At 42.5% G+C, this 144,179-nt stretch overlaps 1 protein-coding gene across 1 annotated transcript; it reads right to left on the minus strand.

The window, feature by feature from the left end:
• Positions 1-22,735: 22,735 nt before the first annotated feature.
• LOC122662882 (phospholipase D delta-like) lies at positions 22,736-108,485 on the minus strand. The gene is made up of 8 exons (XM_043858589.1): positions 108,255-108,485; positions 77,466-77,747; positions 77,302-77,370; positions 54,083-54,230; positions 44,840-44,988; positions 25,056-25,220; positions 23,298-23,495; positions 22,736-23,062 (listed from the first exon to the last, which is right to left on the minus strand). The coding sequence occupies exons 1-8, from the start codon at positions 108,483-108,485 to the stop codon at positions 22,769-22,771; spliced, it is 1,536 nt and encodes a 511-aa protein (XP_043714524.1). The 3' UTR covers positions 22,736-22,768.
• Between the last annotated feature and the right edge of the window lie 35,694 nt (positions 108,486-144,179).

Here is a 144,179-nt window from a genome sequence, read left to right on the forward strand (position 1 = left end):
ATAGAAACCGGTAAAATCGGACCGTATGCAAAACAATTCTCATTTTGGTTGATTCCTATCATGTTCGATTTTGATTTCACTTTATCAAAATATTAACCGCACCGCAACCAAACCGAATAACTAGAATCACACTCATTGACACCCTTACCTGTTCGCATCCTACAAAATAAAAAATATCTCTGGTTGATGCCTTGCACATTCCCTCATAGGCCAGCTGCATGGTGTAGGGGCCACCCGATTGGATAACATTTTTTTCTCAATATTTTATAGGATAAAGAACTCTGTCGGGTAGTGTGGCCTGTGCCCCCCTTATTTTGAGGAGGAGAGAGATCGACACATGGGAGTGCTGGCATAGGCCACACTCCCGTACATAAAACTACTTCTTATATTTTAGGAAAAAAGATCTCTGTCTGGGACTGTGGCCTGCGTCAGCACTCCCATGAGTCTATCTCTTTCCTTCCCATGTGAAAAGACACTTCTGCCCCCTTGTTTTAAGGAGGAGAGAGATAGACACATGGGAGTGCTGGCGTAGGCCACACTCCCAGACAGAAAACTGCTTCCCTATATTTTATTAACCTAATGGAAAAAAGAACACTGCGTGGCCTGCACTGGTGCAGGGGCTACACCATCAAGCAACGAGTTGGGGGGGGAGGTGTTGAGGGATTAACTTTCTTTTTTGGGAGTGAGGGGGGGTGTGAGTGGGGATATGAACTCAAACGGCGAGACCGCAAACTTCCGAATTTACCTCTAATTTCTCGATTTGGACTCTCCTCTGTTAGAATCCAAAATAAGAGAGAGAAGGGGAGAGGGTGAGGAGATGCAGAGTCAGTGAATTGCAGGGACGAAGAGGGTGCAGGGGTAGTATATCACGATTGTAACAGGTAGCGGTGGTTCGTGATGCAGGGCAACTACGATGAACAGTTGAATTGCTTTTTATCTCATCCAATGGTCAACAAAAATGCTAGTACGTGAGATTCTATTTACACATTGCTATTTACACATTGCTAGTGTATAGATCCCCTCTAAAAGAAAAATTAAAAATAAAAAACCAATTCTTCTTTCATAGGTACGATGAATGGGATTAGAATGAGAATGGATGAAGAAACAAAATGCCTATATATAGGGAGAGGGTCCCACAAATGTTTTTTGATTTATTTTTATTTTTTCTATTTGTATAATGTGGGTTTCTATAAATTGATAATCTTTTTCAGACAGCTAAGTGGTGGTAGCGTGCAGATTCCTTCCCAAGCTACCAACGTGGAAACCTTCTCCCGTATAAATATAAACAAAGTTTTCTTCAACTATGAATGGATAAAATTCCTTGCTCACTAGTGATGTGATCATAAGTTGAGACTCTTGTCTCATCAATAAACTCCCACCTCTATTATTGAATTTGAAAATACCTTAGACAGTAATAAAGAACTCTGCTGCTGGAAACAAAAGCACTTTCAGAGAACTAAAATACTCTTAGTAGGCATTTGTAGAGAACAAAAGTACTCTTTGTAACAATTCCAAGAAACAAGGTCTCTCTCAATATATATGAACATCCCCTATACGAGGGATACTTTCCTTTTGAACCCACATCCTTTTAAAATCCCATAAATATATATATAAGCAAGTCATCAGACTAGTTTGTGAGCAATGTGGGGACTAGCGGTGTCAATAGGTCGGGTTGGGCTAGGCCTGCCCTAAACCCTAACCCCAATCCTAGGGGCCTTAACCTAAACCCTAACCCAACCCAACCCAACCCTAGCAGGGCCTAAGAAACCCTCAACCCAATCCGACCTTGTCGGGGTTTTCCCTAACCCGACCCGACCAGACCCTGATTGACCCTGATAGGGTCGGGCAGGGTAGGGTTGGGTTGGCCCTGATTGACCCTATCTTGACTCTAACCCTGATTGATAGGATTGAGAATACATCCATAAAAATGATAAATCCACATCAAAGATATATATACAAAAACCTGAAAAGTACCTTTGCTTTACTCCTAAGGTCCAACCTAGATCCACCGATCCTATTTTTTGACAATGAGAACAAGCATTAGAAAGCCAATAGCTTGGAAAAAGATGATATTTCCCTTGAAGAGATCACAAAGAAGTAACAGTAAAACCATAGAAAAAAAATATTCTTTAAAGAAGAATTAGATGGGTGTTGAGACATGTTAAGATACCTTGCACCATCATCCAATTTGAAAGGGACTTTGTTGTTCCAATCTCAGTTGCAGAATACATGAAACATAAGCTTGGTGATGACACAAAGGTTGAGATATTGAAGACAAAAGGCCACCTTCCTCAGCTCATAGCTTATCCTTTGCTGTTGGAAGTATTAAAGAGAGTGCTTTGAATTAATGATTAACATGATAGGGTATTTTAGAAATCTCTCTGTTCCCTGCCTTTGTTGTTCTTAAAGGGGCAGGGACTTCTACAAGTTATATATGCAAGAAATTGTCATCTTATATTCTATGGTACATTACTAAGGCTCGATCTGCAAAGTGATTCCCTCTAATAAAATACCCTTAAAAAATGATCTGAAGTGTTTATCTCACCGTTGAAGCCTTTGTAATTGCTGCTTGCAAAAGATTGTTATGGACTTCTAAAGTAAATAATTCACGATCTTCCCTTTCCATCTTCAGTGTTCCATATCTTATAATTCAGTACTAACTTACATGATATTGCTTTGGTGTTTGATGGGTCATGCTGGATTGGGGAAAATAAATAAGGATTTAGGCATGATCATTGGGGAATGACATGGATCATTTGTCAAGCTTACAGTCCGATTTTAAAGTCTTTTTCCATATTTTGCTAAATGGATTAGAAAGGAAGATGGAAAGGCACAGTAGAAGAGGAAGACGAACATACCTTTGTCAAGAGACTGAAACTTGATCGTCAAGAGAATCAAAGCAGAGAAGGAGGAAGAGGAAGGCATGAGCGGCGGCTTTTCTCGGTTTCTCCCTTAAGGGATGTGGATGAAGAGTGAAAAAATGAAAAGGGATTTAGGGTTTACTGGTTTAGCCATCTCTTTTGGGCTTTTCTGTCTTTTCCATTATAATATATACATTATTACATTATATATATACTTATAACTAATACAAGGTCGGGTCCGGGTCAGGTCGGGCTAAGCCCGAGGTCTTATCCCGAACCTGACCCGACCTTTCCAAGGTCAGACAAAACTCAACTCTAACCCGCCTTTCAGGCTGACAGATCAGGGTCAGGTCCGGGCCGGGCTCAGGGCGGGTTCGGGCCAGCCGGGCATTATTGGCACCCCTATTCTAGCGACGTAGTCGAAGCACCCGATAGAAAGTGATGGGCAGCACACACACGAAGGGAGAAGGACAAGACTGGAATCCTCTCTCTCTCCAGACCTGGAGACACGGAATATCTGGAGCGCCTGACCAAACTCATGCTGCACAAAGTCTTCTTCAAGAATTTGTGATGAGCGGAGCGGAGCAAAGCAGATTCTTCTTATTTCTTCTTGGCAAGGCACGCGACTCTCTCTGTAATCGGAAAAAATCTTCTGCATGCGACCATTTTTCTCTATTGCAAATACGCGAGCCAGCATATACTGATGTGTATTGAGCGTATTATCTCCCTCTCACACTTTTCACATGTGCTATCAAATATTGTCACATGTGATATGGATATCAACCTAGTATTGTAAGAAATATTTTTGATATGGCAACCCAATCTTTCTTTGTAAATCCAGTGATCTCATATCCTGGATATATGACAATCCAATATCACATGTAACCTTTCCTTATCTAGTGAGCTCTCTCACTCACTTTTTGTAATCCATATATGTACTCCAATTGGAGTAATATCAAATAGTGAAGAATTTTACTCATCTAATATAATATCAGAGCATAATCACTCCAACGAGTTTTTTTTTAGATGAGTAATATTCTTCACTATTTGATATTACTCCAGACCTAGAGACACAGAATATCTGGAGCGCCTGACCAAACTCATGTTGCACAAAGTCTTCTTCAAGAATTTTTAATGAGCGGAGCGGAGCAGAGCAGATTCTTCTTATTTCTTCTTGGCAAGGCACGCGACTCTCTCTGTAATCGAAAAAAATCTTCTGCATACGACCATTTTTCCCTGCTGCAGATATGAGAGCCAGCATATACTGATGCGTATTGAGCATATTATCTTCCTCTCACACTTTTCACATGTGCAATCAAATATTGTCACATGTGATATGGATATCCACCTAGTGCTGTAAGAAATATTTTTGATATGGCAACCCAATCTTTCCTTATAAATCAGTGATCTCATATCCTGAATAAATGACAACCCAATATCACATGTAATCATTTCCAGTGATCTCATATCTTGGATATATGGCAACCCAATATCACATGTAACCTTTCCTTATCTAGTGAGCTCTCTCACTCACTTTGTGTAATCCCTATATATACTCCAACTGGAGTAATATCAAATACTGAAGAATATTACTCATTTAATATGGTATCAGAGCATAATCACTCCAACGAGTTTTTTTTTTAGATGAGTAATATTTTTCACTATTTGATATTACTCCAGACTTGGAGACACGGAATATCTGGAGCGCCTGACCAAACTTATGCTGCACAAAGTCTTCTTCAAGAATTTGTAATGAGCGGAGCGGAGCAAAGCAGATTCTTCTTATTTCTTCTTGGCAAGGCACGCGACTCTCTTTGTAATTGGAAAAAATCTTCTGCATGCGACCATTTTTCTCTGTTGCAGATATGAGAGCCAGCATATACTGATTCGTATTGAGCGTATTATCTCCCTCTCACACTTTTCACATGTGCAATCAAATATTGTCACATGTGATATGGATATCCACCTAGTATTGCAAGAAATATTTTTGATATGGCAACCTAATCTTTCCTTGTAAATCCATTGATCTCATATCCTGGATATATGGCAACCCAATATCACATGTAACCTTTCCTTATTTAGTGAGCTCTCTCACTCACTTTGTGTAATCCCTATATATACTCCGATTGGAGTAATATCAAATAGTGAAGAATATTACTCATCTAATATGGTATCAGAGCATAATCACTTCAACGAGTTTTTTTTTTTAGATGAGTGATATTCTTCACAATTTGATATTACTCCAATTGGAGTATATATAAGGATTACATAAAGTGGCTGAGAGAGCTCACTAGATAAGAAAATATTACATGTGATATTGGGTTGCCATATATCCAAGATATGAGATCATTGGAAAATGTTACATGTGATATTGGGTTGCCATATATCCAGGATATGAGATCACTGGATTTACAAGGAAAGATTAGGTTGCCATATCAAAAATATTTCTTGCAATACTAGGTGGATATCCATATCACATGTGACAATATTTGATTGCACATGTGAAAAATGTGAGAGGGAGATAATACGTTCAATACGCATCAGTATATGCTGGCTCTCATATAGAGAAAAATGGTCGTATGCAGAAGATTTTTTTCGATTACAGAGAGTCGCGTGCCTTGCTAAGAAGAAATAAGAAGAATCTGCTTTGCTTTGCTCCGCTCATTACAAATTCTTAAAGAAGAATTTGTGCAGCATGAGTTTGGTCAGGCGCTCCAGATATTCCGTGTCTCCAGGTCTGGAGTAATATCAAATAGTGAAGAATATTACTCATCTAAAAAAAAAAACTCGTTGTAGTGATTATGCTCTGATACCATATTAAATGATTAATATTCTTCACTATTTGATATTACTCCAACTGGAGTATATATAGGGATTACACAAAGTGAGTGAGAGAGCTCACTAGACAAAGAAATGTTACATGTGATATTGGGTTGCCATATATCCAGGATATGAGATCACTGAAAAATGTTACATGTGATATTGGGTTGCCATTTATTCAGGATATGAGATCACTAGATTTACAAAGGGGCCCTCTATATATAGGTGAATTAAAGGCACTACAAAAAAACGCTTATTTACCACATTTGGGCAGAGGTATTTAGTCGTGGTTGCCAAGAACTATGGCGAGAGATACTATTTTAGCCACAGTTGCCGAGAACCACGGTAAAAGATACTATTTTAGTTGTCATATACCTTTCTTGTGTCACAGTTTATAAAAACCGTGGTAAAATACCATTATTTAGATGCGATTATTTGGAACTGATGTTAGTGACAATATTTTTAGACGCGTTTTCGTTAAACTGTGATCAATTACTAGTAATTTAGCTGCAGTTTCTACAGACCGTGGTCATATATAGAAACATATTATAACTATATATGTATTTTAATATACTTATATTTATATATACATTTTATATTTGAAAATATATCATATATATTATTTTTCTCTAAAACTTTGATTAACCTGATTTCAATGTCATCGGATCCCACTTTACATATATATATATATATCTATATACTAGCTACTACTACTAACCGACTATCAGTCTATGTTAGTTGAATGTCCAAATAATGGGCTTGCACCCTATCCAAAAAACATTTTGGAAGAAGAAAAAAAAAAAGATTTGAAGCTGAACACGCATCCACACCCATATATCCATGTCATGTTGTATATGAAATAGGTACTTTGAGTAAACTGAAGGGTCTGTGTATCATAAATCACCAATTTACAGAAGAGACAAAGAGGGAAAAAAAAAATAAGCGATTCTACTTAAACATTTCAAGGAATTCAAACAAATTATCATAACATAATCTAAGCACCCGAAGATTCAACAAGAGTTCTGTTTCTAATTTGAGAAATTTTAAGTATTTTTTGAAATTTTGTGTGCTTCCTTTGATTTGTATTTTTGTAATTTACACATACAGAGTCTGACATATGGTTTTGATTTTGTGCTAATTTCACAGTTCAGATTTGAGATGATCTCTGTGATGTGACCTTCTTGTGATTGTTCCACCTTCTTCTTTATCTGACAATTTGGATGGTTGCATAAATCCTGTGAAGGGAGGTTTAGATATAGAACCATCAACAACCACATCTTTGATTTTTTATTTTTTTTTTTGCAGGTTAGTTCTATAGTTGGTGCCATATTTGTGGGTAAATCCTCCTTGTAAATCAAAAGCATAATCTTCTGGCAGTCCATTAACCAATTGGCCAAAGAAATGGAAAAACAACCCGAGCCTAAAAGACGGACGATAGACTCGATATAATATCTGTTAAACATTATGTATTTGATATATTTATTTTATTTTCTTAAAAAATATTTATTTGTTTATTTGTGTTCCTAAAAAACTACAGTCAGCCTTTCGGACAAAATGCTTCCTGGGCATGGTGGTCAACATACTGTAAAAAATCAGTTCTGTGAATTCTAAGATGATCATGATCCAACAAATGAGATTCGGTTTGTTACTATCTTTGAAGTGTACGCAGCTGAGAAGGTGGTATGTTTTAGGATTGCTCCAGAAGTTTGATCCCGACAATTGTGTGATCGAGTTAGGTCTTATTAGTATTACTGCTGAGGATGTTGGGAGAGTTCTTGGGATCATTATAGTTAGACTTGATATGCCAACTAGTATCCTGCCGGAGGAGTTAGAAAATATTCATAAAGTTTTCTATAAAAAGTCTTTGAAATGATTACCTGAAAATGTTGTTAATGAGAAGAATGATGAAGATTTTAAGAAGACTTTTTTGCTTTTCTTGTTAGCTACGACAAAGAATGAGTGTAGTGCTCGCCTCCTACCAATCATTTTCGTCGCTTCCAATGTTAGCAACTATAATTGGGCTAAATTTGCCTTACAATGGTGGTAGACGAAGGGAAGAGATTTATAAAAGAGAAGAGTGGGATGAGCGGGTGCTTGGTATTTTTGATGGTACGTGCAACGGAAGACCTTATTCTATTTGGTTTAATATTTTGTAATTTTTTCAGTGCAATATAAGTCCTTACTTTATTTTTTCTCACAGATATTTTATTTAGATAGAGTCAAGCTCCAGGGATCGCCTCTTAGTGATGACGATTGCATTTTGGCATATTGGGAAGATAATAAAATAATTAAACATATACATGTGAAAAAGAATATGGTTCCAAATAGTAAGGTAATAAACTCATATTCTAACATTTTTTAGAAAGCATCTACTTGCTTGAATAAATATATTTCCTAATTGTGACAGTTAGTAGAGCATCTTAAAAGGCATAAAAAGTATATGCCTCGCATAAAGAGGTTTCTAAAGAAACCCAAGTTGATGTCACCCAATAGTAAGGTAATAGACTCATATTCCAACATTTTTTTGAAAACATCTAACTACAACATTTATTTGAAAATATCTACTTGTTTGAATAAATATATTTCCTAATTGTGACAGTTGGTAGACCATATTGAAGATCATGAAAATTATTTACCTGTCATAGATAGACTGGTAAGGGCAAACCAGCATGACAACGTTGGGGGGTTGTCACAACAAGAAGAAGAGAAAAAAAAGATGAAAAAAGTTGGCCGAAAGGTCAACAAGAAGAAGGATTTAGTGAAATCCTCCAACTCTAAAGAATTTGAAAATGATGAGCATGATTTAGTGAAATCTCTGATAAGCAGAATATAGTGGTTGTCTTGTAATGTACAGAACGAACACAAAGACAATGTCTCGTGGGTAAGCTTTATATGTTAAGCCTTCTATTTAGATGAGTTTTTTATTTTCAACAATTTCTTTTGAAATACATTATAATATTTTCTTTGTAAGAAAAAAACTATGATGAAATTAAGAAAACAATCAAGTAAGAATTTTTTTTTACTCAATTTGTATGCTACTGACCATGGAAGGGGTATTTTTACTAACATTGTACTGAATGTAGTTGGAAATATTGAAAGAATGAAACCATCCACGTTGATGATCTGAAATTTTAAAAAAAAAGCTAATATGCTAAGACATTCCTTCTCAACTTTTTTTAAAGAAATTGTTAGGAATTTTTTTATAATTTTTTACAAATACCTGATAATGTAAGACATTCCTTCTAAATTTAATAGTTGATAATTTTCATATTAATTTTTTTTAGGAGCATCAAGAAATGTATTCTTCAGTAAAATCATGTGATCTGAATTTTATTCTTCAAGTTCATGTTAAGTAAATGTTTTTTATTTTTTTTTTGTAAATAAAAGCCTCTTGTTGAGAAATAGTATCTACCAGAGCCTTAGAATTAGTCTCTATCCACTGAATGGTAATAGAGTGAGATTGTTTTCACAGCAATACCAATAGCACATATGGTATGAAAAAACTGTGCACTACACATTGGTTCTAGTCAAGCATATATTAGTGCGAGTCTAGTTTGCTATATGTGCTAGTACTTTTAATCATTTGTACTTTTAATTCAGTATGTGAAGTGACTATTGCTTGTGATGTTGTGTAGTGATTTGCACCCATTGATGCTAGACCCATCAATATTAAGTTTGAAAGCACAATGAAGAAGGATTGTCATTTAATTCAGCAGTCTCCTTTGACAGACATGGGACAAATAGGAAGTTTTGCACTAAGCATTAGAGTCTGATCACAGAGTTTGACTAACACTTTATTTTTGTAGGGATACAAAACTAGACAGTTACCCCATAACTTTCTCTCAAGATAAAATAATAAAATTTATGAGAAATCCGAATGGTTCGACAACTTTGTAAGTTCAGATCTTTTGCATTGCCTTCAAAATTAGAAATGTTTCTTTTGTAAGTTCAGCTTTTTATTAGAAATGTTTATTTTGTGTATAGGTTATAGACTTTTACTTTGCCATTCTTAACATTAACTATCGCAAGAGCAGTTTTATCTTCTTGTCGACTCAATACATGGTAAGCATCATTTCTTAGAAGCAAATTAGTTTTCATATCTTATAATTTATACAACTCACTTTTCCTCAATTTTCGTAGACATTCAGAATGAATGAGTTTCCTAAAACTCAGAGTATGATAGGGGAGTTTTCTAGTGTGACCAAGGTCTTTGTACCTATACATCATATCAATCATTGGTATGGTTTTGTGGTGCATGTGGATGAATGTTCTACATATATACTTGATTCTTTGAGTTTTCGCTCCAAGGTGACCTTCTACGGACCTATCCTTCATGTCATGGTATGTTCAAGTTATATATTGACTCTATGTTCTAATTGTGTACAGTTTGGGTAATATTTATGATATCAAGGTCTTATTCACTAACTTCATATTGCTTGAATTCAATCCAACATTTGGGTCCCTGACAAACTATCCATGCTCTCATATATAAGTGTTTTCCATTATTGAAATATCCCCATGAGAAGTCTCTTCATAATTTGCTTAGAAGTTCTCAGAAATTATCTTCTCATAAAGAGAGCTGAGTCAAGACTTGATAAGGATCATTGTCCGTGCATGTGACAGTATTCTAGCCTTCCATCCCTTAAGTTTTTAATATATTATTCTTTACAACAACAGTAAGAACTGCTTATGTTCAAGGGGTTTTTGCTGCAAATATGTATATTTAAAAATTTTCCAATTCAATGTCAAAGTATGGGAATGTTCCATACATGTGCTCTAACATATTTGTTATCAATTCTCCCTTATAAATTAATGAAGCATCAAATTTATGTTGGCTCCCACCCTTGGCTGTGCAACTCCTGTCGGTACCCCACAACCGATTGTCTGCTAAGACCTCTTCTGAATTTTTAAAATTTTTTATGTTCTATGAATTAACTTGGATCCTTAGAACTCTATGAGGTATGGTGCCATGCAAAGCAATTTTTTATCTTGGATCCTTAGAACTCTTTCTGATATCGTGAGAACTCTTATTGAAAAGATGAAACTTTTATTGGGTTATACAATCCAGTCTCTGTTTGCTGAATTTTTAAGGTTTTTTATGTTTTAAGAATTGACCTAAGTTATGGTGCTATGCAAAGCAATTTTTATCTTGGATCCTGAGAACTCTTTTGAAATCATGAAAACTCTTTTGAAGCGTGTCCTGAACAAACCAAATTAATGTTGGCTCCCACCCTTGGCTGTGCGGCTCCTGTCAATACCTCACACCCAATTGTTTGCTGACAGTTGATAGAGGTTCCTTCCTTTTTCTCCTTTGAAAGTTGTTCTCTAGTAGTTGTGATTTTTTCTTGTGCACTGTTTTTATGTTCTTACATTTGAATTAGAATTACCTACGGTTGCTTGTGCATGGTTCATAGATTCTCAATCTGGTCTCTTTTTGCTGATTTTGTAAGGTTTTGTTATGTTTTATGAATTGACCTGAAATTAAGAGTTTTTATTAAAATTCCCTTTCGGTTTCTGTATCTTTTCCTTCATTACAACAACATGTTGATTCGATAAAATGGCATCTAGCATGTTTGCAGCACTTTTATTTCTTTCCCCTGTTCTCCATTGAAAGGGGGAAAACCTTTATAGCTCTCTGCGAATTTTTAAATTTTTTTTAATTGAAGCTTGCAATTGTTGGAAACCCCCCATCTTTTGATGTACACAAAGATAACAACCAACTTACCTTTAGTCGACGGGAGCCACCCAGGAGCTTGACAGGAGCCACACACAAGAGGGAGAGATTGAAGAGGGCCTTCAAAGGACCAAGACTCTCCAAGCAAGCTTCCTTCATACGTCATCCCCGCACAAGAGCCCTAGAGGCACCAGCCTACTCAGAACAGGCCTAAGTGTTAGACAAAACCCATGAGTCCCCAAACCAGCCGCGGACCCCCCGCAGCACAAAAACCCCCCCCCCCCCCCCCCCCCACCCCCCCCCCCCCCCCCCCCCCAAAACCCCCCCCCCCCCCCCCCCCCCCCTTAAGGACCTCCCCCCCCCCCCCCCCCCCCCCCCCCCCCCCCCCCCCCCCCCCCCCCCCCCCCCCCCCCCCCCCCCCCCCCCCCCCCCCCCCCCCCCCAGCTGTTCTGTTTGTATACTGTATACTTACAGATGTCCAACTTTTTTTCTCTCTCATTTGTTGGCTAGGTCTTGGTTTTTATCTGTTTTGAAATATAAAAAACCAAACTTGGCATTGATTTTCTCTTGTATTCTAGGTCTTACATGCCCATTTTGAATTGGGGTTCGGAGTTCTTGAATCTTGACCTTCTCCTGCATTAAATACTTGGGATGCGGCCATGTGGGTGACTACTATATTTTCTTTCAATAAGTGAATTTGTATATTTTACAGTAGCAAGGAAAATTTAATGAGCTTTCTATGTTTATATGTTGTAAAAGGTTTAAGGTTTCAACTTTGAGTCTTTTGTCTTTTAGTTGTTTTGGTTAATTTAGTGACCCCCAATATTGCTAAAATTTTCTTTTGATTCAAACTGTAGTTCATTGCTGCTCCTCTGTTCTTAATTGGGGGAATATAGTTCGTTGCCTTTGGGCTATTCTTGTCTTGCATCGACCTCTGTTATTTCTATTGTTAGTAACCACGCTGCAGCTATTCCTGAATTAGTTTCATTGCTGCTCCTCTGTTCTTAATTGGCGGAATATAGTTTGTTGTCTTTGGGCTATTCTTGTCTTGCATCGACCTCTATTATTTCTATTGTCAGCAACCATATTGCAGCTATTCCCGAGTTACGTATGCTCTCTTCCTTATATTTCTTATTCTGTACACCATTGCTGCAAAGTATTATGTTCTTCTTTCATTTTGGGTTGTTTCCAATGGCTTACCTCCACGGGAAACAATGTCAAAAGAAGGATATTGACATTGCAAGTCTGCCATCAAATCACGCATTCATCTAGATAACTCACCACATGTTCACAAGGTAGACATGGCCACAAGGCAGATTCTTTGAAGAATTAATAGATATGATGAAGGAAATGACCCTCTACGTGATTTCAAGGACCACCAACCTCTATTAAGAAAGATCATCATTGGTATTTAATCTGTTTTCCCAATTTTACACAGGGCAAAAAACTACAATTTAACTAAATCAGAGATGGTCTCATCACTGGACTCACTAACCGTCCACAATTCCACATACAAATGTAACTCTTCTTTAACCTTTTAAAATAGGACATTGGGTAATCCAATCTCACAAGTCTTGCTTAATATGGACTCTGTAAGTTTCTAAATTGCGGCTCAACACCTTATATTGACTCGTATACCTTTTAAAAATGCTGCTAATTATCATAGGAGGCATTGGGATAGTCAAACTTCCAACCAAACATAACCAATTGATTTTTCTGTGCCGCCAAAACTGGGACTGCATTTATTTATAGTGTTGATTGTTCTACATTCTTAATAGATTATTTTATTACTTATGTGGAATGACATTATGAGTATCTCAAGATATTGATTAACTTGGGTGTTAAATACAGGGGTTTGAAAAGGTGTATTGATCTGTGCAACTCAGGAAGCACCATCTTTTAGAGCATTAGTTTTTCACTTTAGATCTTGCTTCTAAAGCCCAGCCACTATTAACCATGATTTACAAACTTGGAGGGAAGCTTGCCGTCAATTCTTCTGTTTTGGATATACAGCTCTTACAATATATTCCTGCCGTTGAAAAGCTTGGTACTTTGAGATTGCTACAACATGTGCACATTTGTGTTAGACATTATATCTAAAGGAAAATCATCCCAATTAGTGTGTATGTACCTTCCCATGGCTAGATGTTCATTAAACTCTACAAGATTCCTTGGCCTGGACTAATATGGAGATATTAGATGTGTATAATAACATTCCATATGGTACATGAGGAGACTGCATGAACAGACTACAGTGACAGCAAAAGTGATACCTTCTTCCCATACAGATGTTAACTAAGTTAAACCATTTACAGTAGTTACCTACTTCAAATTAGCATGCTCACAAACACTTATTAAGAGCTAAAACTTTACCTGAAAAGATGATCCCCAAAAGCACGGTTGAATGCTATTTTATGGTTCTACTGGTACTGGAGTATTGACCAAGTCACTGTTGTCATAGGTGATAAACAATTGCATCAAGGGTCATCTATTGGATTTGAGCATATAATGGATCCACCTTTAATGTTTGTACACATCCATTCACCTCCTCTTTGCAGGAGGAACTTCATTAACTCACAAACTCTACATTGAGAAATGTAAATAATTTCATGTAAATAAAAAATACAATAATATGACATAAATGTATCCAAGGGTTCTGAGTTTTTGCTACTTCCTTAATATTTTGATAGAATTTTTTTTTCAATTCATTAAATTAGTTAGAAGGCTTAGTTGTTGAAGGATAAAATTATAATAATATGAGCCTAGACAACATGTTCTCTCTCTCTCTCCCCACATATTGCTACACGTGCAAATGAGTTTACTAGTATATATATATATATATTATTTATTTATATTTATATTTGTAGATATATCTATACTTTACCAAATTAAAAATATACATATTTATAAATTATATATATGCAAATATAAATATAAAAATAAATAAATAAATAAATATATATATATATATATATATATATAATATAATATAATGTATATAATATATTGTATATCATATAATATAATTAATGTGTATATATGTATGTATGTATGTATATCTTTTTGTTTTGTACATATTTCCTACTTTACTGAAAAAATGATATATAATATAATTAATATATATATATATATTTATTTATTTCTTTATTGTTTTGTAGATATATCTCTATTTTATATAATGTAATTAATGTATATATATATATATATATATATATTTATTTATTTATTCATTGTTTTGTAGATATATCTCTATTTTACCAAATAAAAAAAGATATACATATTTATAAGTTATATGTATACAGATATAAATAAATATTAATGTCATGAAAATATACTCAATACACCAGGCCCAACCCACAATAAGTTAATGTCATAAACAGATTTGGGCCAATAAATCAAACATGGCCCAAGACAATAGCAAAGTTTACAAGTTAAAGGGTTGGGCTAGGTCGGATTGTAACCGGTTGGGCCTAGAATCGGTTGATCTGGTCGGATGCTTGACGGGCTAGGACCCTACACCGAGACCACCCAGTTAGTAACCCGACATGTTTAGTAAACGGACCGGGCCGGGCCGGGCCAGGCTTTAGTCAGGCAGGCTCGATCGATTCTATCGCGCTGGGCTTGGAATTGACACCCCTAGGTTGAAGATGCAATAAGGGTACAAATTTAATTTTCATTTTAGCTACTTTATAAAAGATGTACAAAGGCTATTTGTGTATTTTACATTGTTAAACTAACACCTAACTAACACCATGAGGTTTATGGGTTTGTAAGTAAGGTTTTAAAAATCATAGGGTCTACATGACAGGTCAACAAACCTCAGGGGGTATACAAGATGTTTACCCTTGATATTATTTGTATGATGTTATATTATTTTAATGAGTCTTAGTGTTAATAGATCAGTGAATGAAAGAGAAATTAAGAAGAAATATAGATGTTGAGTCAAAGGTGAGGGATCCATGACTATGTACTATAATACAGTGTATGTATGTTGTGTGAGGGAAGCATGAGTATGAATTGTATGATGTGATGTGTTATTGAATGATGGTTGATGTTTTGGAATTGGAGAGCTTTAATAGGGGGGAGGAATAGGGGATGGGGATAGCCCCGAGGTGGTTTGAACGAATGATGGTTGATTTGTATATTGTTATATGAATGAAGGTCATGAGAATGCTTAAAGTGTTTACTTGATAATATTTGAACGTTGGATGAAGTATGACATGAGATGTTTATACGAAATGATGATATGCATATGGTTTATGAATGTGATATAAAAATTTGATATATGGCATGCAATGAAATATGTATGAGAACGGTTTCACATGTTATGCCAGGAGAAAGTAATAAATGATTATGAAATGAAAAGGATAATGAAGAGATGAAAGTAAATGAATGAAAGAGAAGTATGTATTTATGGTAAATGGTGACTTTATAAAACATCCATGTGGCTACTGTCCCCTTTCTAGTAGGGGTTATGTATTGGATGATGGTTTTATGATGAGTAGAATCACGTCCGCCCCAAGGCTCCGGTCGTTTGGAACAAGGTGTAGATGTGGTCTACAATGAACTAGAGCTTGTCCTCCCCCAGGACTACGATGCCTGAACACATGGGAGTAGACATGTCTAGTATTATGTTTATAGATGAGGGTTCCTCCCCCAAGGCTCCGATGACTGGATACATGGGAGTAGAGTCCGTCTATGTTAGTATGATGTTTATTAGATGAGGGTTCCTCCCCTATGGCTTGTCATTTATGTCTTTGTATCTATTATTGTATCTTTGAATGCTTGTGTGTATGGAATCATGTGTACCTTACTGGGCGTAAGCTTACCCCATATATGTTGATATTTTTCAGATGAGGAGGCTTGTACAAATCTAGTGTATGTGAGTTGAGGACCTAAGGTTAGGGCCCAAAAGACATTTTTCGACCCAAAAAAAATAAAAATAAAAATAAAAATTATATATATATATATATATAGCTATTTGCCAAGAGTGTATAAATTAACACTTAAAAATGTAACTTAACTTTTAAGTTTCCCCTGTGTAGTATGCGATATTGAGTCTTTTGCTACTATACATGTTTATTTGTGACCTTTTGGTTAGGCGCTTGTGAGATCAGTGCATAAATTAACTCTTAAAATGTAACTTAACCTTTAAGTTTTCCCTGTGTAGTATGCGATACTGGGACTTTTGGTACTAATTTTACATGTTTAATTGTGACCTTCTGGTTCGACGCTTACGAGAGCAGTGCCTAGAACCCTATCTGGATTCAGGATGTTACAAGTTATGTAATGGTACAAATTACCACATCATTAAGCCACATCATTAAAATTGGTGGATCACCTGATAAGCTTATCCAGTAGCTCGTTTAAAACAACTTTTACCTAACTAGAATTCTAACAAAACCGGTTTACCAAAAAAAAACATAAAAATTCAGATTTCAAAAGATGACTTCGTTGTCTTTGGCTGGTGAAGTTTTTGTCCTTTTAACTTCCTCCTCCCCAATAAGACAGATATTAAAATGTATTACGGACACCTGGGCAAAATATCAACCTTCCCCCAAACATTAAGCACAATTAGCACTGAAAGTTAAAATGTCCATTTTATCTCCTTAATAAAATGTCCTTTTTACCCCTTTCACATGTCAAACTTCAGAAGATGACGAGAGTCGAAGCAGCGGTGGGGGTGGCGGCGCCACCATCAAAGCCATCGTGAACCACCACCCTTCTAAGTCACCACCGCCACCAAAGGCGACGGACCTACCATCGAAGTTGTGAGGCAACCCCGACTATTCAAGGCCAAACCCTAGAAAACCAGACCGTAGAACGAATCCCCAGCTCCTCTGATCCTCAGATTCGAGAATGGGAAACCAGAGCTCGAGCTTGGTCCTCTACGCTACCGAAGCGAAGGAAAGTCATGATGAGTAAGATGGAAGCTTGGGTTGATTCTAATCAGGTCAATCTACCTCAACAACTCATGCCATTGCAATGGTGACCGTTGCTGTTCTATCAGCGAATTCTATCCATTCACAATGGTGGCCGTTGCTGTTCATCTCTATTGACATTACTCTTTTTTTTTTTTTAAATCATTCTTCCGTTCTGAATTGGGTTAGGTTATTCGATCGATGCTCTTCCTTATCTTACACTTCAGTTTTTGTTGGAGAAATTCTGGCTTCTGAATTCAAGTTCCACCTTGATTACTAATGTCCAGTTGTGAGAAAAACCTAAGTTCTGAATGCTTGAACGGGGATTCACCATGAGAACGCCTTGTGTAATCATGGAGATTGTTATCTCGTACGTTGTTGCCTGTGTTTGAGAAATTTTGGCTTTTCTAACTTCCAACTCGAGTTCTCCATTCTGCTTCAATGTCCATATGTTGACAACAATCTAAGTTCTGAAAGCTTGATTTAATTCAGATTAAAAACGCTTTGTGTGTCATGGATATTGTTTACCTCCTTCTTATTGTTTTCACAAAGAGCTAAAGTACTTATTGTACTAATAATTGGTTAATTACCCTAACATGTGGAGAACCTTTGGCAAGCAACCACAATCGAACCGAAGTACTTCAGCGTAGGAACTAAGGGTTTGAATTTGTGTGTGAGTTGTGATCACCTCTCTGCTTGTAAGAAATGGTTCCCGGTTGAGCAAGTCAAGATATCACATTTGCATGGTGGAAAAATGAAATTGTGTTGGTCAGATAAGGATATATTCATCTTCAAGTTAGTTTTAACTTGACTTTGTTTATGAAAACATTTGATATTTGGCAATATTGGAATTCTCAACTGAGTTCTGAATGGTGGAAATCCTTCAACCTTCTATCTCTCTCTTTCTAGATTCTCAGGTTCAGTTTTTATTTTGGAGAAAAATGGAAAGAGTCTTCTTGGAATGGCCAAAATAAAACTCGCTAGTCCGTCTGGGCAGATCGTTGGAGGGTCCATTGCTGGGTCTCTGCTCGCCGCTGGAACTGTTTATATCGTCGCTGCGGGATTTAGTATTCCTTCTTATCACTGGTTGTCTACAGAAGATTAGTTGCAGAGTTCACTTTCGGGTAAAGCAGATCAATCTCCATCGGGTTCTGGTAGTGGTGGCGGCGAGGGAAGCCATGGCCATCTAGGTCTATCGTCTGCTCCGGCGGAGTCACGTGGGGTGTCAATCTACAGCTGCCATCTGCCTTCCGATGTGATTTGGGCCCCAACCGCGAGACAACCACCACCGCCACCGCCTGGAGAAACTCCCTGTTCTTGTGTCTTCCTCCTTCAGCCCAGCGAAAACCGTTGGAACAGAGAATGGCGTGCCTAGCAAAAAACCGTTGAGTTTGTTGTTGGGTAAATTTGGGGTTTTACCTTTAAGGGTATTATGGTAAGTTCATCTTTTTTATAAAGGTAATTTCGCCATTATCTATTAATTAACAGCCACTTAACTGCACATACCTAAAGGGGTGGACTAAGTTGGAAAAAAAAAAAATAGTGTCTGACATATTGTATACTTACAGGGGTTGTCGTTGAAAGTTTCCTAAATTTTAATTACAAAACATTGGTTTGACATTTTTTTTTCCCTTGCATCCTTTATCTTATGGTATATTTGGTTATCAAGATGCGATTTTATTTTTGGGCGGAGAACTTGGAGTCCTCAAGATGTCATTCTATCAAACGCCAAAACCTATGAAGAATATAGAAGATCGGTGCTTGATATTCATGGTGGAAGTGCTGTGACAGTAACCACACAACCTTTGGACCGGTCGGTGCAATGGGAACCCCCCCTACCAAATTGGGTGAAAGTGAACTGTGATGCAAGTCTAAAACATAGTTTTGATTCAGGTGGTTTGGAATTGATCTATAAAAACCATCATGGTGATATTTTATGTGCTGTGTCTATGTCTTATCACTTTCATACTACAATTGAAGGTGAAGCCATTGCAATAAGGTCCGCATTATTGGAAGGAATTTCTGAAGATTATAATCATTTGATTGTACAATCGGACCAGCAGGCAATTGTGAATTATCTTCAACACAGTGATGCTTCTCCTCCTTTAACTCTCAAGTCTATTTTGGATGATATTTGATGAACACATTTATGTGTGAAATCTTAGGGTATAAAACATGTATTTTACCACATTGAACAGTGTTACTCGGGTACTTTGTCATTTTTCAGGTTTAGGGACATTTTGGTCAAAATGATGAATACATGTCTAATTGGACCGTCAAATGCCAGGTTACAAGGTTGAAGAATTCAATCAGGTTAGCATTCCAATGCATAATGTCGAAAGTCACTTGATTAGAGCCGATTCGAGTTTAGAAGGAGAGGAAAGAGAAAAAAAATCAAGCATAGGGGCATAAGGGTAATTTTGGTAAATTAAGAATCTTTCAAAAAATATTAGATATTGGACTCTTATCGTCTGGAATTTAAAATGATGCAACTTTAATTCTTAGGTTAGTTCCATCTGGACCCAGGATAAAAAGATATAGCTCAAAAACGATTCTTAGTAAAATTAGAATTTACGATGAAAAAATATAATAAAAAAAAAAAAAAAATTCTCTTTTCTCTCCAATCTCTCTCCCCTAAACCCTCTCGGCTTCTATCACTTCTCTCTCCCACTTCCTCGCAATTCTCTCTCCCCTAAACCCCCCCCCCCCAATATAAAATCACATCTCTTGATAGCACTCACAACATCCCTCTTTTTTGGATTCCTTAGGTTTTTTCTCTTTTAGATTTATTTTTCTGTTACAGTATTTCTTATTCCTTTTTTAATACAACAATAGCAGAATTTCTTTCCTAGTTTTTGTTTAGTTCTCTTCTAGATTTTAGTTTCCCTTTTCAGTTGACAGCAGCCCTCTTCCTTATACTCGATTTCTCATCCCCTTTTTTTTTAGTTTTTTTTTTTTTTAGATCTTATGTATTTAAGTTATCATATGTAATTTTATTTTTTAGAATCATTGTTAGGATAATTTTTATTTCACCATCCCTTCGATGATATGTGTAATTTTCATTATACACTTTGATAACTTGTTCTTAAATATTGGATGCGGCTTCAAGTGATGGGATTCAAGTGACGGAATCATCTTCATTAGAGTTATTCGAATCAGTTAAGTTTTTTTTATAAATTTTAGTTTTAGTAATTTCTATGTATTTTTCTCCATCAATCATTCCATCCCTCTTCATTGCTTTCATGGCTAGCTAAACCTCTTCTCTTGGGAGTGGGTGAAAACATGAGAGAAGGAAGAATTGATGGCTAGCATTGTCTATGTGATTAATGGACATGATCAATATTGGACTTACAATGGATGATCGGCCACAGCTTGTATGTCATTTCAAGGGGAACTATATATATGTTCGTTAACCGTATCCATTGTGACACCATTATGTTCATGTATTTTTTAGTTTACATTGTATGTTGTATGAGCACTATTTTCATAGGATATGTTAGCCGTATATGAGTCGTGCCGCATATGTTATAGACCGAGGCCGTATGCATGCTTTGCCCTAATATGCTAGTCATTGATCTGCCCTAATTCTCATGGTGGAACCCATTCCCAAGTGACTTTCTTGCTTTTAATTCATCAATTCTCTTAGCGGTTGCCCTAGTTTCTATTTTTAATTTGTTATCTTTGGTAATTTAGTTGCTTCTATATTTGCTAGTTTTCATAATTGATAGTTTCCATATATAGGTTGTTTCCATATTTGGTAAGTTGTACACTTTACCTTAATTAAAAGTGGAAATTTATTCAAGGTTGACCTCCTCGTGTTTGACCCGTAGCTACGATTGACCCGTACGCTTGTGGTATTATTTTAAACTCAAACAATATTCATCATTTATCATCATTTTTTACTGATTGTATTTTCTCTTTTATTCCAAGGGAGCAAAACAACTTGGCTGACTCCTTGGGAAGGAAGACACTGTCGGTTTCATATGCGACAGCATGGCCTATTTTCGATCCGTGGATATTGGAGTTGGTTTCTTCTCCATCCATGTGTAATACACGATAGTTTTAATAAATATGCCTATTTCTACCAAAAAAACCTACCTGTTTTATAAAAAACAATTCTTGGTACCTCTCATATCACATGATTGGGTGCTGGGGGTTTTCCAATATTCAGACAATGGTTCATTATTCATTGGTGGGATAAGGTAATGGTTGTTGTTGTTGGTTCATTAGTCATTGGATATTATTGTATAATAATGATAATGACATACAAAAGCGATCCAAAACTTTTAATGTAATGGTAACCAAATAAAAGATCTAATGCCTTAGTATGAGAATTTTGCAAATGAACTGATGGTTTGCCGATTAGTACTTCAGTATATGGTGAATGTAGGCTGAATAACACCACTTGATGATGTCCTAAAGACCATAGACGCCCCCTTACGGCGAAATTAGGAAAAGTGAGAATTGGTATTCAAGAGAAAACAGTCCTTGGATTCCACGAATAGTAGTGTACTGTCTTACTGTGCCCCTCCGAGTTCTACAAATTTGTATCAAACTCACAACACACTTTGAAAAGGAATCAACAAAACAGAATGAAAAACAATAGAGTGTTTCTTGAATTCGCACACATGCACAAACAATATGAGAGTGGAAATAGAAAAAAACTTAGAATGATAGTCTAAACGCTAAAGTGATAAGGGTGTCGTCTATTTATAGAGAAGAGTTACCTTTTGGAAAAACCTGTCGAAAAAAGTCCAGAAGATGTCTCTTGAAAAGAAAACATACAGAAAACTAATCGTTACCAATGTCCAACATATTGTGAGTTACGTATAATGTACAAATTCTGATGCCCTAAGAAGAGAATTTTGGGTTATATTTCGAAGAGGTACAATAGAATTTTGTCTTCTTCCTCCTAGAACCAATCAATCAGAGATTAGCATTGCACGGTCTGCACACTCTGCACACAGACCACAAAGAACAGTCTAATGGTCCTCTGTGGCATGTTTACCACTTACCCACAAGTGTTTGAGCGCCAGTGCACCCGGCAATCAGATTGCAGTCCACCAGTAAATACTCTTAGAGAAAAAAAATGCCACACGAGGTCTTCAAGAAATTCCAGATCGTACCACAGGGCCAAGCAATCAGATCTTTCGGATCATCAACCAATTGGCCAGAACAATCCAATATGTAGTATAATCATAACAAAATTTCATGACCCAGAATTCTTAGAGCGGAGGATAGTGGAAATAGAAATGTGAAATTCTTTTTTGAATACAGTGGATATAGAACAGAACTGTTATTCTTTATCTGGTATGTACATCTAAAATTACATCGAATAAAATGCAACAAAGGGGTGGTGACCAATTAGTACCCCTGAAATTTATCAGCCGTGTACACACACAACCCCCCCTCCCCTTCAACACACACACACACACTCTCTACTGTTCTTTTGGGTTCAGTCAAACACATATGAACAAGAAAATGATTGCACACTATGTGGTCAGAGCATCTGGAAGGGAGGAGGGAGTCCCAAGTATCTTACCACCAACATCAGGAAAATTCTCATGTCCAGGCAAAGGACCCACCTTCCCATTGGCATCTACCGAGATTGGGTACTTGAGAAGGTGGCCACGCAGCGGTTTAACTTCCTCAGCTACGTATGTCTCCCAGTTCTCACGAGCCAATTTATTCACATAGTTTACACAATCCAAACTGTGAGGCTCCTCGAAGAGGTCATCTACCATCCCTAGGTGTTCAGCCCAGAGAGACATCCTATATCCATATATCTGCACAAACCAAACAGAAAATTGTACCTTTTACTTAGATTACTCTGAATCGATGGCAAGGTAAGAGAAAAGCGAAGAAAACTGCTTTTGGAGTGTCATCATTTCCATTCAACTCTGAGTGCAACCCATTCATGTGGTGATTCAGACTTCAATTTAGGCCACATTTTCGACTCCAGAAATAAGTATGCTAAACAGAATAAATAAAAGTCAAACCGGATGAAAAAATGTTACCAACCTGACCATGCGGGTGTCTCTTCTCAGCCCATGTGTGATGTGGCTGATATGCACCCATAGCTATCTCTGTGTCTCTTGAACCATCCAATGATCTGTCATTGATATTGGCAGATCCTACAATGACATATTCATCATCTACTACCATTCCTTTGGAATGAACATAAATCATAAACCGCCGGTACTTTTGGGCAGCAGACCCCTGAAAGAACAGTTTCGAATTTTCAGTATTACACTATATAAAATTTCTATCTACCCATATTGATGTGAGAAATATTTCTAATGAACATGTATCCGATCAAACTGCAGGCTACCTCCCGTTGCATCAAAATTCCACAAGAACCTAGGTGTTGCAGCATTTAATAGAATAGAATAAAAAGGGTAATGTGAAGAAATGTACCAAGTAATTCCTTAGTGCCATCCATTTCTCAGCATTACACTATAAAATTTTTTGTTAATGAATGTGTCTCAAGAGTCGAGGCATAGATAAAACGCCAATATACCTGTTGGTTCTTATGAAAACAATCTATATTTGATCTTTACAGATGCCAAGTTTCATGTGAAATATAAGCTCATCAAACCAGATGAAAACTGAGATATGGGAAACACATAGTTGAAATTTTTTTGTACATGAGATACTCATGAACTCTCTTCCAATGGATATTACTACACAATTAGTTGCTACACAACCAGAATGTAATGTAGGAACCATGTGGCATGGTTAGGGTCTATTTCATGGAATAAAAAAAAAGGATGTACCCAGTGCACGAGGCTCAATGGAGCACTTGGTCACAATGGAGCAACCTTTACCATTGCACCAAGGCCCACCTCGGTCTGTTTCATGGAATAAAAAAAAAGGGCATACCCAGTGCATGAGGCTCCCTCCACTGCAGGGTCATGGTCTGGGGAGGGTCATAATGTATGCAGCCTTACCCCTGCTTTCGCAGAGAGGCTGCTTCAGGGAATGTAATTATTTTAGAGATAATTCCTGGTTTTCTATTGCATGGATACAAGATGCATCATGTGAATTTAATTGGCACGCTGGTTGAATGATGTTAATCAAAGAACAAAGATGAAATACAGGCTGAATGATGGGTAATGGCATCATGAATCACCCCAAACGGATTTCTGAGAAAGCCTGAAATCTCTCTTTCAAGAATAGAAAATTAGCAACAGTTAGGAGTGCTTGACAGAAATTTGGTGTGCAGTAGCAACAAGTGCCTGGACAAATTACAAGAAAAGCCTGTGTGTTGAATAGTAGGGTGGGTTTCTCACGATTATAGACACTTAAAATTCTTAAAACATCTGTTAAAGAAGACCTAGATAAAACTGAAGTCAGCAAATGAAGCTCAGATGTCGCAAATTTATCTGCATTTAAATAAATTTAAACCAATACCAGACAGGGAGAGTCAGGAGTGCTATGTTGTTATTGAAACTTGTTGGCTGCGGGTTTGAAACGTGGAAACAGCCTCTCCTGCGAAGCAGGGGGTAAGGCTATGCACATTTGCCCCTCCCAAAACCTGCAGTGGCAGGGGCCTTGTGCACTGGGACGTTCTTTTTTTCAGGAGTGTTATGTTGCCCGGGAATTTATTGATAAGTGGACCCACAGTACATGCTAACTAATGGTTTATGAACCACTAGACAGGCTAGTTATAATAATTGAAGTTATTTCTTTAAGTTTTATTTTGGTTACAATGGAGGTTGTAATGACCAAAATCAACACAAATTACACCACAAAATCAATCTGTTTCTGTATGATTACCGCATCACCATTAGTAGATGGTTGGCTACTTGGCCGTGAAGTTCCATCAGGTTCCTGATTACCAAGACAATAGAAATTCAGGTAGTCTTGAGGGTGAGAGTTCTCAAGATGCATGTCTTGTAGCTGCTGTGCAATAATTTCATACATCATTTGCATTGTTTGGCTCTGCAAATGCAAAGAAAAGTTAAAACAACAGCCCCATTAGTCAAATGTCATGTAAATACTTACTACGTAATGATTCCTTGTACCTACCTTAAGTATATACCAAGTCATTATTGTTACACCAACCAAACCATATAAAGATTTTGAAATGAACCATGCTGATATTATGATTAATGAGAAGTTGCGGCAAATAAAATACTTTGCTGTGTCAATATACCATTTGAAAAATAGGAGCAGCAATTTTTAAGAAACTATAGTGTCTTGGAAGTATTTACTATGGCTATACATGGAGGCAACAATTATCACCAAGACAAAACCATAATCATTTGTAATGACAACAGTGACATGTTTCCTAATCGTGCCATATCGTTAGGACTTAGGACTGTAAATGGGTCAAATATACGGATCCGGACCTGTTTATCCTGAATACGGATGCAGTGATAGCAAATCCAATTTATGGCATCCGATAAATAATCAGTCATGTGACAAAATCAGAAAAGCACTAACCAATACATGTGCAGATAAAGAGAACAAGAAGAGAAGAAAATAGGGGAGAAAAAAGAAGCTGATCGATTAGGGTGCTATATTCAAGATTCTAAATCTCGGTTCCGAGGCTGGTTTCGACCCTGGCCGGAACAGAGATTACCCAGGTTTCGACCAAAACCTGGTATTTTTCTGGGCCAAGCTTGAAATGTCATGAGCTGGTTGAAACTGGTCCAAACTCAATATTTTTTTGGTCGAAACTACCGAAATATGGTTGAAACCTGATATGATCTTGTTGTATTTTATGTAAAATATAAAAGTTTCAAAACTTCCTCCTTTGTTTTGCTTTGCATTCTTGGTTTTGTTTGGTAGTGTATGAGCAAGCAAAACAAGTGTGAGATTTTAGTCCCACATTGGAAGTGGAAAAAAGTTCACACTTGGGGTCCGTTTGATAACCTTACGCGTGTTTCTGTTCCGTTTCTCACCAAAAATGCTTTTTGGTGTTTTTGGTTGCAGAAACATATTTCTGGGTTGCAAAATGGTGTTTGATAAACTTGGGTGATCTTTTCCCCATTCTGTTCTTCTTCTTCCTCCTTTTCTTTCCTAATTTCTTTTCTCTGCAGTTGTGACCGAACAACACTAGCAGCAACCCCATTCCCTTTCCCTATTCTCTATCCCCACCATTGTTCTGCCGATATCAGCACTGAAAAAAAAAAAAAGGGAAAACAATTTACACACCCTGAAACCTGACAGTGTTAGTTTGCTGTTCGTGGTTGAATGGAAAAGTCCATTTTACCCTTATCACATATTCAATAGAAAAACAGTAAATTGACAGATTTACCCCCTTACCCCTTACCTCTTACCCTCCTCCTTCCTTCTTTCACGACTGAAGTAGGAACTCAACAGTAAAGCAGGGAGAGAGAGGGGCGAAACCTTGGCGATTCTCTGCAATTATGAGGGGCGAATCCTCTACTAGTATCTGCAATTTTTTCTGTTTCGACTTGATAACAGAGAAGCGGAACAGGCCTAAGAACCCTAGTTGTTCAATAGAGAATTGGCCATGTACTTTCGATGACTATAGCATCTGAAACAAAAACTTAGATCTCCGTAGATCCTGAAGTGAACCCTAAAGCAATGGCTTGTTTAGCTCTCTCGCTTCAACCAACGAATGGATCTGATATCTTTCTCCAGATTCGCGAATGGTTCCTCCTGGCCAACTGTCCCTCTTACCGTTAGCAAACACAGTCCTTGCATTTTCCAATCGATCTGCTCCATTCAAGGCGGTAATATCACATCCACAAGCTATAGGATTCTCAAAGAGGATTGAAATTGTTCAAGTGACAGAGAGAGAGCTGGAGAAGTTTCTAATTTACTCTTGATTTTTTGAGTTTGCCTTGGGAAAGAGCCGTTGGTGTTGGGTCGGTGAGAATCTCTTGGTTTATGTAGAGAGTAGAAACTAGCCTATTCTGCTATTGGGCCTTCCAAGAGGATTGAAATTGTTCAAGCTCAAAGGCTTTGAGCTTACGAGCAGCTTTTGAACGAGAGGATGGAGCAATTGAAGTGCGGCGACAGAAAGATGGGGTTTGTTTAGGTGCAGTGAATAAATGAGGATATGGGGAGTATGAAGTAGGTTTTTGGAATGAATGTTTAGGGGTTCTGAAATTAGAGATGTCTCTGAGGAGCGTGGAAGGATTTGGGGATGGTTGCTCTTGCTCTCCATCCATTCTTTCTACTCCTTACCCTCCCTGACTCTCTCTCTCTCTCTCTGTAAGACTATTTCTCAATGCTTTTCGGCGGACTCGAATTGCTTTTGCAAGCGGAAAGCCCTACTCGGCCGAAGATGGTGATTCGTCTCTGGGTGAATCCACTAGCTGCATCGAATGGGCATGTGATTGTCGGTGTTGAGAGCAAGTATTGTGCATTGACTCGTTAATGGGATCTATATTTTGGGGATCACTACAGTTGACAGAGATTGTAAAGACTAAGTGTGCTCAGTTATTCTTCTCTCTTCCTGTTTTACTGTTGAGTTCCTGAAATCGAGCTGCAACGCCAGAATTTGTGCCTGAAATTGATCTGCGACACCTGCTCTCTTGGCCTAAAATCGAGTTGCTCCTGGTTCAGACGGTTTCCTCTGTTTCTGTTTGGGGTACTCCATAGTTCCCGGGGAGACGGCACCGAGTCCGAGCATCAGCAGCGATAGCATCTCCAATGAAGGAGAAGACGGCGAGGACGATCGCCGTAAGAGCCACGAACGAAGCTTTTCTCTGATTCTGATTTGACCTTTCGGGCTTAATCTTCAAAGATGCCCTAACGGTTTTTGAAACAGGTCTGGTCTCATTTTTGTTGCAGGGGAAGAAGAAGAAGAAAGGGGTAAATCTGTCACTTCAGTACTCTTTAAGGATAGTTTAAGCATTTACAAAATATTTAACCCATGGTAACGATGACTGACTAACAATCGTTTCTGCCCCCGCAACCTCTCTCTCCCATTTCCCGCTGAAACTCTACCCCTTTCCCTGTCCTTCGACTCCACAGAAATCCAAGCCCATCCTTCCGTCAAGTACAGTGTAAAAAAAATTTCCCGTCGATTCCCAGTGCACCCGCCAGCCCCTTTCTCCCACCCTCCATTCCCCCACCTTCTTCTCGATGTCATCCACTTCTCTGGTTCGATACCCACACACAAAAAAAAAAAAAAAAAACTTCAAACCACAGCAACCCCATTCCCTTCCCGCAGCAACCCTTTACCTCTCCCGTCTCTCGCTGAAACCCAACCCATCTCCTTTGATTCCACAGGCAGCACCGTCCCTTTTTTCCCCCTCTGAATACTCGATCGAACCCCTTTAGGATTCCGCCAGCAGCCGAAAAAAAAGAAGAAGAAGAGCAGAGAGAGTGAAATGCATCGAACCAGGAAAAAAAATCGAGAAGAAAGAAAGAGAAGCAGAGAATCGAAGCACAAAAAAAAAAACATACCTGGTTTCAGGGAACTCCACCGCTGCAGGTTGGAACCTCCATCGCAGGCGAACAGACTTCTTTGGTTCGAGTAGAGACCCCAAATCCCAAACGGGTGTTTTCCTTTTTTTTTTTTTTTAATCGGGCAACACTTCTGCAATTGGTAGAAAAAATGGTAGACACAAGTAATTTCTACAAATTTGTTACATTTCAAATAAATGACCATAAATTTTGATTTATGGTACCAAAAACACATGAAACAAAACATGTTTATCAAACTGTTTTTTGAGTGCTTTTGAGTGCTGGGAACACAATTAACATAGAAACACCAGAAATATAATGTTATCAAACGGTACCTTGGTTATTAGTAAGGATTGGAACAAAGGGAATGGGGTCTAGAGAGAAGTCTCTCTCTTCAAAGATGAGGGGTTGGGTCTGGGGTGCTTTTTCAAACGTACGCGCCGAGCCGAGTCGGGCTATGGCCATGGTCGGATACGGGTGTGGGTCAATCAAGCCAAAAACTCTCTTTTATTTTGACTACGAAAATTCAAATGAAATGAATTTGAATTTGAAAAGTTTAAATTCAAATTACATACCCATACGTAAAGACACCATGCATAGGCACCTATACATACTTGAGACCTGAGAGTACCTTTATGTACAGGTACATACCCACACGTGTACAACACTTGTATACATATAGGTAGCACCCATACTTATATAAGAAACACCCATACGTGTATAGGTAGCATCCATACGTACAGACATGTATACACCTATAGATATATATGTTGTGTATTCAACTAAAACACTTTATATTCCAGTGAAAGCTTCCCTCTGTCCGGATTTCTTCCCCTACTACAATTTCTATTATTTCTGCAACTGTATACCAGTACAAGTATACATATTGTTCGGTGCAATGCTCTTTCTACCATTTCGCGTTTTTTAATTGCATAAAAACCATTCTTCTAAACACTGTTTAGTGAGCCTATCCTTACCCTCCCTATCAATAAAAGTCTGTGTGCATCAAGACTGCGATTCTGTGGTTGTTTAATCAAGGAGGTAAAGCACGAGAAACCCCAGATGTACTATTAAAGGGGGCATTTCAGACCTTAAGGCAAGTGTCTACTCAGATGTGACTCAACTAATTCTGTTTGTGTATTTCATCTTCAAGCAACACTTTCCTGTGTGGACTTTCTTGGCTGCATCGTCTCACTTTGTTCGAGGAAAACTTCTCAAAGAGATAAGTCTTATAATTCTAGCCCATATTATTCCAACAATCTTATGGTCTGAAATCCAATTGGTGCCACAATAGCCTTCTAAGACAACTGGAAGAATACCCACAGATGAGTCTTTGATGGTTGTTGGTATTCCCCTAGCATCTAAGTATAACTGTTGCGGTAGCCCTAGGAGAGATACAACAGCCCATTGCCTAGTAACTGGAGGCACTGCGACTAAGGTCTGGAATTTCTTTTCACGTCTTTTCGATATTAATGTGATTTCATCTCAGGATGCCAAGAGTTGAATCTTGCTTTGGCATGAGGCGGCAAGTTGTAAAAGCCTCTTTGCCTATAATATTGGGCTGTTATCTTCCCTAGTAGTTTGGGAGCTTTGGAAGAAAAGGAACAACAGAAGGCACGGGGAACGAATGCGAACTGCAAGTTCAATTATTGAGACCATAAAAATTGGGGTGAAAGACATCCCGTACCCTCCCAAGTTTGGGCCCTCGGGTTCTTCTAGGGAAGTTTTAATTCTACAATGTTTTGGCTTATCGGTTCCGCCTACCAGACTGAAGCACCCGATCCCTGTTTATTGGTGTCCGCCTTTCACCTCAGTGAAGCTTAATGTGGATGGTGCCTGTAGAGGTAATCCTGGTGTAGGAGGGGGTGGAAGGATCATCAGAGATAAGGAAGTGGTCGTTTTGGCAGCCTTTTCTAGGTTTTATGGCGAGTGCACGAATTCAATTGCAGAATTAAGGGCTTTGAGAAATGGCTTGAAGCCGTGCCATAAGTTAGGCCTTACTGATTTTGTGGTGAATTCAGATTCCTCCACTACGGTCAGAATGATACACCATAAGAGGTGTAGATTATGGAGGGGATGGTACTGGTTCCAGGAGTCCATGGCCCTTTTTCGTTCTTCATGGCCTCTTTTATCTTTTGCTTATAGGGAAAGTAACAAGGTAGTGGATTGGCTTGCCAATTTAGCTTGTGATACAGGTGCTTCCATTGTTTTCCAGTATGGCAGTCAACCACCGGGGGATCTGCAACGTATTCTTCGGGAAGACAAGGCTGGTTTACCAGTCTTCAGAAAGTAATGTACAGTTCTTTATGTTCTTGTTTGGTTTGGGTTTGGGAATAGTTTTTGTTGAGAGTTATGCTCCGTGGGTTGGGGTAAGGTGGTACATCCCCCCCTTGTATTCTTTCTCCAAGTTTTGATATTAATAAAATTCTAGGGGCTGGCCCGGGTCCCAGGTAATATTCGGGTTAACAAAAAAAAACCCAAGTTTTTCTTTAAATGACATCCAACCTTCAAAGGTGTTTTAACTGTTGGAAAATCAAAGTATCTATATTTTTTAAGCATAGCTTCAACATAGTGAGCTTAAGATAAAATGATCTCATTTTCTTTCCTTGTGATCTTGATTCCAAGAATCACATCAGCTTACCCCATATCTTTTGTATCAAAGTTGGACATTCGAAGATTTTTGGTTTGTTTCACTATGTCTAAACTTGTTACCATAATAAGCATATCATCTACATAAAGTATGATAAATACACATTTACCATGGTTGAACATACTATATAAATACCTTTCTGCATCATTCACGAGAAATCCATTTGATAAAAGTACTATATCAAGTTTCTCATGCCATGGTTTAGGTGTTTGTTTCAGTCCATATAGAGATTTCACAAGCTTTCATACCTTGTGTTTTTGTTTCTATACAATGCAACCTTTTGGTTGTTTAATATATATTTCCTCGTCTAAGTCTCAGTTTAAGAACATTTTTTTTTATGTATTTACCAAATTATACATTGATGCTACAACAATCATAACTCCTAGAGCAGAAATTCTTGCTACCAGAGCGAAAGTGTCAAAATAGTCAATGTTTTGCTTTTATTGAAAGCCTTTAACAACAAATCTCGCTTTGAACTTGTCTAATGACCCATTAGGTTTTAACTTCTTTTGAAAAATCCACTTAGTATCTAATATTTTAGAACGTTGTGGACGGCATCCAGAGAGGTTATTGTCTCTTTACAAGTTAGAGGATCCTTGTCTACTAAATAGACAAGTCACTCATCTCCTGCATAGGTAGACTTTCTTTGTCTTTTACCTCTTCCAAGTTGACTTTCTTCAATTGGTAGTGGGTCATTGTTTATTGACACTTCCTTTCCTAAATTAGAATTAGTTCTATCATCGTTATTCATGGGTAGATTAGACTTGTAAGGAAATAAGTTCTCAAATAATTCGGCATTCCGAGATTCTATTATAGCGTTTTCTTCAAACACATCATCCAAGGTTTTAATGACTAAAAATTTATATGCCGATCCATGCTTTGCGTAACGAATAAATGCACAACCGCAAGGCTTAGGAACTAATTTTCTTTTCTTAGGCTCAGATATTGCTACCTTAACTAAAAAGCCTCATACTCTTAAATGTTCTAAACTTAGTTTGTTTCCAAACCATAATTCATAAAGTAATATTCCGGTCTTCTGGAGGGGTATTCTATTCAAGATATGACAAGCAGATAGCATAGCTTCCACCCACATATCAAGTGGTGATCCCGAACTTATTAACATTGAATTCTTCATTTCTTTCAAAGTTTGGTTTTTCCTTTCCGCCACTCCATTGGACTAGGGTTAGTAAGGGGTTGTGGTTTCATGTATAATATACCACTAGTTTCACAGTATTTAACCTAGACTAGTAGTACCATACTTAGTGCCTCTATCAGTTTTGAGATGTTTAATCTTCCTTCCTAGTTGATTCTTTGCTCTAAGGGACTTAAAAAGCATTTTCTGCCTCATCCTTAATCTTAAGGAGATAGATTATGGCATATCCTAGAAAAGTCATTAATAAATGTAATCACATACTTTTTTTTTTGGATGAATATGTAATCACATACTTATTTCCCCCCTAGACTCATATGACTTAAAATCACATAAGTCACTATGTATTTGTTGAGTGATGTAACCCGAAAGGGTATCTTGGGGTATTCCCCCCATAGCTAGTCGAGTCGGCTATGAGGGGGCTTATTTGTAATTTTGTCCATTCTTCCAATATTATAAATAAGAGGGCTTGATGATCACATTGATTATTCAAGCATTGCATTCTAAACTGTTCTGCTAACATGGCATCAAAACTAAATAATCTGATCTAAGTTTCAGAACACCCCCCATTGTTTCTCTTTCTCTTTCTCTCGGCCTCTTCTTCCTCTTCTTTTTTTTCTGGTTTTTCACCCTTATTAAAGGGCAGCACTAATGAGGTGATCGAATGATCTAGTTGCTTCCCTCCATCTTAACTCTTCAATCAGTGATATAAACGAGTTCTTTTTGCGATAGTTGCTGCCTCTCTTTCTTCTACAATTTTTGGAGATTCTCTCCCTCTTGAAGATCGAGTCTCTATCACCACTGGAGATTGATTGTTCATATTGGAGATCCATTCCAGTAGCCTTGGACAACATCTATCACAAGTCTTCATCAACAACTGAAGCCCCCTACCCTACATCGATCTCAACTTTCAGGGTTTTCTAAAACCCGGATACTTATCGATTTTAGGGTTAGGGTTGTCACCTCTTGCTGATTTTTTAAGGGGAGTTCTATCCATATCGGAGGAGCACTCGACCTTAATATCAACCACATCTACTGATATTTTTACAAAATTCAGGTCTTCTCTACCTAGGATCGATTTCTCCAAATATCGATCTATTTTTTTCTGGTTCCTCTTTGGCTGGCTGCATCGACCCCTTGCTGGATCTGTTGAGTTATTTATCTGTCCCTTGCTGGTTTTGTTGATTGGTTTATGCAAGTATGTCGGGTTCAGATCTTACTATTGCTACTTCTAGGATTGACGGACAAACAAGGACTGAGTATCTACCTTTCGCTGCTCCTATTAAACTCGATGGAACAAATTACTTAATGTGGTCCAGATCTACTTATTTGACCATTGTTGGTCGAGGTCTTACTAAATATATTATTGGCAGTGACACAATGCCAGCCGACACTGGTCCTCTTCAGGATCGATGGGTTTCCAATGATGCTATGGTGGTGTCCTATTTGTTGGACTCTATGCAACCTGATCTCTCTAGCAATTATTGATTATTGGATACAACCCATCAAATATGGAGTGCTGCCAAGGAGACTTATGGGTAGGTAGGGAATGATGCTCAGGTGTATGAGATTCAAAAGAAGGTTCATGACACCAAACAGAAGGAATTGTCAAGACTCAAAATACTATGCTGCCCTAAAGAGTTTATGGCAGCAATTGGATTACTACTCAGATTTTCAGCCTTCCACTGCAGCTTATATTGATGCCTATCGCAAACATGTGGACAAAATTCATGTCTATGACTTATTGGCAGGTCTGAATGTTGAATATGATCCTGTCCGTTGGCAAGTGCTTAGCCGATCTCCTTTCCCCACATAAGAGCAGTGCTTTGCTTTGGTCCATACTCAGGAGACTCGTCGGGCTGCTATGTTGCATACTTCCACTGTTGATAGATCTGCTTTACAAGCTGGTTCCAGCCCTACTCCCATTTCCATACTCGATGGCAATGTAGCCTCCAAGGAGCCTGTAAAATGTAAACACTGCAACAAACCCTATCACACTAAGGCTACTTGCTGAAAATTACATGGCAAACCTGCTGACTTTGAGGCGAAACGTGGTCATGGGAAGTTCAAGTCCAAGGCTAATCACACTGAAACTACTACTGTTGCCTGTTCTACAGACATTGGTCTCACTCTAGATGAACTTCTAGCTTTCTGTCGCATGTTAAAGGCCTCTCCAGCTTCACCTGCTCTGGCATCTGCACCTGCTGCCCCTTCTGGTTCTCACTTTGCTTCAGGTATTCCAGTCGGTAGTCATTGTGCATCGGCTGTCTCCAATCCCTGGATTATAGACTCCGGTGCTACTGACCACATGACTGGTTCCTCCCATATTTTTCATCAGTATTCTCCCTCTTCTGGGAAAGACATTGTTCGTGTGGCTAATGGTTCCCTTTCTCCTATATCTGGAAAGGGTTCCATTCGCTGCTCTCCTACCCTTACATTATCTTCTATTTTGCATGTTCCCTCTTTCTCTACTAATCTTCTTTCAATTAGTAGTCTTACCAAAGATTTATATTGCAAAATAACCTTTTTTCCTTCTCATTGTGTCATATAGGATTTGGTGAAAGGGACGACGAATGGGGGTGGTAAGGTACAAATTTAAATTGCAAAATAACCTTTTTTCCTTCTCACTGTGTCATACATTATCTTTTGTTTTGCATGTTCTCTCTTTCTCTACTAATCTTCTTTCAATTAGTAGTCTTACCAAAGATTTAAATTGCCAAATAACCTTTTTTCCTTCTCACTGTGTCATACAAGATCTAGTACTTCGATCCATACTGAGGAGACTTGTCGGGCTGCTATGTTGCATACTTCCACTGTTGATAGATCTACTTTACAAGCTGGTTCCAGCCCTACTCCCATTCGCATACCTGATGGCAATGCAGCCTCCAAGGAGCCTGTAAAGTGTAAACACTGCAACAAATCCTATCACACTAAGGCTACTTGTTGGAAATTACATGGGAAACCTGCTGACTTTGAGGCGAAACGTGGTCGTGGGAAGTCCAAGTCCAAGGCTAATCACACTGAAACTACTATTGCTGCCCCTTCTACAAACATTGGTCTCACTCCGGATGAACTTCTAACCTTCCGTCGCATGTTAAAGGCCTCTCCGGCTTCACCTGCTTCGGCATCTGCACCTATTGCCCCTTCTGGTTCTCACTTTGCTTTAGGTATTCCAGTCAGTAGACATTGTGCATCGGCTGTCTCCAGTTCCTGGATTATAGACTCCGGTGCTACTGACCACATGACTGGTTCCTCCCATATTTTTCATCAGTATTCTCCCTCTTCCGAGAAAGACATTGTTCGTGTGGCAAATGATTTCCTTTCTCCTACATCTGGAAAGGGTTCCATTCGCTGCTTTCCTACCCTAACATTATCTTCTGTTTTGCATGTTCCCTCTTTCTCTACTAATCTTCTTTTATTTAGTAGTCTTACTAAAGATTTAAATTGTAAAATAACCCTTTTTCCTTCTCACTGTGTCATACAGGATCTGGTGAAAGGGATGACCATTGGGGGTGGTAAGGTACAAGGTGGTCTCTACTTACTTGACACGGGTCAGACTTCTTTTCCTCCAGCTTCATCTACAGCTCATCAGTTACACTCAGCCTCGTCTCCTGATCTCCACCTATGGCATTGTCGGCTCAGCCATCCTCCTCTTCGAACTCTAGCTTTTTTTTTTTTTTTATTTCCTCTATTAGTCAAAGATTGTAAAACGGACGAGTTTTTATGTGAGGCTTGTGTTTTAGCCAAACAGACTCGTTCCAGTTTTTCCCCTTTGAATAAAAGAAGTGTTTCCCCTTTTGCTTTAGTTCATACTGATGTGTGGGATCCTGCCTGTCGTACATCTATTTCTGGTCATTGATGGTTTGTTACTTTTATTAACTGTCATACTCATACCACCTGGGTATACATGATGCAGCACAAGAGTGAAGTTTTTCGATGTTTTCAGCTCTTTCATCGTATGGTTCAGACCCAATTCAATGCAACTCTAAAAATTCTGCGTAGTGACAATGGCAGAGAATACATAGGGTCTGTTCCAAACATAATTGGCTGATAATGGGATACTTCATCAGACCAGCTGTGTCGATACTCCTACTCAGAATGGAGTGGCTGAAAGAAAAAATCGTCATCTCTTCATCAGTTCCATTCTTGGTCTCATTTGATGGTCTTGTTTGTTTCTGGCTTTCTTATTCTTCTAAACTACATCATCATATACTCAGGATATATATATATATATATATTTGGTGAATAAAAAATGTATTACCAAAGAAAGCCCGAGCTGGCAAGAAAGAAGAACAAGGGAGAGCTGGGGGGGGGGGGGGAGAAGCTACAAGCCCTCTAGGGAGGGGGCTACAAAATGGTACAATCAAGGTCCCAGGCTCTAACAATATGCCTATTCTTGGGAGAATCAATCAAGGATTTATGGGGGAGAAAGCTCAGCTTCGTAGAAACATCAAAAGAGATGGACTTCCAAATCAAGTCGAAAGATCTAGAGTTGGCAGACCATCTTCGAAGGTTTCTCTCCATCCAGATATGGTAAAGCGAAGCTCCAAAGACTAGCTTCCCAATGGCGTCGCAAATAGAGTCTCCTGGGAAAGACTTGAGCATCCAGAGCTACTCTCAATTAAAGGGTAAGGGACGCCTGCTGCGGGGCCAAATGAACAAAAGGGCCTTTTTCCAGATGGTTTGGGAGAAGGGGCAAGCAAAGAAAAGGTGTTCAATGTCTTCAAAACCAGACCAGCAAAGGGCGCAAGAGGGGTTGGCAGGGATCCGACGGTGGATGAGAAAGGTTTGGGTGGGAAGGAAATGGTTGAGGGTTCGCCAGACAAGGAAACTATGACGAGGGATGTGACCTTTGAACCAAACTAGGCTGTGCCAGGGAACAGGAGGCGGACAAAATTCCAAGCAGAGCTGAAGCTAAAGAGGCCAGTAGAGGAGGGGAGCCAAGTGATTTTGTCACCATTGGATGGGGAGGGGGGGGGGGAAGGGGGGGGAGGGAAGGCCAGATCATGGAGAGGATGGGGATGGGGGGGGGGAAGGAGGGGACCAAGAGCCAAGGGAGATGATGGAAGAAAGGAGCGCATCCGTAGGGATGCCGGAGGAGTAGATAGCTCTGGGGCCAAAATGGTTGAAGAGAACTCCAAGGGGGTGCCAAGGATCAAGCCAAATGGAGGTAGAGGAGCCATCAGCAATGGAGAAGGAGATGGCTCGCAGGGCAATGTGGCGCAGATGGAGAATCTTGCGCCAGATGTAGGAGGAATCGGGGTGGATGGGGACGGTCTAGATGGAGTTATTTTTTAAGAGGTGGGAGTAGACCCATTGGACCCAAATAGAATCATGCTTGGAAGATATTTTCCAGATTAGCTTAAGGATACCTGCAGTGTTGGAGTCTTGGATGCGCCTAATCCCCAGACCTCCCTCTGCTTTGGGGAGGCAGATAGATTTCCAACTGATAGGGTGAAGGAATTTGGAAGTTTCCTTTCCCTTCCAGAGGAACGCGCAAAAGAGTCTTTCCATAGCTAAGGAGGTAGCTTTTGGAATGGCAAAAACTCTGCACCAATAGATGTAAGAGGATTGGAGGACCGATTTGATGCATCCAAGTCTGCCCGCAAAGGAGAGGAGCTTGGCTTTCCAAAGTTGGAGACCCTTGCGGATTTAGTCAAGCATGGGGGTGCAGTGATGGCTGGAGAGCCTGGCAGGGATGAGAGGGAGGCCAAGGTATTTGACTGGAAGAGTGCCAAGGGAGAAGCTAGTTAAATGGAGCAGATTGGCTTTAGCATCATCAGGGATCCCCGAAAGGAAGAGTTTGGATTTGAGGAGGTTGATACGAAGCCCAAAAAGGCGTTCGAAGAGGTGAAGGGAGGGCATGATGTTGGAGATAGAGGAAGGGGAGGCTTTGGAGAAGATCATGAGGTCATCAGCAAAGGCTAGATGGGTGAGGTTGATGTGCTTACACTTGGGAAGAGGGGAGATAAGATGAAGGTCTGTGCTAGCTTGGAGGCTCCTAGAGAGGACTTCAAGGGCCAGGGAGAAGAGGAAAGGGGAAAGGGGGCAGCCTTGACGGATACCATCTTTCGCGTGGAAGAACCCTGCGGGGGAACCGTTGATGATAACCGAGAAGGCAGGGGAGGAGATGCAAGCAAGAATCCACCTAATGAAAGGCGGAGGGAAGCCCATCAAAGACATCACGTCAGCAATAAAGTCCCACCGAAGGGAGTTGAAAGCTTTGTGAAGGTCTATCTTCATCAGGCTGGCAGGACAATGGGATTTCCTGTCTAAACCTCTAATGATTTTAGAGCAGAGGATGATGTTGTCAGCAATGCTACTACCAGAGATGAAGGCAGACTGGTTTGGGCTCACTAAGGAGGGGATGACTAGCTGGATCCTATTGGCCAGGATCTTTGCAATGAACTTGTAAAGGAGGTTGCAAAGGGAGATAGGCCTGAAGTCAGAGAGGGAGGATGCACCATCTTTTTTAGGGATGAGGTAGAGGAAAGTCTGATTGATCTGAGCCAGTTGGTTGGGGTTGAAGAAGAAACTGCAAATAGCAGTGATGAGCTCAGCTTTAATGTGATCCCAGCAGCTCAGGAAGAATGACATTGGAGATCTCCTCGTTCGAGGGAATGGTGAGAAGGGAGCTAGCGAGAGAGGGAGGGACAAATTTGTTTATGAGATCAGGGGGGATGGGGGAAGAAGGGGGGAGGGAGGGATTGAAGAGGGAGGAGAAGGAGGAAACTGCCTCAGACTTGATGTTGGAGATAGAGGAGAGGTAGGAGCCATCGGAAGCAATGAGCAAGGTGATGGAGTTGGAGCTGAGCCTGGCTTTGAGAGAGCGGTGAAAAAACGCCGAGTTGGTGTCGCCCAGCTCCAGCCAGCAGATGCGGGATTTTTGGCAGAGGAAGTTTTCCTCTTGAGAGGAAAGGGAGGCAAGGGAGTCACAGAGCTTTTTCTCTTCCTCGGCCAAGAGAGGATTGAGGGGGTCAGCTTGGAGGCGAGATTGGATGCAGGAGAGCTCAGTTCGGCAATCAGAAACACGGGAATTTATGTTGCCAAAGGTGGAGGAGTTCCAAGCTTTGAGGGCCGCTTTGGTGAGGCAGAATTTTTTGGCAAAGGAAATGAGAGGGAGGGAGGGAGAGAAGGCAGGAGAGCTCCAAGCTTTGAGGATGGTAGGGAGGTAGATGGGGTGGGAGGTCCACATATCAAAGAATTTGAAAGGTTTTGGACCAAAGGAGGAGTATTGAAGGATGTGGAGGATGCATGGGCAGTGGTCAAAAAGGCCTTACAGGGGAAAAGAAGCATTGGAGTGGGGGAAAGAAGAAAGCCAGGCTCCATTGATAAGGAGCCGGTCAAGCTTACAGGCAATCCGGTCAGGGCCTACACGGCGATTGTGCCAAGTAAGAGGGGATCCGGACCAATGCAGGTCATCAATACCCACTTCCTCAATGCAATCATTCAAAGCTGAGACGACAAGAGGGTTAAGGGGACGGCCTCAATTTTTTTCATGTTGGAATCTGACAACATTAAAGTCCCCCCCCAACCCCCCAAGGGCAGGATCCTACCCTAGAGTTGAGGAGGAGAAGATCATCCCAAAGAGGGGAGCGATCAACCGCCTTGTTGAAAGCATAGACAATAGAAAGGAAGGAGGGGGGGGGGGAGTTCGGGAGGGAGATGGAAAGGTGGAGGAGTTGGGGGGAGGAGTGGGAGATGGAGAAATGGATCTTGGGAGGGTCCCACAGGAGCCAGATGCGACCGTTGGGAGAATGGTCATAGTTAGAGAGGAAGGACCAAGAAGGGCCGATTGCAGCCGCAATGCAGGGGGCATTCTCGAAGAGAACCCGGGTTTCAAGGAGAGCACAGAAAGAGGAGTTGGAAGATTTAATGAGGTTCTTAATTTCATGGTGCTTAGCCAAGGAATTAAGGCCCCGGACATTCCAAATGAAACCAGAAGACATGGGGAACTAAAGAGGGGGGGGCAGCGAGATCGGGCACTACGGTATCTCTTGCTGAAATACGTGAGGGTGGGGCGGTGGCGGGCAATACGCGTAGCAGCAAGAGGGCAAGGGGCCCTAGAGGAGGGAACAAGAGGGGAGGGGATGTGGATCTGGCCAGATCAGAGAGGGGGGGGGGGGGGGGGAGGGGGAGGGGTGGTTGCCAAGGACCGAGGAGGGAGTGGAGAGGGCAGTCAAGTGTGGGGATGCACTGCTGGGCTGATTGGTTGGGGAACGGGTTAGAGAGATGGTTCAAAGGTCGGGTATCAAGCAGGGTATTGGGTCGGGTTGAAGGAATAGCCTGGTTAATGGGTTGGAGAGGGGTGATGGGACAAGGGGGATTAGCGTTAAGTGGCAAAACGCGGATATGGGCATTTAGGAGGTAGGAAGGGGGGGTAAAATGGGTAGATTGTAGGTGAAGTAAGATGGAAGGATTTTAGAGGGTGGTGGGGCCAGGGATTGAGGTGTGGAAGAGGGAAAAGGGGAAAAGGTGGGGGCACGTGGTGAGAGGGGGAGGCTGGAAGAGGGGAGGGGGTTGTTGGGAAGCGACAAAATGTCGCAAGGGACAAAAGGAGGGGGATTTAAAAAATGGGGGGGGGGGAGGGTTTCGTTCACGTTGTCCAAAAGCAGGGACAAACCTCTGTCGAGAGAGAGGCTCCTGGAGGTAGAGTTCGAGTCGCGGGAGGCGAAAGCTGCAACCTCGCCAGGGGAGGCCAGAGGGGGCAGAGCCCAAAACCTTGATAGCGTAGAGCTCAGAGTGGTTCTGGCAGGCACTTCAGGGTCTTCAACAGTCGAAGGAGCCAAAAGGGTGCAAGCAGTGCTGTGAGACATCGAATCAGATGCCAGGTCCATCGTCTGGAGGGGACCAAAGTGATTAAACGAGGAAGAGGGCTCCATCCGAGATGGGCCGAGAATCGAAGCAGAAGTTTGACTAGCTGACTTGGGCAGACTGGCAGGGCCGATGCAGGAAGATGAAGTCGTCGCAGGTGCAGGAAACGAGGAGGCTTCCTTGCGCGCAGGCGAAGAAGAGCTCAACTGTGGACGGCGACGATTCCGGTGGCGGCGAGATTTCAGTCGACCCCTGCTGAGAGATCTAGAGGAACCAGAGGCCAGCGGGGGGAGCAGGTGAGAATTTGAAGGGGGTGCTAGTGTGCTTGACGCAACCGGAGTTGCTGAGATGCCCATCGAAGCCTGAGGAGGCGAAGAGGGACAGGTTGCAAATGGAGCCAAAGTCAGGGGCAGTTCAGCAGGGGAAACTGATTGATCAGCAAGATCTTCAAGGCAAGCCTTAGGCAGAGGATTCTTTCCAGAGCAGCTCTTGGAGTGGTGACCAAAGACATGGCAGTGGATACAATGAGGAGGAAGCCAGTCATATTTGATGGGCTGTTCGAAGCTAAAACCGTCATCTTCAACAATGGAGATGGAGGATGGTGGAGGGTGATCTGCCGAGACGTCGATACAGAGCTGAGCGTAGGATAACCTGTCCATCTTGAGAGTACGCACGCCATTGTAGAGAGGATGGCCCACAACTGAGCCAATTCGACTGAGGCATTCCTGGCTCCAGTAGTGGAAAGGAAGACCGGGGAGGGAGATCCACAAGGGAATGGTGTTGTGGTCGACCTTGTGAAGGAGGATGTAGGGGTTCCATTGCTTGAGAAAGATGGGTTTGTTGCCAACAAGCCAAGGAGCGCCATTGAGAGCACGAGCCAAGGAGTCATCAGAGAAGAACTTGAAAATGAAGACTCCACTGTCCAGAAGGAAAATGTCCAGGGAGCCCTCCGCTCTCCACTGCTTGGAGAGGGAAGACCTTACGGTGTTAAAGGAGAGCCTGCTGCCGAGAAAGTAACCGATGAGGCAAGATTGCCACTTAGAAATCTCCGGGGATAGAAATTCATTGGGGCAGAGAGCATAGGTGTTACCATTATCAGAAGAGGGTTTGACAAAGTGAAGGGCAAGACCAGAGCAAGGGGGGTGGAAGGAGGGCTGGAAAGCAGTGAGGCCCAAGATTTTCAGCCGGCAGGGGTGGTGGAGGCAGCGACAACTGTAGGGGGTGAGAAGGAGGGGGAAGGTGGAGTAGTGTGGGGGGGAGGGAGGGGTGATGGAGGAGGGTAGGTTGGTGGAGGGGATTGTGGCCGGAGAAGGTGGAGAGGAGTAGGAGGTGGAGGGAAGGGACGGGGGTGGCGGCAGGATCATGGCAGCATTGCAGATTGCATATTCGAGACCTGCTAATTCAAAATGATCTTTACTACTATGGTATTAATTCAGTGCTAATCCCAAACTAGTGAGACCAAGTGGAAAATCAGCTTGTGATGGGAACACAGGAAAAAAAGTACAAAACATTAGGCTAAATTTAAATAATTCAAAGAGGACTAGTTTAACTTAGGACATATTTTTATTTTGAGAAAAACTCTCCTTCAAATCATCCCAAACTCCTTTGGCTGTCGTAGAACATAACGTTAGCAGAAATATATGAATTCATACTATTCCATAACCAGACTAATGATGTATCACTCTCACACATCCTTCATCATAGTCTTTTCAATCAGTAGATGGATATGTTGAAGTTAAATACTTCAATTTGCCTTTGGCATTAATATAAACTTTCACAACATGTGGCTACAATAAATAATTAGATGTAGATTTAGCTAGATAGCAGTAATTTGGACATCAACAGAGTCCACAGAGAGTTTTGAATCATCCATTATAGCAAAACAGAGGCAGATTTGGCACCAAGATAGATCACAATAAGATCAATTCAAAGTAGATCAAAAGAAAAATGGAAGAGAACCACAACCGCAATACACAAACTAAAGAACTGAACTAGAACCAACTACAAGGCAGAAACCAGACCATAATCAAGAAATAACCTGATGTATCGGCAACCATAACCAGCCACAGAGAGAGGATAATTAGAATCCAGAACCAGATCATAATCAGATGCTGATCAAATAATAATATCACAAAACACAAGTATAAATCAGAATATAGGAGAAATACAATATCACTTGATCACGAACTCTGATCTCCTCATAACTCTGGTTGAGCATAGGCCTTGGACAACAGAACAAATCACCAAAATATCATGGAATTCCAATGGCAAGATTGAGTATCGTGGCCTGTTTAAAAAATAGAAGTTTAGGATCCTATAAGGTAGAAGCCAAGGAATCTCCCATCCAAAGGTCAGATGAAGACCAAATTCTGGTCAAGTGTTCCCCTTAGGGCAGTGAACAACTTCCAAAATATGAGGCACATCTGATGGCTAGATCTGCTACAACAGTTTCTCCTATAATAACCAGGAAAATACCCAAAACAGAGTATCGCAAAGCCTGACCTTGCAGGGAAAATTAGTGACAACCAGAACCTGATAATTCCTTTGATTCAAAAGTAAAACACATCAACCAGAGCGGCAGATCAACAGTAGAGAAGAGATCTTCTAGGGAAGACACCTACTGATAAAAAGATCTCTTCTTTTAGTACTTCACCGAGAACAAGTGGCAACAATTGCTGCACACCATATGTTTCGCATTAGGGACTCCCAAACCAGGGGGGGAAAAAACCGTTGGCAACTGGTTAATATTGCTCTGATACCATGTGACAAAATCAGAAAAGCACTAACCAGTACGGTAGTACCTTTGCAGGTCAAGAGAAGAAGAAGAAAAGAAAATAGGGGAAAAGAGAAGCTGATCGATTCAGGACGTTAAGATACCCGAACCAGAAGCAAAGGGATATATTTATAACATAAATATGATGGTTAATTACAATAAACCCCTCAGAGTATATGTAATTACTCATACACCCTTGAAAGAAGATAAATACTACTAGAAACACCAAATACCCACTGCAGAATAACTTTAACTGATCAGATATCAGTAGGATCATATCTGGTCCAGTAAAGATCCATCATGATTATACTGACTATATAGTACACATATTATATACATGTGATTTCTATATTATGTTATATGCAATATAATGTGATATATATGGAATTAATATAACAAGTGGGGTATTGTAGACAAAGATTTGTAATGAAGGATAAATAAGTAAGAAAACAGTAAAAATAGGGGATAAAAACAGGGTATTTTGAAACACAGACAATTTGATTGGATATTAGATTACCAGATCCTAATCCAAACATATAAACAGATATGGATACAGCATTAATTCTCATAACCATCGAATATTTAATCAGATTTTGGATATCCCGTTAAAAAAACGGCCTGAATACGGGTAAGGGTATATCCGCCTCTATCCGGCCTGTTTACAGCCCTATGATTTGGTAGATATAGTAATAATGATTCTACAAGAAGAGAGGCCTACTAGTGAATTTTTGTAGCGTTTTAGGTTTTGTGAATAAAATAAATTAAGAAATAAGTAAATACCTCACCTGCCAAAACAGAATCTCTTGCACAGAAGCAGAACTAGGAACACCCTCAGGCCACATTGGTATGAGAATATACACTGCAAATCTCTCTTTAACTTTAATTTTGCTAGCAATCTTTAGTGCCAACTCCATTGGGATTAAATTATTAGCACCTGATCATAAGAAGAAAGCATAACTTCAAACAATCTAAGAGGATTGGGGGGGGGGGGGGGGGAAGTGAAGTAAATAAAAATTACACAACTAAAATGATCGAAAGTTGATGTAGGGTGCAAACAAATCCACAAGAATCCACAAACAACAATAAAAACAAGAAGATAGAAAAGGAGAAACCCAGACCAAGAAGAAACAAGAATATGCTCCTGCATAAAAAAAATTCAAATATCACCAAGAAAGAATGAAGGCACAGCTTAATATTGATTTTTAGAATTCCAAAAGGGCATGATGATGTTTATGATTTTTAAAACCTAAATGGAGTACTTTATATTTGCATAAAACCATATAAACGTACAAATGCACTCTTGTTACAGCTTCATTGAAAGAGTAAAGAAGAAATGATCACAGAAGACAAGTCAGCAGGTATATAGCAAATGAAGTTTTGAACTGAATCAGCGAGTGTATTAACCATTTAATTGGGACTTCTAAGTCTGAGAAATTGATTCAGCAGCTGTGATAAACAGAGTGATATTAGATACACTGAGATACCTGACATCTGAAAGCAACCAGTGACACATTAAATGTTATCATTATAAAGATTCCGCGTTCCCACTAGTGCAAAATTATAATGAGGTCAGGTCAGCTATTGAAGTTGCATGGGAGTCTCACCATTGGATTATAGCAGCGTTCAGGTTTAAACACAAGCCACTTGCTTGAGTACTTGGGGCCACAATTAGCAGTTTTAACATTAATGTTGTACCTAATCTCCTTCATTTGATAAGTTTGAAAAAAAAGTTTGGGATTGTGGCTGCTGAAGAACCCTAATTAAAGAATTAAATCTAAAATTGGGGAAACAAAGAAGAGTTAGCGCATGATAGATTTAGCAGTCTTCTGATATTTAAACCAGAGGTCAGATACAGCTAATTTTCTGGTTGAGCAGGCCTATGACTGAGGTTAACCAGTCCCCAAAATATATCTGTTTCCTTCCACTGTTTTAGGGGTGGGATTGGAGTCTGCCAATCTAGGACAGAACAGGGGAGGCTACTGGGTGGGTATGGAATTGGGACTGTAACTAAGGGCTTGTTTGTTTGCCAGAAAAAAAGGGGTGGGACCCATCTGTAATGGGGTGAGGGAACAGGAAAGGATGGGAAAGTGATTTTTGTGGACCCCACATTAATAAGATAACCAATTCCCTCTCTTCCCCACAAAATCCTACCTAAAAGGGTGGGAAAATTTGATTGCCATGTCAGTAGACAATCCCCTTAATTTATGGAAAGTTGTCCCCTCATTTCTCCCATCCAGCAACCAAACAAACATGGGTTTTGGTGTTTTATGGAAAACTCACCTTTTTTTCCCACCATACTTCTTCTGCCAAACAAACGGGCCCTAAGGTTTTATGGTAGGGTTTGGAAGGAAATATCACTATAAAAGACCAATCAAAATTGCTATCCTGCAACTATTCTGCCATGTGGACAGATGATGTGTCCATGACTCAATTCTGACCGTTGGATAGAGAAGAAATGGTCTAGATTAGTAATTCAATCAAATATGCCCGTGTATTGGCATGCATCTCGTGTAAGTCCTATCCATAACTGTGCACTCTCCTAACTCTCTGAGCACGAACAGATGGTTTAGATAGGAAAAACCATGAAAATGGACGTCTCAGATCTGTCTTGTAACTTCCGAAACTGTTACAAACAGTTGCGACATCAAGAACTAGCCATAAACTGACTTGTGACTTCCGAAAACGTAACAAAAAGCTGTGACACCAATAACTACCTAATAAAAGATTGCCTTATTTTTATAAACTGAACAACTCCCTAACTTTCTATTTTTGAGCAAGACTCAGTTATAGACTTTCCTAAACTCTCAGACTTTTTTTTTTTGGATGAATGAAAATTTAAATTACGAAGAAAAAAGGGGGGGGGGGGGAATATACAAGCCCGAGGGCCAACAAGCCGATGCTAAAGATTAGCTAGGGCGAAGAACGGTGGTAGGGAGACCCCAGGAGACAACAATCAGCCTGTTCCTTGGAGTATCCAAGACACTACGCAGGGTGAGGGAATAAGCTTTAGATGAAACATCAAAGAAGATGGCCTTCCAAATCTTGTCAAAAGAGCGGGAGTTGGACGTCCATCTTCTAAGGTTACGTTCCATCCAAATGTGGGAAATAGTAGCACAAAAGGCAAGCTTGCCAATCCTGTCACAGATCGAATTACCCCCAAAAGTCATATCAATCCAGACCCATTCACGGGGAAGAGTGAGGGGCGTTCTCCTAGCGGGCCAGCAGTGACGAAGGACCCGATTCCAAATGGAGGCAGCAAAGGGGCAAGAGAAGAACAGATGGTCTGTATCTTTGTGCCCATTCCAACAAAGGCAGCAGCTGGTGGAGACTTGCATGTGGCGATGGATGAGAAAAGCTTGGGTGGGGAGGCAGTTAGCTAAGGCACGCCAAGCGGTGAAGCTCTGCCGAGGAATGTGCCCTTTAAACCAAACCACTTTGTGCCAAGGACATGGGGTCCCTCTTTGTCTAACCAAGTCCCAAGCCGAGCGGGAGCTGAAAGTACCTGAGGTGGAGGGGAGCCACAAGATGGTATCACCTCTTCCTCGGTGACCAGGGGGGAGGGAGCTCCACAGATCAGCGAGGGGCGGGGGGGAAGGGGGCGGGGACCACGAACCACTGGTGATAATGGAAGCCACTAGAGTAAACCTGTCCAGGCCGGAAGCAAATATGGTGCGGGGGTTGACAATGGAGGCAAGGACACCTGAAGGATGCCAGTTGTCGAGCCAAAGGTAAGTCTGGGACCCATCATCTATCCTGCAAGAAATAGCTCCCCTGACTATATGCCTCACTTGCAGCACTCTACGCCAAATCCAGGAAGAGTCGGGGGCAGATCTGACAGTCCAAATAGAGTCTCTACGAAGGGGTCTAGCATACACCCAAGAGGTCCAAATACTGGATTTGTTGGTGAGGAGCTTCCATAACAACTTGATAGAGCCTGCCAAATTGACATCTTTCATCCTTCTGAGCCCAAGGCCTCCTTCAAATTTGGGCAAGCAAATAGTAGACCAGCTATTGGGATGGAGGAATCTGGCTGAGTCCACACCTTTCCAGAGGAAAACACACATAATAGATTCGGCAGCCTTGATGGTGGCCTTGGGAAGACCAAAAACACAGCTCCAGTAGATGTAGCAAGACTGGAGAACCGATCTGATGAGCTCAAGGTGACCTGCATAGGATAGAAGTTTGGCTTTCCAGAGCTGAAGTTTCTTGCGGAGGAGGTCAAGTATAGGGTTACAATGATGGGCTGAAAGTCTGGCAGGAATAAGGGGCAGGCCAAGGTGGCGGACAGGTAAGGTGCCAAGGGTAAAGCCAGTGATGGCGGAGAGGGTCGCAATGGTGGTGTCGGGAACTCCGGCAAGGAAGATTTGGGATTTATGGTGGTTAATGCGGAGACCGGAAAGCCCCTGAAAAAGGTGAAGGGAGGACATTATGGACTCTAGGGAAAGGGGATTGGCCTTGGAGAATATCATGAGGTCATCAGCGAAGGCAAGATGGGTTAGGTTGGTGGGCTTGCATTTAGGGATGGGGGAGATGAGGAGGAGGATAGTTTTGGATTGGATACTGCGAGAAAGAACCTCAAGGGAGAGACAAAAAAGGAAGGGGGAGAGGGGGCAGCCCTGGCGGATGCCAACGGAGAAGGAGAAGTATCCAGCTGGGCTGCCATTGAGGAGAACGGAGAACCGGGGGGTAGAAATGCAGAAGAGGATCCAATTGACAAAGGTGGGGGGAAGGACATCTTGAGGAGGACTTGGGATGTAAAGTCCCAACGAATGGAGTCAAAGGCCTTAGGGATGTCGATCTTTAGGAGGGCTGAAGGCGAAATGGATTTCCGGTGGAAGCCTAGAACAATTTCCTGACAGAGGATGATGTTGTCCGAGATACTTCTTCCAGAGATAAAGGCGGACTGGTTGGGGCTAACAAGGGAGTCGATGACAAGTTGAAGGCGGTTGGCTAGGATTTTGGCAATGAACTTGTAGAGGAGGTTGCAGAGGGAGATGGGTCTGAAGTCCGTCATGGAGGAGGCTCCAAAGGATTTAGGAATGAGACAGAGAAAGGTATGGTTGATGTTGTGGATCTGGTGGGGGTTAAAGAAGAAACTCTTGATGGCGCAGGTAAGGTCCGAGCTGATGATGTCCCAACAAGTGGAGAAGAACCCTATACTGAACCCGTTAGGGCCTGGAGCTTTACTAGCCTTATGGGAGCGAATAGCTGAGACAATCTCGGAGTCAGAAGGGATGAAGCAGAGATAGCTGAAGAGGTTGGGAGGGACGAATTTATTGATGAGGCCATCCGGGATGGGGGAATGGGTGGACGGGGGAGGGCAAAAGATTCCCGTGAAGTAGGTCACAGCTTCAGATTTGATGGCATCGATAGAGGAGAGAACCGAGCCATTGGCGGAGGTAAGGGAGAGAATGGAGTTGGAGTTGACCCTAGCTTTGAGGGAACGGTGAAAGAAAGCAGAATTTGAGTCGCCGAGCTAGAGCCATTTAATCCGGGACTTTTGCTTAAGGAAGCTCTCTTCAAGAGAGAGAGAGGAGGCTAACTTAGAGGCAGCAAGGGATTCTTCCTCTGCAAGGGAGGAATTGAGAGGGTCAGACTGGAGAAGGTACTGAATGGAGGAGAGAGTGTCCCGACAGGAGGAGACACGGGAGGAGATATTTCCAAAGGTGGTAGAGTTCCAAGTTTTGAGAGCTGTTTTGACATTTTTAAGCTTCTTAGAGAAGGCAAGAAGAGGGGAGGAGAAGGACTGAACTGGGATTTCCCAAGCGGACTGAACAAGAGGAAGGAACCCGTCATGGGAGGACCACATGTCGAAGAATTTGAAGAGCTTGGGACCAAAGGAGAGATAGGGGAGAACAAAGAGGGAGATGGGGGAGTGGTCCGAGAGGCCTGGAAGGTCAAAGACAGCATGGGAAGAAGGAAGGGAAGAGAGCCATGTGTCATTGACGAGGACACGGTCAAGCTTACAAGCTACTCTGTCGAGCCCAGAGCGCTTGTTGTGCCAAGTAAGATCCGCACCCAACCCTCTAAGATCGTTAAGACCTGCATCCTCAAGACAAGAATTAAAGGCATCAACCGCTTGGTGGTCAATGGGGGAACCACCCATCTTTTCATGACTATATCTGAAGACATTGAAGTCGCCACCCATGCCCCACGGGGCGGAACCAACGGACAGAGATATGGCACGGATATCATCCCAAAGGGGGAGACGATCCAAGGGACGATTGAAAGCGTAGACCATGGTGAAAAAGAAGAGATGATTGTGAAGGTAATCAGAGATGCTGAGATGAAGGTGTTGGGGGGAGGCGTTAGAGACCAAGATGTGGAATTTGGAGGGATCCCAAAGCACCCAGATAAGACCGTTGGGAGAGTGGGAGTAGTTGGAGATGAAGGACCAAGAAGGGGCTAGCGAATGGGCAATGCGAGAGCAATTGGGTTAAAGAACCTTTGTCTCAAGGAGGCAGCAGAGGTTAGACTTTGAGGATATAATGCGGGCACGTATCTCCGCTTGTTTAGCGGGGGAGTTGAGGCCACGGACATTCCAAATGGTCCAAGGGATCATGAGCAAGGAGGGGGGCGGGGCAACCAACTAGTTGTGGAACTAACTCGAGAACCCGGGGGAACACTGCGGGGACGCAACCGATACTCACGCAAGGGGGGGAAACAAACAAGGGGGGAAGTGGGGGGAGGGAGGAAGCAAGGTGGGTAGAGGATCAGGGGTTGAAAGAGGATTAGCCGAAGGGCCAGGGCAAGGTTTGAATTGGTTCGGCCAGGGGTTGGGCGTAACGGTAGGGGGAGAAGGGGTTGGGAGAATGGGTTGGTGAGGGTGGGTTGAGATGACGGGTTGAGTTGAAAGGGTTGGGGTTGGGTTGGCGGGTAGATGGGTCGGGTGAGAGATGGGCAAAGCTTTAGTAGGGTTAAAAGGGGGAATGTGCAGGTTTAAAGGGGGGGGTGAGGACACGTGGAGAGGGTTTGGTGAAAAGGTGTTTCGTAGATGGAACAAAAGGGGTGTTGGTGTTAAAAGGTGAAAGGCTTGGGGTGGCAGGGGGTGAAGGCGAAAGTGGTTTGCCAAAAGGAGGAAGAAAGCAGGGCAAAGGTAGAAGAGGGGGAGCAGGGGGAGTCAGCAGATCGGGTTCGCGGTCAAGCAGGGCTCATAAGGAGCGATTGAGGTTGCGGGAGTCACCATCGTCGCCCGAGATCGAGAGACCGAGGGGCTGCGAATCTGTTGTGGTCAACCTCGAGGGTAGGTGGGCATCGGGGGACTCGCCTTGGGTAGGAACCTCGTCGAATCCGGTGATCTTCTCCGGCGCCGGTTCCTGTCTTTTTCCCGCCACGAGAAGGAAGCAAGGGACTGCAGCAGCAGACGAGCAGCTTCGCCAGGGCTTGGATCGAGGCCAGGGGCTTGGCGGCAAACATCGTCTTCCTTGAGGCTGCTTTCAAGCTTTCCAGCTGCATCGTCTCAGCAGCATCCTTCACGTCAACAGTGATCAAAGCTGCAACAGTGACATCAACAGAGTTGCAACGGTGGTCGTTGGAGGCGCAGGGGTTGCAGCCTTTTTTCGCCCTGGCAGCAGCCAAAGGGACAGCACCGATGCTCGAAGGAGGCGAAGGAGAAGGGGTGGCATGAGGCGTGCAATCGCTTTCGATGGATGACCGAAAGTCTTGCAGATCGAACAAGAGAGAGGTAACCATTCGTAGGACACCTTCTGGATGAAAGAGTGACCGTCTTCTTCTTGTATTGTAACGAACTCAGGAGGAGGCACATCTGCAGTAACTCCAACACAGATACGAGCGAAGGAGAGTCGGTCCATCTTCTTGGTTCGCTCATCGAGAGAAGAGAGGGTTTCCAATTGTTGATCCAACGATATCGAGACCGAGGCACACCAATAGTGGAGAGGAAGACCTAGCAAGTTTACCCAGATGGGGATTGACTTGAGATCGATTCTCGCGAGAGAGGAGTGGTGGTCCCATTGCCGGAGGAAGATCGGCTTCTTGCCAATCAGCCAAGGACCACCCTCCAAGGCTCTTGACTTATTGACGTCATCGGAGAACCTGAAGATGAAGATGCCGCTGGAGAGAAGGTAGGTGAAGATAGACCCTGCCGCGCGCCATTGCTTGAGCAGAGAGGCTTTAACTACATGGAAAGGTGGGCGGGCGCCAAGGAAATGCCCCACGAGACAGCTTTGCCATTTGGATATTTCATCATCGAGCAGGCCCATAGGACAGAATCCAATCTTGGAGTCATCGACGATGGAGGGAGGGACAAAGTGCAAGGAAATTCGGTCAATGGTAGTGGAGGAGGTGTTGGAGAGGAGGGAACTCCAGGTAGAGTGGTTCGGGTTGTTCTTGGCAAGGGTAGGCGTAGATGTCTGGGGTGAGTTAGAAGCAGTGGGTGAAGTTGAGGGGAGGGTATCAATGGGATGGGGATCAGGTGTAAGTTTGAGAGGTGGAGGAGAGCTTACGGAGGAGGAGGGGAGTACAGGGCATGCCGGGAGAGCAGCTGGCGGAGCTGCCGGAGGGGGGGAGGCATCGCCAGAGAATATGGTCACTTCATCCTCGCCGGAGGGGAACTGTCCCTATTGAATCGTAATAGAAAGACTCAATCTCAGATTCACTGTGGAACTTGTTTCCAAAAAATGTTTTTGTGCTTGACGAATCCTTCAAGGATTCCAACTTGTCCACACCTTGTATCTCATGACTTCAAGCAGTCGACAGCTGATAGAATCTTCAAGTTCTTCAAAAAAAAATTCTCAGACTTGAAGACTAAGAAAACATAAAATACAAACTCCTAGAAACTAACCTAGGATATCAAGAGTTACCAAAATATAAACTAAAACTAGTATCTCGTATAGAACTGACTACCCCATCATGTAGACTTATGGGACTGGCCTATTGCAACATAAACCCAAGAATAGTTATCCCATGATGCATATAACCCATAGGGAATTTGAGCCTAGGATTATTCAAGCTCAACAGATATCAGCCATTGCCTGCGTCATGAACATCAAAATATCACTCTTCCCAGTAGGTTTATGATGATCATGTCTTTCCATTTTACAGAAACTTTGTAGTCAGAATTTAAAATTGAGTTAAACAAAAAAATATTCAACGACCATTCGAATGGGCAACAGAGCTATTTACTGCCAGGACAACACGATTGTCGATCTGTATCAGCCACAAAACTGGATGTGGTCCAATAACCATGAAACAATCAGCGGGCCATCCGGTTTTGATGGTCAGATTATCAATAAACCATCAACTGCTGGTTGTTATTTTCTATTAAAGAAAAAGAGATGTCATATAGTTGAACTCTGGATGTTGGGTTCGTCGTGTGGGTTGCGTACTGTTTCACCGCAACCATGCTAGGTTTGATATATGAATAATGGCATTAGTGTCAGATTACTTCAGTCAAAATACTGAAATTACTGATACAGAAGAGCATTTGCATCAGGACTTGCACAATGGTACTAAGGAACTGTTGTAATATGGGTTCAAGGGTATTTTTGTCATAGAGGAATTTCAGTCCTTGTACCTATTCTAGAATGTTTCTCTATACTCATAATAAATAAAGTGGGGATGTGATCATAAAGTTACAAGCCATTATTCCTTTCTCAACAGGAACCTCCAATATTAGCAGCACATCCAGGAAAAAGATATTTGCAGTGAACGGAAAACCGTGTTCATTTTCAGTAGTTCTAATGATGTGATAAAACTTTCCTGCATAGCCTAATACATTATATAACTACGAATATTCCAAAACAAAAGCACAAAAAAAGAAAAAAGAAAAAAAAAATGAAAAGTATTAAATTTATATAAATAGCAAGAAGGAAATGACAAATGCAGGGCACTCCACGGAAACTGAAATTGATAACATTGAGAATAAACAGAAATTATGAACCTGATTTTTTCTAAAAGATTAGAAACAAAATAAACAATAACCATAAGAAAAAAAGAATTGTTTCTCTGAGAAATGAAAACGGTTTTGGACAAAGTACAGCAAGCAATTTATAAAGGAAGTTGCTTCCAACCTGCAGTTTTGTTAGATGGCCATGCATAGGATGATCCAAGAAAATATTGATTTTCAATATATATGAAGTGTTGGGCAGATCTAATTGCCTGGATGTATCCTGTTTGAATGCTCCTATCGATCTTCAAATTTTTTTCACAGACAAAGTTCTGCAGTAGAAAAAATATCATACAGTTTACCTCTATTACCTCATTAGAAAATGGGAAACTTGAAGGATTACCAAAACATATACAATTGTCAATACAGAAATCCTAGCCGAAAACCCTAAAAGCAAGCGATCTTACTGAATGTACAAATCAGGTTTTCCAATTAGTAATGGGATAATAGCAACAGATTGTGAGTTTTGCTAGGCCTAGCACAACATGCGCCTATTTTTGACCCACATGGAGGGGCAATTTGGCATATCTGAACCACTTGTTAGGTCAGGAATCCCAATGATTGGTCACATATCAAATTTGGTTGTCCAACTCAACCAAACGATCCACTTGTATTGGACTTTGCCCCATGCGTTTTTAATTGTTCATCTGTTTCTCTCATTAACAATTTAATCAAAATTTTGGCATCTTAGGACATCTTACATCCTGAATCTCTCCCTCCCATGTCCGACCACCCTGTGATGGTGCTGACACCACCCAAGGCCTCACTCTCCACCCCTCACCTCCCTGGAGAATCGCCCTCCGGGTCTTCTCTCTTTAACCAGACTAACCCATCACTTCGAGATGGTTTCCCCCTCCATTTCGTCCCCCCCCCCCCCCCACCATCATCTGCGGTTCCAAAGCCGCACATTACGAAGCTGATCTCCTTGTCCATGAAGCTAAGAAATGGGAAAATTGCCTTGTTGGACATTTTATGGGTGTTAGATATATGGGCCGAATACCGTGGGGGTATTCTGGACCTTTTCCCTTTGTTATTTTATTTGTTTCTTGTTTGTGGTTTAGTCCCACATTGCTCATGTAAATTATTTTATTGTTTCATTATGATTATAAATAAAGATGTGCTTGGGATGAATTAATCATCCAAGCCTTTCCCTAATTTTAAATCTCTCTACATGGTATCAGAGCAGATTTCGAATTAGGGACCACCCCTCTTCGAATTTCAGTTTTCTCTTCTCTCTCTCTCGATTTTCTCCTCTCCTCTCTCTTCTCCCTTGTTCTCCATTCTCACATAGGGCATCACTGATGAGGTGATCATTCGATCCAGTTGCTGCCCCCATTACCTCGTGAATGCTACATAATTCTGCTCAATAGGAACCAGCCATACCTGCCTGCGATATTTGGAGCTTCAGTTTTTTGGGGGATTGCTTCGACTCTTCTCTTTTGAAGACCACAACCTGCAGCAGGAATGTTTTTTTATTGGTTCTTATCCCACAGATCTGATCACAGATTTCAAGACCTCCTAAGATCGATTTTTCACAAAAACAGGGTTTTTTTCAAAACCCTGACAATTGTCGATCTAGGAGTTTGTGACTTCTATTTGTTCTGATTTTTTGACGGCTGGTTCTCCACTTATAAGGACACACTCGACTACAGTTTGAGCTTCAACAGTTCAGTTTTTTGGAAGACCTCCTTGAGATCGATTTCACCATCACAAGGTTTTTTCCAAAACCCTGACACCTATCGATCTTGGGGTTGCTGCTGCCTATTGGATCTGATTTTTTGCAGGTTTTTTTCCATCATATAGAGGGTCACTTGCCTTCAGTTTCGGCCAATTCCCTGCAGTTTTTTTGGCCTCTTATCTCCTTCATCGATTTCAGCACTTCAGGGTTTTTTCAAAACCCTGAAAATATCGATCTAGGGTTTCTACTTAGCTGCTGGTTCTGATATTTGGAGACTTCTTTTGGAATTATTGGGCTTCTCTGCTGCCAGTATGGGTGATTCTTCCAATTCTACAGCTACTTCGGATCAGCCACCTCATGATGGCCATAGCAAGACAGACTACCACAGTTTTTCACCCAATCCTATTAAACTTGATGGCTCAAATTACCTTCTATGGTCCAGATCTGCCTCCTTTGCCATTGCTGGCCGTGGTCTCACTAGCCATATTAATGGCACTAGTGTTATGCCCAATGAACAAGGGCCTGCTCAGGAAAGGTGGCTTGCGAATAATGGGGTTCTCATGTCTTACCTGATAGGCTCTATGACTTCAGATTTACAGCATAACTTTCTTCTTCTAGACACTTCCTCACAGATTTGGGTTGCTTACAAGAAACCTACGGGCAGCTTGGCAATGATGCCCAAGTATATGAACTTCGGAAGAAGGTCCTCCACACCACTCAGGGAGAACTTTCAGTTTCGAAATACTATGCTACTCTACGCAGTCTGTGGCAACAGTCGGACCACTTTTCTGACATTCACCCTACTACAGTTGCTGACATTGCTTCCTATAAGAAGCATGTGGACAAGATCAGGGTATATGATTTTTTGGCTGGCTTGAATGTGGAGTATGATCAGATTCGTGTTCAAGTGTTGGGCCATACACCTTTTCCCACACTTAAACAATCTTATGCATTGGTGTCCTCTGAGGAGAACCGTAGGGCTGCCATGTTGCACCCTCCTATTACTGACAGGTCAACTCTCAAGGCTGCTGCCCCGGCCCCTCCTGCACCTAGTGGCACTGCTTCTCATGGTGATTCTACTACAGAGACTGTTGTTTGTGAGCACTGTCACAAACCCTACCACACCAAAGAGAAGTGCTGGAAACTTCATGGGAAACCGGCTGATTTTGAAGCTAAAAGGGCTGCCAAGACAAAGATAAAGACAAAGACCAAGGCCCATCAGACTGAGACTGTTACTGCAGCCCCGGCTACTGACACTGGTCTATCCTAGGATGATCTACAGGCACTCCTACGTATGCTCAGGTCTTCCGTTGCTGCTGCCTCTACTACATCAGCTACTGCCAATTCTTCAGCTCCTTCAGGTTCACACTTTGCCCGGTCAGGTATTCCATTTGGAGGTCATTGTGCTTCTGTAGCTTCCCATCCTTGGATCATAGATTCTGGAGCTACAGATCATATGACCGGTTCCTCTGGTTTGTTTCACAGATATTCTCCCACCTCTGGGAAAGACAAGGTCAAGGTGGCTGATGGTTCCCTTTCTTCCAGATCTGGAAAAGGAATCATCAACTACACTTCCTCTCTTCCCTTGTCTTCTGTTTTGCACATTCCTAACTTTACTATTAACCTTCTTTCCATTAGTTAGGGGTGTCAACCGGTCGGGCTCGGTCGGGTTCGGTCGGGCTTAGCCGGGCTTCACCAATTTTTTAGGCTGCACCGTGTCCAACCGTTTAACCATTCGGGCTTGCATAGACTGGACATGGTACTATTTTATTTCGGTCGGTCGGTGTTCGATCTTTAATCGGGGCAGCCTTACGTGGCTTAAAGATGCTGAAGCTGTGTGGCAAGATTGCCCCAATAGGCAATAGCACTCGGCCCTTTAACAATTCGAAGGGGCTTTCAAGCTTTTTTAGGGAGAATTATCAGAGATAAACTAGGGTTTGTGCCTTTGTGGGTAAATACTTTAATATATCTTCTAACTTCTGTCAATAGATATCTTGTCGTTTCAAATTATTATTAATTAGTATTTTATAAATTGATATATATTAGTCAAATATACATTCACGTGTTCAGAGCCCATTAATATCTTAAGTCTTAACCATAAAAAGGTCATTTGCAACAGATTTTGGTCATGGAGTCAGGCTGACTGTCAGTCTCTTAGTATACACCGGGAACGATCGATTAATAACCGGTCGGTTCTCAAGCCAGGCATGTTAGCAAATCGGTCGTGTCGGTCTCGGTTTTTCATCGGTCGGTACCGGTCGGCTTTGCCGGTGCGGGTCTATAATTGACATCCCTACCATTAGTAGTATTACTCGTGATCTTAACTGCAAAGTCACTTTCTTTCCTTCTCATTGTGTGTTTCAGGATCTGGAACTAGGAAGACGATTGGATTGGGTAAAGTGCACGATGGGCTGTACCTGCTTGATGACGGTCGCTTGTCTCCACCACCATTGCCTTCTCTGCTACACCAGAACTCCATGGTCTCTTCTGAACTCTACCAGTGGCACTTTAGGTTAGGTCACCTCCCTTTAGGAATTTTAGCTCATTTATTTCCTAGTTTGGTCACCCTTCGTACTAAGGATGACTTTTTTTTGTGAGGCTTGTGTTCTGGCCAAACAGACATGTTCAAATTATCCAATTTCAAATAAAAGGAGTTCTTGTTTTCAATTAGTGCATTATGATGTTTGGGGCCCTAGTCGTAAAACATCTATTTCTGGTCATTGTTGGTTTGTCTCTTTCATTGATTGTCATTCTAGGAACACCTGGGTGTATCTTTTGCACACAAAAAATCAGGTTTTCTCATGTTTTCAGCATTTTCATAAAATGATCCAAACTCAATTCCAGGCTACTCTCAAAGTATTGAGAAGTGATAATGGAACAGAGTATACAGAATCAAAATTTCAAAAATATTTGGCTGATCATGGCATCCTTCATCAAACTAGTTGTGTTGATCCCCCTGCCCAGAATGGTGTGGCAGAAAGGAAAAATCGCCACTTGTTAGAGATGGCCAGGGCTTTGATGTTTGCGAGGAATGTCCCATCTCAATATTGGGGGGATGCGGTTCTCACTGCGGCCTATCTCATCAATAGGCTGCCTTCTCGGGTTCTTAACTCCTGTACCCCCTCTGATGTTTTAATGGGAAATTCCTCATTTATTATGCCTCCCAAGGTGTTTGGTTGTGTGTGTTATGCTAGAGATACCAGATCTCCAGGCAAACTTGAACCTCGGGGGCTCCGTTGTATTTTCTTGGGTTATTCTCCGACCCAGGAAGGTTATAAGTGTTACCATCCCCCTTCCCGTCGTACCATGGTTAGTATGGAGGTTATTTTCCATGAGTCCCTTTCTTATTATTCTTCGCCACCTCTTTAAGGGGAGAGTTCTAGTGAAGATGTGTCTTTTGAGATTCCTCTACTTGAGGTTCCTCAGGCTACTGTCCAGCCTTCTTTACCACCACCCACGGCTGCTGTCCAGCCTTCTTTACCACCCATGGCTGCTGCCCATCCTATTTTGGTTAATGCCCAACATCCTCTGGCTGTTCCTCCCTCACCTGATGGGAATCCTTTACAGAGGGAGACCATAGAAAATAGTGTTGTTAATGTTCCTATCCAGGGGGAGTTGACTCCAGTCCAGAGAACTATTGGTGAATTTCAGAAGAGAATTGACAACTCCAACATACTCACCTATACAAGGGGTAGATCCAACAAAGGGCAGCTGCAACCCACTTTAGCACCAGTACCCATCCAATTGCCGGCTCCAGACCCGGATCCTTCATCTCTTGGTAATCCCTCTTCTTCCGACCTACCTATTGCTCATCGCAAAGGTACTAGGACTTGCACTTTACATCCCATATCTCGTTTTGTTTCTTACAGCTCTCTTTCTCCTTCTTTTCGTGCTTTTGTATCTTCTCTTTCTTCTGTCTCTACTCCTAAAAATTGGCAGGAAGCATCTACAGATGGAAAGTGGAAGGTAGCAATGTTGGAAGATATGAGAGTACTATACAAAAATAATACGTGGGATCTTGTGGCTCTTCCTCCAGGGAAAAAACCAGTGGGATGTAAATGGGTCTTCATGGTCAAACAGAAGGCTGATGGTTCAGTGGATCGGTATAAGGCACGTCTGGTTGCAAAGGGGTTCACTCAGACTTATGGAGTTGACTATCAGGAGACCTTTGCACCAGTGGCAAAACTCAACACTATCAGGGTGTTATTATCTTATGCTGTAAATCTTGGGTGGGATCTTCAGCAGTTAGATGTAAAGAATGCCTTCCTCCATGGGGAGCTTGAGGAGGAGGTATATATGGACATTCCACCAGGCTTCTCTGATGACAGGACTAGGGGCAGGGTCTGTAAATTGAAACGTGCTCTTTATGGATTGAAGCAGTCACCTAGGGCCTGGTTTGGTAGATTTCATAAGGCTATGATTTCAGCAGGTTATAAGCAGAGCAATGCTGATCACACTTTGTTTATCAGATGAGTTGGTGACAAGGTTACTCTTCTCATAGTCTATGTGGATGATATTATGGTAACTGGTAATGATGGTGATACTATCAGGGATTTGAAGCTCCTCCTTGGCCGTGAGTTTGACGTTAAAGATCTTGGCCCTCTAAAATATTTTCAAGGGATAGAAGTTGCTCGATCTTCAAAGGACATCTTTCTTTCGCAAAGAAAATATGTCTTTGATCTATTGACTGAGACAGGGCTGCTGGGTTTTCATCCTTCAGATACTCCTATAGAAGCTACTACAAAACTTAGGGAGAAAGAGGGTGAGCCTGTTGACAAGGGTGGTTATCAGCGGTTAGTGGGCAAACTAATCTACCTTTTTCACACATGACCTGACATAGCAGTTGCTGTAAGTTTGGTGAGCTAGTTCATGCATGATCCCTATTCCTCTCATATGGAAGGGGTCCGTCGTATTTTGAGATATTTGAAGTCTGCTCCAGGAAAGGGAATACTTCTATCTCCCAATGGTCACCTTAAGATTGAAGCTTATACTGATGCCGATTGGGCTGGTTCTACTGACAGGAAATCTATATCTGGCTATTGTTCCTTTGTGGGTTGGAACCTTGTCATATGGCGTAGCATAAAGCAGAATGTTGTGGTAAGGTCCAGTGCTGAAGCCGAGTTTCGTGCAATGGCACAAGAAATTTGTGAACTTCTGTGGCTTAGAGGTTTATTGCAGGATATCGGTGTTGCTGTCCATCTTCCCATGATGCTTTATTGTGACAATAAAGCTGCCATTAGCATTGCTCATAACCCTGTCCAGCATGATCGTACTAAACACGTGGAGGTTGACCGACATTTCATCAAGGAGAAGCTTGAAGCCGGCCTCATTTGTGTTCCCTTTGTGAAGTCTACTGATCAACTGGCTGATGTGTTCACTAAGGGATTGAGTAGCAAGCTGTTTCATCCTATCTTAGTCAAGTTGGGCATGCATGATATATATGCTCCAACTTGAGGGGGAGTGTTAGATATATGGGCCAGAATACCGTGGGGGTATTCTGGACCTTTTCCCTTTGTTATTTTATTTGTTTCTTGTATGTGGTTTAGTCCCACATTGCTCATGTAAATTATTTTATTGTTTCATTACGATTATAAATAAAGATGTGCTTGGGATGAATTAATCATCCAAGCCTTTCCCTAATTTTAAATCTCTCTACAATGGGTACCCGCCCCTCGTTTCCCTTGGAAAAATTATCTCTTACGAAGCAATGGAACACATGCGGTCGTTGGGAATCTTACCTTATGGATAATTGCTTCTTCATTTTCAAGTTCTCAGCTGCCAATGACAAATGTCGTGTGCTCGAAGGTGGTCCTTGGAATGTTGGTAGAAAGCCGTTGTTCCTCCGACAATGGAACCGGTATCTCCAGCTTACCCATCTTGACTTTGGCTCCCTTCTTCTTTGGGTCTCTCTGCCGACTAAGATCGGTTCTCGGAAAGCCGTTATACTATGATGGAAGAACAAAAATGTAAGATCATCTAACTTTCGCTCGAATTTGTGTGGACGTCTCAGCTGAATCTCGTCTTCCGACTTCCATTTTGGTGGTGGATGATGAAGGCTTCTCCTTCTCCCAAGCTGTTCACTACAACTGGATGCTGCCGCATTGTCTCTCTTGCAAAGTGTTTGGCCACACCACTGCAAAATGCCAAAACAATATTTACCCTAAGCCTTCAAGCCAACCCATCGCTGTCCCCCCAACTGCCGACATCTCTGCCGTTGGCCCCCTGTCGAAACCACTGCTGCTACAAACCCTCTGCACGTAGAAAGCTCTCATCCTCTATCGTTGTCAGACACCCTTCTTTTGGTCTTCAGTCATAGATCCTCTTTTTGTACCCTCCGCCTGCTGCAACCCCCCAAGTATTGAACACCTCCTTCCCTTCGCGAGGTCACTGGCATAGCCGATTATGAAAAATGTTTTGCCGTCGAGCCTCCACCTCCACCTCTCCATGCAGCCAGGACCTTGCTCAGCCTTCCTCTTGCCCGCTGGTCCTTCACTCTGGGACTAATGGTCAGAATCGTTTCCTTGCGTTGGGAACAGTGACCGATACTTCTGACCTGATGACTTATGTTCCCCCTGATACCTTCTGTGCTCCCCTTCCCTCTGACGCTGCGGCTCCTACTCCCTTTTGCCTTCTGTTCTTCCTTTTGCTCCAGACACCTTCCCCCCTGTGGCCACTGACCTTTCCTCTTCAAGCTCTCAAGCTCGCGTCTCTCCTCTCCCCCCCTCTTACCTATCCCAACTCCTTTAACCCCTCTTGTGGGGAGACCCACTCTTATCAGGTTAAGTCTTTTTCATCAGGCCAGCCCAACCCTTTCTCCCTTGCGCAAAAATCAGCTTGGGCCCATTACCAAACCATCCTCCTACCCTTCAAACCAGACCAACCTTCTTAATGAAACCAGTCCTTAGAGTTCCCATCACCATCTTGAGCTTTCTTCTTAGACCCGTGAGACTTTAAACCTGACCCACCTTCCCTCTTCTTCCTCGCCTGACACAGTTCCACCAATTGTGCACCCATCTCCTCTCCCTCCCCTCTTGCCGTCCCCTAACCCCTTGAACCCCAACTCAAACCACCCTCTGCTCTCTTCCCATCGCCACCAAGGCCCTCGCCCTGCCACTTCTACCCCTCCCCTTCGTACTTACCTTTGTTATGGAAATGTGTCCACTCTTCGTGGCCTTAGCCATGTATTGACTGCCCCTACTCCAACCCTTTCCTCATGAATTCTGGTCTCATATGGAATACTAGAGGGTTAAACTCTCCCTCAAAACAGTCAGAAGTCTGTTCTCTTATCAAATCCCTCCATGCCTCCTTCTGTTGCCTTACTAAAATCATAATGAAGGAGGCAAATGCTCCATTTATTACCTCTTCCTTAGCTCCTTCGTGGTCCTCCACCTTCAACTATAATCACCACCCAAATGGCAGTTTATGGTGCCTCTGGGACCCATCCTCTCTCCACTTCAATCTTCTCTGTTCCTCCCCCAACTTCTTCATTTCTATGTCTCTGATCCCTTGGGCAATCACCCTTTCTTCTTCACTGCTATCTATGCCTCCAATTCAGCTCAAGAAAGGCTTGTTCTTTGTGCTGATCTCCGTTGTATTGCTCTCCAATTTGGGCATCTCCCTTGGGCCATTGCTTGACTTTAATGTGGTTTATTTTGGTAATGAAAAAATCTGGAGTAACCATCTTTTGGACCCCTCGGTGGATGACTTTAATGAGTGCTTGGAAGACATTGGTATAAATGACTTGCGATGGTCTGGTCTCAGATTTTCCTGGAATAATAGAAGAGCTGGTCTTACTAGAATTTCTTGTAAGTTAGACCAGGTTCTAGTGAATGAATCTTGGCTTAGCACCTTCCCCTCATCCCATGCCTCCTTAGCACCCCCGACATCTCTGACCGCTGCCCTATCTCTTTCTACATTCAATCATAGTCCGAAATCTCGCGAGATCTTGCCGAGATTCTTGGTTTTTCGATTTGCCGAGTCGAGATGGCCTACGAAACCTGAAACTACACTTTCTCGCCGAGATCTCGGCTCCATCTCATTTCGATTTGGTCTCTTAAAAATGTGAAAACCAGGAACAAAAAATGCAAAATCTCGGCGAGCCGAGATCTCGGGTCAGTATGGTGGTTTCGGGTATGGGCTTGGGCCAAAAGACCCATTTAACTTATCTAAAGTCCCCTTCTCGACAGAACTTGACGAGATTCTGTCAAGAAGGGGTCTTTACTCTCATTTGCTCTCTCTTCTCTCTTCTTCTCTCAAAGTCTCAATTCTTCTCTTCCCTTCTTCATTTTTTGCTTGGATTCAAAGCTTTGGAAGCTGATTTTGGTGCCAAATTGAGGATTGGAGCCCACTTTTGCAAGATTGATCAAGTTTTTGAAGGATTTTTTAAAGGTAACCCATTTTCCCTAAATCTATTTTTTTCAAACAAAATTGATGAAATCTTGGTAGATTGATGTGATTTTGAGTTATGTTACACAACTTTGGCCGATCTATCACTTGATGGAGGCCGAATTTTTTTTGGTTTATTAAATTTTTTATAATAATTTCTGGAAAAAAAAAATGAAATTTTTCAAAAAAGAAATTAAAAAAAATAAGATAAATACTTATTGTTTGGATGTGATTTTGATATATGTTAGACAAGTTTGCATGCCCTATAGCCTCATGGAATCATTTTTTTTCTTCCACCTATTAAAAAAAATATATATATTTTTTCAGATTTAATAATAATATTATTAAAATAGTTAAAAAATATATAAAATTAAGGAAAAATACCTGTTTTTGTTGGATAATTATGCACAACATTTGTACATAATGTCCAGCTTCAAATGATGTCAAATACATCATTATGTTATAATATTTTATATTTGAAGGTATAATTATTTTTAATAAAAATTATAAATATTATTTTTAATTAATAAATAAATACGAGGGTTAGGGAATAAATAAGAGATAGGTATTTGATTGTTCTAGTAGCTTCATATTATGTTTAATAGTTATGAATACAATACTTTAAGTGTTTAATACCTTACTTTAAATCTGTAATAGTTACTAATACATGTTTTTTTATGTAACAGTGTAAAAAATAAGATATGTTTTACACAATGGGGGATATAGCATGGCTACATGGAGTCCCGATGTTTGAGGACAAAAAGAAGTCAAAGTGTAACTACTGTGGAAAGATTCTAAATTCTGGAGGAGCAACTAGGTTAAAGGAACATTTGTCTGGTCTAGGCAAGGATGTTGCCAAATGCCGAAATGTTCTGAGCCAAGTGAAACTAGCAATGGCACAAAACTTGAGAGGAGTACGAACAAAGAAAGCTAAGAGGGAAAGACAACAAATAGCTTTTGATGAGGCAGTTCTAGAGAGGTCTGGTGTAGACAGCCTTGGAGGAGTAGGAGATGATACTGAATATAGGCCTACACCTGGTGAGTTCGAATCAGAGGCTAAATATAGGATTTATCAGCAGACTTTGGCAGAGAGTAGGCAAAGTTTTCATTTTGAGAATATAAGAGCATATAAGCAAGCAAGAGGAGCTGGTGGATCGGCTCACTGCAAGGCAACAAGATGAGAGGAGGAGAAGCACTGGCACAAGAGATATCCCACGGCCCCAAGCCCGACCCCGAGCACGTTCCCCAGATACCATTTTGGAGCAGGATCCATCTACCTTTAGGCAACAAGATGCCTTCTAGCCAACCATCTCGCAAGTGTTTGGTGGTAAACAAGAGGAAGCACGGAAAGCCTTCAGCAAGTTCATGCCATACAATGACATTTCAACTAATGTAGCACGAGGAACATATTATAATGCATTCCTTGATGCTGCAGGGAGGGCTGGCTCAGGATGGAAGGGGCCTACACCATATGAGTTGTATAATGTATATTTGCCTAAAGAGGTAGAGGAGCTGAAAGAGTATACGAGAGGTGCGAAGCGAGTGGGACACATATGGGGTTACTCTTATGGGTGATGGTTGGATGGACCTACTAGACAGTCCATTATAAGTTTCATGGTGAGTTGTAATGGGAAGACTGTCTTCTTCAAGTCGTTGATGCATCAAAGGATGTCAAGGATGCATCATACTTGTATAAGCTCTCAAGCAGCAGTGGTGGAGGAAGATATTGGAGTAAAGAACGTTATCCAAATTGTGACGGATGACGGTTCTAATTTTAAGAAGGTGGAGAGAAATTGATGAACAAGAAGAGTAAGAGGATCCGCCTCTTTTGGACTCCATGTGCAGCCCATTCTATTGATTTAATGCTGAAGGACATGGGGGAAAAAGCTTTGGTGGCTGGTGTGGTCAATAGGGCAAGGCAAGTGACCACCTTGTGTATAACCATGGTTATGCTTTAGCCATGATGAGGAAAAAATGCAAGGGGGATTTAGTGAGGCCTGGTGTCACTCGATTTGCCACCAATTACATTGCATTGAAGAGCATTCAGTCGAAGGTGGTAGGTCTGAGGTCAATGTTTGCAAGTGACCAATGGTTTAGTTGGCCAGGTTCTAGGACAAAAGAAGGGAAGGCAGCACAAGAGACCATTGCAAGTGATCAATTTTGGAAGGACTTGAATAAAGTTGTTGCCATTTTAGAGCCAGTGGTGGCAGTACTAAGGATGGTTGACATGGAGAAGAAGCCTACCTTGCCCCACATATATGCTGCCCTGCAGAAGATGAAGGAAATGGTCCGAGCTGCAATACCCCGAAGTGCTCGCTCATACATTAACATCAATGATGAGCGATGGGAGAAGCACTTGAGTCATCCCTTGCATAAAGCTGGTGAGTTCAACACTTCAACATACTTTACACTTTATATGAGTTTTTACATTTACATATTCAAAACTCGAAAGTATTAAGTCACTAACAACTTATATTTGTGGTTTCCCTTTTACTAGCATACTATTTAAATCCAAAGTACCAGTACTCGCATAATCTTGGGCTGGACACGGATTTGTTACTGGCAGTTGAAGCTGTTATTGAGAAGTTGGAGGTCAATCCTAAGACACAATCTGACTGCAATGATGAGGTGAGGCTATGGGACTTTGGTACATTGGTAGTCAGTAAAGGAATGTAATTACTAAATAGCAAATACTAATGCCTCTAACACTGTTTGAAATTTAAAATGAAAATAGATCAAATTCTTTAGAAAGGCCTCAGCAAGTTTCAGTCGAAAAGCTGCAGTGGAGGGTAGACAAAAGTCAGACCCTGGTAGGTGGCAATGTGGCATGACATTATATTTATGAATTATAATTTTATCCCTTTACAATGCACATATTCTTAATATTCTATGTTTATAATGCAACTGACTGGTGGGTGCTTTATGGTACAAGTTCACCCAACCTGAGGAAGGTAGCAATCAAAGTGCTCTCACAAACTTATTCATCCTCTGGGTACGAGCGCAATTGAAGTACATTCGCATTGATACACTCAAAGAGGCGGAACAGATTGGGTAGTCAACGACTGGAGCAGCTGGTGTATGTGCATTATAATATGAGACTAAGGATGAGGCACATACGTGAAGAATTTGAGAACAATGACAAAGATCCCATCGAGCTAGCCAACATATTCCAGGAGGACTGATGATGATGAGGATCCCCTATTCCAGTGGGTGAGGGATCGTGGTGCACCAGAGATGGATGAGCCTGGGGGTAGGTACAACTCCACCATTGCGTCCGTAACCGGTACAGATGTTGACGACTATATGTCGCAAGAGGGGCGTGCACATTCTTAGTCACCGAGACCTTTTGAGGATGCAATAGGAACTGCTCCTGATGATGATGATGATGGTGGTGGTGATGGTGATGGTGATGACCCTGCTGGTGGTGATGACGCTACTGGTGGTGATGTTGGTGGTAGTGGTGGTGGTAGCATGCAGAGTGGTGGTTATTATGATGATCGTCATGAGGGGATATGCGAGCAATACCAGTATAAAGTGGGAACCTAGGAGGACCCTGTGCGTTTCACAGGTGAGCCTCAGTTTACACATGCCACACAAGATCAAGACCATGGTGGCGACAACAAAACGTACAAGAGAAGGATGGGTCGCAAACACAACCAACCTCAGTATGATGACACGAGTATGAACACCATGCTAGCAAGTTTTGGAAGCATGACTATGGATACTGGTAGTGAGCATCAGTCGTGGCAATCATATCAACCTCATCATCACTATGATTATGGCCAGCAGAGCATCGATTTTGAATATAGTGCCTATGGTCAGTTTGGCCAGTCAACACATGTGTATGACTATCAAAGCAGTGAGTCTGGCATTGGGTCCACATTCCCAGTCTCATACATTCCTCAATATGACAGTAGCATAAGCAGTGGATATGAACCTTCACAGCAACGGTCTAACGCCACTGTGGAACAGCTATACCCTAGGATAGGGATCTTGGCATATGTGGATGAGAACTCTTATATGAATGCTGTGGAGAACTCTATGCAACAGTGGAGCAACAATATGTCATGGGAAGATTATGTGGGACAAATGGGGAATGAATATGTGATTCAATCTAATTTTATGTGATGATAGTTGTAACTTGTAATATTGTTAAGCTTGAGCAATTTGATGTATCACTTATTCACTTTAACATTTGTAATGCTTATTAAGTTGTTTTCCTATTAATTGAATGTTTTGTTTGAGTCCTATATACATAAATTATGTCATTAATGTATATAGTATGCTATTTTTATACGTCTTCGCCTACGAACTAAGGGTCCGATGTAAAAATCCTATTTGAACAAAGTTTTTGTAAAATCTGATAATGCCATTGTGTTTAAATGGCCTAAAATAGACTGTATACCGATTTTCAGACCCAAAAGAGGTCTAAAACCCACCGAGATGGGCTTCCGAGTCGGAAAAAAAAAAGTGCACAAACTCGCCGAGATCTCGGCCCAACTCAGTTTTTGGCTGGGCCGAGATGGCTCCGAGACCCGAGTTTTCAAACCTTGCATTCAACCTTATATTTCCTTTGGGCCCAAACCTTTCAAGTTTTTTGATATATGGGCTTCTCACCCCTCTTTTCTTGGGTTAGTGGCTGGGGTTTGGGTAAAACCAACCCCCCTTACCTTTCCCTCCTCTCCTCCTTTGCCCATAAGCTCCGTAATGTTAAAGCTGCCCTCAAAAGGTGGAACTCTTCTACTTTTGGTAATATCTCCTCCCTTGTCTCAGCTTGTAAAGAAAAGTGATCTGACATCCAAACCCGTCTCGAATTAGATATCTACAACCCTCTTCTGGATGAGGACGAAAAATCTGTTTCCCTTCAACTTCAAACCCTCTATCCCAAGAAGAAAGTTTTCTCCGCCAGAAATCCTGCATTAAATGGCTTGAGCTTGGCGATTCTAACACAGCTTATTTTCTTCGCTCCTTGAAGGCTCGAACCAATATTAACTCCATTTCTGCCCTTGAATAGCAGTCGGGCCCCCCTCAGTTCAGTGGAAGATATCAAATCTCCTGCTGTGAATTTCTTTGAGCAGCTTGTTTGCCCCCCTCTCCCTCCTTCCCCCTCTCCCGTCCCAGATGGACTTATCTCAAAAACCATCCCTCCTCCCCTTCTCCTCTCCCTTCAAGCCATTCCCTCTGAATCTGAAATCCTTTCCGTTGTCCTTTTTCACAAAGCAAACCATGGTCCCAGTCCGGATGGTTTCAGTATGAGTTTCTTCACTGCTTGTTGGGACATCATAAAAAATGGATCTTGTCAATGCTCTTCAAAGATTCTTCCTCAATCCTTCCCGAATCCATGGTATCAATAATACTTTTCTTTGTCTCATTCCCAAAAAAGAGGGTGCCTCCTCCATGAGTGATTTTCGTCCCACTGCCCTTTGCAACCTTCTCTTCAAGTTTATTGCAAAAATCCTAGCAAATCGTCTCAAATTGGTTGTTGATTCCCTAGTCAGTGACAATCAATCTGCCTTTGTCCCTGGTAGAAGTATCTCAGATAACATCCTCCTGTGCCATGAGATTGTTAGAGGATTTGAAAGGAAAAACCACTCTCCCTCAGCCCTTTTGAAGGTGGACATTCACAAGGCTTTGGACTACTTACGTTGGGATTTCATTGCCACTGTTATGATCAAGATGTTGTTCCCCCCCAACTTCATAAACTAGATATACCTTTGCATTTCTTCCCCTCACTTTTCAGTCCTTGTTAATGGCAGTCAAGCAGGTTACTTTCTCTCCTCTACTGGCATCTGCCAAGGCTGTCCCCTCTCCCCTTACCTCTTCACATTAGCCCTTGAGGTCCTTTCTAGAAGTATCCAATCTCTCACTGACAAGCAGCTTATTACCCCTATCCCCAAGTGCAAAGCTCTAAAGCTTACCCACCTTGCCTTTGTGGATGACCTTATGCTCTTTTTCAAAGCTGACCCTCTTTCTCTCCAATCTACCATGTCCTACCTTAATCATTTTGAGGCCATGTCAGTGCTCTGGGTTAACCTCCCAAAGTTCCTCGTCTTCTTATCGAGTATCTTTGAAGACCTCAAAGCTATTCTCTTTGAGATTTTGGGTTTCACCCTTGGTTCCTTTCGTGTCACAATACCTGGGTCTCCCCCTTATCCCCTCTAGATTGATAGGGCATCACTGCACCCCGATGCTTGACCTTAGGTGGAAAAGACTTCAATTGTGGAAAGGCAAGCTTCTTTCCTTTGCAAGGCATCTAGAACTTATCAGTTCAGTTCTCTAATTCACTTACCTTTATTGGTCCGGCATTTTTGGTATCCCACATTCGGTCATCTCAAAGTTGGACGCTCTTATGTGTTCTTTCCTCTGAAAGAGTTCTAACACCTCTAGATATCTCCACCATGTCTCCTGGGCCTCGATCTGCCTTCCCAAATCTGAGGACGGTTTGGGTCTTAAGCGTATAAAGGACACCAATGCAGCTGGTATCTTACATCTGATCTAGAAGATTGCCTCAAAGAAAAAGAGTATCTGGGTCGATTGGGTATACTCAAAATATCTTTGTAATGATTCTCTTTGCACGGTCCCAATCCCTTCAGATGCCTCTTGGGTTTGGAGAAAGATTGTGAAGTTTAGGTCTCTAGCTCTTGGATCTATTACTTCATTGATCGATGATGGTGCTTTTACCAGGCTTTGGTTGGACAACTGGCACCCTACAGGTATTCTTCTCCATATTATGGGGGACAGAACAATTTATAACTTGGGTTCTGACGGAATGGCCTTAGTCTCCACATCATCTGGGAATCTTGCCGGGACCCTCCTTCCCCCTCCCCTCCTTCGTTAGACCTCATCTGGTCAACCCTCCCAATTATCCAAAGATCCTCCCCAGGAAGAGGCGATAGAGTCGCTATACTGCTCGCTCAAGTATTTTCAGTTTGAAGTCTACTTGGAACCTTTTAAGATCAAGTGGTGAAGTTGTTATCTGGCGTAAGGTTGTTTGATTCCCAAGCTACATCCCCAGGCATAGCTTCACCCTATGGCGTGCTCCCCGTTGCTGTCTCCCCATACAACGCTTTCTCATTAGTAGTCACATTTATGTGTCCCCCTGTTGCATCCTTTGTTTGTGTTGAATTATGTACACCAGAATACCGTGGGGGTATTCTGGTCATTTTACAGTTGTTTTTCATATTCTCTGTAATCCCTAGTTAAGTTGGCAATGCTAGGGGTATTTTGGTTATTAGGTTGTAATCTTTCTCCATTATAAATACAAGGCTTGTTTGATCATATTGATCACTCAAGCAATTACTCTCTAATTCAGATCTGTTAACATGGTATCAGAGCAGGTTTCGGATTAGAGCAGTCTCCTTTCTTCCATTCTTGATTTCCCCTTCTCCTCTGTTCCATTCTCGAACTCTTCTTCCCCTCTTTCCCCTTTTGTTCTTCATTCTCCCACTAGGGCAGCACTGATGAGGTTATCTACAGATCTAGTTGCTGCCCTCCATCACTTCTTTCAATGATTCTAGAAATTTCAGATCGATAGCAACTTGTTCTCTGCCTGTGACTTTTGAAGAAGTTCTTTGGACTGATTCACTCTTCTCTTACAAGGGATCTCTCCATATTGTTGAAGCTCGAGAACTGCAGCAGAATCTCCTTGGACAAGGTTCTATCTTCAGCCATACTGTGGCTTCTTTCTTTGATCGATTTTGCACTCCTATTGGTTTTTTTTTCAAAACCCTGCAAATATCGATCTTGGGGTTTTACTTCTCTGTTGATGCTGGTTTTTGGAAGGGTGGTTCAGCACTACTACAAGTACACTCGATCCAAGTTTCAGCCCATTACACTGGTTTTTTGATTGCCTTTCTCCCTACATCGATCTCACCTGAATCAAGATTTTTTCCAAAACCCTGAAAAAGTCGATCTAGGGGATTGCCTTATCTATTGCTGCTGGTTTTTGGGGACAACTCTTCCTACATTTAAATAGGTTTCTCCTCCAATTTCCAGCTCATATCTTGGAGTATTCATTGGGTTTCTCATCACTACAGCCCCTCTCTGCGATTTGTATGTCTTTGCTGCATAATGGGTGACTCTGAAATCTCCTCTAGCACTTCTGCTGCTGATGGGTATGGTAGGAATGATACCTGTGACCTTCTTCCTAATTCTATCAAATTGGATGGGAGTAATTACCTGATATAGTTTCGCTCCGCTTACTTTGCCAATGATGGCCGTGGGCTTACTGGCCATATTGATGGTACTACTATTATGCCAACTGAAGCTGGCCCTCTTCTGACCAGGTGGATATCCAATAATGGTATCCTCATGTCTTATTTGATTGGCTCTATGCAATCAGACCTTGCGAGTGGATTTCTTCTTCTTGATACAGCTGCACAGATATGGTCTGCCTGCAAGGAAACTTATGGACAGCTTGGCAATGATGCCCAGGTTTACGAAATCCGGAAGAAAGTCCTTCATACCACTCGGGGGGAATAATCTGTCTCCAAGTACTATGCTACTCTTTGAAGCCTTTGGCAACAATAGGATCATTTTTCTGATTACCGTCCCTCCACTCCTGGTGATATAGCTGCTTATAAGAAGCATGTTGACAAGATATGGGTTTATGACTTCTTGGCTGGATTAAATGTGGATTATGATCAGATTCGGGTTCAAGTATTGGGTTACTCTTCTCTTCCCACACTAGAACAATCTTATGCCTTGGTCTCCTCTAAAGAAAACCGTAGGGCTGTTATGCTCCATCCTTCACCTACTGAGAGATCGGCTCTCCAGACTGCTTCCACAACTATTCTTATTCCTGCTGGTAACTCCTCTTCTGGTGATTCTACCAAGGGCATTGTTACTTGTGAGCACTGTAACAAGCACTACCATACCAAAGAAAAATGTTGGAAACTTCATGGAAAACCAGCGGACTTTGAAGCCAAACGTGCTGCCAAGAAGAAGCCAAACAAGAAGGCCCATCACTCTGAGTCTGTTGCTACAGCCCCTACTACTGACACTGGTCTATCTTAGGAGGATGTACAGACTTTCCTACGTGTGCTAAAGACTTCCGCTGCTGCTGCTGCCTCTACTACATCAGCTACTGCCAATTCCCCTAGTCCTTCAGGTTCACACTTTGCTCAGTCTGGTATCTCATTTGGTGGTCACTGTGCTTCAGTAGCTTCCCATCCTTGGATCATTGATTCTAGAGCTAAAGATCACATGACCGGGTCTTTTAGCCTTTTCCATTGTTATTTTCCCACTTCTGGGAAAAACAAAGTCAAGGTAGCTGATGGTTCCTTTTCTTCTATCTCTGGAAAAGGAATCATCAACTGTACTTCTTCTCTTCCTTTGTCTTATGTTTTGCACATTCCTAATTTTACTACTAACCTTCCTTCCATTAGTAGTATTACTCGTGATTTTAACTGCAAAGTAACTTTTTTTCCTTCTCATTGTGTTTTTCAGGCTCTGGCCTTTCGGAAGACGATTGGATTGGGTACAGTGCACGGTGGTTTGTACCTGCTTGATGATGGGCGTCTTACTCCACCACCATTCCCTTCTCCACATCAGAACTCTTTGGTCTCTTCTGAAATTTACCAATGGTACTCTAGAGTAGGTCACCCTCAATAAGGAATTTTAGCAACTTTATTTCCCACTTTGGTAAAAAAATGTGATAATAATGACTTTTTTTGTGAGGCTTGTGTTCTGGCCAAACAAACACGTTCAACTTATTCCATTTCTAATAAAAGGAGTTCTTCACTTTTCCATTTGGTGCATTCTGATGTTTGGGGCCCGAGTCATAAGACTTCCCTTTCTGGTAATCGTTGGTTTGTTTCCTTTATTGACTGTCACTCTAGATACACATGGGTTTATCTTATGCACACAAAAAATCAGGTGTTTTCCTATTTTCATAAAATGGTTCAATCTTAATTCCAGGCTGCTCTCAAATTTTTTAGAAGTGATAATGGAACCGAGTATACAGAAAATTAATTTCAAAAGTATTTTGCTGATCATGGGATCATTCACCAAACTAGTTGTGTCGATAGCCCAGCCCAAAATGGTGTGGCTGAACGGAAGAACCGTCATTTATTAGAAGTGGTCCGAGTATTGATGCTTGCTCGACATGTTCCATCCCAATATTGGGGGGATGCTGTTCTCACTGCAACCTATCTCATTAACCAGTTACCTTCTCGCGTTCTTGACTCCCGGAGTCCGGCTGAGATTTTACATGGGAGTTCCTCCTTTGTGGTTTCTCCCAAGGTGTTTGACTGTGTGTGTTATGCTAGAGATACAAGAACTCCAGGCAAACTTGAACCTCGTGGGTTGCAGTGCATTTTTTGGGTTATAAGTATTACCATCCTCCTTCCCGCCGTACTCTGGTTAGTATGGATGTCATTTTTCATGAGGGTCTTTCATATTATTCTTCACCACCTCTTCAAGGGGAGAGCTCTAGTGAAGATGTGTTTTCTCCATTAGATGTTCCTTCATCTCCTTTAGCTGCTGCCCCATTTCCTTTAGCTACTGCCCCATCTCCATTGATTGCTGCCCCTTCATCCGAAGGGAATCCTTTACAGGGGGGTCTTGTAGGAAATAATGGTGGTAATGTTCCTAGTCAGAGGGAGGTCCAGTCCAGAAAACCATCAGTGAATTTCAGAAGAGAATTGACAACTCTAACATTCTCACCTATAAAAAGGGATGTTCTAAAAGAGAGCAGCTTCAATCCACTGTAGCACCAATACCCATCCAGTTGCAGACTCAGGATCTAGATCCATCTTCTCCTGGTAGGACTTCTTCTTCCGACCTACCTATTGCTCATCGCAAAGGTACTAGGACTTGCACCCAGCATCCCATTTCTCGCTTTATTTCTTATAGTTCTCTTTCTCCATCTTTTCATGCATTTGCATCCTCTCTTTCTTCTGTTTCCATTCCTAAAAACTGGCCCGATGGAAAGTGGAAGGCAACAATTTTGGAAGAAATGAGGGCACTTAAAAAAAAATATACTTGGGATCTTGTAACTCTTTCTCCAGGGAAAAAACCAATGGGTGTAAATGGGTGTTTGTGGTCAAACAAAAGGCTGATGGGAATGTGGATCGATATAAGGCACGTCTGGTTGCAAAGGGCTTCACTCAGACATATGGGATTGATTACCAGAAGACCTTTGCTCCTGTTGTAAAGCTGAATACTGTTCAAGTTTTGATAACTTGTGCAATCAATCTTGGATGGGATCTACAACAGCTAGATGTGAAGAATGCCTTCCTCAATGGAGAACTTGGTGAGGAGGTGTACATGGATATTCCACCAGGGTTTTCTAGTGACAGTAATCAAGGTAAAGTGTGCAAATTGAAGCGAGCACTCTATGGGCTCAAGCAGTCACCTCGAGCATGGTTTGGCCGGTTTCACAAGGCCATGATTTCTATAGGCTATAAACAGAATAATGTTGATCACACTCTCTTTATAAAGAGGGTTGGTGGAAAACTCACTATTTTTATAGTCTATGTGGATGACATTGTGGTTACTGGCAATGATGGTGATGAGATTAGTCGGTTGAAGACCTTTCTTGGGCAAGAGTTTGAGATTAAAGATCTAGGAAAGCTACGGTACTTTCTTGGGATTGAAGTTGCCAGATCTTCCAAAGGCATCTTTCTCTCCCAAAGGAAGTGTGTCTTAGACTTGTTGGCTGAAACCGGTTTGTTAGGATGTCACCCTTCAGATACTCCTATGGAGGCTATTGTCCATCTTAAGAAAAGAAGGGTAAACCTGTTGATAAAGACCGGTACCAAAGACTTATGGGGAAGTTGATTTATCTCTCACACACACGTCCTGACATTGCTGTCGCTGTGAGTACTGTGAGTCAGTTTATGCATGATCCCTACTTGTCTCATATGGAGGCTGTTCTTCGGATTCTTCACTACTTGAAGTCAGCCCCTGGTAAAGGCATTCTCCTGTCTCCTCATGGTCACCTACGGATAGAGGCTTATACCGATGCTGATTGGGCTGGTTCTCCAGATCGCAAGTTTGTCTCTGGGTATTGTTCTTTTGTCGGTGGCAATCTTGTCACTTGGCGTAGGAAGAAGCAGAATGTGGTGGCTCGTTCTAGTACTGAAGCAGAGTTTCGTGCTATGGCATAAGGCATTTGTGAGTTACTTTGGCTGAAAGGCTTGCTACAAGACCTTGGTGTTCCTGTTCACTTTTCTATGATGTTGTACTGTGACAACAAGGCTGCAATCAGCATTGCACACAACCCGGTACAGCATGATTGCACAAAGCATGTTGAGGTGAACAGGCATTTCATCAAAGAAAAATTGGAAGACAGATTAATTTGTGTTTACTTTGTGAAGTCTACTGATTAGATTGCTGATATTTTCACCAAGGGATTGTCTGGCAAACTGTTCCATCCTATTTTAGTGAAGTTGGGCATGATTGACATATTTGCTCCAACTTGAGGGGGAGTGTTGAATTATGTACACCCAGAATACCGTGGGGGTATTCTGGGCATTTAACAGTTGTTCTCTATGATCCCTAGTTAAGTTGGCAATGCTAGGGGTATTTTGGTTATTAGGTTGTAATCTTTCTCCATTATAAATACAAGGCTTGTTTGATCATATTGATCACTCAAGCAATTACTCTCTAATTCAGATCTGTTAACAGTTTGAATGACCTTGAAGATGTCAACAATCTCTTCTTCAACTGCCCTTACACCTCGAAGAACTGGGCAGGGGTTCTTGCTCGTTACTGGCCGGTTCATCGTCGGATCCTTCCTTTCCATCGTGAATGGATTTGGGTTGATATGACCTTTGGTGGGTCATCCTTTTGTGATCGTATGGGTAAACTTTCCTTCCGTGCTGTTGTTCATCACATCTGGTTCGAGCGCAACCTAAGAATGGAGTTCCAACTCCAGATCTCTTCATCAGATTTGGGACTCCATCTCCTTCGACATTAAAAGCAGACTGTCAGCTGTCGTTAACTTTGCAGATACTTCTAGAAATAGACACATTGTAACTTCTTGGAACTTCACCCGTTAAGGGTTGTTTTATTTTCTTTGTGGAGCTCTTGCTCCTTTCTTGTATCCCCTTTTGGTAATATATATTTTTATTCATCCAAAAAAAAAATGGCAAAAATGTGTAGAACTCAGATAAGGCTGAAATTTTACAGCTTAATAGTGGACAATGAGACCTACCATTGCACCAAGTTCGAGATCCGGACGACCTGCCACATGGCAGGTATAGGCTGCACATTGTGCCAAAGCCTGCACTTCCCCATTAATAATTTATAGGAAAGATGTAAATTAGAAGACAAACCTGAGCCTCAGCATCATGAACCGATTTAGGAAATCCTTTTACGGATCCAGAGTCAATTGATCGGAAAACCTGCCAACAAACAGGAAACTAAACTAAAATGTCATGATTCTAACCAATGAAACCAATAAAAAATAGTTGAACAGTGAAAGGTCGGATTAGCCAACCTGAGCATGCCAAGTTTCAGGATGCCATTCATTGGAGACCCAAAGGATAGGATCATCAGAAGAAACATTTGGAGAAGGACTAAGTATCCATGAGATACGTTCGATCTCTATCAAAGCATCATCATGCCAATGAGATATCCTTTTGAAACGCCCGCCAAACTCTGACCATTTTGTTGCTTTTCTCCAACGCTGCTCAAAATTTTTAAGGACATCATATGCAGCAGGACCTTCAATTCTGCAGTGCCAATCATGCCATGGTTGTCTTGGACCTTTAGTTCCTGCCTGTTATGCACAAGACCATGAATAACTACTGGAATGGAAAGAAATCACTAAAATAAAAAGAAAACTGAAAGTGCCATCTTCAGATAGCCAAGGGAAACTAATTCTTATACATCATTGTATGCACAAAGTTCTAAGGGGTAGCACAATTGTTGGGCGGAATCCCACATCGACTAACTCTGGGACCTTTGATGACTTCATAAACCAGTTAGGCCATTCCACCTAACAGCTTTTGTATTGGATGGATTCAACATGGTATCAGAGCCACCAGGCCCACTACATTGATGATACATCTTTGTACAGCCACCCAAAAGAGAGGCCACACGTGCCACATACACCCAAAATAGGGCCAATCATGAGCGGGAGCATTTGAAATCATTTCTATATCGACTAAATTTGAGACCTTGGATGATTTCAAATACTAGTTGGGACTCTAGCTATCAGCTTAAGATTTTGGGTTGGATAATTCAACAACAATAGGGACAGATGGTATTGTCATAACACAACAAACAATCTGCCTCATCTAAACAGCGAAAGATTCTTTGGAATACTTCCCCCTTTCCCACCCAACCCCCAATCAAGAGAGCAAGGAAAAAGAAGAAGATACACTAATGCCAGCTGCATAAAGGACAGTAAATGGATGTTGGGAAGTGAATGGTCAGCAAACCAGACTGCATGTTAAAGAGGCTTTCATCCAACAGAGATTCTGATTTCAGATACTTTTTGTTGGGAGCTCTACATAAGAGGAAAGACCACACTGGATAAGAGAAGATCAGAAGAAAAAGAAGAAATCAGATCTGGGATATCAATCTCATATGCATAGCTCAACAGCTCCAAAACTCTTGAAAAATCTCAATTTCTATTATTCAAATAATGTCCAATTGATGGAAGGTGCTTACATATATATGGTCTTATGAAATTCCTGAATCCACTCATATTTTGGACTCATAATCATTCTAACACACTGAATAAAATAAGGGAAAAAAATGCAGCCTTGTCGCATGGAGCTTGCGCCCAGATACAGGAGCACGCGAAATTACCACTCCACCTCCATGAAATAAAAAATTCCATCAATGTTGATGCCCCTAAACACGCTCACATTAGCCACTGTGCTGGTGCAACGGCCATGCGACCAGGCAGCAATCTCTTGCCCATAAAATAAATACACTCAAACCAGACTCTAACTAGCTAATAAGTACCCTTTTCTAACTCAAAACTCTTTTAACTTAGCAGACTAAGACTCTTACTACTATCATTCCTGTAAGAAAAAACCCCATATATGGGCGTATAAATTAGGCTCATTGAAACAAATAACCCAAATACAAGTAGTCCAACAGCTATATAACCCATCCATGGACTAAAATAAGGTTTTCCCAAGCCCCATGTGGCAGTCTTGACTGAAGTGGAGGGCCTTTTTGTGCAAAGTGAAAGCGGGACGATCAACCCTTGACCTCTTGGTAACCTGTAACTACCTACAAGGTTACGAACTAACTACGACAGCAGTTGCCTTGATTTCCAATACTTTAGCTAAAAATAATTCATTGCAAAAATTTGAAGGCATAGACACAATTATCAAAAAAATTCCAGCAGAAATGATTGGAAAACAGAGAATACCAATGAAGAATTACTCAATTCCCACTGCGCTGCTTTTGATGTTTTTTCCTTAAAAGCATTCACATCCTTTTAATCCTAGACAACCTTTCCTCACAAGGTGTCATGAAGATCCAAAGTCCCTCCGAAATGTGGGGCAACGGGTGGGAAATTTCCCACAAGAAGGTAACTCACTAGTCACTTCTAATGTTATCTGTGGAGATGTATGAGGTGGAACCTTCTACCTCTTTTTCTTTTAGGTATATGCACTTTCTACCACATGTTTGTCTCATGTGCAAGAAGGAAGAGAAGTCATGCAACTATTTAGTTCCTGCACTTCTGCCAGGACAATTTGGCTCCATTTCTAATGGCCTTTCATTTGAGATCTCTGAGGACATTGTTTTACTGACGCCGCACTTGGCCTTATGTGACCTTCGGAAAAGAGGCAAATGATTATCCACGTCTGTCCTCATAGCTATCATACAGGGATTCTGGGAGGAGCTGAATGCAAGGCTGGTTCAAGATATCTATGTCAGATATAGAATAATCACAAGTAAGGTAACAGCCAAGGTGGTTCATTTAACAGCAGATTATGATCCTTTAGAGGTATACTTGCAGATTTTCAACATTGTATATGCAGACCATTCATTGGTGCCTTTAAATTCATTGGCCATATTACATTCACATACTTCATCATGGCACTCTAGTAACAGACGATGGAAGATTCATTTTGCAGTGGGAGCATCTCTGACAACCAGAGTTGTGGTTTGATTTTCAAACATGAGCTTTGATGTGTAACTTTTTGACTAGGTGTGTATGTCATAGGCTGGGCAGCATCAAATAAGGTTTGTATTATAGTCCTTTCTTTAATTAAAAAGAGCATCCTAGAGCACGAGTTGTTGGATATGTATGTCCATCAAACCCGGTTTGTTCCGGTTCAGTCGAGTTTTTTGTTTAGTGAACCTTTCATACATTTTGGTTTAATATTATCACATGCGACAAACTTTTTGAGCAATGTATGCCCGTAAGTTTACACTTAAAATGGTAGTCACGACTAAGGTTTGGACTGGGCATCCTTATTATATGGTCGTCGCATTGGGTATGCCTATACATATTGATGTCAGGGTATGAATGCGAGTACACATATTGGTGTGTATTGGCGAAGAATCTACTTGTGTCGATTCCCTCATATATGTACATAACCCCTCTTTTATGTATTCTTTGTGTCATGTGTATAAGGCTAAGGGCCTGTGTGTAATTATATATTCTTTTCAATATAAGCATGTTAGTCTCTTGTTTTGAAACATGACACACCAAACCAAAATCGTGGCTGCTCTCTTAGAGTTTCTTCTCTTCTTCTTCTTCCACTCTAAAAGCTAACATGGTATTAGAGCATTGATCCTGCTGTTTGCAAATGTTCGAAGGAAGTTTGGAGTGTGAAGAAGGGTTTCATTCACTTGTTTTCTGCTGCTGTTCGAAGGACTGGTTAGGTCATCTTCTCCAGCTTGTTTCTCTCTCGTTTGGAATCCAAATGGAGTGCTTCCTAGTGCTCTAGTTTCGTTTGGGGGTCCTCTTTTATCTCCTTGGCTTCTCTCAAGCCTTTTGCAAGTACCCATTCATCCACATTGAATCTCGGTTTGGCTGTTCTGCCCAGGATTTCCGCCAGCTAGGGTTGTAGATTGGCACCAGCTCTTCAATAGATCCTTGTTTGGGACACTGAGAATTCTCCAAATGGGACACTGAGAACTCTCTTGTGTTGGCTTAGCTTCTTTTCTCAATGAAGCCTGAGATTAGAAGAAGGTTTATGGGTAAGGAGACTGCCAAAGACATTTGGGATAGTGTGGCCCATATCTTTGATCGAGTTAGGGACTCTACAAAGGTGTACCAACTTCTCCACAGATTGTTAGCTTGCGCCAGGGTGATAGAAGCATTTCTGACTACTATAGTCTTGTTGTGGGCCTGTGGGAGGAGTATGATCACTATATAGATCTTCAGTTGTGTCCTGATGATGAGGTCAAGGCGCACCGGTTGTTTGAGAAAGAGAGGGTCTTATTTCTCCTTGGCAGCCTTAATTCTGAATTTAAGCCTCTTAGGGTACAAATCCTTGGCCGACCAAGTCTTCCCTCACTAGAGGTGGTGTGTGGATATCAACAGAGTAAGGAGACCCATAGGGGTGCCATGGGGACTACTCCCACTGTTGAGCGCTTTGCTCTTGTTTCTTTCACCCCTCAGGACTCCACTAAGGGAGCTGATAAGGGGGCTGCGAAGGGCCGATTCTTATGTGACCATTATGGCAAATCTGGGCATACGAAGGATTTTTTTTGGGATTTCCATTGGAAGCCCCCTTTTGGTTCCTCTGGGGGACTGAAGGGACAGCGGAAGAAGGGGCCTAAGGCTCATGTTGGGTTCATTGAATCTGATCCATCCTCTCTTTCCAAAAGAAGACATTGTTGCATTTCGCAGGATTGTAGCCCACCTGGATGGTTCCTCTGCTACCCCTACTTCCATTACACTACAGGCCTCTTCCTCCTCCAGCACCACACCTTGGGTCACTGACTCAGGTGCCACGGATCATATGACTGGTAGGTCTTAGCTGTATAATTCCTATTCTGTTTGTTTTGGGAAAGATAAGGTAAAACTTGCTGATGGTTCCTTCTCTTCCATTTCTGGTAAGGGAGATATCCAGGTTACCCCACTTTTACCCTTGAAGTCTGTCTTTCATGTTCCCAACTTTGCCACTAACCTTCTTTTAGTTAGTCAATTGACTAAATCTTTGAACTGTTTTGTCACCTTCTTCCCTACCCCCATTGTCTTTTTCAGGATTTGGTGACGAGGAGGGTGATTGGCAGTGGTTGAGAAACTAATGGCTTATATGTTTTGGAGACTGGTGCTTCGCTGTTATACAAGCTCAATCCTATGTTTGTGGGCAAGAAGGTGGACGTACTCAAGAGGATATTTTGCTTTGGCATCGTCGTTTGGGGCACCCTTTTTTTTCTATTATGAGGAAACTGTTGCCACATTTATTTACTTCTTTTCCTGTTACTCATGTTTTTCATTGTGAACCTTGTCTATTTGCCAAAAGTTGTAAAACAGTTTATGCATCTAATGGTAATAGATCTACTTCACTTTTTCATCTTATCCATACTGATGTTTGGGGGCCTTCCCCTGTTACCTCTTTGCGTGGCTTCCACTACTTTGTTTCTTTCATTGATGACTATTCTCGGGTTACTTGGGTTTACCTGTTGAAACACAAGAGAGATGTCTATGTTGCATTTAAAAATTTTTATGAGTTAGTGTATACCCAATTTCAAACTTGGATCCAAATTGTCCGTTCTGACAAAGGTGGGGAGTATATCTATAGTGGTTTGGAAACCTTTTTTTCTGACCATGGCATTATTCATCAGGTGGCCTGTGTTGATACCCCACAACAAAATGGGGTGGCTGAAAGAAAAAATTGCCATCTCCTTGAAGTGGCTAGATCCCTTTGGTTTACCATGCATGTTCTAAAAACTTTTTGGTCTGATGCCCTACTCACTGCTGTCTTTCTTATTAATCATATGCCATCCAGAGTCTTGAACTTCAAGGTTCCTCTTGATGTCTTACCCTCACGTTCTTCTTCCTTCTCTCTTCCACCAAAGGTGTTTGATTGTATTTGCTATGTACATATTAGCAAATCTGCCCACACTAACTTGGATCCTAAGGCTCTAAAGTGCATCTTTCTTGGGTATTCGTCCACCTCCAAAGGGTATAAATGCTATCATCCTCCTACTCGTCGGTCGCTTCTCTCCAAAGATGTCCATTTCTTTGAAACCATACCGTATTTTCAGTCACCTCTTCAGGGGGAGTGTTCATCTCTTGGTGGTGGTGTTGAGGGTGAAGAGGTTCCCGAGTTTGTTTCATTTCCTTTCTCTTCTCTTGTTCCTATTTCTCCTTTTCAGATTGACAAGGGAAAGAAAAGTTCTGTGGATACTGTTGTTGAGGGGGAGCCTCCTAGTGTTGTTGAGGGGGAGCCTCCTAGTGCACAGTTGAACAGAGAACAATGGGAGCTACTGGTGTATAATAAGGACAGGAGAAATCCTTCTTCATGGCTTCCTATAAAGAAGACCTGCCAAAATCCTTCTTCGTCTCCTCATCCTCAGCCTCCATCCATCGAGACAGGTATACCTTCCTCTACTTCTACAACCTCAGACTTAGATCTTCCTATTGCTCACCGCAAGGGAACTCGGGCATGTACTAATCCCATTGCCAAGTTTGTTTCCTATGATTCTATCTCCCTTGCAGGTATAGCCTTCACTGTGGCTATCTCATCCATATGTATTCCCAAGAATGTAGCAGAGGCTATGGCAGATCCAAAATGGAGAGAAGCAATGAACACAGAGATGTTGGCTCTTGAGAAGAATCACACTTGGGACCTTGTTGAACTCCATAAAGGGAGAATCCTTGTTGGATGCAGATGGGTATTCACAGTCAAGATCAAGTCTGATGGTACTGTGGAGAGGTATAAGGCAAGACTTGTCGCCAAGGGTTATACATAGGTGTATGGCATTGACTATCAAGAAACCTTTGCTCCAGTGGCCAAGCATAACTCCATTCGTGTACTTCTCTAAAAGACTGCAAATCTTGATTGGCCATTGTACCAGCTTGATGTAAAGAATGCATTCTTACATGGTGACCTAGAAGAAGAGGTATATATGCACTCTCCTCCTAGGTTCAAGCATTCTGATGACAATGGGAAAGTATGTTGTCTTAGGAAGGCTCTTTATGGACTCAAACAGTCTCCTAAGGCTTGGTTTGAGAGGTTTAGACAAGCCCTCCTACAAAATGGATATACTCAAAGTCAAGCTGATCACACATTGTTTATGCAAAGGAAGGGCAGTACTTTTACGGCTCTCATTGTATATGTTGATGAATTATGGTCACGGGAAACAGTGAAGCTGAAATCTCAAAGCTTAAGCTTTATTTGGCTCGGTAGTTTGAGATCAAAGATCTTGGTCCATTGAAGTATTTTCTGGGGATTGAAGTTTTAAGATCCAAGCAAGGAATCAATGTTTGCCAAAGGAAGTTTGTTCTTGATCTACTTACAGAGACAGGCTACTTAGGATGCAAACCAATCTCCTCCCCTATTGAGCAAAACCACAAACTACGGGAAGATTGTGGTGAACCTCTTGTGGATGCTGAAAAATATCAGAGATTAGTAAGCAAGCTAATCTATCTTTCCCTCACCCGACCTGACATAACCTATGTTGTTGGAGAGGTGAGTCAGTTTATACATGCACCCAAGATGGGACATCTTGATGCAGTTTACAGGATCCTCAGGTATTTGAAGTCATGCCCTGGAAAAGGCCTTCTCTTCTCTAGGAATGGTTACTTGAGAATTGAAGTATATACAGATGCTGATTGGGCCGGGTCAATTTCTGATAGAAGATCCACCTCCGGATACTGTACTTTTGTTGGGGGAAATTTAGTCACCTGGAGAAGTAAGAAGCAACCCGTGGTAGTTAGGTCAAGTACTGAAGCAGAGTTTAGAGCCATGGCTCATGGTGTGTGTGAAATTTTGTGGTTGAAGAAACTTGTTCAAGAATTGGGATTTGAGACGACTGAACCTATGAGTCTATATTGCAATAACAAGGCAGCCATAAGTATTGCTCACAATCCGGTTCAACATGACCGGACAAAGCATGTTGAGTTGAGTTTTAGAATAGGTAAACAAGTAATAGCAGAGGAAGAAAATGGAGAAGGAAGAAGAAGAGAGAAGGAGAAGTTTGGAGGCAAGAGGAAGAGGAGAATGTTTGAGTTGTAATGTGTGTGTGTGAGAGGGATCTCTCCACACCTATATTGCTTCACTAATAGAAATAACAGAATTACATACACCTCCCTAAGGAGGTAAAGAGTAAAAAGGTAAAAAGATAGAAATTACATATTAGGGCAACTAGTCAACAGGCTAGTTCCCAAACTACCCTTAGAACATAACTTCTAATAACTCTAACACTCCCCTTCAAGCTGGAGAATATATATCATGCATTCCCAGCTTGCTTAAGAGAGAACTAAACTGAGGAAAAGCAAGAGCCTTGGTGAAGAAGTCTGCCAGTTGATCACCAGTCTGCACAAAAGGAGTATAAATGTAGCCAGAGTCTATCTTCTCCTTGATGAAGTGCCTATCAACCTCAATGTGCTTAGTTCGATCATGTTGGACTGGATTGTTGGCAATACTGATGGCAGCCTTGTTGTCACAGTAGAGTCTCATAGGGCCTTCAGTATCAAATCCCAGTTCCTAAACAAGTCTTTTCAGCCATATGAGTTCACAAACACTATGAGCCAAAGCTCGAAATTTTGCCTCTGCACTGGATCTGGCTACAACATGTTGTTTTTTGCTTCTCCATGTAACCAAGTTACCTCCCACAAAGGTACAATAGCCGGAGGTAGATCTCCTGTCTGTAATGGAGCCAGCCCAATCAGCATCAATAAAGCCCTCCACTCTCAAGTGATTGTGTCTGGCATACAACAGTCCTTTCCCTGGAGAAGACTTCAAATACCTAAGAATGCGATACACAGCATCCAAGTGGCCACTCTTGGGAGCATGCATGAATTGGCTCACAACTCCCACTGCATAAGAGATATCTGGGCATGTCATAGCAAGATAGATAAGCTTCCCCACTAGTCTTTGGTACTTTCCCGCACCAACCAGAGGAGAACCGCAATCTTCTCCCAGTTTATGATTCTGCTCAATGGGAGAATTTGCTGGTTTGCAGCCTAGCATCCCTATCTCTGTCAACAAATCAAGAACAAACTTCCGTTGACATATGTTGATTCCTTTCTTAGTCCTTGATACTTCAATTCCTAAGAAGTACTTCAAGGGGCCCAGATCTTTGATCTCAAACTGTTGTGCCAGGTAGCTTTTCAGTTTACCTATCTCAGTTATATCATCCCCTGTGACCACAATAACATCAACATAGACAATGAGGGCTACGATGGTACCATTGCCCCGCTTGGTAAAGAGAGTGTGATCAGCTTGACTCTGGGCATACCCATTCTTCAGAATAGCATGTCGGAAGCGTTCAAACCATGCCTTTGGTGACTGTTTGAGACCATATAGTGCCTTCTTGAGGAGGCACACTTTCCCTTCAGCTGAAGGCATTTTGAAGCCTGGAGGGGTTTGCATGCACACTTCTTCTTCCAAGTCACCGTGAAAAAAAGCATTCTTCACATCTAACTGATATAATGGCCAATCATTATTGGCAGCCAAAGATAAGAGGACTCTTATAGAATTGTGCTTGGCCACAGGAACAAATGTCTCCTGATAGTCAATCCCATAGACTTGACTGTACCCCTTGGCAACCAACCTTGCTTTGTATCTTTCAATACTGCCATCAGACTTATACTTGACTGTATAGACCCATCTGCATCCAACTGGGACACTTCCCTTGGGAAGGTCCACCAATTGCCAAGTACCATTCTTCTCAAGAGCCATCATCTCCTCAGACATAGCTCGCCTCCACTTGGGGTCAGACATAGCATCAGTAGCATTCCTGGGAATAGAAGCTGTAGAGAGAGCAGTAATAAATGCAATACTTGTGGGAGAAAGAGCACTATAGGAGACAAACTGGGCTATGGGATTAGTACAAGCTCTTTTCCCCTTTCTAACAGCAATAGGAAGATCTAAGTCAGATGGAGGAGAAGGGATATCACCTGATTGAGAAGGATGAATCTCAAGATGTGGATCTGGATCCAAAGAGGACTCTTGGTAGGTCTGCTTTCCTTGGTTATGTATGCCTTCACCCTTTTTATATGTAATGTGGTAATCCTTCTCCTTACTAGGACCACTTTCAACCACCAATTCTGTATTCACACTTGATTGATCACCAGTATTAACCACATCCACAGTCTTGTGTGTACCAATGTCAAACATAAAAGGAGAGATAGGGAAACGAGAATGAAGGAAATCAGCAGCCTGTTCACTTCCACACTTCTCCCCCTAAAGAGGATGCTGAGAAGGAGTAAAGAAAGGAACAAATTCAAGGAAGGTGACATCCTTGGAGATAAGACACCGACGAGAAGAAGGGTGGTAGCACTTGTAACCTTTGGTAGTAGAAGAGTACCTAAAGAAGAGACACTTGAGGGCTTTGGGATCAAGTTTAGTACGTGCAGATTTGTTTACATGCACATAACAAACGCAACCAAAGACTTTAGCAGGAAGAGAGAAAGCAGAAACCTTGGGAGATGAGATGTCCAAGGGAGAGTTGAAATCAAGAAGTTTAGTAGGCATGCGATTGATGAGAAAAGAGGCAATGAGAAGAGCAGCAGACCAAAAGGTCTTGGGGACATGCATACCAAACAAGAGTCTACGGGTGACCTCCAATAAATGACGATTCTTCCTCTCAGCAACCCCATTTTGTTGGGGTGTGTCAACACACTCTAGCTGATGGAGAATGAAATTATCAGTAAAGAAGGTTTGGAAGCCACCAAACATGTATTCCCCCCCTTTATTAGATCGAACAACTTTGATCCGAGTGTCAAACTGAGTAAGAATCATCTGATAAAAGGTTTTAAATGCATCACAAACATCACTTTTATGTTTCATAAGAACAGTCCAAGCAGCACGAGAAAAATCATCAACAAAGGACACAAAGTAACGATAACCAAATAAAGAGGTAGTAGGGGAAGGTCCCTAAACATCAGTATGCACAATATGGAAAGGAGTAGCAGTTCTATTACCATGATATGGATAAGAAGAACAACAATGTTTGGCAAACATACACGGTTCACATTGAAAAACATGAGAAGAAGCAACAGAAGAAAATAAGTGAGGTAACTGTTCCTCATTACAACAAAAGATGGATGGCCAAGACGACGATGCCATAACATAACAGACTCCACAGAACTACTATCAGTACTTCCACATACAAAAGACTGAGCTGTGGGCAAATAAGGGTAAAAAAGGTAAAGGCCTTGCTCTTCACGTCCACTACCAATAATCCTCTTCGTCACCAAATCCTGAAAAAGACAATGAGAAGGGAAAAATTTGACACAACAATTCAGAGATTTAGTCAGGTGACTCACAGATAAAAGATTAACTGCAAGGTTAAGGACATGAAGAACTGAAGTAAGAGAAATAGAATAGGTGACAGGAATGCTACCCTTACCAGATATGGAGGATAGGGAGCCATCAGCTATCCTAACCTTATCCTTATCAGAGCAAATGGTATAGGTATCATAATTATGGGACGTACCAGTCATGTGGTCAGTGGCACCAGAGTCGATGACCCAAGACTTTGCTGCAGTAGGGGCTGAGGTGGAGACTTGTAAGGCTGAGGATGATGAGGAGTAGGCTGCAGTAGGTGTAGGAGATGTGTTAAGCTGTGACATGACCCGGCGGACCACTATATCCATAAAGAGGGAGTCATCCTGTGTAGTATCTGCCTCAGTCATCACTGAATGAGCTCGAGCTCCCCCTCTACGGCCACCACGACCACGTGTGCTAGGAGGACGGCCATGAAGAGACCAACACCTATCCTTGGTATGTCCAGTTCTCCCACAATGATCACATTTAAATCTGTCCCTACCAACTCCACTGGCACCAACTATCTCCACTGTGTTGGATACCTCACGGTTAGGCCCTGGGCTTCTACCACCTCCACGGGTGTCTCTAGAAGAACTAGAGCAGAGAGCTGATCTCTCAAGAGAGGATACTGGAGCTGGTTCCATAGCAACACGCCGAGTCTCCTCACTCTGTAAGTAACTACACACCTCACTAAGAGATGGAAAGGGAGATCGACCTAAGATCTGAAGCCTGATGGGCTCATAGTTAGGGTTCAGACCACCAAGCAGAGTGAAGACACGCTTCTTTTCAAGAGTCTGGTATACCTTAGGTTCATCCTCTGGATCCTTCAAGTGGAGATCCCTGTAGTGGTCATATTCTTCCAACAGGGTAAGAAAGGTATTGTAGTATTCAGAAATGGTCCTGTTACCCTGCCTCATGGCGTTAATCTTTTGGTGAAGTTGATAGACCTTGGCAGAGTCAGCCACTCTATCAAACGTCTGGGAGACACTGTCCCAGATTGCCTTGGCAGTTTCCTTTCTAATAAACCTTCGTCCAATCTCAGGAGTCATGGAGAAGATTAACCATGTCATGACTGCAGAATTGTTGGCCTCCCATTGATCATAGGTAGGTGAACCAGGCTCTAGAGCTGTAATGGTGCCTATAATGTATCCCAGTTTTCTTTTACTCTTGAGTGACAACCTCACAGAGTGTGACCAGTCCAAGTAGTTGGTACCATCAAGCTTCACAAAGGAGATCTGTGTAGGAATGCTCTCATAAACAACTGGAGGAGCTGTGGGAAGGGGCTGTGAAGCAGCCGAACCAATCTCAGATGTGGTTGTATCAGCCATATTATATGGGAAAGAGCACTTGACCATAAAACAGATAACAAACAGCAGTTGGGGAGTACACACTCAACCCAAATAGAAGAGTCCAATACCAAACAAAAAGTCCAGTAAGGAAAAACACAGATATAGGCTGGTCCTTAACACTTTCCAAGAAGTAATACAAGCTTAAAAAAGCTCCAAGATCTCAAACAAGATGGCCATTATCATTCTTCAACTAAGAAAGCAGCATAGGGCAGCCCAAATACAAAAAACACAGAGGAAGTGCAGTCTCGGTTTACCTGGGCAGAACAGAGATTCCATAAAAAACTGAGAGAGTTCCAGTAGATACTTCAAGCTGCAAGGAGGGACTTAAGGGGCCTGATAAGCACTCTTGGGCGATTCCAAAGAGCTATTCCAAGGCTGAAAAACATCTGAAATGAGAGAGAAACAAGGGCTGCAACTTCTGACTGGCGGAAATTTCTGTATTAGCTGTAAGAGCTACAAAACCATAAGGGACCTGCAACAGAGTTCAAACAGCAGCTTCAACCACACAAATAGGTCAAATCGAACCTATTCCATGCTCTTTCAGCAATCAGTTTACATAGGGATCTTCTCCTTGAACCCCTTTGTATCCTAGGGTTTCAAAGAGAAGAAAAAGAATAGGAGAAAGGAGCTAAAAACAAGACTCTCAAACCTGCTCTGATACCAAGTTGAGTTTTAGATTAGCTAAACAAGTAATAGAAGAGGAAGAAGATGGAGAAGGAAGAAGAAGAGAGAAGGAGAAGTTTGGAGGCAAGAGGAAGCGAAGGAGAATGTTTGAGTTGTAATGTGTGTGTGTGAGAGGGACCTCTCCACACCTATATTGCTTCACTAATAGAAATAACAGAATTACATACACCTCCCTAAGGAGGTAAAGAGTAAATAGGTAAAAAGATAGAAATTACATATTAGGGCAACTAGTCAACAGGCTAGTTCCCAAACTACCCTTAGAACATAACTTCTAATAACTCTAACATGTTGAGGTTGACAGACACTTTATAAAGGAGAAGATAGAATCTAAGACTATTTGTACTCCTTTTGTGAAGACAAATGAACAAGTGGAAGACATCTTCACCAAAGGACTTAGCTCTCATCACTTTAGTTTTATATTAAACAAGTTGGGTATGTATGACATATACCACCCAGCATGAGGGGGAGTGTTAAGAATAGTTGTATCAGGGTATATAGGTACATAACCCCTCTTTTATGTATTCTTTGTGTCATTTGTATAAAGCCAAGGGCCTGTGTGTAATTATATATTCTTTTCAATATAAGCATGTTAGTCTCTTGTTTTGAGACATAACACACCAAACCAAAATCGTGGCTGCTCTCTTGGAGTTTCTTCTCTTCTTTTCTTCTACTCTAAAAGCTAACATTATTGCCAGATGTAAGTTTGGGATTGACATGTGTCACCGAGACCCAGTACCTGAGACTCTGAGAGGGCCTTGTCACTGCACGATGTGAACGCATTTTTTGGTCCATCAATGACTAAGGTTCAAGAGAACCAAAGCCGGTGTTTTGAGAATCCGCAAACATTTTGTGATCGAAAGAGTCACTCAATATGGTCTCCATTGCCCAATTGGGGAACATCAATGATAGATTGTCTGTGGTTGGTCGGATGAGAATCGAGATCAAGTACCGTTTTAGAAATGGTTTTGCAAAACTTATTTTCACATCAAATGATAAATTATATTTATAGTTTTGATTAAAGTATTTAATCGCGTTTTGCGGATTCCAATCATGTACACTGATACTCTGATATGGACATATACTATGGAATGGGGTTTGGCAATATTGAGATACATGCCCTAGATTCCATAATGATGATGTTGATTAGTGGAGGGTTAGAGTGTAATAAGTTGTTATTATGCGAGGGTATTTCTGGGATTTGCTAATTAATAATTTATTTATTTAATTTTAAATGAATGTGATGCAATTATTTAATTGTCCATTAGAGATTAAATTTATTTATATTCCCTTTTAGATTCTGCTTTTTCACCAATTAGAAGCCTATCAGGAAAGCCCAAGTTTTATTTCAAGTCAAACTTGAGGAGAGAGACAGTTAGACTCTCACAAGGACTAATCAAGAGCCCCACCTATTTAAATAAGAGGGAGAGGAGTCGGCCAAGCATGCTTGGCTGATTCTCACTCTCTCTCCCCTCTACCCGATTTCTCTCTCCTCTCTCTTCTCTCTTGCTCTTTTGCTCTTTTGAATGGTGAGCTGTTTTAGGGTTTTCGAAACCTTGGTTACAGAAAGATTGGATCTTTCTGGTTAGGAGAAGCTGTATCAAGAAGATTTAAGAAGGGTTTTCTTGATGTGCTCATTGGGAGAAGAACCATTATCTGGAGGAGGAGCAACACTTGAGGCTCTCCAAGTTAGCAAATCTTGATGTTTTATCATGCATTAAGTTTCTTTTATTTGATATTCATGGGATGCGAAAGAACACCCGAATCAATCTCTTTCCGCTGCGCATTCGGATATGGATGGTTTCCTTTTTGCATGGGATGGAAAGAGATGATCTTTTCTCTTCTTGTTTTTACCCTAATTCTTATGGGATTCAAAAAGAGATTGATGGAACAAATTTTTTTAATTATACCATAAATTTCCTATGATTGATTTCCCATGGGCAACCATGGAGATGATCCCATGATGACCTAACAGTGGGGTATCTAATCAACCTTTCCTGCCCATGGATATTGAATAATTTGTTGCAAGTTGTTATAATTATGTGTGGCTACACCATTCCTCTTGTTTGTTTTTTCAAGATTTATATTCTTTTGGTAAAGAATGGTTTTGATTTCTTGATCTGTTTTGGGGAGAGACCAACAAGAATTATATGGATTCTTTTTCCCATGGAATGGTATTATTTTATGGGATTCTTTCCCAAGTTTTATAGAGATTAGATCACTATAACAATATTCCATGGAGATTGGTTGAGATTGCAACCATGGGTTGCAACCCAAAATTAACCCCAATTACATGAGTACCCAGGGCAAAGGAGACCCCGCGGCCAAGGCACCCAGGGGTGACCGCGCTGTTCACTGCATCTGCACGCCCCACCCCTGTGCGCCATGCGCCCAACCCGTGCCCTTGCTGCCTGCGCACCTGGTGCATGTGGCCCGCGGCTTGCGCTCGCTGCCCGCAGCCTGTGCGTTTGTTGCGGGATATAAAAAGAGATTGATAGAACAATCTTTTTTAATTGTCCCATAAATTTCCTATGATTGATTTCCCATGGGCAACCATGGAGATGTTCCCATGATTACCTAACACGAATCTCCCGCTACTGCATGGTCTGGGAGGGGCAAATGTACACAGCCTTACCCCCACTTCGTGGATAGGCTGTTTCCATGTTTCGAACCCGCAACCTGATGGTTGCAATAGCGCAACTTAACCGTTGCACCAAGGCTCACCCATTATAGTCCTTGTTAAAGTTACTTGTTGTCTACCAATTCATGTTACTAGGGGGTACATGACAAGTAGAATGCTTAGTTCATATTTGTAATGTCAATAACTAGGACAATAGCAGCAGATAGGCAGCACAAGGAGTGCTGCAGTCAATATCGATTCCTGTCTCTGAAGAGACTCAAAACCACATGAAAGGAGGATCGATCTCTGGTTTATTTAATGCTATAATAACATGTAACAATAGAGCAAATAAGAACCACCAAGCACATCTTTGAAAACTCCGGAAACAAGCAAGGGCCCGACTATATACAATGGCTAACGCGTCAAAACCACCAAGCAAGTCCTTCCGCGCATGTTAGCACGCGCCTGAGCTTTGTTATTTGTTTAGTGGTTTTCTTCGTATGGTCAGCTGGATTAACAACTGAATCTGGACGGCTGGACTTGGATCTACCTGTGCTCTTTGGATCTTCCATACATATCCGGCTACTTGTGCTGGTGCGAAGAAGAAGATGGGAGAGACTTCCAAGAGAAGGCGTAGGCTTCCTTAGTGTTGTAATATGGGTTCAAGGGTAAAATTGTCCTAAGGGTAATTATATCCTTGTACCTATTCTAGAATGTTCTCTATCATATTATAAATAAAGCATGGCTATGGTCACATTGATCAAGCCAGTATTCACGGAATTCCACATGGCATCAGAGCCCAAAATAATATGGGAATATGGGAATTGAAATTTACCCTTTTTCTCTTTTTTCTCTCTCTCTCTTCTCCTTCGTGATTCTGCCTTAAGGACAGCCACCACCGCCAGCCTCCTCCACCCTCCGCCAACCCTCCGCCACCACCACCAGCCCTCCTCGCCAGCCCCTGTAGGTCCCTCCACCACCTACCGCCACCTCCGCCAGGCCCTCCGCCTCCTTCCACCACCACCACCAGCTCCTGCAGGGCCCCCCACCTCCTTTCGCCTTCACCACCAGCCCCGCAGGCCTCTCGCCTTCCTTTTTTTCTCTCGAGAGGCTCTCTCCCCTTGCCGTTATTTTTTTCCCCACCCTTGGTGGTGAGTTGACTCTCACCGAGGGTCCTCTTTTTCCCTCCTTATGATCTAATTTATTTTTGGAGGCCTTGTTTTTGGATTCTGCACTATTTTTTCCAGCTAACATGCCTGACGTTTCGGAGATCACTTCTGCTTCTTCTGGTTTTGATGGTTCGTCGCAACGTGACTTTATTCCGTTTCCGGTGAACACCATCAAGTTAAATGGCAGCATTTATCTTATGTGCTCTCGTTCCTGTTTGTTTGCTATTGGTTCCCGTGGCCTGTCTGGCTACATCACCGGTACTATGGTCAGGCCTACCGAGGCTGGTTCTGCTCAGGATCGCTGGATGAATTTTAATTTCTTGGTCATGTCGTATCTGGTTAATTCCATGAACAAAGAAATTGCTGGTCGATACCTTCTTGATTCGGCTGCAAAAATATGGAAGACAGCCAAAGATACTTATTCTCAGGTTGGGAATTGTTGGAACCGCTTCCTCTAAAAGGCCGACCTTATAGGAAAGGGAGGAAACAATATATGTACATCATACAGGAGCTCTAACACGGCGGACTATCCAAAGGGGGACAGGTTGGATAAATAATTTTTTAACACCTGCCTGCTCCCAGCCCAGGGGGACTCGATACTGTGACCCCTGCCTGCTCTGATACCATGTTAACAAAATAGGTTTGGGGAATAATGCTTGAGTGAATCGATATGATCCCTAAAGCTCTTTATTTATAATAAAGAGAAACAAATACCATGGACATATATGCCCTTACATAGCCAACATAGGCTGAACAGAAAAAAGGAAGAAAATAAATGAATGAAAGGTCCAGGATACCCCCACGGTATTCTGGCCCATACATTCTAACACTCCCCCTCAAGTTGGTGCGTAAATATCACACATGCCCAACTTGACTAAAATGGGATGAAATACTTTGCCACTCAACCCCTTTGGGAACACATCAGCTAGCTGATAAATAGACTTCACATAGGGAACACAGATTAGCCCAGCTTCTAGCTTCTCCTTGATGAAATGTCTGTTCACCTCCACATGTTTAGTTCGGTCATGCTGGACAGGATTATGAGCGATGCTAATGGCAGCCTTATTGTCACAATATAACATCATTGGAAGTTGGACAGCAACCCCAATGTCTTGCAACAACCCCTTAAGCCACAACAATTCACAGATTCCATGAGCCATCGCACGGAACTCTGCTTCAGCACTAGATCTTGCCACCACATTCTGTTTTTTACTACACCAAGTGACAAGGTTCCCACCTACAAACGAGTAATATCCAGAGATGGATTTCCTATCACTTAAACTAGCCCAATCTGCATCAGTATAAGCTTCAACCTTAAGATGACCATGGGGAGATAAAAGTATTCCTTTTCCTAGAGAAGACTTTAAATATTGTAAAATGCGAAGGATTGCCTCCATATGAGAGGAATGAGGGTCATGCATAAACTGGCTGACCATACTAACTGCAATGGCTATGTCTGGTCGAGTGTAAGAGAGGTAGATAAATTTGCCCACCAATCTCTGATAACGACCTTTGTCAACTGGTTCGCCTCCCTTTTCTTTGAGTTTTGTAGTAGCTTCACTGGAAGTGTCTGAAGGATGACACCCTAGCAGCCCAGTTTCTGACAGTAGATCTAGGACATACTTTCTTTGAGACAGGAAAATGCCCTTTGAAGAATGAGCAACCTCTATCCCCAAAAGAAATTTTAGAGTCCCCAGAACCTTTATTTCAAACTCACGGCCAAGGAACAGCTTCAAGTTTTTCATCTCATCACCATCATTGCCGGTCACTACAATATCATCAATATAGACTATGAGGTTAGTTACCTTATCACCCACTTGTTTGACGAACAAGGTATGATCAGCATTGCTTTGCTTGTATCCCACAAAAAGCATAGCCTTGTGAAATCTACCGAACCAAGCTCTAGGTGGTTGCTTCAATCCATAGAGGGCACGCTTCAGTTTACAATGCTATGAACTCCGTAAAAAAATCCACTCTACAAAACAGCTGGAGTTGACACTTTCTCAGTATTACAATACCATGTGTACGATGTGGCAGCAGTTGGATTTTCTGGGCACCTTCACTGTAATCACTGATGTTGATGCCACGGCCTACCGAAAGTAGGAGGATGGTTTACGCGTCTTTGATTTCTTGGTCGGCCTGAATATTGAGTTTGATCATATCCGGTCGAATATTTTGAATCGGGAACCTCTCCCAACTCTTGAACAGGCCTATGCGATTCTTTCGGCTGAGGACAGTAGACGTACAGCCATAGTTCACCCTGTTACTCAGGAGCGCTCGGCTCTTATTTCTAGTTCACAGCCTTCCCGTGGGGGCTCTTCCCGTTCTGCTAGTACTGATCGGCCATCTGGTGATCGCCCTCCCATTAAATGCGATCACTGTGCAAAGGAATAGCATACGAAGGACTGATGTTGTAAGCTTCATGGTTGCCCTGTAGACACTCACGGGCGTGGGAGGGGTGGCTCCAATCGGCCCAATAGCAGATGTGCTCATTAGGCAACTACTGAGGACCAGCCTGATCCTTCTCTTTCACAGGTTATGGCGGATTTGCAAAATTTACGGGATATGGTGAATCGTTTGGACACATCTTCTTCGGCATCTGAATCTCCTTCCATGGCTGCCTCGGCTCTGTCTCTGCCTACTAATCCCAATGCACCTTCTTCCATAGGTATTTCATTTGGTGGGAATTGCACCTCGGTCATGCCCGATTCTTGGGTAATTGACTTAGGGGCAACCGACCATATGACCGGTTCTTCCTCTTTTTATTCCACATATTTTCCTTTATCTGGTCATGGTAAGGTTCGTGTTGCTGATGGGTCTCTTTCTCCTATCTCGGGAAAGGGATCTTTGCAGTGTTCTTCCTCTCTTAACCTTTCATCTGTGTTACATGTTCCGAAGTTCACTACTAATTTGCTTTCCATTAGTAGCATAACTAAGGATTTAAACTGCTCTCTTCTTCTTCTTCTCCTTGCTGTGAATCATGTCCTATTGCTTGAATCCTTCAATTTATAAAAACTAACTTCGCGGGTTTATCTGATGCGGACCCTCTGAAAAGCTATCCCCTTCTCCGGCAGCTCCTATCGCTGCCGTCACCCCTGCTTCTCTTCCAGACCCTCCCTCTTCCCCCCTGTTGTCGACAATTGTACCCTGTCTGGAAAACCCTGGTCCTCCCTTTTCTCCGATAGTTCCTCTGCTAAACCTGCTGGACATCATCTCCATTTTGTACCTCCTACCTCCCTTGATGATGCCAAGGTTGGGTTCTGTCCCAAAGGGTTGCTCGATGAAGAAATCTCTAAGTGGCAAAGCTACCTTGTGGGGTATTTCCTGGGCAGCCGTCCCCCTTTCCATGTTGTCAAGTCCTCCCTTCTGAAGCAATGGAAAGTTGCTGGCACAGTCTTCATCTACTTGTTGTCAAGTGGATTGTTCGTCTTCAAATTCTCCGATGACTCCGATAAGGCTCGTGCACTAGAAGGTGGCCCCTGGCAGATTGGGAAGAAGCAGATTTATCTCCGGCAGTGGGACCATCGTTCCTCCCTCAACAGGATCGACCTCAAGCTCATTCCAATTTGGATCAACCTTCCTGGGCTCCCCTTTCATTACTGGTGCCCCTCTGGTCTTAGCATCGTCGGATCGACCATCGGCAACCCCCTCTTCTCCGACGAGCTCACCAAGAGAATGGATAGGCTCTCCTTTGCTCGTATTTGCATCGAACTCTGTGCAGAAGATACCCCTCCGGACTTCATCACCATCCAGGAAGAAGATGGGTACTCCTTCTCTCAGCGTGTCCTCTACAAAGGCCTGCCCCACCACTGTTCTGTCTGCAAAGTATTCGGTCACACCTCCAAGAGCTGTGTTTCAGGCTCCCTACCTTCCAAAAAGCTCATGTCTCCTCTGGTTGAGGCTGAGACTCTCGCAGTTGATCATTTACCTGCTTCATCCGTCGTCCAAGTGCTGGTTTCGTCCTTGAATACTGCTGGCACTGAGACCTCCTTAATTGGCCCCACTACTGTTGGTTCTCTCGATGCTTTTGAAGACACCTCGTTGGACCCCATCGCAGCTACGGGTGATGCTGGCCCTCTCGCTGCTCCCAGCGCGATTGAGTCCACCGCTGCGTTTGCCTTAGATGCTACTGAAGACACTTCTGGTGGCCGGAAAAAGCATAGGAACCGCCACCGGAGAAGACAACGGAAACCAGACGAGGCTCAGGCGCTTGGTGAGTTAACCGAGGCTCACCTACCACGAAGCCCATCTGACGCTGGCCGCAACAGGTTCGCTGCGCTCTTGGACCTCTATCCTGATGCCGCCTGCGATGTCGCTATCTCTCCGGTCCTTCAGGAGCCCTGGGAGATCCCTTGCGATGGCCTGCAACCCAGCTCTGCAAACCCACCTGCAATTCAACTTTCGCCCTCTCCCCCTTTTGTGTTGAAAGACTTGGAGCTTTCCACTAGTACACCTTTAAACCCCCCCCCCCCATTTTGAGCTCTCACCTAACCCCATCGTTGTCCCCTGCCCCCCAAACTTCCCAGTCAACCTTTCCATGTGGGTCCCCCCTTGTCCCATCCTACTTAAAATTGTCCCATGTTAACCCGACCCATTTACCCATTTACCCCCACTTTTCCTAAACCCATTTATCCCCTCTTTCCCAAAACCCTCAAGAACCCAACCGAACCAACCCCAACCCTTTTTTTGCCCTTAACCAAAACATCACCGAACCAGTTCCAACCCCCCTTGCAGGTTCTTTTGACCCCCCCTCCCCCTGGTTTGCTTCCCCCCCTTGAGTGTTTACCGTCTCCGACCCCGTAGTGTTCCTCCGAGGACCAGAGTTACTTCCTCCACTGGTTGGCTGCCCCCCCTCCTCCCCTCTCATGATCCCTTGGACCATTTGGAACGTCCGAGGGCTTAATGCTCCGGCCAAACAAGCTGAAATCCGTGTTCGCCTCAGGACCTCCAAATCCCCCCTTTGCTGTCTCCTTGAAACTAAAGTGCTCGAGCAAAACTCGTCCCGCATTGCTCATTCTCTGGCCCCCTCTTGGTCCTTCCTTTCCAATTATGACCATTCCGCCCTTGGCCGCATTTGGGTTCTGTGGGATCCCACAAAATTCCATATCTCGGTCTCCTCCTCTTCCTCCCAGTTTCTCCATCTCTCCATTTCTGATCACCTCCACAACCATCTCTTCTTCTTCACCATGGTCTATGCCCTCAACTGCCATCCCGATAGAATCCCTCTCTGGGAGGATATCCGTTCCATCTCTTCTTCTGTTGGTTCCTCCCCCTAGGGCATTGGAGGTGACTTCAACGTCGTTCGTTTCAGCCACGAAAAGTTGGGTGGTTCTCCTATCGACCACCAAGCCGTTGCAGCCTTTAATTCCTACCTGGAAGACTCTGGGCTAAACGATCTTTGATGGTCGGGTGCTGATCTCTCTTGGCACAACAAGCGCTCTGGCTCAGACGGAGTTGCCTGCAAGCTAGACAGAGTTCTTGTCAATGGCCCTTGGCTTTACTCCCTTCCTTCCTCCTATGCTTTCTTTGACCTTCCTGGCCTCTCTGACCACTCTCTCATATCTCTCTTTGTCCTTCCTTACCTTTCTTTTTGCCCAAAGCCCTTCAAGTTCTTTGACATGTGGTCCTCCCACTCTGGTTTTCTTCCCCTTGTCCAAGCGGCTTGGAACATCCCAGTGCATCCTTTTCCTACCCCCTCCTTGCCTTCTCCAAAAAGCTCAAAAATGTCAAGGTGGCTCTCAAAGCTTGGAATTCCTCCACCTTTGGCAACATTTCTTCTCGTGTCTCCGCTTGTCAGGAAACTCTCTCCTCCATCCAGCTCCGTCTCTAGGCTGACCCCCTCAACTCCTCCCTGGTCTAAGAGGAGATCCTAGCTGCCTTTGACCTCGCCTCCGCTCTCTCCCAAGAGGAAAGCTTTCTTAAGCAGAAATCCAGAATCAAATGGCTTAAGCTCGGCGACTCAAACACCGCCTTCTTCCACCGCTCCCTCAAGGCCTGCTCTAACTCCAACTCCATCCTCTCTTTTACTTCCTCCAGTGGTTCGGTCCTCTCCTCTGTTGATGCCATCAAAACCGAAGCTGTGAACTGTTTTACTGGTATCTTTTGCCCCCCGCCTCCCATCTTCCCCTCCCTAATGACCTTATCAACAAATTCCTCCCCCCTCACCTTCTCAACTCCCTTTGTTCCATCCCCTCCGACTCCGAAATCACCTCCGCTGTCCGCTCTCATAAGGCTAGTAAAGCTCTAGGCCCTGATGGGTTCAGCATAGGATTCTTCTCCACTTGCTGGGATATCATTGGGGTCGAGCTTATCAGTGCCATAAAGAGCTTCTTCTTCAACCCCCATTAGATCCAAAATATCAACCATACCTTCCTCTGTCTCATCCCCAAGTCTTCTGGAGCTTCATCCATGTCCGACTTCAGACCCATCTCCCTTTATAATTTTCTTTACAAGTTTATCGCTAAAATCCTTGCCAATCGGCTCAGCCTTGTCATAGATACCCTTGTCAGCTCCAACCAATCTGCCTTCATTGCTGGGAGAAGCATCTCGGACAACATCATCCTTTGCCAGGAAATTGTTCGAGGCTTTGACCGCAAATCCCACTCTCCTGCTACCCTTCTAAAAATTGACATCCACAAGGCTTTTGACTCCATCCGTTGGGACTTCATCTCACAAGTTCTTCTCAAGATGTCCCTTCCCCCCATTTTTGTCAACTAGATCCATTCCTGTATCTCCACTCTCCGCTTCTCTGTTCTCCTGAATGGCAGTCCTGCTGGTTTTTTCCCCTCCTCGATCGGCATCCGACAAGGGTGCCCCCTCTCCCCTTTTCTCTTTTACCTGTCCCTTGAGGTTCTCTCTTGCAGCATTCAATCCAAAACCGACCTCCACCTCATCTCCCCCATTCCTAAGTGTAAACCTACCAACCTGACTCACCTTGCCTTCGCGGATGACCTCATGATCTTCTCTAAGGCTGACCCTCTCTCCATTGGATCCATCATGTCCTCCCTCAACCATTTCCAGGGCCTTTCCGGTCTTCGCATTAACCTGCTAAAGTCCCAGATCTTCCTAGCCGGAGTTTCGGACACCACCAAAGCCTCCCTCTCCTCCCTCACCGGCTTCACCATTGGCACCCTCCCTGTCCGTTACCTTGGCCTTCCCCTCATCCCTGCCAGACTTTCTGCCCACCACTGCTCCCCCATCCTGGATCTCCTTCGTAAGAGGTTGCAGCTTTGGAAAGCTAAGCTTGTATCCTATGCAGGTCGCCTCGAGCTCATCAGATCGGTGCTTCAGTCTTGCTACATTTACTGGAGTGGTGTTTTTAGCCTCTCGAAGGCCACCATCAAGGCGGCAGAATCGATTATGTGTGCTTTCCTTTGGAAAGGTGTGGACTCTGCCAGGTTCCTTCATCCTATGAGCTGGGCTTCCCTTTGTGTCCCAAAATCTTAAGGAGGCCTTGGGCTTAGGAGAATAAAATATATCAACACTGCTGGGTCAATCAAACTTATCTGGAAGATCCTCACCAACAGATCTTCCATATGGACTTCGTGGGTGTATGCTGGGCTCCTCCACAGAGATTCCATTTGGTCTGTTAGACCAAGGTTTGACTCCTCCTGGGTTTGGCGCAAAATTTTACAGGTGAGACATTTAGCCAGGGACGCCATTTTGTGCAGGATTGATGATGGTGCGACCACCTTGCTCTGGCTAGACAAGTGGCACCCTTCTGGTGTCCTCTCTTCTATCGTCAGCCCCCGGGATATCTACTCCTCCGGATTGGACAGATTTTCCCATGTTGATACTATCATTACCAGCGGCTCTTGGTCCCCTCCCATCTCCCCTCCCCCCTCGCCAACCTTTGGAGCTCCCTCCCCCCCATTCCCCCTGGCCATCGAGGTAGAGGTGACACCATCTTTTGGCTCCCATCCCATACGGGCAGATTCAACTCTCACTTCGGGATTTCGTTAGACATAGAGGGACCCCTTGTCCTTGGCATAGAGTTGTTTGGTTTCGTGGCCACATTCCTAGACATAGCCTCACTGCTTAGCGTGCCCTTGCTAGCTGCCTTCCTACTCAGGCCTTCCTTATTCATCGGCATATTCAGGTCCACCCCAACTGCTGTCTCTGTTGGAATGGGACTGAAGATGTCGATCACCTTTTCTTCACTTGCCCCTTTGCTTCCTCCATCTGGTCTTGTATTCTTCGCCACTGTTGGCCTGGTCGGCGCACTCCCCTTCCTCTCAGCAGGGAATGGATTTGGATTGACATGACTTTCGGTGGGAAATCGACTTATGACTCGGTTGGCAAGCTTGCCTTTTGTGCCACTATCTCCCATCTTTGGATGGAATGCAACCTTAGAAGATGGACATCCAAATCCCGCTCCTTTGACTCGATTTGGAAAGCCATCTTTTTTGATGTCTCATATAAAGTTAGATCCCTCCCCCTTTGTGATGTGATGGATTCCCCGAGGAACAGGCTCATTGTTGTCTCCTGGGGCCTCCCTACTTCTATTTTGAGCCCTAGCTAGCCCCTAGCTTCGGCTTGTTGCCCTTGGGCTTGTATATTCCCTCTTTTTTCTTCGAAATTTAAATTCTTATTCATCCCAAAAAAAAAAAAAAAAAGGATTTAAACTGCAAGGTAACATTTTTTCTAACCCATTGTTTATTTCAGGACTTGGCAACGGACAGTACGATTGCATGTGGTAAAGTGGTTGGTAGTCTGTACGTGCTTGACGGTTTCCGGGCAGCTTCGACATCTCAGCCTACATCTTCTGATTTTGATTTTGCACTTTTTAAATTGAATAATTGGCAACGTCATTTGGGCCATCCTCCGATTGGTGTTTTGTCGGATTTATTTCCTACTTAAGTGAAACGATGTAATAAACATAATTTTTCTTGTGATGCTTGCACTTTGGCACAGCAAACTAGAAGCATTTTTCCAATTTCTGATAATAGAAGCTTGCGTCCTTTTGGTTTGATACATTCTGATGTGTGGGGCCTTGCCCATTGTGTCTCTAGCTCTGGGTTTCGATGGTTTGTCACTTTCATTGACTGTTTCAGCCGGACGACTTGGGTGTATTTGATGCATGGTAAAAGTGACGTCTTCACATGTTTCACTTTATTTCATAAGATGGTCGAGACACAGTTCGATGCCAAAGTCAAGATTCTCCGGTCGGATAATGGACAGGAGAATATGGATGGTGCCTTCCGGTCATATTTGGACAGCCTTGGGATCATTCATCAAACCTCTTGTGTTGACACTCCCGCTCAAAATGGGGTGGCTGAACGCAAAGACCGACATCTTTTGGAGGTTGCTAGTTCTCTTATGTTCACTATGGCTCTTCCTCCTCGTTTTTGGGGTGTTGTTGTTCTTACAGCTACATATCTTATCAATCGGCTTCCCTCCCATGTTTTGGATGGCCGCTGCCCCTTGGATGTGCTCTGTGGGAAATCGACTTTTGTTGTGTCTCCCAAAGTCTTTGGTTGTGTCGTGTTTGCCAGGAATCACCATGTACACAGCAAGTTTGATCTCAAGGGATTGTGATGCATATTTCTTGGTTATTCTGCTACCCAGAAGGGGTATAAATGCTATCATCCTCTTACCCGAAAAGTGTTTGTCACTATGGATGTAGTGTTCCGGGAGTTTGAGGCTTACTTTAAACAGCCCGGAACCTCTGCAGGGGGAGATTATAAGAGGTGAAGAGGTCCTGCTGATTGCTCCTCTAGACATTGAGATACCTACTATAGAGGATGCTTTTGTTGAATTAGAAGATGGAGTTACAAGTCAAGAACAAGAAGTGGGACAGCAAAAAAATGTGCACACTCGGGGAACTGATTTTTCTCTGGACGGCCCTCCATACAAAGAGACCACCACCACTGATCCTACTCAATCGGCATCTGTTCTTGCTCCAAATCTTGCTCCTAGTCAGATTTCTGGTAAGCATCCTCTTGATCCTGGTCTTGATTTACCCATTGCTGTTCGAAAATCAAAGAGGAGTTGCACATTGTATCCTATTTCCAACTTTGTGTCATACAGCTCACTAACTCCTGCTTTCCATGCCTTCGTATCTTCTTTATCCTCTGTTTCCATCCCTAACAATTGGCAAGAGGCAATAGCCGAACAGAAATGGAAGGATGAGATGAATGAAGAAATGCATGCCCTTGAGAAAAATCAGACTTGGGATTTGGTGAGTCCTCCACTAGGAAAAAAACTTGTTGGTTGTAAATGGGTCTTTGTTGTGAAGCACAAAGCTGATGGCTCAGTGGAAAGGTACAAAGCAAGACTTGTTGCCAAAGGGTTTACTCAAACTCAAGGAATTGACTTTCAAGAGACCTTTGCTCCTGTAGCAAAGATGAATACTGTACGGGTTATTATCTCTTGTGCTGTGAATCAAGGATGGGAACTCCAGCAACTTGATGTGAAGAATGCCTTCTTGCATGGAGACTTGGAAGAAGATGCCTACATGGAGATACCTCCTAGTTTTACTTCTTCAAAAACTCAGGGAAAGGTATGTAAGCTGAAAAAGGCCCTACATGCTCTGAAACAGTCACCAGGGGCTTGGTTTGGCCGGTTCCATAAGGCGATGATTGCTTATAGGTATAAGCAGAGCAATGCTGATCATATATTGTTTGTTAAGAAGATAGGACAGCAAGTGACAATGTTAATTGTCTATGTTGATGACATAGTGATCACAGGCAGTGATGCACATGAAATCCAGAAGTTGAAGACTTATTTGGGCACAAAATTTGAAGTCAAAGATTTGGGTAGATTAAGGTACTTCTTAGGGATTGAGGTTGCCTATTCAGCTAAGGGCATATCTCTCTCTTAAAGGAAATATACCTCAGATTTATTGAAAGAAACAAGGATGCATGGGTGTAAACCAGTAGATACCCCTCTTGAGCCCAACACACATTTGAAGAGTAAGGAAGGTGACCCAGTGGACAAAGGCAGTTATCAGAGGTTAGTTGGCCGATTGATCTACCTCTCACATACCCGGCCAGATATCACATTTGCTGTAAGCCTTGTCAGCTAATACATGTATGATCCTCACTCTTTTCACTTGGAAACAGTATACAGAATACTCCATTACCTCAAGTCATCTCCTAGGAAAGGAGTCTTGTTCTCTCCACATAGCCATCTCCGGATAGAAGCGTACACTGATGCAGATTGGGCTAGCAATCCCGATGATAGGAAGTCCACATCTGGGTATTGCACATTTGTTGGAGGAAACCTAACTACTTGGAGAAGCAAAAAGCAAGCTGTTGTGGCTCGATCTAGTGCTGAAGCGGAGTTCCAAGCTATGGCACAGGGTATTTGTGAGCTTCTTTGGCTCAAGGGGCTTCTTCAAGATTTGTGGATGCATGCTGATCTTCCTATGCGGCTCTACTGTGACAGCAAGTCTGCAATCAGCATTGCTCACAACCCGGTTCAACATGATCGTACCAAACATGTCGAGATTGACCGGCACTTTATCAAAGAGAAGTTGGAACAATGGATAATTTGTATTCCATTTATTCAGTCTAGTGAACAGCTGGCTGATGTCCTTACCAAAAGAATCAGTACTAAGTTATTTTTTCCTATAATTAGCAAGTTGGGCATGTTTGATATGTATGCACCAACTTGAGGGGGAGTGTTGTAATATGGGTTCAAGGGTAAAATTGTCCTAGGGGTAATTGTGTCCTTGATCAATGGCTATGGTCACATTGATGAAGCCAGTATTCACAGAATTCCACACTTAGTTTCTCCCCCTCTCGGTAGTTTTATATAATAAGGAAATTACATCCTAATGGAAGTAGGAAACTTCCCAAATCTAATTACACCAAAATAGAAACTTAGGGATTAGAAGTCTGCGGTTTCTAAATCTGGGCTTTCTTCCAGTATATTGAAATTCAAGTTACTTTCTACCCTGCCAGCTGATGAGGTTCATATTCTTGGAGCTACTTACTATCATCTAGAGGTACATTCGATCAAAATCTGGGGATCAACTTGTGGCTTCATCTTCTGGAATTTATTTTCTCCTTTCACCTTGCGGATGCTCTATTTTTAGGTCAAATTGCAGACCTAGTGATTAGTTTATATCTCTTGATCCTCCTACCTGATCAGGCTAATACTTCGGGATTTGTCTCCCCTGCTATAGTACCTTTTTCGGTTCTGATTTCAGGTCATTCTGACCTTCAGTTCTGGGTTCCTAAAGGTACACCCTACCGGATGGTGCTAGTGCATGTTGATTGATATCTGTTCTCTACTGCTGTCTCTACTACCTGCTACTATTTTTGACAGATTCTGCTGTCCAAAAGAACCACTGTTACTACCATTGTTCTACCGGGGCTATACTTATATCTTGCTGCCACCTCTGTGACTTGCTATACCTGCTGCTCCATTATTGGTTCATAAGCAGCTTGATTGTTACTCCCTTCATTACTTCCACTGATCAGCTTGGTGATATCTCTACCAAGCCCTTGTTTGGCCCTACTTTCAGAAATGGGTGTTTCAAACTGGGCATGGGTGATTTGTATGCTCCAGCTTGGGGGGGAATGTTAAAGTTACTTGTGTATCAATTCATGTTACTAGGGGGTACATGACCCATATGTACCTTGGGGTACATGTGTCATGTACACATCACAAGTTATTATTTATTGTTCCTTAGGTGTTAGGGAATCTTCCGCAGACTTCTAATTCCTAAGTTTCTATTTTCGGGTAATTAGATTTGGGAAGTTTCCTACTTCCATTAGGATGTAATTTCCTTATTATATAACTGAGAGGGGGAGAGACTGACTAAGGAAGCCTGTGTCTTCTCTTGGCAGTCTCTCCCATCTTCTCTCTGGTTTATTACTTGCTCTATTGTTACAGTCCTTTCTTTAATCTTCCTTATTTAATTGTTGGGCTCAGCCTAATGTCTACAGGGGTTAGGTCAGACGTGTTGAATTGTATCTTAGAAGTCTATTTGTGTTCTTTTTAGGTTCAATATTTTGAATAGATACGTTAAATGTTAAATACAGATGGATCATATCTTGTAAATTATTTCTCTTTTGTCAATCGATCTTTCTTTTTATCCCCCCCTTTTTTGCTTTGCTTCTTCGAGTGATGACCAAATGATTGAATCTCTTATAACTATAAGCATCCAATTGAGTAAAGGTGGGTTCCAACTGCTAGTTAATTACTTAAAAGATTCAATACGTACTCTAGTTAGGTTTCCAGCTGTTAAGCATCCAAGAGTCAGTAGTTTGTTAGTTTTGGGAGTCTTTTGGACAGTCAAAGTTAGTCTTATATTAAGGAATGTAATCATCAATGATTTTGAGGGGGCTTTGTGATAGTGAAAATATGAGATTGTTAGGGTGGTTGTTATCGTTTTTCTTTCCTTTTATCTCCCTCCACTTTCTTCTAGCCTAAGAATTCTTCTCATTTCCTATATTCTATCATCCTCATATTTCTTATATTATATGTCAACTTAAGATCTGAGCTGCAGGAGTAAATCCACATCAAAGCCTATGACACATGAGCAAAGAGCAACACAGTGCACGAGGCTCCCACTATTGCAGGATCTGGGAAGGGCAAATGTACGCAGCCTTACTCCTGCTTCACAGGAGAGGCTGTTTCCAAGTTTTGAACCCGCAACCAACAGGTTGCAATAGCACAACTTAACCATTGCGCCAAGGCTCACACACTTGCCTATGACACTTATGTTCCTTCTAATTTTGATACTATTATCTCCTCTCCTTTTTTTTTCCTGAATCTTCACCTATATTATTTCTTTTCCTTGTTCTGAAAATCTGATCAAAGAGTCTGTTACTTATATTATTCTTAACTCTCAGATTTATTGGGCCCATTACAGCAGGATGTTGGAGACTTGGATCCCTACCTGCATCACATTTACTTTGAGAAACATAGAAGGTACCTACCAAGCTCTGAGACATGAAGTTATGAACAGAAACAACAAAAAAATGAGACACTGACACTTTTTACATCAACCCAAAAAAGGGGGAAGAAAAGGTGGGAGATGTATTAAAAGTAAGAAAAAAAAAAAGAATATAAGAATGGAAGAAATCTCACAGGGAATGTAGGGTTATGAAAATCATTATCAAATACAGTGTCAAGATCGCGAAACAGTCTGTGCTCAGGAGTATCATAGCGACCATCGCAAAGATCAAGACCCCCCAAAAATGCAGTTATCTTTCGGTTATTTCCATATGCTTGTGTATCCACTAGCACACATTTCTGATGGTGTGTAAAGAGGGTCCCAACAACCTGAACGCAGAAACCAGTAAGAATCAATCTTAGCATGTCATCATTGAATAGAGTTGTGTAAATTTATCTGTAAGGAACATCAACAGGAATTAGAAACCAAGGCAAAGAAATCAAGTTATAAAGCTCAAAAAGCCCCAGGAATTATTTCTTTATCCAAACGGGCCATGTAAACGATAGGTTTGCCACATTTCAGGTACAAAATGTTCGTATATAAAAAGATATGGCTGAGTAGAATGGCAGATGATTGGTATATATGTCTTCAATGTGCCTGTGTCTTTCACATTGTCATCATCTAATCAATGGAATCATTTACATAAAATGAAACGTAGCAGAGAATATGCTTTTTGAGATTATGAATGATTACCAAGATTAGAATGAGAATCAGATGGAATTGCATCTAACCTAGTTGTATATCCATTTAACCATAAAACAAAGGAGGCAATTAAGATGTTCTTTTTGTGTTCAATGAATGCCATTATTGGTGGAAGCACTAGCTAGCAGAAACCATTATTACAGGTCAAAGGCTCAAAGAGAGACAGGTAAGGGAGATTGTAAAGCAGAACAGGATTCATGGCTCAGATCCAGATAATTGGGCAAGCACTGAGATATAACATGATTGAGCTAGCTACTACAACATGATTATGCCATTATAGCACTTAAAGAAAGCTATCCATTCAATATTGTGGTTTACACAGATGGATGACATGGACCTGGTAGATTGAAACTGCAGAACAGGAATCATGGATCAGACCCAGATAGTTGGGACAGATGCTGAGAGGATGACGAGATTGGTCTCAGCTATAACAAAATGACTGTGCCCCAGTGCCCCTTATAAAAAGCTCTTGATCTAATAGTTTCTGTCGAACTAAACTATTTGAAGTGACACCTTGTTAGGTTGGTAAAGAACATAGATTTCCTAATAAGGAGTGGTATTAAAGAGACTGCAAGATACAAAGATAAGCTTCCTAGAAATTGCAACAGTTAAAAAGAGAGAGAATTGGGTCTGATTTTGTTCCAGGGGGAAGGGGGAAAAGATAAAAATGTTAAAAGATGCAGGCAATAAGGAAACAAAGTTTAAGGATTAGTGTTAGGAAAACACAAAAGGAAAATAATTCCTTCAAACATTGTATGTGCATGAGTGTTGCCAGATTTGCTAGGTGCCTCACCTAACAAAATCTAGCTGACCTTCAAATCTTCCACATTGTAGTTTAGTCGGCAGTCTAAAACCACTCCATATGTTGGCCACCGAACCATGTTGTAAATTCCAGCCACCACAGCATATGGAGTCCTTTCCTTCGATCGTTTTTCAATTAGAAGATTTAAAATAAATGAGAAGGAATATTACTAATAAATGGTTTGGCATACAGCAAATGACAACAACAAAAAACTCCTCATCCAATCTAGAGGGTCCCCAATCTAATGGGCAGTGAGGATCAGCCACACCATCCCTCCAAATGGCTGAAGTTGGACAGCCTAGAGAAGAAATCTAGGTAGCCCAACTAGAAAACCTTTTGTTCTCTATGATGAACATTGTCCTCAACTTATGGAACTTCTTAGAGTCAACTCAAAAAAAAGGAACAGAATCTGCACAAACAACAAAAATAACAGCATATTAAGAAAATATCAGTTATACTCTTGCCAAGAGTGCAATGCTATAGATTCCTTGCACAACATTAAATCCCAGAAATTATCAAACATAATGAAATATTACAGAGAAATAACCTATTATTTGCTTTTTGTTAATTTCTGTATTGATTGTTTTAGTTATTATAGCTTCCATTTACCATTTGGATCTCAACGATGCTTTGCTTTTCCACATGAATTATCCAGACACTGACAATATTTTATGACAGATACACCAAATCTAAGGAGCAGACACTGAGCATAGTCCTGGATTACTTCTACATCACAATTGCATCAACACGGTTCACAAGAAAGAAAATCAAATTAGGAATGATCTTATTGATAGTTTGCAATCCTCAACCTTAAAACCAACAAAGCATAGTTTAGCCATAAACAGAGCAACAGTGAGAACTTAAACCCTACCAACACCATGACCCCCAACAAAGAAAGACAAATTACAAGACTACGACCATTGTAAATGACACAAAAGCATCCATGGAGAAATGGTGAAGCACCATAATTGCACGAGTAGAAACTTGATAGTAAAATTGCCTGACACATTTAGTACTAGTTCAAATTTATTAAGATAGAGCTCATCAGTTAGTTTCGAACCCATTAAAGCTTACAGTGATACGGGATTGAGAGATAAGCTACAAAGAAATAGCTTCATAGCTTCATTTATAGTGAATTTATGAGGGACAACAATTCCATAGGATTGTATTGTAAATAATACAACAAAATATTGATAAAAAGATGCAGTAACCAGTAATATTGCATACAGATTACAGAAAGCAAGATGAGATATTAAATGAAGTCACTGGGAAAGAGGAAAAAGAACAGCCAAGGAATAGTAGTAGTTGCAACTGCATGTATTGGATGGTTCTGACTAACAAAATTAACAAGACAAATTACCAGCAAGGGTAAACTAATTCTATTACAAAACCAATCTGTCCTTGATGGACACTTCACTTGAGGCAACAGGATTTTTTCTTCTTTCCTCTTTTTTTTTTTTTTTTCTTTGGTGAGTAAAAAAATATATTACCAAAGTCCGAGAAGGGCAGGGGAGAAAGGAGGGAGGGGGGAGGGGGAATATACAGAGGGAAGAGAAGGGGGGGGGGGAGAAAAACAACCCCAGACCAACTAAGTGGGGGCCGTAAAATAGAAACATTTAATCCCCAGGAGATAACAATATGCCTATTCCTTAGGGAGTCAAAAATGAGCTTGTGAGGAAGAAAGCTGAGCTTCGTGGAGACATCAAAGAGATGGCTTTCCAAATCAAGTCAAAAGACCTAGAGTTGGAAGTCCATCTCCTACGGTTCCTCTCCATCCAAATGTGATAAAGAGCAGCGCCAAACACTAACTTTCCAATCGTATCACAGATAGAGCAGCCAAGGTAAGTCATGAGCATCCAAAGCCACTCTCTAGCAAAGGGGAAGGGTCTCCTGCTACGTGGCCAGATAAAAGAAAGGGCTTTCAATCTTCCTGCTATGATCTTAGTTGTTGTAATATGGGGTCCATTAGGGTTTAGTTGTGTTGCCCTAAGGGTAGAATTGTAACTTGTGCTTCATATGTCTTATCTTCTTTCCTTTAAAGTTGGAAATGATATAGGGATCAAATCAAGGGAAGAGAGGAGAGCATAGAGGTGAGAAAGGAAAGAAGAAGAAGAAGAAGAAGTAGAAGAAGTTAGCAACCGAAAATGGGAGGAGAGTTGTTTTCTCTCCCCTATTTGATTCACTAATATGAGAAAAGTAAATTACAACCATCGCCCTAGGGAGGTAAAAGTTTGTTGTCAGATCTGAATTAGGGAATAAGGCTTGGATGATCAAAGGTTGATCCCAAGCAATGTATTTATAATATTAGAACACAAATTACATGGACAATTCTGTCCCTCATAACCGACTCAATACAAAACAAAATAAAAGAGAACAAAAGGACCATAATACCCCCCACGGTATTCTGTCCCATACAACAAACACTCCCCCCTCAAGTTGGTGCATATATGTCACACATGCCCAACTTGACTAAAACAGGACAAAAAACTTTGCTACTCAACCCTTTAGTGAACACATCAGCTAACTAATCAGCAGACTTCACAAAGGGAACACAGATGAGACCAGCTTCAATCTTCTCCTTAATGAAACGTCGTCAACTTTAACATGCTTGGTACGATCATGCTGGACAAGGTTATGAGAAATGCTAATGGCAGCCTTGTTGTCACAATATAGCATCATGGGAAGATGGACAGCAACTCCAATGTCTTGCAACAACCCTTTAAGTCATAGCAACTCATAGATTCTATGTGCCATAGCACGGAATTCAACTTCAGCACTGGATCTTGCCACAACATTCTGCTCCTTGCTACACCATGTGAGAAGATTCCCACCCACAAAAGAGCAATATCCAGAGATAGATTTCCTGTCAGTAGAGCCAGCCCAATTAGCATTAGTGTAAGCTTCAACTTTCAGATGGCCATTGGGAGATAAAAGTTTTCCTTTTCCAGGAGCAGACTTCAAATACCGAAGAATACGAATAACTGCCTCCATATGAGAGGAATAAGGATCATGCATAAATTGGCTCACTAGACTAACTGCAACAGCTATATCTAGCCGTGTATAAGAGAGGTACATTAGCTTGCCAACCAATCACTAATAGCGACCTTTGTCAACTGGTTCACCGTTCACCTTCTTTCTCCTTAAGCCTTGCAGTAGCTTCCATGGGAGTGTCTGTGGGATTACCCTAACATCCCTGTTTCGGACAACAGATCTAAGATATATTTCCTTTGAGAAAGGAAGATGCCATTTGAAGATCGAGCAACTTCTATCCCTAGAAAATATTTTAGAGTTCCCAAATCCTTTATTTCAAACTCAAGGCCAAGGAAGTGCTTTAATTTCTTGATCTCATCACCATCATCTCCAGTTACGACAATTTCATCAACATAGACTATGAGAATAGTTACCTTATCACCAACTCGTTTGATGAATAGTATATGATTAGCATTGCTTTGCTTATAGCCCACTAAAATCATAGCCTTGTGAAACCTTCCGATCCAAGCTCTAGGTGACTGTTTCAACCCATAAAGAGCACGCTTCAATTTACAAACCTTGCTCTTGCTCTCATCATCAGAGAAACCTGGTGGAATATCCATATATACCTCTTCCTCTCGCTTTCCATGGAGGAAGGCATTCTTCACATCCAACTGCTGAAGATCCCATCCAAGATTTACAGCATATGACAATAACACTCTTACAGTATTGAGTTTAGCCACTGGTGCGACGGTCTCCTGATAATCAACTCCATAAGTTTGGATAAAGCCCTTTGTAACCAGGAGTGCCTTATATCGATCCACAGTCCCATCAACTTTCTGTTTGACCACAAACACCCATTTGCATCCCACTGATCGTTTCCCTGGAGGAAGATCTACAAGATCCCAAGTATTTTTTTTTTTCAATGCTCTTATTTCTTCCAACATTGCTGCCTTCCACCTTCCATCTGTGTAAGCTTTCTGCCAATTTTTAGGAATAGAAACAGAAGAAAGAGAGGACACAAATGCACGAAAAGATGGAGAAAGAGAACTATAAAAAACAAAACAGGAAATGGGATGCTGAGTACAAGTCCTAGTACCTTTGCGATGAGCAATAGGTAGGTCTGAAGGAGAAATCTTACCAGGAGAAGTAGGGTCTGGATCTAGAGTCGGCAACTGGATGGGTACTGGAGCTACGGTGGATTGAGGCTGCCCTCTTCTGGAACATCTTTTGTGATATGTTAAAATGTTGGAGTTATCGATCCTCTTCTGAAATTTCTTAATGGTTCTCTGAATTGGAGTCAACTCCCCCTGAGTAGGAGCTTCACCACCATTTTCCATAGTCTTCCCTTATATAGGATTATCTAAAGGTGATGGAGCAGCAGCCAAAGGTGATAGGGCAGCAGCTAAAGGTGACAGAGGTTTAAGAATAGTCGGCCCAAGGGAAGGAAACACATCCACATCTTCACCATAACTCTCCCCTTGAGGAGGTGGTGAATAATAATAAGAAAGGCCTTCATGGAAGGTAACATCCATACTGACTAGGGTACGACGGGAAGGGGGATGATAACACTTATATTCTTTCTGAGTAGGAGAATAACCCAAAAAAATACACCGCTATCCACGGGGTTCAAGCTTGCCAGGGGACCTGGTATCCCTAGCATAACACACACAGCCAAACACTTTAGGTGAAACCACAAAGGATGAATTCCTAAACAAAACCCCAGCTGGACTACGGGAGTCAAGGACTCTAGTAGGCAATCAATTAATGAGATAGGCTGCAGTGAGAACAGCATCTCCCCAATATTGGGAGGGAACATGTTGAGTAAACATTAATGCTCTAGCCATCTCTAGTAAGTGACAGTTCTTCCTTTCGACCACACCGTTTTGGGCCGGGGTATCAACACAACTAGTCTGGTGAAGAATTCCATGGTCAGCAAGATATTTTTGCAAGTAACCCTCTTTATACTCTGTTCCATTGTCACTTCTCAAAACTTTGAGAGTGGCCTGGAATTGAGTTTGGATCATCTTATGGAAATGCTAAAAATAGGAAAAGACCTCACTTTTTGTGTGCAAAAGGTATATCCATGTGTTTTTTTTGGATGAATGAATATATTACCATACCCCAGGTGGGGGCAGGGAGAAAAAAAAAGGGGGGGGGAATATACAAGAGAGAGAAGAGAGGGGGAAGGGGGAGGGAAGGCGACCAGCCCAGCCTACGCAGAGGAGGGGGTCCTCAAAAGAGACAAATCAAGCCCCTAGGAAACAACGATATGCCTGTTCCTTGGGGAGTCCAAAAAACGACGAAAGTGACCGCAGTTGACTTTAAAAGAGACGTCAAAGGAGATAGCCTTCCAAATAAGATCAAAAGATCGGGAGTTGGAAGTCCATCTCCTAAGGTTTCGCTCCATCCAAATATGATAGATAGCAGCACCGAAGACCACCTTACCAATAGTGTCACAGACAGTCTTCCTTAAGAAAGCTTTCACCAACCATTGCCACTCCTGATCAAAACCCAACGGTCTTCTATTTCTGGGCCAAATGAGGGAGAGGGCCTTTTTCCAGATGGTAGAGGAGAAGGGGACAAGCAAAGAAAAGGTGGGCTATATCCTCATGACCACTCCAACAAAAGATGCAAGAAGGGGAGACGGGGATGTTGCGATGCAGCAGGAAGGCTTGAGTAGGGAGGCAAAGTCTAAGGGATCTCTAGCCTATAAAGCTATGGCGAGGGATATGGCCCTTGAACCAGATAAGGGTGTGCCAGGGGACAGTTGGGCTGGGATCACGCACAAAGTTCCAGGCAGACCTAGAGGAGAAGGAGCCAGAGGAGGAAGGAAGCCAAATGATTCTATCAACAAGGGGGGGAGATGGGGAGTGGAGGGGAGGGGAGGGGGGGAGGGCCTGCCAAAATAAGGACAAGGTAGAAGGGGAAAGGGAGGGAGGAGGAGTCCAAGATCCAGAGACAATGAGGCTGGAAAGGGGGGAGGCTTTAGGAAGACCTGAAGCATAGATCGTCCTGGGGCCCAAAAGATTATAGAGGATACCAAGCGGATGCCAAGGATCAAGCCAGAGAGAGATGGCTGATCCAGCAGCAATAGAGGCTGAGGTACCTCGGAGAGCAAGAGGACTGAGGAGGAGGATTTTACGCCAGATCCAAGAGCAATCGGAGGGAGTCTTGACAGTCCAAATGGAATCCGATTTGAGAAGATAGGAATAGACCCAAGAGACCCAAATGGAATCCTGACGGGAAGAGATCTTCCAAATCAGCTTGAGGATACCCGTAGTGTTGGAGTCGCGAATGCGATGGATGCCCAATCCACCTTTGGATTTGGGAAGACAAATGGATTTCCAACTACAGGGGTGGAGAAATTTGGAGGAGTCGGACCCTTTCCAGAGAAAAGTGTAGAAGAGACGCTCCATAGCCTTGATAGTGGCTTTGGGGATACCGAAGATGCCAGTCCAATAGATGTAGGAGGCTTGGAGGATAGACTTGACACATTCCAGCCTGCCAGCATAGGAGAGGAGTTTGCCTTTCCAAAGTTGGAGTCTCTTGGGAATGTTGTCAAGCATGGGGGCACCATGGTGGCTGGATAGCCTAGCAAGAATGAGGTGAAGGCCGAGATACTTAACGGGGAGGGAACCAATGGAGAACCCCATCAGGTCCAAAAGGGAGGCTTTGACTGAGTCAGGGATGCCAGTGAGGAAGATTTTAGATTTGAGGAGGTTGATGCGGAGGCCGAAAAAGGATTCAAAGAGGTGGAGGGAGTCCATGATGGTAGAAATAGAGGAGGTAGAGGCCTTAGAGAAGATCATCAGGTCATCTGCGAAGGCCAGATGGGTTAGGTTGATGTGCTTGCATTTGGGGATAGGGGAGATGAGATGGAGATCGGTTTTGGATTGCAGGCTTCTAGAAAGGACTCCTAGAGCCAGGGAGAAAAGGAAGGGGGATAAGGGGCATCCTTGACGAATGCCCACTTTGGAATGAAAGAAGCCAGTAGGGGAGCCGTTGACAAGGACAGAGAAGGAGGGGGAGGAGATGCAAGCATAGATCCAGCGGACGAAAGTAGGTGGGAAGCCCATTTGGGCAAGCACATCACAAATAAAGTCCCAACGAAGGGAGTCAAACGCCTTATGAAGGTCGATTTTCATGAGGGCCGCCGGGCTGTGAGCTTTGCAGTCGAAACCTCTCACAATCTCAGAGCAAAGAATGATGTTGTCAGCAATGCTTCTGCCCGAGATGAAGGCAGATTGATTGGGACTGACAAGGGAGGGGATGACAGCCTTAATCCTGTTGGCAAGGATCTTGGCAACAAACTTGTAGGTGAGATTACAGAGGGAGATGGGACGAAAATCAGACAAGGAGGTGGCTCCATCTTTTTTAGGGATGAGGCAGATGAAGGTCTGATTGACATGAGCAAGCTGGCTAGGGTTGAAGAAGAAGCTGCGGATAGCTTTGAAGAGATTACGTTTAATCGCGTCCCAGCAACTGAGGTAAAAGCCCATACTGAAGCCATCAGGGCCAGGGGCTTTATTGGATTTGTGGGAGAGGATTGCTTTGGAGATTTCATCATCAGAGGGGATGGCAAGAAGCAAGTCAGAAAGATGGGGAGGGACAAACTTGTCAATGAGGCCAGGGGGGAGGGGGAGGGGGTAAAGGAGGGGGATTGAACAGATTGGAGAAGTACGAGCTGGCAGCCGATTTGATGTCCGAGATAGAGCAAAGAGGAGTACCCTCCGGAGAGAGCAGGAGAGTGATGGAGTTAGAGTTCAACTTGGCTTTAAGAGATCGATGGAAGTAGGCAGAATTGGAGTCGCCAAGGTCAAGCCACTTAATGCGGGCTTTAGGGCGAAGGAAACTTTCCTCCAGAGAAGAGAGGGAAGCAAGCTCTTTAGAGAGGTTCTTCTCATCGAGAGCAAGCGAGGGGTTGAGGGGGTTCGACTGAAGCCTAGCTTGGACAAGGGAGAGATTGGAGAGGGAAGAGGAGAGCTGGGAGGGAATGTTGCCAAAGGTGGAGATGTTCCAACTTTTGAGGGCAGACTTGGTATGGCGGAGTTTCCTAGTCAGGGCAATAAGGGGAAGGGAAGGGGAGGAGACAGGGATACGCCAAGCTTTCAGAACAGTGGGCAAGAAGAGTGAATGAGAGGTCCACATGTCAAAGAATTTGAAAGGCTTGGGACCAAAGGAGACATAGGTCTGGATAAGAATGTGACAAGGGCTGTGGTCCGAGATGCCAGAAAGGAGAAAGTTGGCTGAGGAGTGGGGGGAAAGAGGTAAGCCAGGCCTCATTCGAGAGGAAACGGTCTAGCTTGCAGGAAATAAGGTCGGGCCCTACCCTACGATTGTGTCAGGTGAGGGGGGAGCCAGACCATCTAAGGTCGTCAACACCAAGGTCTTCAATGCAGTCATTGAAGGCATTAACCAAGAGAGGGTCAATAGGCCTCCTACCCAATTTCTCGGATTGGAAGCGGACCACATTGAAGTCTCCTTCAATACCCCAAGGAATGGAGTCCAAACCAGCCTTGATGAGAGAGAGGTTGGACCACAAAGGTAAGCGGTCTATGGCCTGGTTACAGGCATAGACCACCGAGAGGAAGAAAGAGGAGGGGGAATTGGGAAAGGAGAAGCGGAGATGGAGGAGTTGGGAGGAGTGGAAAAGAGTGACATGGAATTTTGAATGGTCCCAGAGAAACCAAATACGACCATTAGGGGAATGGTTGTAGTTAGAGAGCAGAGACCAAGAAGGGGCAATGGAGGAAGCAATGCGGGAAGCATTCTCCTAGAGCACCCGGGTTTCAAGAAGAGCACAGAAGGAGGAGTGAGTAGATTTAATGAGGGATCTGATGTCCTAGTGTTTGGCCAGAGAATTAAGACCCCTAACATTCCAAAAGAAGCCGGAAGACATGGCAACTAGATGGAGGGTGGCAGGGACCTGGAGGGAGGGCTCCTATATCGACGGCGAAAATAGGAGATAGCCGGATTGCGAACATACGAGCGGCAAGGGGGGAGGATTAGAGAGGGGAGAGGGGTCAAGGGAAGACTGGTAAGAGGAGGGGAGGGGGGTCGGGTGGAAGCACTAGAGGGGGCCTCAAAAGAGGAGGCAGAAATGGACCGGGTAAGGGAGGAAGAAAGAGGGTGGGGAAAATGTTTGTGGTAGAGGTGGGCCGGGGGAGTAATGATAGGGAGGTTATAGGTAAAGAAGGAAGGGGCCACGGTATGGGCTTGGGCCAGAATATGGCCATGGGCCAGGGTGTGGGTTAGGGTTGGGTCAGGAGGAGTGATCTGAGGATAAGAAGGAGAAGGGGTAGGCTGAGTGGGCCTGGTTGAATAGAAGGGCCTAGTACCAACGGATGGGCCGGAGGAGGGAAAAAGATGGGGTTGGGAGGGACATAGAGGGGGAAAGGGGAGAAGGGGGGTAAAATGGGGAAAAGAGAGGGGAGGGGGGTGGGGGCAAAACAGGAAAAGTTAAAATTAAAGGGGGGTGGGGGGTTTAAAAGGTAAAGACAAGGGGGGGCTGACCTTTCCGTAGAAGGGGGAGGGATTTCACAGGAATGGCAAAAATCGGAGATGCGATGCAGGGCAGCAGCTATTGCGGCGACAGGAGGAGCCTGCGATCTGGTGCTGCTACCAGTCAGACTCAAGGACAAGGGAGACAGAGTGCCTCTTCCAAGATCACTGCCTACTTCAGTCGCGAACTGGTTGTTGAATATATCCATGTGTTTCTAGAGTGACAATCTATAAATGACTCAAACCAACGATGTCCAGAAATTGAAGTCTTTCGACTAGGGCCCCAAACATCAGAATGAACCACATGGAAAAGGGAAGAACCCTCTTTTATTAGAACTAGAATAAATTGAACGTGTCTATTTGGCCAGTACACACGCCTCACAATAGAATTCATCTTTATTACAACCCTTGACTAAGGCTAGAAACAAATGAGGCAAAGTTCCTAATGGGGGATGACCTAATCTAGAGTGTCATTGGTAAAGTTCAGAAGAGACCAATGAATTTTGTTGAAGTGGATAAGGTACGGTTGGTGGAGAAGGACGGCCATCATCAAGCAAGTACAATCCACCTTGCACTTTACCACATCCAATCGTCTTCCCTATCACCAGATCCTAAAAAACACAATGAGAAGGAAAAAAGGTTATTTTACAATTAAGGTCACGAGTAAGACTACTAATGGAAGAAGATTAGTAGTAAAATTCGGAATGTATAAAACTGAAGACAAAGTAAGGGAAGAGGTGTAGTTAATGGATCCTTTTCCAGAGATGGAGGAAAGAGAACCATCAGCTACCCTGACTTTGTCCTTCCCTGAAATGGGAGAATAACGATGGAAAAAACTAGAAGATCTAGTCATGTGGTCTGTAGCACCAAAATCTATGATCCAAGGATGGGATGCTACAAAAGCACAGTGACCACCAAATGGGATACTTGACCGAGCAAAATATGAACCTGAAGGAGCAGAGGAATTGGTAGGAGCTGATGTAGTAGAAGCTACAGTAGCAGAAGTCCTTAGCATACGTAGGAATGCCTGTAGATCATCCTGGGATAAACCAAGGTCAGTTGTAGGAGCTGTAGTAACAGTCTCAGTGTGATGAGCCTTGTTCTTTGGTTTTCTCTTGGCAGCCCGTTTTGCTTCAAAGTCAGCTGGTTTCTCGTGGAGTTTCTAACACTTCTCTTTGGTATGGTTGGGCTTGTCACAGTACTCACAAGTGACAGTGCCAGTAGTAGAATCACCAAGAGAAAGGTTTCCAGCAGGTGCAGGAGTAGTCGGGGCAACAGCCTGGAGGGCTGATCTATCAATGGTAGGAGGATGTAACATAGCAGCCTTACGATTCTCTTCAGAGGAGACCAGGGCATAAGACTGTTTAAGTGTGGGAAAAGGAGAATGGCCCAACACTTGAACACGAATCTGGTCATACTTCACATTCAACCCTGCCTAGAAATCATAGACCCTGATCTTGTCCACATGTTTCTTATAGGCAGTAATGTCAGCAGCTATAGTAGGGTGAAAATCAGAGAAGTGGTCCAATTGTTGCTAAAGGCTGCACAGGGTAGCATAGTATTTGGAGATGGATAATTCTCCCTGAGTAGTGTGAAGGACCTTTTTTCTGAGTTCATAAACCTAGGTATCATTGCCAAGCTGACCATATGTCTCTTTGCAAGCAGACCAAATCTGAGAAGCTGTGTCAAGGAGAAGAATTCCATGTGCAAGGTTTGAAGTCATAGAACCAATCAGGTATGACATGAGAACCCCATTGTTGGCAAGCCACCTACTTTGAAGAGGACCTGGTGCAGTCGGCATAACACTGGTGCCATCAATTTGGCTAGTAAGGCCACGGCCAGCAATAGCAAAGGCTGCAGATTGAAACCATAACAAGTAGTTGGAGCCATCCAGTTTGATGGGATTAGGAGGAAAAGTGTGGTAATCAGTTTTGCCTTGACTATCCTGATCAGAAGTAGCAGTGGAAGGGATTGAGTCACCCATACTTGTAGCAGAGAAACCCAAATCGCAGAGAGGGGCTCTTGTGAAGAGAACCCCAACAAATACTCCAAGATAAAGGCTGAAAATTGGAGGAGAGACTGCTAGAAATATAGTAATAATTGTCTCCAAAAATCAGCAACAGCAGCCAGTGCAATCCCCTAGATCGACCTTTTCAGGGCTTTTAAAAAAACCCTGAATATGGTGAGATCAATGTAGGAGAGAATGGAAGCAAAAACACACTGGAATGGGCTGAAACTTGGATCGAGTGGCCTTCTAGTAGTGCTGAATCATTCTTCCAAAAATCAGCATCAACAGAGAAGAGTAACCCTAAGATCGATATTTGCATGGTTTTAGAAAAAATCCCTGATGAGAGCAAAAATTGATAGGAAAAGAGAGTCTTCAGTATGGCTGGAGATAGAACCTTGTCCAATAAATCTGTTGCAGTTCCTGAGCTTCAATAATGTGGAGAGATCCCTTGGGAGATAAAGTTGAATCAGTCCAAAAATTTGAAGGCTTCAAATTCGCAGGTAGGGTACACAAGCTTCTATCGATTCTGAAATTTTTTAGAACATGAATGAGGTGATAGAGGGCAGCAACTGGATCTGTAGATTACCTCATCAGTGCTGCCCTAATGGGAGAATGAAGACCAAGAGGAGAAGGGTGGAAGAACTTGAGAATGAAAGAGAGAAGAAGAAGAAATCGAGAATGGAAGAGAGGAGAGTTACCCTAATTCGAAACCTGCTCTGATGCCATGTTGTCAAATTTGTCTTAGGGAATAAGGCTTTAATGATCAAAGGTTGATCCTAAGCAATGTATTTATAATATTAGAAGACAAAGTACATGGACAATTCTGTCCCTCATAACCAACTCAATACAAACCAAAATAAAAGAGAACAAAAGGACCACAATACCCCCCCTGGTATTCTGTCCTATACAACCAACAAAGTTAAAACAAGGAAATACAACATAAGTAAATAAGACACTAGACTAATGCCCAAACTACCCTTATTACAACTCTAAACTCCCCCTCAAGCTGGAGAATAAATGTCATACATTCCCAGCTTGCATAACAGGGTACTAAACTGATGAGGGATGAGCCCCTTGGTAAAGATGTCGGCTAACTAATCGCCTGTCTTAACAAAAGGAGTACAAATGTATCCTGAATCAATTTTCTCCTTAATGAAGTGGCAGTCCACTTCAATGTGTTTTGTTTTGTCATGTTGCACAGGGTTATGTGCTATGCTAATGGCAGCTTTGTTATCACAATAGAGTCTCATAGGTGCCTCAGTATCAAATCCCAACTCTTAGACCAGCCGTCTCAACCATAGAAGTTCACATACTCCATGAGCCATAGCTCTAAATTCTGCCTCTGCACTTAACCGAGTCACAACTGGTTGCTTTTGACTCCTCTATGTGACTATATTACCACCCACAAAAGTACAATAGCCAGATGTAGATCGTTTGTCAGAAACTGAACCAGCCCAATCAGCATCAGAATAGCCTTCAATTCTCAAATGATTGTTCTTGGCATATAGGAGACCTTTTCCTGGAGAGGACTTCAAGTATCTGAGGATCCGGTAAACAGCATCCAGGTACCTACTCTTGGGGGCATGCATAAACTGAGTCATCACCCCAACTGCATAGGTGATATCTGAGCGAGTCAAAGACAGATAGATCAATTTCCCTACAAGCCTCTGGTATTTCCCTGTATCAACAAGGGAAGGTCCACAGTCTTCTCCTAGCTTATGATTCTGATCAATAGGAGAGTTTGCTGGTTTGCACCCCGACATCCCTGTCTCTTTCAATAAGTCTAAGACAAACTTCCTTTGACATATATTTATTCCCTTCTTAGACCTTGATACCCAAGAAGTACTTTAAGGGATCCAAATCTTTAATCTCAAACTGTTAAGCCAAGTAGGTCTTCAGCCTAGCTATCTCAGCCATATCATTTCCAGTCACTACAATATCATCAACATAGACAATAAAGGCTGTGATAGTACCATTGCCTCACTAGGTAAATAAACTGTGGTCAGCTTGGCTCTGCAAATACCTATTGTTCAAAATGGCTTGTCTAAACCTCTCAAACCAAGCCTTCGGGGACTGCTTGAGACCATATAGTGCCTTCTTGAGCAGGCACACTTTCCCTTCAGCTGAGGGACACTTGAAGCCAGATGGAGTCTGCATGTACACTTCCTCTCCTAGATCACCATGGAGGAAAGCGTTCTTCACATCCAACTGATACAATGGCCAATCTTGATTAGCCGCCAAAGATAACAAAACTTTTATTGAGTTGTGCTTTGCCACAGGAGCAAATGTCTCCTAATAATCGATCTCATACACCTAACTGTAGCCTTTAGCCACCAACCGGGCCTTGTATCTCTCAACCGTACCATCTTCGGTACTTGACTGTGTAGACCCATTTGTATCCAACTGGAACTCTCCCCCTGGGAAGGTCAACTAGTTTCCAAGTACAGTTCTTCTCAAGGACCATCATTTCCTCAGACATGGCTTGCTTCCACTTTGGGTTAGACATGGCCCCTGTGACATTTTTTGGGATGGAAATAGAAGAGAGGGCAGTAATGAAGGCAACACCTGTAGGAGAGAGAGCATCATAAGAAACAAATTGGGCTACAGGATTAGTGCAAGCTCTCTTTCCTTTTCTAGTAGCAATGGGAAGGTCTAAATCAGAAGGAAGAGAAGAGATGTTACCTGACTGAGGAGGATGTATCTTAGGATGTGGATCCAAAGAGGGCTCTTGGCAGGTCGTCTGTCCTGTATTATGCAAGCCTTCACCTCTTTTGTATTTAATGTGGCAATCTTTTTCATTACCATAACCATTTTCAACAACAGCCGCTTCTTTTTCATTGCTAGCATCATCACCGGAATGAGTATCAGTATCAACAATAGCCCCTTCTTTATGTTTCCCAATATCAAACAGAAATGGAGAAGTAGGCAAAGGTGGGAGGAAAGGAATAGAGATAGCCTCTACATTTCCACTATTCTCCCCCTGAAGAGGATGTTAAGAAGAAGTAAAGAAAGGGATAGATTCAAAGAAGGTAGCCTCTTTTGAGAAAAGTCGCCTTCGAGAAGAGGGGTGGTAGCACTTATACCCCTTGGTAGAGGAGGAATATCCAAGGAAAATACATTTGAATGCCTTGGGGTCAAGCTCAGACCGAGCACATTTGTTGACATGGACATAGCAGACACACCCAAACACCTTGGAAGGAAGAAAGAAAGCAGAAGTCTGAGGAGACAAGAAGTCTAAAGGGGATTTGGAGCCCAGAAATTTATTGGGCATGCGATTGATTAAAAAGGAAGCAATAAGAAGAGTTTCAAACCAAAAAGTTTTTGGAACATGCATGCCAAATAGGAGACTTCTAGTGACTTCCAACAAATGGTGATTTTTCCTTTCAGCCACCCCATTCTGTTGAGGGGTATCCACACAAGCAACTTGATGGATAAGGCCATGATTAGTAAGAAATTGTTGAAGCCCCCCATACATATACTCCTCCCCTTTATCAGAACGAACAATTTGAATGCGAGTACGAAACTGGGTATAAATGAGCTGATAAAAATTTTTAAAGGCATCATAGACCTCACTTTTTTGTTTCATCAAAAAGGTCCAAGTTGCCCTGGAATAGTCATCAACAAAGGAAACAAAATAGCGATAGCCAAACAAAGAAGTAGTGGGGGAAGGCCCCCAAACATCAAAGTGCACAATATGGAAGGGAACAGTGGATCTATTACCCTGATAAGGATAATGAGAACGACAATGTTTGGCAAACAAACAGGGTGCACACTGAAACACATGGGAACAAGGAATGGAAGAAAACAAGTGGGGCAATTTTGTCCTCATAACCCCAAAAGAAGGGTGGCCCAACCGTTGATGCCACAACATTACAGAGTCAACAGTACTATTGTCATTACGCCCACATGCGTAGGACTGAGCAGTAGGTAAAGTCCCTTGATCAAGAAAGTAAAGTCCCTTTTCCTCACGCCCTCTGCCAATTACCTTCTTTGTCACCAACTCCTGAAAAACACAATGAGATGGAAAAAAAGTGACAGAACAATTCAAGGATTTGGTTAGGTGGCTCACAAATAAGAGGTTAGTATGAAAATGAGGAACATGAAGAACAGAGTCAAGGGAGATAGAAGAAGTGACACGAACACTACCTTTACCAGAAATAGAGGAAAGGGAACCATCAGCAACTCTAACCTTGTCCTTACCAGAACAGATAAAGTAGGAGTCATAACACTGAGAAGTGCCGGTCATATGGTCAGTGGCTCCAGAGTCAATAATCCATGTAGATCCCATTGAAGCAACCTCAATCATCAAAGAGCATGCTCTGGCTCCCCCTCTCCTGCTGTCATGCATTCCAGGGGGACAGCCATAAAGTATCCAACATCTCTCTTGGGTGTGTCCAGCATTCCCACAGTGGTCACAGCTGAATATATCCCTATCATTCCCTTTGGGTGGAACCGGGCCTCTTCTTCCAACAATTGACATAATGTAGGAATACACGGAAAAAAAATGGGATGACACCCAAACTCAATGGGGAGTACACACTCTACCCAAACAAAGACAATTCTTCTCAGGAAAGATTTCTCCAAATAACCCTTGTCGATTCACTGATCCGAGACAGGCTAAATAAACACACTTACAAGATGGGAAAACACCCAAAGTCAAAGAAATTCAACATCACCACATTCTTTAACGTATAGCTTCATCACACAACCACTAGAGAAGCTCAAACAACATTCTTTACCAACACCAATCTGTCCTTCGAAAAAAAAAAGAGGAAAATCCAGCAAGGAAAGAAAACAGTTCCAGATTTGAAATCCACTCAAATAAACCTTTCGAATGGTAGCAACAGCTTAGGATAACTCAAGGTTCCATATGAGACATTCCACAACCATTTCATAACTGGAAAACATCATATATTGCATTCCAAATGGGGAGTTCACTCTACCCAAAGAAACAAACCAGCAAGCTAATACACCACCAGCACGCAATGAACAACAGTTTCTTGAAGAAAACCAAATCACAAGCTAATACACCACCTTTTGCACCTTAGCCTCATTCCACAACAACCAACAATACTCAAATAATTCAACTCTTCAATCAACAGCAACTATTCAACACACCACAAGCCATTTTTTATGAAACAGAGAAGCAAACCAGAATCTGGCGGGACCTGTAGGGCTGTAAGAGAATGGACTATGTTCCCATACTGTTTCACTTCACCAACCGAGACCCTAGGGGGTTGAAAGAGGACCCCTAGGCGATTCTAACTGGCCTGGTTTCAGTGCAAATGATAGTGTGAGGAAAGAGAATCGAAAGCAAGAAGGAGCTGGCGGTAAAGTTGTCTAGGGCTTCTTGTTCTTCAATCGAGCTTCACAGCTCCAAATCTTCATCCATTATGGCTTGTAGTTCATGGTAGAACTCCAATATATCCTCTAAGAGTATTGTCTTACATGGTATAGCCTCTATTAGAGCCCTCTACTTTTCTAGGGTTCCAAAGAGAGGAGAAAAAAAGGAAGTAGAAGCTTGGTCGACTCTCAAACCTGGAAATGCTCGGATACCAAGTTCGAAATGATATAGGGATCAAATCAAGGGAAGAGAAGAAAGAAGAGAGGAGAGGATAGAGGTGAGAAAGGGAAGAAGAAGAAGTTAGCAACCGAAAATGGGAGGAGAGTTATTTTTTCTCCCTATTTGATTCACTAATATGAGAAAAGTAAATTACAACCATCACCCTAGGGAGGTAATAGTTTAAACAAGGAAATAGAACATAAGTAAATAAGACACTAGACTAATGCCCAAACTACCCTTATTACATAAACACAAACACTTAGTTGTTGTAATATGGGGTCCATTAGGGTTTAGTTGTGTTGTCCTAAGGGTATAATTGTAACTTGTGCTTCATATGTCTTATCTTCTTTCCTTTAAATGGCAACACAAATAAGTAATCATTACTCTAGCCAAAAGTATCAATTAGGATATAGTAATCCACTTGTTTCTTTCAGATTGCATTTACAAACATAAATAAATATAAATCAAAAGTTTTAGAAAGTAAACAAACACCATCACTTGAAACCCAAGGTGATGCAGCATCAAGTGCCCACATCCGTAGGAAGAAGAAGAAGAAAAAGTCCTGAAATTAAGGCTTAGTTTGGGAGCCATAGCTTAGGTTTACAATTCTAGTATTTTTCCATTCCATACTTAGTTAATTTTCTGTTTTTTCATTGAACCGGTTCAAATTGGTTGCATCCAATGGGTTCAATTTAAGTTTTTTAGTTTAAGTTAGTAGGGTCAGTTAGGTCTTTTTACTTTAAGCATTAAGTTATTTTATGTTTAGCAACATCCTTCCATGATTTTTTGAAGGAGTGTTTAAGTTGTAATAGATTTTGGCATATGGCCTTTTAATATAAGAACTCAAATCGTGGGAGGCTCCCCACACTTGAATATTTGAAAAAAACAGAATTTGTGGCTGCCAATTGTTGCTACTACTGCTCTTTAGAGTGTTTGCCTTGTGGTTCTATCAAGGAAGAAGGGCAGGTGGATCTCCTATGACTCTTTACACCGTGACGGCTGGGAGGTTCTTCTCTGAAGGTGGTTCTATCCTTCAACCCTGTTCAAGCTGCTGCCAGTGGATTTCTGCTGCAACTTATTCACCAATTTCTTCTCCTAATCCTCTAGTTTCCGTCCCCCCCAATCGATCCCCCTTTTATTTTGGTTTGAATCTCATAAACCCTAATTCTTCTAAAATCTGTCCAGCCTTATCCCTCCACTCAAATCCATTCAAATTTCAGACATAACGGCCTTACAATATCCCTTCCACTCGACCTAGCTTGCTGCCCCATCTCCAATAGCTAAACCCTAATTCTCCTCATCTGCATTAAAGCTCTTCAAGCCCTAAAATTTCCACAGCCTAATCTAACCATTAGAATCAGCCCAAATTTAGGTCGAACCTCCCTCCCACTGTCCCCTATACTCGATCCAAAGCCCTACCCCAAAATCCAAGCCTAAACCCTAGTTTCATCCCTTTTTTCTAATTTCCAAAACCCGAAACCCTAACCCTAATTTCTGAAATTTCAAATTCTCATCTAAACCTAATCAAACCTACACTAATAGCTTCCCCTAGACCTGCCCATTAAAACCATATAAGATTTAACCCTTTCCCATAAACCTAACCCTAGAATTACCCTAGTTTACACCAATCCTGTCCATTTGAACCAGCAGCCACTTTTGATCCTATTGCTTGGCCTCTAGTAGGATTCTTCTCCTATCTAGAGCTACATTAAGTGGTATCAGAGCCATGGATGAACATGGCAATCCAGTGGTGAATACCAATCTCCCCCTCCCCACCTGATCCCATGACTGCAATCATGGAGATGCTTCGAAAGCTCTCGGCAGATCAACAAGCTATGCAAGCTAAACAGGACCTTATTACCGATAAGGTGTTGTAGTTAGAAGAACAGAGGAGTACCCCTCACAGGGACAACAACATTCCTCAAGAAGAAGACAGATATCAAGTCAATTCAGTGGTACAGAGATTACCTGACAGAGATGACAATCACAGAGATGGTCACAGAGATCACAGAGATGGACTCAGAGATCACAAAGATGGTTATAGAGATCACAGAGATGGACTCAGAGCTCACAGAGATCATCGGGACAGAACCAGAGGTACCCGTGAGCCTTCCCAGGAACACAGAGATCACAACAGAGGTTACAGAGACAGAGATAGAGAAGACCGGGACAGAAATAGAGGTTGACAACTCACTTTTGAGGAGTATATGAGATCCTACTTCACTGGAGAGCAAGGTCCTAATCGGCGCCACACTGACAATCAATAGGTGAAGCTTGAACTGAAAGAATTCGATGGAGATCATGACCCTCAGGTATTTTATGACTAGCTTGCTGCCCTAGATGATTATTTTGACTGGTATGATCTGTCTGAAGAGAGGAAGATGAAGCTAGTCCGTACAAAACTTGTTGGACCAGCACGTGAGTGGTGGAGGACCACTGAAAGGGAGATGGACTTTAATGGAACAACACCTCGCACTTAGGAAGACATGAAGTACGACCTGAGTAAGAAGTATTTGCCAAGGCACTTCAGGTCTCAGTTACAGGTTCAATTCAACTCCCTTCGCCAAGGGACTATGACTGTATCTGAGTACATGAAGAGATTGGATGCACTTTCTTCTCACACTGGCTTTAGGGAGGAGGGCATCCAAATGCTTTCCCAGTTCAGGTTGGGTTTGACAAGGGAGATCAACAGGACAATTGGGTGGTTGAAGTTACAGACATTCGAGATTGCTTTGAGAAGGCCTTGAAAGCAGAGGAGCTACTAGCTTCAAGAAAACAGCCAGGTTCTATTTCCAAGTCGGCCTACATCAACACTAGCACCTCACGACAAGGTCCCTCTATAGGCAGCACCTCTCGCCCTGCTGCTCCCCCACGTGTTGATGATAAGGGCAAAGCTCTTATAGGACGTAATGAACCCTTCACTTGTTTCTACAGTCTAGACAAGGGGCATATTACTAAGGACTGCCCAAACAAGAGGAAGAACATCAATATGGCTGCCAAGGAAGAAACCCACGATGATGATGAAGAAAAGGGCTTTGAAGCTTATCTTGCCGATAATGATGATGATGTGGCTGCTTACTTTGAAGACGAGGATGCTGATGCAAGAGGTATTCATGTGATGATTCAAGAGGTTGCTGCCCAACCAGAATTCCAGCCTTCCGCACCCATCAAAGAGCTACTGCCCGCTTATAAGTTCGAGCCATCTGCCAAGGATGATTTGAAGAAGCTTGACCCTGATTCGGATGATCATTCCATGACCTTTAACCATTCATCGGAGATAAATGTTTTTAAGTCGGGGAGAGCTAATGCAGCACCAAGTGCCCACATCCGTAGGAAGAAGAAGAAAAAAAAGCCCTGAAATTAGGGCTTAGTTTGGGAGCCATAGCTTAGGTTTACAATTCTAGTATTTTTCCATTCCACACTTAGTTTATTTTTCTGTTTTTTAATTGAACCGGTTCAAATTGGTTGCTTCCAATTGGTTCAATTTAAGTTATTTAGTTAAGCGTCTTTTAGTTTAAGTTAGTAGGGTCAGTTAGGTCATTTTATTTTAAGCTTTTAGTTATTATATGTTTAGCAACACCCTTCCACGATTTTTTAAGGAGTGTTTAAGTTGTAATAGGTTTTGGCCTATGGCCTTTTAATATAAAAACTCAAATTGTGGGAGGCTCCCCCACAGCTGAATATTTGAAAAAAAAAAACAGAATTGTTGGCTGCCGATTGTTGCTGCTACTGCTCTTTAGAGTGTTTGCCTTGTAGTTCTATCAAGGAAGAAGGGCAGGTGGATCACCTGTGACTCCTTACGCCATGATGGCTGGGAGGTTCTTCTCTGAAGGTGGTTCTATCCTTCAACCCTGTTCAAGCTGCTGCCAATGAATTTCTGCTGCAACTTGTTCACCAATTTCTTCTCCTAATGCTCTAGTTCCCCCCCCCCCAATCGATCCCCCTTTTATTTTGGTTTGAATCTCATAAACCCTAATTCTTCTAAAATCTGTCCAGCCTTATCCCTCCTCTCAAATCCATTCAAATTTCAGACATAACATCCTTACAATAGCCCTTCCACTTGACCTAGCTTGCTGCCTCATCCCCAATAGCTAAACCCTAATTCTCCTCATCTGCATTAAAGCTCTTCAAGCCCTAAAATTCCCACAGTCTAATCTAACCATTAGAATCAGCCCAAATTTAGGTCGAACCTCCCTCCCACTGTCCCCTATACTTGATCCAAAGCCCTACCCCAAAATCCAATCCTAAACCCTAGTTTCATCCCTTTTTTCTAATTTCCAAAACCCGAAACCCTAACCCTAATTTCTGAAATTTCAAATTCTTATCTAAACCTAATCAAACCTACACTAATAGCTTTCTCTAGACCTGCCCATTAAAACCATATAAGATTTAACCCTTTCCCATAAACCTAACCCTAGAATTACCCTAATTTACACCAATTCTGTCCATTTGAACCAGCAGTCCCTTTTGATCCTATTGCTTGGCCTCTAGTAGGATTCTTCTCCTATCTAGAGCTACATTACAAGGGGGTTCTGTCAACTCCTAAGAAGTTTATAGAAGCACAAGCCAGACCTAGTAAAGAGGATCCATTACACAAACAATACATGGCAAGATCTTATCCGTATCTTCAAAATCTTCCTGCTATGATCTTAGTTGTTGTAATATGGGTACAAGGGTATATTTGTCCATTAGGGTTTAGTTGTGTTGCCCTAAGGGTATAATTGTAACTTGTGCTTCATATTTCTTATTATAAATAAAGAGGGCTTGTGTCTCATTGACATAAGTTCAATTTCCCAAATCCAACATGGTATTAGAGCGAGAATCAACATTGGGATCCGAACCCTAATGACCTTGTTCATGAAACCCTGAAATCACTATTGCCTCTCTCTCTCTCTCTCTCTCTCTCTCTCTCTCTCAGTTTTACCACCAGCCACCACCGGTCACCACTGCCGTTTCCCACTCTCAGTTTTACCGCCAAACACCGCCACCACCTTCTTCCGCCGCCGCCGCTACCGTCTTGCCCTTCTTCCTTCCTTTCCCTTGGTGGTGATCTCTTTCCCACCAAGGGATTCCTCCATTCCTATGGTCTAAATCTCCTTCTACAGTTTTTTGGAGATTTTTATGTGGTAGGATCCCTTTCTTTGTTTTCTCAATTTGTGATCAGCAACTATGTCGGACATGTCGACTGCATCTACTGGATAGGAAGGAGTAGTCCTACAGCGTGAACTCGACTTTCCTTCGTTCCCTATGAGTCCCATCAAATTAGATAGGAATAACTACCTGGTGTGGTTTCGTTCCTTTTCTCTTGTTGTGGATTCCGTGGCCTTTTTGGCAACCTTACTAGGGATTCTATCAAGCCTACTGATTCTGTTCCAGTTGGAAGTTAACAAATGTAAAGAAAAAGGAGAAAGAGGGAGAGGAGGGTTAAAGAAGATGGGGGAATGTTGTGTGTTAGAGTGATATCACCTTCAAACCTATATTACTTCATTAATAATATAAAAGAAATTACATACACCTCCTTAGGGAGGTAAAAGGTAAAAAAAAAAAGAGAAATTACAATATAAGGCAACTAGTTAACAAATTAGTTCTTACAATACCATTACACAAACTCTAACACTTCCCCTCAAGCTGGAGAATAAATGCCATGTATTCCTAGCTTGCTCATAATAGAGTACTAAACTGAAGAGAAGTAAGTACTTTGGTGAAGATGTCTGCCAATTGATCACTAGTCTTCACAAAAGGGGTGCATATACAGCCAGAGCCTATCTTCTCCTTGATGAAGTGCCGGTCCACTTCAATGTGCTTTGTTCTATTGTGTTGCACAAGATTATGAGCAATGCTTATAGCTGTCTTGTTATCACAGTAGAGCCACATAGGTTCTTCAGTATCACACTCCAACTCCTGAACCAATCGTCTAAGCCATATAAGTTCACAAACTTCATGTGCCATTGCCCAAAACTTTGCCTATGCACTGGATCTAGTTACAACTAGTTGTTTTTTGCTTCTCCATGTGACCAAATTACCACCCACAAATGTGCAGTAGCCAAATGTAGACCTTCTGTCTGAGATGCATCCAGCCCAATCTGTTAGAGTTTATGTATTAGGGGTACTTTAGTCCAAGTCTTTATTATAAGTCACTAGAGTTGTAATTTTATCTTTTATTTCTTTTTATCTTTTAGCTCCCTAGGGAGGCCTTTGTAATTTCCTAAAGTGGTTACTAATGAAGTAAATAGGTGTTAGGAGAAATCTCTCCTATCATACACAATTCTCTCAACCTATCTTCTTCTTCCTCTCTTCTCTTCTCTCCTTCTTCTCCTTCTTGCTGTAAATCTCTCCTCTCTTACTATAATTGATCCATCTTTAAATCTTAACTCATTCGGCATCTGTGGAACCTTCAACTATCAAGTTATTGTCCCTAGCATACAATAATCCTTTCCCTAGAGAGGACTTCAAGTATTTGAGAATGTGGTATACAACATTCAAGTGCCCACTCTTGGGAGCATGCATAAACTGACTCACCACTCCTACAGCATAAGAAATATCTGGGCAACTTATAGGAAAGATAGATGAGCTTCCCCACTAGCCTCTGGTACTTCCCTGCATCAACAAGAGAGGGACCACAATCTTCTCCTAATTTATGATTCTACTAGATAGGAGAACTTGCTGGTTTGCAGCCCAACATCCCTGTCTCTTTCAACAAATCAAGAACAAACTTCCTTTGACATATTTTGATTCTTCTCTTGGACCTTAACACTTCAAATTCTAAGAAATACTTCAAGGGACCCAAATAGTTAATCTCAAATTGTTGAGCCAGGTAGGTCTTCAGCCTAGCTATCTCAGCTCTGTCATCTCCAGTCACAACAATGTCATCAACATAGACAATAAGGGTTGTAATAGTACCATTACCTCGCCGAGTAAATAAGGTGTGATCAGCTTGACTCTGGGAATACCCATTCTTCAGAATAGCCTGCCTGAACCTCTCAAACCAAGCTTTTGGAGACTATTTTAGACCATCTAAAGCCTTTTTGAGGAGACACACCCTTCCTTCAGTTGAAGAGAACTTGAAGCCAGGAGGGGGCTGCACATACACTTCCTCTTGTAAATCACCATGGAGGAACACATTTTTCACATCGAACTGATATAATGGCCAATCTCTATTTTCTACCCATGATAAGGGAACCCTTATAAAATTATGTTTAGCCATAGGAGCAAATGTCTCCTGATAGTCAAAATCACTTACACCTGATTGTACCCTTTGACCACCAACCTAGCCTTGTATCTCTCGATTGTACCATCTGATCGGTTCTTGACTGCGTAAACCCATCTACATCCAACTGGAACTCTCCCCCTAGGAAGGTCAACCAGTTTCCAATTACAGTCTTCTCAAGAGCCATCATTTCCTCAAACATGAATTGCTTTCACTTTGGGTCAGACATTGCTTCAGTGACATATTTGGTAATGGAAATAGAAGAGAGGGCAGCAATAAAGGCAACACTTGTAGGAGATAGAGCATCATCATAGTTGTCAAGGAGGCAAGGCGACCCAAGGCGGTGGAGGGGTGTCTAAGCGCTTAGGCGACCAGGCGCCCCAAGAGCTATTTTTTATTTCTCCCCTTTTCTAACATTATTTAGTATGCTACAATATTTTAGTATGCTACAATATATATCTTATATCATCAAAAATCAACATTACGCCTCCTCAAGCCTTCAAAAATTAACATTAAGCCACCTCAAGTCATCAAAAATCAACATTAAGTCACATCAAGTCATAAACAATGTTTTACCATCTGGGTCAACTGGGTTTACTCCCATCTTTTAAAGCATTATTCCATCTGGATTGTCCCCATTCCCCTCGACTCTTCCTGGGTCTGGCGTAAGATCCTCCTCCTTCGCCCCCTTTCTCTTAGAGCTACCTCCTCCATCTCCCTCTGGCTTGATCCCTGGCACCCCCTAGGGGTTCTTTACAATGTCTTTAGCCCTAGGCAGATTTATTCTTCGGGCATTCCCAAATCTGCCCCCTCTCCTCCACCATCTCTCAAGGCTCTTGGTCCCCCCCTCCTTCCCTCCATTCCACCATCCTATCCCAAATCTGGCCATCCCTTCCCCTCCCCCTTCTTTCTTCTCCCCGTCTCATACGAATAAGGTCATTTGGCTTCCCTCCCCCAACAGCCTCTTTAACTCTAAATCGGCCTAGAATTTTGTCAGGAACCCTAGCCCCTTTGTCCCCTGGCATAAGTTAGTCTGGTTCAAAGGCCATATCCCTCGCCATAGCTTTACAACCTGGAGAACCCTTAGCCTTTGCCTCCTAACCCAAGCCTTCCTTATCCATAAACACATCCCTGTCCCCACTTCTGGCGTTTTCTGCTGGAATGGTGACGAGGATATAGCCCACCTCTTCTTTGACTGCCCCTTGTCCTCTTCCATCTGGAAGAAAGCCCTCACTACCATTTGGCCCCGGTGCAGGAGACCTCTGGCCTTTAATAAATAATGGCTCTGGCTTAACATGACATTCTCTGGTAGCACCATTTGTGACACTGTTGGTAAGCTTGTTTTCGGTTCTGCAATTCATCACATTTGGATGGAGCGGAATCTTAGGAGATGGACCTCCAACTCTAGATCTTATGATTTGATTTGGAAAACCATCTCTTTTGACGTGTCCTCCAAGCTCAACTTGATCACTCATAGGTCCATTTTAGATACCCCAAGGAACATGCATATTGTTGTATCCTAGGGTCTTGATATTTCTCTCTTGCAGCCTCCTACCTCTTCTTAGGTAGCTTGAGGCTTGTTTCCTTTGTCCCCTCTTGTATTCCCCCCCCCCTTTTTTTCCCTCCGCCCCCTCCTGGGGTTTGGTAATAGACTTATTTATTCACCAAAAAAAAGATTTATAGAATTTTTAGATTTGAGAAAAACCCCAGCATTAGAAAGTTGAAAATTTCACCTACCGTCGAAAATCCAGTTTTTGTTCTAGAACTAGGGGGTGGACTTCTTATCCTTTTGGAATTTTATTTTTTAATTATTTTTATTGGATTCAAATAAAGGGGGGTTTTGCTTATTTATGAATAATATCTGAAGTAAATGTTTTTACCAAAAACATTTACTTAAATGATATTTAGCATAAATAAGTGCTAGAACCAGGTTCAATACCAATAAAACCAATGCCTAAAGAAGTGCTAGAACCAAGTTCAATGCCATTAAAACCAGTGCAAGACGCCTTGCAATAAGGTGACAATTACCTAGACCCCTACAAAACCGCTTGGACGCCTTGACAACTATGAGCATCATAGGAAACAAACTGGGCTACAGGATTAGTGCAAGCTCTCTTTCCTCTTCTAATAGCAATAAGAAGGTCTAAATCAGAAGGAAGAGGAGGGATGTCACCTGACTGAAGAGGATGTATCTCAGGATGTGGATCCAAGGATGACTCTTGGCAGGTTTTCTTTTGCTTGGTCTTCTTTCTCTTGTATACAATGTGGTAATCCTTCTCATTACCATAACCACCACCTGAATTATCATCAATAGCCCCAACAGCCCCTTCTTTAAGTTTCCCAATATCAAATAGAAATGGAGAAGTAGGCAAAGGTTGGAGGAAAGGGATATCTACAGCCTCTTCACTCCACTATGCTTCCCCTGAAGAGGATGTTGAGAAGAAGTGAAAAAAGGTATAGATTCAAAGACGGTGACATCTTTGGAGAGAAGTCAGCCATCGGGAAGAGGGATGGTAGCACTTACACCTCTTGGTAGAGGAGGAATATCCAAGCAAAATGCATTTGAGTGCCTTGGGGTCAAGCTTAGTCCTAGCAGATTTATTGACATGGACATAGCACAGACACCTTTTAACATGGATCCTCTTGTTTTCTGATTTCTTGTTCTTTTTCTTGTTATCATGTCTTCTCGTCCTTACTTGGCTAGGGCATCCCCCATATGTGATGCGTCGCATCGATGCCCAGATGCAGTGATAAGTAGGCAAGGGCAAGTGAGAGGATTTATGCTAGCCCAGAAACGTAGGATTAGATTAGCTTCCTGGAACATTGGATCCTTAACGGGTAAGAGCCTGGAGTTGATAGATGTTATTAGGAGACGAAAGATTAATATAGTTTGTATCCAAGAGACTGGATGGAAGGGTAACAAAGCTAAATTGTTGGACGACTTCAAACTTTGGTATTCGAGAGACCAATGTAATAGAAACGGAGTAGGGATAATAGTGGATTAAGATCTAAAGAAAGATGTAGTGGAAGTCAAAAGATTGGGTGATAGGATTATTTAACTCAAATTAGTATTGGAGAAAGACGCTGTCGATATCGTTTGCGCTTACGCACCCCAGATAGGATTGGATGGAAATAGTAAGCGCTAATTTTGGGACCATATGGATGAGTTAGTACAGGATTTTGGCCAAGATGAATTGATCATTATTGGAGGTGACCTGAATGGTCATATTGGGAGCGATTGTAGAGCCTATGAGGATGCCCATGGGGACTTTGGGGTTGGGGAGAGGAATGAGGAGGGGACCTCAATCCTAGACTTTATGGTAGCTTATAATCTATCCATTATGAACACTTTCTTTGAAAAAATAAAGGAACACTTAGTTACCTACAAAAGTGGGATTCATACCAGTCAAATAGATTTCATCCTAACTAGAAGGGCAGATAGAATGTTGTGTATGGACTATAAGGTTATTTCTGGAGAGAGTCTAACTACCCAACATAGACTGGTGGTCTTGGATATGTGCCTCAGTGTACAGAAGCGTAGGAGGAAAGAACTTATTTACCCTAAGATAAGATGGTGGAGACTAAAAGGGTAGTCCCTAGGCACATTTACTGAAATTGTGCTCAAACAAGGAAAGTGGGACTTTGAGGGAGACACCAACGTGATATGGAACGAGATGATGATTTGTATTAAGAGGGTTGCCAAAGAAGTTCTAGGGGAAGCAAAGGGTAGGCATCAGGCCCCTAGAGAGACTTGGTGGTGGGATGAGGAGGTCCAAGTAGCCTGATGCAGCACTAAGTGCCCACACCTGAAGGAAGAAAAAGAAGAAGCAGCCTTGAAATTAGGGCTTAGTTTGGGAGCCATAGTTTAGGTTTGCATTTTAGTATTTTCCATACTTAGTTTTTATTTCAGTTTATTAAGTCTTTTATTTTAAGTTGTTAGGGAGCATGAAGTCTTTTTATTTTAAGTTTTTAAGTTGTTTTATTAGGTCCCTACCCCTCCAGGATTTAGTGAGGGAGTGTTTTGCTTAGATTAGGATTTGGCCATTGGCCTTTTATTATAAATATTGAATATCGTGGGAGGCTCCCCCACAATTGATGAATTAAAAAAAAAAGACAGAATTGCGCAGCCGCCATTGTTGCTGCTGCTGCTCCTTGAGATGTTGCATCCTTGTGGTTCTATCAAGATGGAAAGGGTAGGTGGATCTCATACGAGGTGGATCTCCTACGACTCCTTGCATCGAGACGATCGGGAGGATCTCCATTAAAGGTGGTTCTATCCTTCTCCATTGTTCAAGCTTGCTGCCAGTGGAATCTGCTGTAAGATTGAGTTCAATTTCTGTTTCTAACCCTCCAATCCCTCCCCCAATCGATGCCCTTTTATTTTATTTGAATCCTCTCAAAACCCTAGATCTTCTTAACTCCAGACAGCATTCATCCTTCATCAGATTCAACCCAAATTCAGACTACAGCTCCCTCTCCACACCCCTTACACTCGACTTTAAGCTCTGCCCCATTCCCCCAGTCAAACCTTAATCCACATTGTCTCTGTTAAACCCCGAAAGCCCTAAATTTCTGTCTAGACCTAACCAGCCATCAGAATTACACCATACTACGGCCGAACCTCCTTCCCATTGCCCCTAGCACTTGGCCAAAAGCCCTGGTCCAAATTCCCATCCTAAACCCTAGTTGTAGCTACCTTCCTTGTTTCCCAAAACCCAAAACCCTAACCCTAATTTTCTGGAATTTAGAAACTCATTCAAACCTAACTTAACCTATATCATTAGCTTCCCCTAGACCTGCATATCATTACTAAATAAGATCCAACCTCAATACCCTACACATAACCCTAGCTTTGACCTAAAACTACAATTCTGCCCTATTGCAACTGCAGAACCAGCAGCCCCTTGGTTCCTTTATCATTAGATCTTGGATATTTGGCCTCTAGTAGGTTCTTTGCCTATCTAGAGCTACATTAAGTGGTATCAGAGCCATCAATCAGCATGGCAATCCAGTATTGAATCCACCAACCAATCCTATGGCTGCAATGTTAGAACTGTTTCAGAAGCTTGCTGCTGAACAAAGGGCTGCAACTGAAGCCCAGAAGGCTACAGCTGATGCCATCATGGCTAGATTGCAACAATTGGAAGAACAAAGAGTCACCCCTGTCAGAGATAGCAACTTACCCATAGATGAAGACAGATACCAGCTCAATTCGGTGGTATAGAGGCTACCTGACATAGATGAGGATCCCAGAGATGGATATAGAGGTCACAAAGATGGACCCAGAGATCACAGAGATAGACTCAGAGATGACAGAGATGACAAAGACCATTACAGAGATCGTCGGGATAGAACCAAAGGTACCCGTGAGCCTTCCCGGGAATACAGAGATCGACACAAAGGCTACAGAGATAGAGATAGAGAAGACCGGGACAGAAATAGAGATCGCCAGCCTACTTTGGAGGAGTACATGAGATCCTACTTCACTGGAGACCAAGGTCCTAATCAGCGCCACCCTGACAATCAGAAGGTGAAGCTTAAACTGAAAGAATTCGATGGCAATCATGACCCTCAGGTATTTTATGATTGGCTTGCTGCCTTGGACCATTATTTTGACTGGTATGATCTGTCTGAAGAGAGGAAGATGAAGCTAGTCCGTACTAAACTTGTTGGACCAGCACGTGAGTGGTGGAGGACTACTGAAAGGGAGATGGACTTTGACAGGACTGCACCCTGCACTTGGGAGGACATGAAACATGACCTGAGTAAGAAGTACTTGCCAAGGCACTTCAGGTCTCAATTACAGGATCAATTCAACTCCCTACGCCAAGGGACCATGACTGTATCTGAGTACATGAAGAAATTTGATGCATCCCACTTTGGTTTTTAGCAATGTTTTACCATATTAAGATTTATGGAATTTTTAGATTTCAGAAAAACCCCAGCATTAAGAAGTTGAAAATTGCACCTACCGCCAAAAATCCAGTTTTTGTTCTTGAACTAGGGGGTTGACTTTTTATCCTTTCAGAATTTATTTTTTAACTATTTTTATTGGATTTTGTTCAAAACTAGAATACTAAAAACAAAACTGAGAAAGCTTGAATGATCTCTTGTGATCACCCAGGCACCTTTATTTATAATGCTGGAATAGGAAATTACATGACCAAAATACCCCTGCCTAGCCGATACAGCTAGGCAGTACATAAACAACTATAAAACATAATACTAAAGCACCCAAAAGACCAGAATACCCCCACGGTATTCTGGTTTACATTATTCAACACTCCCCCTTAAGTTGGAGCAAATATGTCGATCATGCCCAACTTGACTAGATTAGGGTGAAATAATTTTCTAGGCAGACCCTTGGTGAAGATATCAGCAAGCTGATCCGAAGAAGTCACAAAGGGAATACAAATCTGCCCATCTTCTAATTTCTCCTTGATGAAATGCCTATCCACCTCAACATGTTTGGTACGGTCATGCTGCACCGGGTTGTGTGCTATACGATTGCAGCCTTGTTATCGCGAGACTGACATCATAGGAAGGCGAATAGGGAGACCCAAGTCTTGTAGCAGCCCTTTAAGCCAAAGTAACTCACAAATTCCTTGTGCCATAGCTTTGAATTCAGCTTCGGCACTAGAACGAGCAACTACATTCGCTCGCTTCGCTACGCTGAGTAACAAGATTTCCACCTACAAAGAACAATATCCAGAAATGGACTTTCGATCTGCTGAACCAGCCCAATCAGCATCGGTGTATGCCTCTTCCCGTAGGTGACCATGTGAGGACAAAAGAATGCCCTTTCCAGGAACTAACTTCAATAATGTAGAATACGAAAAACAGCCTCCATATGAGAAGTGTAGGGATCATGCCTAAATTGACTCACTGCACTTACAGCAACAGCAATGTCTGGACGAGTGTGAAAGGTAAATCAGCTTCCCTACAAGTCTTTGGTACCGGCCTTTATCAACAGGCTCACCACCATTTTCCTTGAGCTGAACAGTAGGATCCATAGGAGTGTCCGAAGGGTGGTAGCCTAACAAACCGGTTTCAGCCAACAAGTCTAGGACATACTTTCTTTGGGAGAGAAATATGCCTTTTGCAGATCTGGCCACTTCAATCCCAAGAAAGTATCTTAATTTGCCTAGATCTTTAATCTCAAATTCCTAGCCAAGGAAGATCTTCAACTGTCTGATCTCCTCACCATCATTGCCAGTAACCACTATATCATCAACGTAAACTATAAGAACAGTGAGTTTTTCACCAACCCTCTTGATGAAGAGTGTGTGATCAGCATTACTCTGCTTATAGCCCACATAAATCATGGCCTTGTGGAATCGACCAAACCAAGCCCGGGGTGACTATTTCAGCCCATACGTGCACGCTTCAGACTGCACACTTTTCCTCTATTACTGTCACAAGAGAACCCTGGTGGAATGTCCATGTATACCTCCTCCTCCAATGCTCCATTCAGGAAGGCATTTTTAACATCTAGCTGTTGCAACTCCCAACCAAGGTTGACTGCACAAGATAACAACACACGAACTGTATTCAACTTTGCAACAGGTGCAAAGGTCTCCTGGTAGTCTATGCCGTATGTTTGAGTAAAACCCTTGGCAACGAGCCGTGCCTTATATCTATCCATGGTGCCATCCACCTTCTGTTTCACCACAAACACCCATTTACATCCAACGGTTTTCTTCCCAGGTGGAAGAACAACAAGCTCCCATGTGTTATTTTTTTTCAAGGCTTCCATTTCTTCCATCATGGTTGCCTTCCACTTTCCATCTGATAAAGCTTCCTGCCAATTATTAGGAACACGAACAGAAGAAAGAGAAGTAACAAAAGCACGAAATGATGGGGAAAGGGAGTCATAAGAGACAACATGAGATATAGGATGCTTGGTACAAGTCCTCGACACCTTTGCAAGGGCAATAGGCAAGTCGAGAAGGAACATTACCAAAGCGGAGAGGCAGTGTTCTGGATCCAGGTTCGGCAATTGGATGGGTACAGGAGCAACAGTGGATTGAACCTGATTATGTCTCCTTCCATAGGTCTTCATAGTGCTAGCATCAATCCTCCTACGAAAAAATTATTTATCCACCGTGTCCCCTTTAATAAAATTATTATTGTTTCCTCCCTTTCCATAAGGTCGGCCTTTTAGACGCGTTTCACGTGTATCAAGCCGGTCACGATAGTCCCCTGGGAGCGGAGTGTTAAAATTATTTATCCCCGTGTCCCCCTTTGATATCGCGTGTTAGAGCTCTGTATGATATATATATTGTTTCCTCCCTTTCCTATAAGGTCAGCCTTTTAGAGTAGCAAAGTACCCCAAGAAAATGCACCGAAGACTACGGGGTTCAAGCTTGCCCAGGGACCTAGTATCCCGGGCATAGCACACGCAGCCAAACACCTTAGGGGGAACAATAAAGGAGGAAGAGCCAAGTAGTAGCTCAACAGGGGGTCTAGAGTGAAGGACCCGACTAGGCAGCCTATTAATTAAATAGGCGGCAGTGAGAACAGCATCCCCCCAATGAACTAAGGGGACATTCCGGGCAAACAAAAGGGCACGAGCGACCTCTAAGAGGTGGCGGTTCTTCCTCTCAGCCACACCATTTTGGGCTGGAGTATCAACACAGCTGGTCTGCTGGAGGATCCCATAGGCAGCCAGGTATTTTTGGAACTAACCTTCCATATACTCTCGCCCATTATCACTCCGTAAAATTTGAATAGTGGTGTGAAATTGAGTTTGAACCAGCTGGTGAAAGTGCTGAAAACATGAGAAAACCTCACTTTTGTTGTGCATTAGATAAACCCAAGTAAACCTAGAATAGCAATCAATAAAGGTGACATACCACCGATGACCCGAAAGGGCAACTTTTCTACTAGGACCCCATACATTAGAATGAACAACATGAAATAAAGAAGATGACCTTTTATTAGAAATAGGATAGTTGGAACGTGTCTGTTTGGCCAAGACACAAGGCTCACAAAAAAAATCTTCTTTATTATAAGAGTTGCCTAATGCGGGAAATAAAGTAGATAAGGTTCCTAAAGGTGGATGTCCTAGTCTACGATGCCATAAGTGTAATTCGGAGGAAAAAGATGGTGAACAAAGCCAGAAGGTAAAGCTGTGTAGATGCGGGATCTCCATCAGCGGTACAATCCGCCATACACTTTACCCGATCCAATCGTCTTCCCGAGTCCAGTTCTCGAAAAACACAATGAGTAGGAAAGAATGTCACTGCGGTTTAAAGATTTAGTGATACTACTAATGGAGAGAAGGTTAGTAGTAAACTTGGGAATATGTAACCAGAAGATAAAGTCGATGAAGGAGAACAACCAATGGAGCCCTTCCCGGATATGGAGGAGAGGGACCCATCGGCCAATTTTTACTTTGTCTTTACCGGAAGAGGAACTAGGTATTAAAAAGACTGGAGGAACTGTCATGTGATCGTAGCTCCGAGTCTCATGATCCAAGGAGTAGAGACCACTGATGCACAATGACCAGCAAAGGAAATACTTGTATGGGCAAAGAAGGAACCTGAATTGGCAGCAGATGTAGTGGGGGCAGCAGATGTGTTCAACAGACGCCGAAGAGCTTGACGTTCTTCCTGGGAGAAACCAATGTCAGTAGTGGGAGCTGAAGCTACACTTTCAGTGTGATTGGCCTTGTTTTTAGATTTAGCACGACCACGTTTGCTATCAAAATCAGCAGGCTTCCCATGAAGTTTCCAACACTGAGCCTTAGTGTGATATGGTTTGTGGCAATGATCACACTTCACAGGCTCTTTACTAGCAGCGATGCAGCAACATTATCAGCGGAAGTGTCAGAGTGATGGAACCATGAGTCGCAAAGCTGATCTCACAACCTTAGGAGTAATCATCATAGCAGCCCTCCTTGTCTCTTCACTGTGAACATATGAAAAGGTTTCCTCCAAAGTGGGAAAAGGAACCCGACCAAGAACCTGTACCCGAATAGGGTCATAATCATCATTAAGTCCAGCCAGGAAGTCATAAACTCGAAACTGATCCACATAAGTGTGGTAGGCTGTAATATCTGCAGCAGTAGTAGGCAGGAATCGAGCATAGTGATCCAGTTGCTGCCATAAGCACTTGAGGGCAGCATAGTACTTGGTGACTGTCATCTCTTTCTGGGTAGTGTTTTGAAGAGTCTTTCGGATCTCATAAACCTGAGCACCATCCCCCTGAACGACCATAAGTACCCTTGACAGCAGTCCATATCTGAGTCGCAGTGTCAAGGAGAAGGTACTGACTAGAAATGTCAGTGGTCATAGAATTC

Source organism: Telopea speciosissima, chromosome 5 (assembly GCF_018873765.1).
Source record: "Telopea speciosissima isolate NSW1024214 ecotype Mountain lineage chromosome 5, Tspe_v1, whole genome shotgun sequence".
Classification (NCBI taxonomy): domain Eukaryota; kingdom Viridiplantae; phylum Streptophyta; class Magnoliopsida; order Proteales; family Proteaceae; genus Telopea; species Telopea speciosissima.

What these genes read in the sequence shown, in the direction of transcription:
- LOC122662882 (XM_043858589.1), bottom strand. Translation starts at nt 108,485, where the DNA reads ATGCTAAGATTGATTCTTACTGGTTTCTGCGTTCAGGTTGTTGGGACC. An exon ending in TTCATAACCCTACATTCCCT is followed by an intron (nt 77,748 to 108,254) that starts GTGAGATTTCTT and finishes TGTGCATAACAG; the next exon opens with GCAGGAACTAAAGGTCCAAG. An exon ending in AAGAGATTCTGTTTTGGCAG is followed by an intron (nt 25,221 to 44,839) that starts GTGAGGTATTTA and finishes TTGCATTTGCAG; the next exon opens with AGCCAAACAATGCAAATGAT.